At 50.4% G+C, this 111,564-nt stretch overlaps 2 protein-coding genes across 2 annotated transcripts; both read right to left on the bottom strand.

Moving 5' to 3' along the window:
• Window positions 1-37,387: 37,387 nt before the first annotated feature.
• RBP2 (retinol binding protein 2) lies at window positions 37,388-59,447 on the bottom strand. Its single transcript, XM_004602940.2, has 5 exons — window positions 59,328-59,447; window positions 53,063-53,187; window positions 44,892-45,070; window positions 39,166-39,267; window positions 37,388-37,518 (listed from the first exon to the last, which is right to left on the bottom strand). Exons 2-5 carry the CDS (start codon window positions 53,133-53,135, stop codon window positions 37,468-37,470), a joined length of 405 nt encoding a protein of 134 aa, XP_004602997.1. The 5' UTR covers window positions 53,136-53,187; window positions 59,328-59,447; the 3' UTR covers window positions 37,388-37,467.
• Window positions 59,448-82,928: 23,481 nt separating this feature from the next.
• RBP1 (retinol binding protein 1) lies at window positions 82,929-104,239 on the bottom strand. Its single transcript, XM_004602939.2, has 4 exons — window positions 104,063-104,239; window positions 103,302-103,480; window positions 84,703-84,804; window positions 82,929-83,220 (listed from the first exon to the last, which is right to left on the bottom strand). Exons 1-4 carry the CDS (start codon window positions 104,133-104,135, stop codon window positions 83,167-83,169), a joined length of 408 nt encoding a protein of 135 aa, XP_004602996.1. The 5' UTR covers window positions 104,136-104,239; the 3' UTR covers window positions 82,929-83,166.
• Window positions 104,240-111,564: the final 7,325 nt, after the last annotated feature.

Raw genomic sequence — 111,564 nt, 5'->3', positions numbered from 1 at the left:
TTTGGAGTCTCCTTGAAGTAATTTTCAAGATTGCCATTGCCATTGATTAAATATGTGTTAATCTGTGTATTTTAATTGGAAAAGATGTCCCATTAGACTCTGTCGGTCCCTGGTTTTGATTTGTATCCATCTGGGCACTAATGAACAGGACAGTTTTGGGGTGCCTTTGGACTTTGCATCCTCCAGTAGTCTTCTTCCCAAGTCTGTGTAACAGGTTCTTGCTTAGACACTGACATGAAGCTCTTTACTCTGATCATGAATTATTTTAAGGCAGTGCTTCTTATTTAAATCCACTGTAAAAGTAATTTTTTTCATTTCTTTTCAGCAAGAGTGTTGATCAGAAAACCATAGCTGCTAATCCCAGAAACCAGAAGCCTCCAGAGAGTTCATAATTGGATCTTAATAAAGCATTTTGGGCATGAAAGACAATGATGGTGGTAAATGATTCTGATTTGAAAGCAGGGGAGAGTCTAGGCAGAATTGGCTAGGAGCTATATAATAATAGTAGTACCTACCAAAGTTGCATTTGGTGGGGGTGGGAGAATCCCCTCTAGTGGTATGGAGGGAGTTGGGGGAGGGAGGCAGGGACTACTCCTGCTTCTATGCTGTGGGTTACTCCTGGTGGTGCTTAAAGCACCATGCATTGCAGTGGTTGCATTTTATGCAACTCCTGCATATAAATCCTGTTCTCAGCCCATAGAGCTATCTCTCTAGCCCCAAGCCACATGTCTTGGTAGTGCTAAGGAGGCTTTCTCTTGACTCTGTGCTCCGGGATCACTCCTAGAAGTGCTTAGGAGACCATATGGGGTGCCAGGGGATTAAGGCAGGATGCACCACATACAAGGAAAGCCCCTTACCCCTTTACCATCTTAGGCCAGGCCCCAAGCTGCATTAAAAAATATATTTTAAACATTTTTATTTGTTTTGTTGGGCCACACCAAGCTGTGTGGCTTACTTCTAACTGTGCATTCAGGGACTTTCCTAAAGCCTCTATCAAATCACCTGTTTCAAGTTCTCCATCTCCACCAATGCCCAACTCACCTGGATCAAAATACAAAGGAAAGTGTTCACAGTAGCTACCAGTATGCCAGATTAGAGCACAATTCTTCCCAGGCACATGTTCTTTTAAAATTTCAAGACTAGGAACCTATTAAGTTAAAGACCCAAACCCGATGCTAGGGGGATAATACAAGGCTGAGGGCACCTGCTATGCATTTATCTGATCTGGTTTCAATACCCAGCACCCCAAGCTTCACTGGAGACTCCCAAGCTCCACTGGGGTATCCCTTGTGGTCCTCAGCATTGAAAGAACTGAGCATCGTTGCATTCTCAGGCCTAAGCACTGAATTTCTGGTCACCCAGACTCTGGAGCACTGCTTGGGAGATGCAAAACAAAACCCACATTTCAAGCCTACAATACAATTGCATTCAGGAAATATTTCTCGGAAATCTGTTGTGTGCTAGGAATCATGCTGAGTTCCAGAGATAGATTAAAAAGGGAAAAAGAAAAACACTATCCTTCTTGTAAGGTGTTGAGCCTATAGTGATTAAAAAACAAAGGGCCAAGGAGATGGCTCAAAGGTTGGAGCACATCATTTTCATGCTGTAATGTTTTACATTTGATCCCTAGCAACACAGGGTCCTCTGAGGACCAACCTTGGGGATATGGCCCCAGAACAAAACTAAAATCAAATAAATATAAACAAAATCAAAACCACATTATTCTCTCATATATGTCTAAAACAATTATTCTTTGAAGGGGCTCTTTAAAAATTATTTGGCCTGCTTCAAAAATAAAAGAGAGGGCCTAAGAGATAGTACAGCTAGTAAACCACTTGTTTTGCACGAGGCAAGCTCATGTTTGATCCCGGCATCACATGTGGTTTCCCAGAACTGCCAGCAGTTATTCCGTGAGTGGGATGCTTTGCATATAGGAGCACCCTAGTATGGCACATTGTATGCTCCCCTAGCACTGCAGAGCTACTCTTAGGTATTGATCCTGAGAATCACTAAATGTGGCCCTTGAAACAAAACAAAACAAAACAAAACAAAACCAGCAGAGTCTACCATACTAATCCTGAAGAGAACAAATCAAGGGCTGGAGTGATAATATAGCAGGCAGGGTGCTTGCCTTGCAGACTGAAGACCCAGGTTCAATTCCTGGCACCACATATGGTTCCCAAGCCCCACCAGGAGTGATCTCTGTGTACATAGCCAGGAGTAAGCCCTGATTACCACCAGCTGTGGCCCCAAAACCCAAAAGAAGAAATCAATTCAATAAAATTAAAACACTTTCCAAAGGGAATTATCCAAAATACTTGGTTATTTCTCCTGTCTTATCAATGGCATTCTTATTCTAAGCCATTCAAAGCAAAATGACAAATCAGGAAAAAAAAGATAAAGATTCGAGGCTTTGCAAATACCAATTGCAACAAAGGGAGCAGGATACTAGTAACAGATTTTAGTGGCCCAAAGTCACATGGCCAGACAAGTGAAGAATGAGACTATGCAGTAATCTCCTTCCTCTTTTTTCCTTAATTTTGTGCTCTAATTACTTAACGGCTTTTTAAAAAATATTTTATTGAATCACCTTGAGCAACACTTACAAAGCTTTCATGTTTGAGTTTCAGTCATACAATTATTGAACACCCATCCCTCTACCAGTGCACATTTTCCACCACCAATGTCCCCAGTATCCTTCCCTCCACCTGCTCCACATACCACCCTTGCCCTTGCCTCTATGGTAGACAGTTTCCCTCTTTCTCTCTACTTCTGGGCATTATGGTTTGAAACTCAGATACTGAGAGACCATCATGTTTGATCCTTTATCTACTTTCAGCACACATCTTCCATCCCGAGGGATCCCTCCAACCATCATTGACTTAGTGATCCTTTATCCCAGCTGCCCTCTCCCCCAGCTCATGAGGTAGGCTTCCAACTGTGGAGCGATCTTCCTGGCCTTTGTCTCTACTATCCTTGGGTGTTGGCTAAGGACCTATTTTTATGGATTATTTTGTTATGACTCTGTGTAATATACTCAGCACAGAACCCAATCTTTGCTGTGTGACTCTGTCCTTAATGCAGAATATCTCTCCTTGTTGACAAAGGGCATTTTAGATAAATCACTATAAATTTGGGGTGCTAGAGGCACAGCTGGCCATGAAGACTTCAACTGAACTATTTCAATACTGGTTTTTTTTTGGGGGGCGGGGTCACACCTGGCGGTGCTCAGAAGTTACTCCTGGCTCTTGCATTCGGGAATTACCCCTGGCGGTGCTCAGGAGACCATATGGGATGCTGTGAATTGAACCCAGGTCGTCTGTGTGCAAGGCAAATGCCCTACCTGCTGTGCTATCACTCCAGCCCCCAATGCTGTTGTTTTTAAGAGAAGACTTACTGTGTACACAGCACTGTTCAATGCTTCTGGAGATACAGTAAAGATGCATGCTTTCCAATAGCCAATACTTCCTCAATTGAACTCCACCAAGAAGGTAAAACAGACAGATGGAGAAGGTGGAATACGGTCTGCCTGAGGAAACTGAAGAGGGCTTCTTTGAGAAGGCACTTAGGAACAGGTGAGATTTCACCTGATTGAGGGATTAATAGCAGTTGCTTATGTGTCCCATAGTTTAATAATTAATCAAACAACCCTGATTTTATTTCCATTTATATACAAGAAATTTGGTTAAGTAACTTCAAAAGTCACAATATGTGAGACCTGAACCTCAAGCATAGGTGGGTGTTGTATGACAACAAGCCTATTTTGTACCAGGATGAGTTGGTTAGGTACCTTGATGTTCAGCTCCAAATGAGAAGTCATTCCCTTCCCATTCTTTCTGCATTGTGTCTATCTCTAGCACCGAGCTCAGAAGTCAAAGGGCAGAAAGTGAACTGGAGGATGGAGCTGAGGAAGACAGGAAATGGGTACAAATCACTGGTATTTTGGACCATCTGGGGAAATCCCTTGGGGTGATACCCAGCAGATGAGCTGAAAATAACATATTTGCCAGGACACCCAAATATTTGTGCACTGATTCACAGAAAATACACAGAAACAGTATGATATGAGACCCATGTATGTCTCATATGTATGAGATGTCTCTTATATGCTCTTTATACAAGATATGCATTACATATAGTATACAGGTGATCCTCGAATAACGTAGGAGTGATGCAGGCATGGGTGGTGGAAAATCCATATATATATTTTGAATTCCCCTCCCTCAAATGAAGTAGTCATTCTTTGTAACTGTAGTACATTGGTTTAGAAGTTCCCTGCAACCTCCAATATCCAATCTATGATGCTCCTATAGTTTCTGATGGTTGGTTCTCCTAATCCTTGAGTTTCACATCCACAATTCAGCCAACCAACACCTGAGGTTGGTTGAATCCATGGACGTAGGATCTTCAAATAGAAAATAATTTATGTGTAAAGGATACGCACAGCTCAAACTTTTGTTCAAGTCTCACTGTTTATTGTCTGTCTATCTATCTATCTATCTATCTATCTATCTATCTATCTATCTATCTACCTGTCTGTCTGTCTGTCTGTCTGTCTGTCTATCCTCTATAGACACATATTAGACTTCTAGGCTGAGTTGGAAGTGGTTGGCCAGTTGGGCATCCAGCTCCGGAGAGGCATGTCCTGGAGTCAGTTGCACCAGTAGTAAATGGGAGGAGACTGAGTGACGCTACAGTGTCTGCAGTGCCCTGAACTGTGCTGAGCAGATGCCCTGTGGTGGGCATGTGCCCTGCCTGTATATGTCTGACATGGACCTGGAGTGGAGTCTCTTATTTTCCATGGAGTTTCCTGCCTAGCACATTCTCCAATAACCTGCCCCCAAACAAGGTGACAGTGCTTTCCGGAGCTTTCTGGGGTCCTCAGAGGGAGCTAGTAGTCAGTTGCAGGACAGTATATCTCTGGGGAAAACTAGACTCAATTGAGAGCTCAGCTTCGGGAGACACACACAGGGATGAGTGAAGGTGGAAGGACGAACCTACCACCTGCCAGCCAGGTCAGCTCAATCTACCTGGAGACCTCTGAAGTGACAGATGTCACAGCCAGATCATCCTCATATCGGAGTTATTTTTGTTGTTGGGGGGTATTTTTGTTTGGGCACCACACCTAGTAGTGCTCATACTTACTCTTGGCTCTGTCCCCAGGAATTATTCCAGGCGGTGCTTGAGGGACCATAACAGATTCTAGGGACTCAACCTGGGTTAGCTGCTTGTAATGCAGGCACTCTGCCCACTATACTCTTTATCGCTCCAGCACACATCTGAGTCATTTTGAAGCTGAAAAAAAAAGCTCCCAATGTCGCTTGATTTTAACAAGAGCTGAAGCAAGTTCGGAAGAACAAGTGGTCATTTCCAGACAGACCTTGTTTGGTTCTCGAGTCTGGAAAGATGCTTCTTTCTTTCTAGAAGCCTAGTTGGGATAAAAATAGAATCCATCCTCAAGCAAGCCTAGCCTTTGCGTCTGTGCAGCTCAGGGGGGGTTCCTGTTTTATTTCTGATTTTATCTAAAGCCAGGTCAGCTTGTCCAGGTGGAATGTTCATAAAAACCAAAGCCCTGGTGCGAACATTTTCTTTAAGGTCAGGGTAATTTACAGTCTGTGTGGAGAAGCTCTCAGAGATGTGGAATGTGATGTGGAATGTGACTGAAATCTCCAATGCGCTCTCATTACCCTTTCCTCCTATTAGAAATTGATTTTGGCATGATTCCTTCAGGTGGAAAGAGACTCAGTCAGCATTTGCTATTTCTTTTTTTTTCACACATTGGGGGTAACTCCCCCCAAAGTATTAAAGTCTCCTTAATGCTCCTTTAGGAAAGGTTAAATACAGTTATTTAGAGTTTCATATCTGCCAGTTATGTCTACTGGGCTTTGCTGCTTGGGCTATTAGCAATCCTGTGAAGTGGAATATCTTCCTGCAGTTACCTAGAGCCAAGGGACCCTGAAGGAAAGCAGCCATGCCAGGCACTCAGCCCTGGCCATACCTGCACCACAAGTATCCCTTCCTTCCTACCTTTGTGGACTTACTTTGTGTTTTAGAAATAGAAAACTCCATCATCAAACAACTTCTGGCTCTAGACAGACCAAGAGAAAACCACGTCCTTCCCTTGCTAGCAATGCACCAAAGCTGATCAAGCTGAGTTCATCTTTGTATGCGGTCATCGTGGCTCCCATGGTTTGAGGGTCTATGCTAGCGTGATGGTTAATTTCATATGTTCACATGATAAGGTTCCAGAATCCCCAGTTGTTTTGCTAAATACTGCTCCTAAGAGTCTCTGAGATTAGCACGTGAACTGGGCTGAATGAAGCAGATATCTCTTTCTCCGAAGAGGGTAGTCAAACATCTAATAGTTAGAGGCTATAAAATCAAGATAAGGAGGATGGAGAATTTTCACTCTGCCTAACTGTTTGAGCTGAGAATTGGTTTCCTCCAGTCCTTGACTGAGACATGTATTATGTCCCTGGTGTTCAGACCTTTGGACTAAGACTGAAATACATCATAATCTTTCCTAGATCTCAGCTTGAGACAGTTGAGGCAACAGATCATTGAACTTCTCAGCCTCTGTAATTGCCAGAGTCTCTCTGTGTCTGTCTCTGTCTATATCTGTGTCTGTCTCTGTTTCTGTCACTTCCCACCCCCCACCGTGTGTGTGTGTGTGTGTTACTGAATAATCATGGTTAATATAGCTAATACCGCTAAATACTGCCTTTGGTACCTCCTGATGTGCTTTTTTTTTTCTTTTTGGGTCACACCCAGCGATTCACAGGGTTCACTCCTGGCTCGTGCACTCAGGAATCACCCCTGGCAGTGCTCAGGGGACCATATGGGATGCTGGGATTTGAACCTGCTGATATGCTTCTTATCCTGTCTAAATTCTTGCTTCTGTTAAAGAATTTTAACCATCCCACATACAGAGCATAATATTCTTTATGGATTTGTAGACGCCAAGTAGATTTTAAATTTATGTGTTTTTTAAAGTTTCCAGATAAGGAAGCAGATTACATATGCCTGGGTACAAAACTGAAGAATATTCCTTGAAACTTTGTGTCAGCCTATATAAAGAGAAGACCCTTGGTTAGCAGCCATGGATTGTGGCAGATCTGCAGTGGTGGACCCAACAGCTACTTTAAGTCTCTTTTAATTGTCATAAACTTTAAACACTGACTGTTTTTTCCAGATCTGCTTACACTGAGAAATAAACCTATAATATAGGTGCTATAGCAGAGATACACAAGAACAGTATTCCTGTTTTCTACTTGGCTGGGGTTCTGAGAAAACTTTTGCTCTCTTAACAAAGAAGACAGACATAGCTTGCTCCTTCTCTCCACATCTTCTTAATTTGGGAGAGTCCATCACCTCTAGCCCCCTGTTTTCGATGTAACATGATAATAATACCCAACTCATAGACTACCGCGAGAGTTGCAGAGACAGAATATTCTTGAAATTAGCATATAATAAAGCTATTAACCTAGTTTTTTAGCTCATTTTTTTACCCTGTATGCTGCATCTCTGCACCCCTTATTTATATTTAAGTATGCTATGATTTAATGATAACCCAAGATAAGATAAACCAGTGAAAAAAATCTATAAGGAGTCCCTTCTGGTTACTGAGAGTAGATGAGGATGAGGAAGGAAATAAATCTTCATATATAGGGAATAATTCAATAATTTAAGATGTTTCAAAATTTATAAATATCAATGCTTGAGTTCTATTTCCATGAAAATGAGTAGATGTACTCCATGCACTTTGTCTTCCTAAGTATAACAACAAAACAAGAATACTAGAGTCAAAATGATAGTGTTAAACTTCCTAGCCAGGAATAATGAGTGATTTTTTTTGGTGATTTTATATGGTGCATCTTTTTGCACCATATATCCCAGACTTGGAATCGCAGAGACCAGCAAACTGAACGCCAATGAGCACAATCCCAAAATAAGCCCAAGTACAATCTTATACTCACTAACCAAGACAGAGACAAAACAGGCAAATCCTAGAAAGACACACACACACACTCACACATACACACAAACACTCACATATACACACACTCACACATACACACATGGTTTCATAGTTTTTCCACCCTACTTATACCAATGCAGATTGAGTAACTAACACATAACTAACTTATCTATGCTGTGATAAGGTGACCAAATCTTCCCAGTAGGAGTGTTAGAGAAACCAAATACACAGTTGGAAACTTCACCCCTACTAGGTGACAAAGAAACTCACCTCTCCACTGGTGGGGACCACGTAAGGAGTATAGACTTCCACCTCTGTTAGTAATGAGGTGCCCCTCCCCCTTGCTGGGATGGTATAGAGGTGATTAACAATAAGGAAATTACCCTTCCCCTTCCCCTCATGGTGACCATATGGGGTATAGAAGTGAGACAGTCAATTCCTTTGGCTAAAGAGATCAGTGACGCCTACTGGGAGCTGTTTCCAGCAACCAATCAACAGTATCAAGAAACGCCCCCTCACTTGATCTTGGGTCAATGAGACTGAGCAGGGATTCCAGACATTTCCCTCCATCTGGCCACGATGCATTCTCTCTTCCTCCCCTCATCACTAGAGCCAGTATCTGAGGAAACAGCTAGAACAGAAGTCTCAAGTCAGATTGAGTCAAACCTAAGACACCAAACGTCCAGTTTTCAATTGAAAATCACTCATTTTGCCAACAGTGAGAAAGATTTCAAACTGGATGTAAAAAGAAAACCAACAGATTTAACAGCAAGATGCCAGAAATGTTAAAATGACCTGACAGAGATGTTAAAGCAACCATCACAAAAACTCTGTAAGCAATTATGAACAGGCTTGAAATAAATTGTGGGGGAAATGAGGAATGCTGACCCTCAGTCTTTTTTTCCTTTTTTGGCCTTCTGAGAGGGAAGTCAGAGATTGCTCTAGAAGCTGTCATGGTTGACAATTCCTCGAAAGTGAAGACATTAATCAGAGATTCTTTTCCTATCTTTGTGCCCAGTACATCACCTTCCTTCCTCTGCATCTTCCTCAAAGATGTTCTCTTTGTTTTGTCCTTGCTCTACCCTTGCTCTCAAAGTCCTGTTGTAGTTGGGGTCCCTGAGCCAGCAGTCTTGATACCAGAACCAGCCCACCACCTCTGATGTCACTTGTTTGGCATATTCAGCTTCCTCAGCTGATTCTGATCACCCAACTAACCTTGCTTGCTTTTTTTTCTTTAAGTAAACAACATTAAATCCATGTCTCTAGCCACTGGCCCTCAGAGTCCTTTCATTGGAATTGGTAATCATTATGCTTAAGCTCTCATAGATCTGGATATAAATTCTCCGGAGACCCACCTTCCACTGTCGCTGCCACGTAAGCTCATCTACCGGCCTTGTTCCAGAAACTCATAAATAAATCTCAGAAGAGAGCAACTAGACACAAAAGTTTCTCAGATACCCATTTCTGGCTGAAACTTCCAGAGCAATCTCGGGAGGGGGCAGGCCAGTTCCTGCCTAACCAAAGCCTCTGAAACTGCAATCCCACCTTCCCTCCATGCCTCTGGCTGGATTGCCCAGCTAAATGTTCTGGATTTTTCCGGAGCAACTCCAAACTCTATAATGATAAAACTCCATTAGGAGCATACCTGAGTGGATGGGAATGTAATGTAGAAACCAACTAATTTTAACTAACAAAAACATTAACATAGAAGGCTTAATTTACAACAACAGCTTAGTAAACTCTCAGAAAAAGACTTAATCTTCCAATGGTGAGATACAACAATTTTCACAAATTTTCTTTTACTGGAATTTTTAAATCATTTCATTAACCATTTAGTGATAATAAGCAATATAAAATAAATCATTGTGGAATTACTATGGCACAGGCTTGAGGGGTGGTTGGAAAATTGGTGACAATGGTGGAGGGTGATAGTGGTGGTGGGATTGATGTTGTAATATTAAATTCCTATAACAAATGATCATGAACAACTTTGTTTGTTTGTTTGTTTTTGCTTTTTGGGTCACACCTGACGATGCTCAGAGGTTACTCCTGGCTCTGCACTCAGCAATTACTCCTGGCGGTGCTCGAGGGACCATATGGGATGCTGGGAATCGAACCCGGGTCAGCCGCGTGCAAGGCAAATGCCCTACCCGCTGTACGTATCACTCCAGCCCCAATCATGAACAACTTTGTAAACCACAGTGTTTAAATAAAGTGAAAAAATTTTAGAAAAGAAAAGAAAAAGTAGAGTGAGAAAAATATTCTCAGGAAAGTAAAAAGAAATATATAAAGAAGATTATCCACGTATCCCCAAGCAGAGCCTTGAGAGTTGAAGACCTCCGAAACCCAGCCACAGCCATGCTCAAGGCCACTCTCCACACATTCAGACTACCTTCATGCATGAAGGGACTGGCAGAGGAACCCGGGTGTGCGGAACCTGGGGCTGAGATCTCCAACCCTGCTCGGATGGGTACTGGGCCTTCTCCACCCAGACCCCCCAATTTTCCAGTAGCTTGGCAGCCACACCCACAAACTGCCCCTGGTGCCATGTAATCCCACCAATGGCCAACACCTAGAGACTGTAAGACCAAGCTCCCAGAATCGCATGACTGTGTTGTGTGGCCACACATGCCACACATAGTTAATAGTGTGGCAATAGCCAACTGCTATGTGTTGTGTGGCCACACATAGTTAATAGTGTGGCAATAGCCACACAAAGCTAATAGCCTTGTTCTCCCTCTTGGAGAACCTGACAAGCTACCAAAAGTCTATTGCCTGCATGGGAGAACGGCTTGTAAGCTCCCCATGGTATGAAATTCATATCCCAAATACAGTAAAAGATATATACATACCTCTCGGAGAGCCCAGCAAGCTACGGAGAGTATCCCGCCTGCACAGCAGAGCCTGGCAAGCTACCCATGGCGTATTTGATATGCCAAAAACAGTAACAAGATGTCTCATTCCCCTGACCCTGAAAAAGCTTCCAATCATTGGGAAAGACGAATAAGGAGAGGCTGCTAAAATCTCAGGACTGAGTGTAATAGAGACGTTACTGGTGCCCGCTCCAGTTAATTGACGAACAAGAGATGACAGTGATACAGTGATCCATGTATCAGAAGTATGGAAGTAAAGGAGAAAGAGGAAGAGGCTTGGACACAAGAGTCAGCTCAATAGGCTGAGTACTTTTTCTGTGTAGGAGGCCTGGGATAGATCCCTGGTACTATTTACAGTCTCCAGAGCACTACTGAGATTGACCCCCAGAACAAAGGTGGAAGTAATACCTGAGCATTTCTGGGTGTGGCCCAAAAGCAAAAAATAAAATAAAAAATAATTTACCTGTATAGGTGCTTGCCTACAGCTAAAAAATAATTTAGCTGCATATGGCTGACCCAGGTTCAATTTCTGGCACCACACATGGTCCCCTGAATGTTTCCATGAGTGATCTGGGAGTAAGCTCTGATGAATATTGCCAAAAGAAAAATATATATACATATACATATATATTTGGATTGTAGGGGTAATATCAGAGGTAAGACTCTTGTCTTAGATGTGGCCAACCTGGTTTTGAATCCCTAGCACTGTGTATGGTCCTCTGAACACTGTCAGGAATCACTCCTGAGTACATAGCTCGGAGTAACCTGAAGAATAATAAATAAGAATATAAATTATCAAAATTACCAAACAAAGAAGAGGCTCAAAAACTATTTAGAAAACAATGACTAGAAACTGTCCAAAACTGGCAAAAGACATAAATAACAGAATCAAGAAGTCGAGAAAACTCTAAGTTATAGCCCCCCCAAACTCAGTAAGAGTCTCCTAGTCAAACTATCCTTATCAAATCTTGACTCAACAAGAAATAAATATACTTAGAGTAGGACAATTATTTCAATGTCTGCAGAGTTCTTATTAGAAACCATGGAAGCAAAATAAACAGTACAGAAGTTTTAATAAGCAAAAAGAGTAGCACAACAGGGGCTGAAGCGATAGTACAGCAGATAGGGCATTTGCCTTGCACACAAACAACCCAGGTTCAATCCCTAGCACCCCATCTGGTCCTCCAAGCAACACCAGGAGTAAGTCCTGAGTGCAAAATCTGGAGTCAGGAGTAACCCCTGAGGATCTCTGGGTATTACCCAAAAAGCCAAAAAAAAAGTGTCAAAACATTTTTTTATCTGCCTAAAGAAAGAACTGTAAACTTCGAATTCCATGTCCAGCCAAAATAGCCTTTATGTTTGAAGGTAAAAATCAAGACTTTATCAGATGAAGGGAGTTGGAGAACTTTTGTCACTAGCAAACCTGTGTTTAAAGAACAGTTTGGGGAAGTTCTCTAAACACAGAGGGAAGGCTAGAAGAAGGGAAACCAAAACATCAAGAAATAAAAAAAAAGGAGCCAAGAGATAGTAGATAGAACAGCAAGCACCTGACCCAGGTTTGATTCTGGACACCATGTGGTACCGGAGCACTGCCATTTGTGGCCCTGGAGCCTTCCTGCATTGCTGGGATTGGGGCGAGGGGGTCTGGTGATCTCTCATACTGTAGGGCCTGAACAATTTCACATCCTCAGACCCTTGCAATGAATCATTGGACCTGCTGGTCAAAAATTGCAAAAATGGGGCCTTCCACCACCTGATCACTACTTGGGAGACCCCATCCCCCAAGAAAGAAAGAAAAAAAGAATATTTTATTTAATAATTAAAAAAAAATCATACCCTTGATATGGTGCTAAGTGTATGTGGGGTAGATTTTTAAGACAGTTACATTATAGGTGGAAGAAAGTAAAAATGTAAATGTAAAAAGAGAAGTGGATTTTACTTAAAGTGGTTCTGTGATGTTATCTATAGGAGGCATAATCTTAGCCCAACCACTGAAAGTATTATATTTAACAATGAAAGCAAAAATTACACAACAAAGAGAAAACTTAAAAACATTACAGGTTAGTCAAAATGGAACTTTGTAAATGTATTGAAATGGTCACAGGAAGGCAGGAAAAAGGAAGCAGTGGAGTTGAAAACAGAACAAAGGAGAAAACCATAGCAAATACAAACCTTCACAGACAGATAAGCAATAATATTAAATGTAACTGACTTAAATATCCCAAATAAGACCTGGAGAGATAGTACAGTTGTTCAGGCATTAACCTTAACATGGCTTGTACATGGCTGACCCAAATTTAATCTCTGGCACTGAATATGGTTCCCTGAGTCCTGCCAGAAGTAATCCCTGAGCACTGACCCAAGAGCAAGCCCTGAAACTCATCAAGGGAGGAGGGGACCAAAAACAATAAAAAATCAATTGAAAGACAAGGATTAAAAAGTATATTAAACACTGACTTAAGTACAATAAACGTATCATAATATAATTTAGGGAGGTTAAAAGTGAAATGGTAGAATAAAATATATCACACTGTCAAAATAAAGCAGAAGTTACGTACCAAATAAATTTTAGGGTAAAGAAAATTTATAGAGCTAGAGCCATTATATACTAATAGAAGCATCAGTCAATGAAAAAGAAATTTTAAATGTTTGTGCACAAAATAATAGTTAAAATCTACATGAAGAAAAAAACCAATAAAATTGAAAGGATAGTTAGACAAATGTACAATCATAGTTGGCAGCTTCTGAAAAACACTCAATAATTGATCAAACTAAGCAAAAAGTTAGCAAGGTCATATGAACTCAACAAAATCATCAAAAATTATCAAATAAATACATATTGGCCATTCCGCCAATTAACTAGAATATTCCATGTACTATCAAAACGCCATATGCCAATATAGATCATATTGTGGGACATAGAACATAAAAATAAAACAGTGCAAAATAATTTGAAAAAATAGTATTTTCTCTAGTAACAAAGAAATCAAACTAGAAGTCAGTAACAGAAAGATAATAGGAAAACTCTACAAACACTTTAAAGCAAACAATATGCATTTAAGCAATGAATCACCACAAACGCAAAAGGAAAAAGAAGTAGATTGAATGGGATGAAAATGAAACCAATCAAAAGATGTGTCACGCTATAGCAATGATGACAGGGAAATTTATAGCACTATATGCCTTATTAGGAAAAAATTGTAAATGCTTATCAATAATCTAAGCTCCCTCCTCAAAAACCTTGAAAAAGAAGAAAAAATAACTCCTAAACAGAAGGGAAGAAATAACAAAGAATAAAGCAGAAATCAATGCAATTGAAAACATAAAAATAATAGAGAAAAATCAATGAACTAAAGTGAAGGGGGGTGTCATTGAAAAGATCAATAAAATGACAGAAAGGAAACAGGGACATAAATTGCCGGTAACCAGAAATGAACAAGGATTCTCATTACAGACAGCAGACACCAAAGTTAGTAAAGGCATACTACAAACAACTTCAGAAATAGGACCAATTTGATAAAATGGATCAATTTCTATCAAAAATTACGGCAACTCACCTACTATGAAAGAGACCATTTGAATAGCTTTTTGTTGTTCCAGGTAAACAACTCCCACATAAAACATAGTTGTCAATTTTCCTCTGCTTTCTGTCTCTAATTATTTCTCTGTCTTTCCTTATCTGTGGGGACTTGACGTTGCCAAAGACCCATTGTTTTGGTAAATGTTTCTTCTTACATGTCGGACTTGTGTTTGTTTTTTTTTTTGTGATTGGACATAGCTCTTACACGATGGAACTAACGGAAAGTGTTTAGCTTCTGAAATTAGGAAAGTATTCCTAAAGAAAGGGAGAGGTTGGGGGAGGAAATTTACAGCTAATGACAGATCCTAACAAGTTCTTTCTCTTCCTGAGCTTTCAGCTGTGTGTGGGGGAAAGGCCACAGAAGGCCCAAACAGACTTGCACAAATCCAGAGTCTAAGATGATCAGGGATGATCAGGGATCACTCAGGCAGCATGGATAGGGCACTCACTGGTATAGCGTCTGTCCCTCTCATTCTGCTCCCAACTTTAGATGCAATCGAAGGATGAAGAGACCCTCAGAACCAACTCTCCAACAGAATAAAGAAGAGCTAGAATGCATTTGAGCTATGGGAAAGTTGTGTCCTGGGATTCATTCTCACAGGTAGGAATGAAGTCAATGCCAGGTAAAATTGTAACTAAAGGCCTATCAGCATAGGATGGATAAAGGGGGCTGAGTGTGTGCTTTTGCCCTGAGAAGAAGAAGCAGCCTATTGAGAGGCCTGTAGACAGAAGTGAGCATGATGTAGGTGGGGACTTGCAGACCAGTCATGGGGAGGTTGTAGTTGGAGAGGTAGACCAGTTAGCTGTACTTGGGGAGGTAGACCAGTTGACTGTACTTGGGGAGGTAGACCAGTTGACTGTACTTGGGAAGGTAGACCAGTTGGCTATACTTGGGGAGGTAGACCAGTTGGCTGTACTTGGGGAGGTAGACCAGTTGGCTGTATTTGTCAGGCAGGTTTCCATCTATACTGCTTCATGTTTCTTTGTCCCCTAGCCACACATGTGTGCTGCCCTGATGCCAGGAAGATGTCCAGAAAATGCTGTCCCCACCCTCTGGGTAATGTCACTGCATGTCTTTGATCCTCAGACCATCCCAGACGGTACCCTGCCTGGGCCTGTGAAGAGCAGGGGCTTGGCAAATCCCATCTTGATAAGGAGAGAGACTGCAGTGGCCACCCTACCCGCTCCCTCCAGCACAGTTCCCCAGCACTCTGCACTCTGTGCCCCGTTCCTATTTCCAGACTGATGGGAATTTTCAGACCCATCCGGTTCTTAAAGGAACCCCCTTCTACATTTACAGGCAGTGAGATGGAAGTTCAGAGAGGAAAGGATGTCTGCTCTAAACACCCCTAGCCAGTGATAGAGGCTGCAGAGGTCCAGGCCCCCACTCAGCATATTTGGGTCACTCCACCAGGTTTCATGAACCCTGAAGACCTGATATCCCTCAGAGAAAAGCACTACCTCCTGCTTACTGCCAGACTGAACCCTAACCAGCTGCAAAGTTTCTCTCAGATGCCCCCAGAGTTAGCCTCTCCAAGAGTAGTTCTCCAAGGGTAGTTCTTCATTGATATCTTCATCCATGTCTTCATCTAATTTTCTGAGATTATCCTATCAGTTCATTTCTTTTGTTGGTGGTGGTGTTACTCGATTTTCTAAGTCTTAGTTCACCATCTTATGCAGTAAAACATTTCTCTTCTCGAGTTAAAGCAGCTTGCACACATGAATGTACTAAGCACAGGATATCGAGGGACATGTTATAAATATTAGTTGGTGTTCTGCTGCTAACACAAGCTCACTGCGACTGTGATGTGAAGGAGGCACAAAGCGAAGTTCAATAACCTGGGCACAGGTGTCAGACAGCCTGGTCTTTACAAGTTGTTGACCTTGGCCAAGTTGTTTAAGTTCCACATTTGCATTTTCTTAAATGCATTATGGGATAATGATAATTCATCTCCCAGGACTGACAAGAGGATAGAACGGAAATATATGTGCATATTCACATATATAATTTAGATATAAATCAGCAGGCTTGTCGTTGGCATGGGACATAATTATGTGTACACATTACCAGAGCATAAGCCTTCCGTTGATGGTAGCTATTACCACTTTTAATGTCATAGGCTGGAAATCACTGAAGATCCATCAACTCCATGCCATCCTATGGCCTCAACAAATCCCTAACACAGTCGTTTCAGCGCCTGGCAGAAAGAGTGTGTGGGGTGTCTTCATAATTCTCCCATCTCCATAAAACAGCAGCAGGTGTTTTGTACCAAGCTGGTATGTCCTTGGCACATGAAACCTGTGTGAATATATATCTATTTCCTGCATCACGCAGACACAGCAGAAATATAAGTTTAAAAGCTCACTGCGGTGTGATATGCACTAATGATCCACGCTGTACATGCACACACACTGGACACACCTTTGCAGCGCCTCCTCTAAAACCAGGGGGAAACAAACAGTAAACTGCCCTGGGGCCACCGTCCCTCCTGCATAAATACTTCCTGCCGCTAGGGGGTGCCTGGATTCTTTCCAGCAGCGGCATTTGGGCTCGTTAACACCGGGGAATCAGCTCTAAAGTCTTTAAGAGAATCTTTCTCTCGGCCTACTGCAGAGTATGCAAATCATTTCCTCGGCCGATTCCGCTGTATTATGATGTGCTGGGGAACCTGAGCATTCTCTCACCCTGTGGAGATTAATTACCTTGAAGTATTCATTGGATTAAATGTATTTAAACATGCACTGGTTAAAACTCTGTGCTGCAAAATGTCTTACTCAAGACATATGTGTGTGTTGTGTGTGTGTGTGGCTGGCGAGATAGCACAGTGGGTAGGGTGTTTGCCTTGTATGCGGCTGTCCCGGGTTTGATTCCTCCGTCCCTCTCAGAGAGCCTGGCAAGCTACCGAGAGTATCCCGCCCGCACGGCAGAGCCTGGCAAGCTACCTGTGACATATTAGATATGCCAAAAACAGTAACAACAAGTCTCACAATGGAGACGTTACTGGTGCCCGCTCAAGCAAATCGATGAGCTGATAACTGATACAGTGAACAGTGATATATATATATATACATACATACACACATGCATATATATGCATATATATATCTCACTGTAGCACTATTGTCCTGTTGTTCATCAATTTGCTCGAGTGGGCACCAGTAATGTTTCCATTGTGAGACTTGTGACTGTTTTTGACATATCAAATACTCCACGAGTAGCTTGCCAGGTTCCCCGAGAGGGATGGAGGAATCAAACCCAGGTTGGCCACGTGCAAGGCAAATGCTCTACCCACTGTGCTATCACTCCAGCCTAATATATACATATGATATAAAGATATAAACATCTATTACCTTATTTAGATAAACATAAAATTAGACTCTTCAAAAAATTAAGAAGGCAAAATTTTAAAAATGTTTGAAATGGTTAAGGAGTGAAAATATGGGTGATCTCAATATTTCTCTTCCCATTGTTCTATGAGTTCTAAAAAATTTATAGGACTAAATATACTGTAAATTGGGGTATATATACATACATACATACATATGTATGTATACATAGAGGCATTAAATAATTAAGTTTGATATGAGAGAAGGAAGGAGGAGGAAAAAGCGTTGGGGGAGAAAGAGAGGAAAGGGGAAAGAGAAGAGAGAAGAGGAAGAAGAAGAGAGAATGAGAGAGATGGAAAGAGAGGGAGAGGAGAAAGAGATAGAGACATTACTTATTTCTGTTTATATGTGGAGGTACACACCCAGTAATGCTCAAGGATCACTCCTTGGGGGACTATATGGGATACAGGGAATTAAACCCAGGCAAGCAAGTCCCCTAACCCCCCCTACTACCACTCCAGCCCCCCCTACTATCACTCCAGCCCCTAATTTTCTGGGTTCTAGACCTGAGTTGAGACTGATATGGCCATATCAACCAAGTCAGTATTTGAGAGGACTTTCCAGCTAAGTTCAGCTTTACCTGTTACTCCAATTATGTGATTTTTTGGGGGAAAAAACCCTCCTTTGCCCTTTATAAAACGGGCATTTTGCATGCCATTCAGGGAAAGTGGTAGGGGTTATACCTAAAACATAGGTGACACTCACAGAAAAACCAGACTCAGCTAGAGATGGTTCTAGAACCAGCTGCAGTCCCGGCTTCCTTCCCGGGCCAAGGTGTGAGCGCATACCCTCAGTGGGGAGAAGCGGCAGAGATGAGCCTGGGGGTGTGGACACAGGAGCCACAGTTCCTGCCTGTGACTGTGCCCCACCAAGTACCAGCTCAGAAAAATTACTTGGAGGCAGAATATCTCAGCCTCTTCCTCCTTCAAGGCTTTATTTATTCTGGGACAGGGATAGGGTGAGGCTACACCTAATAAAGTCCCCAGAGGGGGGCCTGCACGTGGTTAGCATGACCCTGGGCTGGTGAGTGTTATTATTTCAGGTCAACTCAGGCCCCGGCTTGGAGCGATAGAGCAGTGGGTAGAGTGTTCGCCTTGCACGTGGCCAACCCGGGCTCGATTCCTCCGCCGCTCTCGGAGAGCCCGGCAAGCTACCGAGAATATCCTGCCCACAAGGCAGAGCCTGGCAAGCTACCCATGGCGTATTCATATTGCCCAAAATAGTAACAAACAAGTCTCACAATGGAGACGTTACTGGTGCCTGCTCGAGCAAATTGATGATCAATGGGATGACAGCGACAGTAACAAACTCAGGCCCCACCTGCAAATTTAGCCTCCCACGGCCACCCCCGCTTGGAGCCCAGGTTAATGGCTGCTAGAGGTAGGGAGTGAGTCACACTAAGATGCTAGTGGGGGGCTAGCTGCCCTGGCAGGTGGTCCTATACGTGCACGCCAAGTGGCAGGACTCCAGACATCCTGAGACTCTGGAGGGGCAAATGCTGGAGGCAGAGTACCTCTCCAGGACAGTAGCCCAAAGACCGTTTCTCTCCCTTGCACACACAGCTCTCTTTAGAAACGGCTTTTGTTTGTGATTTTGATTTGAGTGGGTTTTCTTTTAGGGAAAAGAATGCCTTGAATGTACATGATAACACCCTTCAGACCCAGAGTATGATGATCAAGCCATGAAATTAGTCCGGGTGCTATGACCGTTGTAAGTGACATCAATTACCAGTAATTAAACTTCAGGCCTAATTTGAGTGTCACCAGTTTTTCCACAAGTGTGGGCTTGCAATTACATTCACTTTCTACCACGGCAGTCTTCTGAGTGCTCTCTGTGAGGTGACACTTCCCCTGCCCTTGCTTGTTCCTGGTGATTTGGCCACTTTTGAAGGCTGCTGGTTACATTGTAGAATATATGCCCAGATGGGGGGGGGGGCGGATAGATGGATATTGTCTCTCTACTGTATTAGAGTCATTCTGTAGGTAACACTATATAAAACTTAACATGAGGGGGCTGGAGCTATAGCATAGCGGATAGAGTGTTTGCCTTGCACACGGTCGACCCGGGTTTGATTACCAGCATCCCATATGGTCCCCTGAGCAACGCCAATAGTAATTCCTGAGAGCAGAGCTAGGAGTAACCACTGTGCATTGCTGGGTGTGACCAAAAAAAGCTGCCATGTGTGTATGGTGGGCGGGTGGGCCATTGTCTTACCTCAGTTCTCAGAATAGGTCCCTGTGTGACCTAAATTGGGATGTGACCCAAAAAGCAAAACAAACAAACAAACAAACATAAACTTAACATGAAATAGTGCATATATTCTTAAGTATAAACTCTTTTTCATAGGCTCTCAAATCTAAGGACCCTCCAGTAGAATTCTGGAAGAAAAATTAAAAATTTAGGGGAAAAATGAATGATTTTGGATTTTATTTCTTTATTAGGACACCAGAGGCATGGATAATAAAACATTGATTCAGTTGGACTTCCCCAAAAGAGACAACATGTTTGAAAAATCATGGTAAAGAAAATAAAAATAATAAAACAGCAACCACAGGTTGGTTAGAACATGTTTACAAAGCATCTACCTAACGTTAAGCTAGAGTCTTACCTAGACTATGTGAAAGAATAGCTACAATTGAGTTAAGATGAACAATAAAATTGAAAAAATGGGGGCTGGAGGGTCAATACAGTGTGTGTGTGGGAGGACACTTAGTTTGCCTATGCTTGACCTGGGTTTGATCCCAAATACCACATATATTCCCCCAAAACCCCAGGGTTAAGCCCTGAGCCCTACTGGGTGTGGTCCAAACCCATTCCCCCCCAAAAAAAAACTTAAAAATTGAAAAATGGACAAAAGACTTTTAAAAATGGACTTCACTGGGGCTGGAGCGATAGCACAGCGGGCAGGGTGTTTGCCTTGCACGCGGCCAACCCGGGTTCGATTCCCAGCATCCCATATGGTCCCCTGAGCACCGCCAGGGGTAATTCCTGAGTGCAGAGCCAGGAGTGACTCTTGTGACCCAAAAAGCAAAAAAAAATTTTTTTAAAAATGGACTTCACTGAAGAACATAGGTCGGCAGTGAAGATGAAGAAATGTTCAGCATAATTAGTGAAAGGCACAGTGAGATCCCCGGTCCACACACCCATAAGAGGGCCACTTCTTAACCGGACTCACTTCCTGGAGATGAGTTCCCTTCCCTCTTGGTTTCTTCTCCTTACCTTCACTGACTTGAAAGTTATCTGCCCCTGCTTGGCTTCTGGAAGAACTGTGAGCTCTGCTGGACCCCCCTCCCTCTCGGTCAGATTTCCCCAGCATCTGCACCCCTGGGCAGCTGGCAGTTTGCATGACTTTGGGCAAGTCAGCATCCTGTCCACCTCCTCTGGGCATCTTCTCCTAAAGGAGGACTGTGGCCAGGTAACTGCTACAAGCTCCAGTTTCAACTCCTTCCTTGTAGGATTACACTCCAGAGGGGGCAAAATACAAAGCTAGTACAGAGGTACTTGCTTGCATATGATCAACTTGGTTTAATCCCTGGCACTGCATATGGTCCCCTGAGTACTGACAAGAGTGATCCCTTCAGCACAGAGTCACGAGTTGTTGCGTGAACGTTTGTGCAGTCGGAGGCGCTGAGACAAGGAATGCGGAAGAAATGTATGTCATGGAGGGTCTAGGTTCTCTCTGACTCTTAGACAAAGGTAGAGAGCCCCGTAATCTCCTTTTATTGATCATGGAAACTCTCAAGGGCTCAATACAGTCACCAAAGGAGTCAGCACCTCCGACTGCACGAACGTTCACGCAACAACGAGTAACCACTGAACGCCATCAGATGTAGCCCACACCCCTCTTGAAGGAAATGTAACAAAGGAGACAACACCTCTGGGCCTTGGGTTCCTCTGTGCGAAAGGGAATCCCAGGAAGAAGGGGTCTAGTTTTTTGATGAGAAGGATGGTAACATCAAGGTGGTTCTTGTATCCTCGCCTGCACAAGCCCCAAGCTGCCATGTGTGCGTGGTGGGCAGGTGGGCCATTGTCTTACCTCAGTTCTCTGGATAGGTCCCTGTGTGACCTAAATTGGGGATGTGATCCCCGCACCCTCAAGTCAGCTGCCCCATCAATGGCTTCTGACAACAGTGGTGTTGGACCATCACCTATCTTCTCTCGAAGCATGGATGATAAAAGGTTATGCTCTGGTTATCTTCTGGTTATCCTCTGATTTCCCATCAGGCTTTGCCAGCAGAACTGTCAGATGAACAAACAACTAACTTCTGAGCTGCGTCTTTTTAGTGCGGGGGCTGCGCCTGGGTATCTTGAGAGATGTCTTTGCCAGGTGAGGTCTCCTGTGGCCTCAGCTCCTTGCTTTTCCTCGAGATGAGTAAGACATTCTCATGGGGAAACAAACTGTTGTTCTGATAATGCACTGGACCGTGGCTTACCTGACAGGCATGCTCACCGGTGAGAGAAAAGGACAGGAGAGCAGGGATGATGGAAAGAACTTGGTCCCTGGGGGAGGAAGACAGCTGCCAAGAAAAGAGGTGAGGAAGAGGAGAGGAGAAGAAGAAAGAAAGGTGAAGACAGCTGGAGGAAGAGAGCCTACAGGCCTTTTGTTTTGCTCTTTTGGGGAGCCACATTCAGCTGTGCTCTTTGTGATCTTCACTCAGGAATTACTCCCGTTGGGGCTTGGGGGACCTTATAGGGTGCTGGAGACCAAACCCGAGGCAACCAGCTTTGAGGCAAGCACCTTACCCACGGTACTATCTCTCCGGCTCCCATAGTGAACCTTCGGATAGGGAGAGATTTCAGAGCGAGTGAAGGATTGGACAAGTGGGAGGAGAGAAAAGAGGTAGCCAAGGAGGTTTGGGGGAGGGGTAAGGAATTGGAATTGCTCTGATACTTTCCCCAAGATTTTAGTGAACAACATAATACTTCAGTGAAGTGGGATTACAAGACCACTCCCCTAGAATTCCTCATTAAAGAACCCCAATGTTAGAATCAGTTTCCCCTTTACCCACTGCAATAAAAAGCACACACGCCATCAGCAACAAGCAAGGAAAGGAGCACAGGTTCATGCCAATAAAGTCCCAAAAGAAATTGAGCTTCCATTTGACCCAGCAATACCACTCCTGGGAATATATCCCGGAGAGGCAAAAAGGTATAGTAGAGATGACATCTGCATTTCTATGTTCATTGCCGCACTGTTTACAATAGCCACAATATGGAAAAAACCAGAGTGCCCAAAAACAGATGACTGGCTAAAGAAACTCTGGTATATCTACACAATGGAATACTACGTAGCTGTCAGAAAACATGAAGTCATGAAATTTGCATATAAGTGGATCAACATGGAAAGTATCATGCTGAGTGAAATGAGTCAGAAAGAAAGAGACAGACATAAAAAGATTGCACTCATATGTGGAATATAAAGTAGCTGAGAGATACAAGCTTACAATGTTGCAATTTCTGACAGATATTTCTCTGGACTTAGTTACTAAAATACTAAAATACAGAAATCCAAAACCGTGCGGCTGCTAGTGCGGCCTCTCGACCTCATATCTCTTCATTCTCGGCAATGGAAAACAAATTATCAAATGCTTTCTTTTCAGCAGATCGACTTTAGGGGGGATAAGCTCCAAATCAATAATATTTTTTTGTTGAAATATTGAATGTAATCAAAGTAAAGTGAAAGTAAAGTGAAATTTACCAGTTACACATGCGGGGTGGGGGGCTGGGGAAGTGGGGGGAAGGGGGGAGGTATACTGTGATTCTTGGTAGTGGAATATGTGCACTGGTGAAGGGATGGGTGTTTGAGCATTGTATAACTGAGACTTAAACCTGAAAGCTATGTAACTTTCCACATGGTTATTCAATAAAAGAATAAATTAATAAAAAAAGAGAGGTGTGCAAGGAACGGAGCAGAGATACCTGACTTAACTTATCAACCATCAAAACTCCCACCTGAAGTAGCCTCCCTGGTGGAAAGAGATAGCAGGGAGAGAATTCTGAGGATCATACAACTCTGAGAATTCTGAGACTCTCCCCAGCCTGGAGCGACAGGGACAGAGGCAGGCCTGGGAGCCAAACCCGTGAGGACTGCAGGAAGGGGTTATTTAGGGCATGCCTGGTGCACTATATGGGACATATGTGCACTGGAGTGTGAGCTGTTTTCCTGAAATTCACATGTAACATGGAAGCTCTTATCTTAATATTATTTTGGTCTAACCTAACAACACTAGGTCAAAATAATAATCATATAGTCCATAGAAAACAATTTAAAATAAATGGAGGAAAAACTGAAGACTCCTTTCTAGGCATTCAAACAACCAGTCTCAGTGGGAGTTACCAGTTTGGGGATACCATTGTGAATGAGGGGACCATTCTAACTCTGGTGAGGACTGTCCGGGGCTTTCATAAAGCCCAGTAGAGAGAGCCAAAGTCCCCTTCCCCCCACCCCCGCTCTCAAAACTCAGAAGGACTCTCTTTTCTTCTGCCCTCACAACACATATTGCATTGGAGAAACTTGAATCGCTCCAGGCCCTAGAGCTCGAAGAAGACAGCAGGGCTGCAGTAGAAGGAGCAGGGCAACAGGAGAGTTTTGTCAGAGCTGTGGCTCCAGCAGAATGAGGACCTGAAAAAGGAATACATCACAAGCATGAAAGCCACCGATCGAGAGACGGCGAAGGAGAGATGAAGAGCCCAGCCTGGAAGAAAACCCAAAGAATAAAAGAAAATTCCCTCTGGCTGCTGTGAGACAGATGTTTTTGTCCAGTTGGCTGTTCACCAGCTTTTTATAGCAATGAAAGAAAAAGTAAAAGGCCTGAGATCTTTGATTAACTCGCCGCTGGTGGGAATTCGTGCTTAAGGAGAAAATCAAAGCAGAGTCCCTAACAAACAAAAGCACTGAATGTTCAGGGATCGTGGTCCTATTGCTGTTTATAATAAAAAAAAATGATCTATGAAGTCAGACATCTGTGGCACAGTGGAGGAAATCCACAGTGGCATGCCATGCAGTGCTGAGAATGAAGATGGAAAGCTATGTTTGCCCAGTGGGAATAATTCGTTTACAAAACAACATGTCAAGAAAGAAAGACCCCAGTGGATGCTGGTCTACGGCTTGTGATCAGGTCCTGATTATTCCGAGGAAGGTGACTGAGATCGTGCATTCTCAATATCTTGTTCATGCATCGTGCGTTCTCAATATCTCTGCAGGATGAGATGTCTACTTTTCACCTTCTCTGAATGCTTGTATATTGAGTTGGCTTTTGTCTTCTCTAGCCTACGCATACTGGCTTTATGAAACTCCAAAAAGCTTTTTTCTTTTGAAAAATAAGAAGGAAGGAAGGAAAGAAAGAAAGAAAAAAAGAAAGAGTGAAAGAGAGAAAGAGAGAGAAAGAAAGAGAGAAAAAGAGAAAGAAAGAAAGGAAGAAAGAAAGAGAGAGAGAGAGAAAGAAAGAAAGAAAGAAAGAAAGAAAGAAAGAAAGAAGGAAGGAAGGAAGGAAGGAAGGAAGGAAGGAAGGAAGGAAGGAAGGAAGGAAGGAAGGAAGGAAGGAAGGAAGGAGACAGAAAGAAAGAAAGAGAGGAAGAGAGAGAAAGAGAGAAAAAGAGAAAGAAAGAAAGGAAGAAAGAGAGAGAGAGAGAAAGAAAGAAAGAAAGAAAGAAAGAAAGAAAGAAAGAAAGAAAGAAAGAAAGAAAAAGGAAGGAAGGAAGGAAGGAAGGAAGGAAGGAAGGAAGGAAGGAAGGAAGGAAGGAAGGAAGGAAGGAAGGAAGGAAGGAAGGAAGGAAGGGAAGAAGAAGGCAGGAGAAAGAAAGATTACTCATTCTTTTTCCCTTAAGTTCAAGGCTTCTAAGCACTCTCAAGAGAACAGATCGACACCATGAGACCAAAGATGCGATTTTTTCCTCTAATGAGGGGCTCAACACTTCCCTTGGCCTAGGGACAGCTGCATTCCTGGGAGGATTCAGTCACAGCTGATGAACCTGAAGCTACAAAGACCAGCTGGGCAGGCAGCTGTTGGCACATTGGGCTTGTGCCGATCGATTGTTTTGGATATAAGATGGGACTACAAAAGAGTGAGACTCCAGGCAACTGTGGACCATTATTTCCCCTCTCTAGCTTCAGTTTTCCTGTTCCACAAGATGAAGTTAATAGGACCTACACCACAGGACCGTTTTTGAAATTTGTTTCAACTATATATGTGAAAGGTACTCAATAAATGTTAGTTTCCCCTTCAATGCTTTCCCATCAAGACTTTTTAGTTTATTGATGACGAGCCCCTGGGTGGAGGTCATGTTTATTTGGAAATGTTGGCTCAAGGAGAAATGTTCTCTTCATCTACTAGTCTAGATCCAAACTTCAATTTTTCAACACACTTTAGGATTTCACTCTGGGCGGCCGTCTTAGAACTCAGTTATTTGTTTTCAGAACTTGATTTCCCTGTGCATGATCTTATTTGAAATGTGGGAAACAAGAGAATTCTACTGTAATTTCTATGAATAGAGCATGATTAAATAGTTGTCAGGAAATCAGAACAAATGGCAAGACTTTGGACACAAAAGCTTGTAATCAGCCAGGGAAGGTCGGGATGAGGCTTCTCATCTAGGATGGAAATCAGGTTTTCATTTCTCCCAACCATGAGCAATTCTGGGTTCTGGATTTTGCCTCTTTGAATTTCAGCTCAATTAAACAGCAGAATCAGGCCTGCAGTGCCTGGCTGAAATACCATCTGAGCACACTGACTTTTACTTTATTCACAACGGCAGTTTGGATAAAATTTTTTTTAAAAAACACAACAATTAAAATGAGTTTGTCCTCCCTGACTGTTTTCATAAGGAGGGACAGTCTGTCCTAGGGTAGGGTAAGATCGTTCTCACCAAAATTGTCTTCACATTGGCACTCAGCAAAATGGGATGCTCGTCACGTCAGGCTTTTGAAACTATGTTGGAAGCAAATAAAATAAAATAAAATAAGATAACATTTCTGAAAACGAGCCTATAAAAGCAGTGAACTCGGATTGCTGGGTTCGAGTTCAGGCAGTAAACGGACGACCACGGGAGCCAGGATTAATCAGAGCGAACGAACATCTCCACACAGGCCAAGCAACTCCGCCATCAGATGGCAACGTTTTGGATCTTCTCGGAGGTTAATGTTTAGAACAGATGGCTCGGCAAGGCACCCTGGACCACCGCCTGCACCATGACTTCAGAATATTAAAAAGCATGGAAATTCTGAGTCAGGGTCCCCTGTCCAAGGAAACGTCACCTTTGCGGAGGGGGGGGGATTGGAGGAGTGGGTTGTCTGCCATCTGTCCACAAGGATCTGGAGGGCATCTGATCCGTACCAATGTCCTCTGAGTTGGGATGGGGAGCCAGAGGGCCTCTAGGGCTGGACACCGCTGGAGACTGGGAGGTGATGGCTGATGAAATCAACCCTGATGGCTAAGCATTGAGAAGGAGCTCTGTCTAACTTGGCTTCAGCCACTCTGGGATTAGGAGTTTGGTCTGTGCCCCTAATAATTGTGTGTGTGTGCGTGAGTGTGTGTAACCTGGTTTGTATCCCGAATGACTGTATGTGTGTATGTGCACACGAGCATGTGCACACACACACACAAAAACACACACACACGCACACACACACACACACACTAAATAGAATAAGAGAACAAAAATAAAAGGCTCCAAACAATTAATTGCCCAATTAGCTGTCCTCGCCATTATGGGAATGTGACATTCAGCTGAAATTGCAATGATTGTTTTAAATTCACTCGGCCGTTTGGAGAGTGGCGTCCTGGCTCGGTCACCATGCCAACAGGACTGCAAGTGCTTTTCAAAGGTGGGCACAATGGTCTGCCTCCCCCCAGCAACCCCACTGAGTTCACCTCGATAATGAATTAGGCTGAGGCGGGGCTGTGTGCTGGGAGTGGGTTTGCTTTCCTTGCCCGTGATGTCTGGGACAGGGGGCCCAGCCTGGCTTCTGCACTGCAGAGGGAGGTAGGCGGGACAGCGAGGCGGCTATGCAGAGACCCAGACAAAGGTCTCTTTCCTAGGTAGGGTGGGGTGGAGAGAAAGATAGTGAACGGGAGCAAAGAGCAGGGTCGGAGCTTAGCAGGGCCAACCCTGCCAGCTTCTTTGAGCACGTGGCCATTCAAGAGAGGCCCGAACCCTGACTCCTCCTTCTCCTCCTCCTCCTCCCCTTTGTACGCATCTGACCTCACCCTCTGACCTGCCCACCCCCCAGGGCCCATTTCCAGAATCTCCGAGAATCTTGGTCCCCCCACTTCCTGACAGCTGCCTGCACACGGGCCTGGAGGCAGTGGGCTGGTGAGCCCTTGAGCACAAAAAGAGGGGGCTTGGGGGAGCAAGGAGTCTGAAGGGGTCTGGGATCTCCTGCTTGGGAGGAAGTTCAGGTCCAAGTCTGGTAGCCCTTTACAGTGCTCAGGGATGATTCCCTGCAAGACTCAGGGGCCATGTGGGGTCAGGGATAGAATCCAGAGGTCCCTCGTGCCGAGCACGTGCTCCAGCCCTTTGAGCTGTCTCTGGACCCCTTCACAGATCGCAGAGCCCATGAAAACTGCTCTAGACACACAGGGAGCCCAGGAGGCAGGCGGGGCTGCCACATGAGCCCCCCAGGGCAGGGTGCAGGGCTCACAGCCCTCAGACAACCAACCTGCACTTGCTGAGGAATTGGGGTGGGGGGAAAACTTTCCCATCCATGGCCTCTGGAACAACAGGAAACCCTGAGTGCAAAACCGGGACATGAATGGTGACGAGCTCAGCAAACTCGAGAGCAGCCTCGTCCCCACCTGCCCTGGATCCTTTGAGATGGTGAGGACTCTTCCCGGGGGACTCTGGGTCCTTCCAGAAGGCTGACTCAGCGTCCAGAGGGGATCTGCTAAGCCCTGGCTTTTGTACCGTGCGGGCCATAGAGACAGGAGCTCTGGCCTGCAGGGCCCACTTTAGGGACATTCTCCTTTCAGTAGATTAGGTTTTTGTTGTTGGTTTTTTGTGGTTCTTGTTGCCTGGTAGCCCTCCCAGAGTAATCCCTGAGTGTAGAGCCAGGAGTAACCCCCGAGGAAGCTCCCCCTCTCAGGGGGCTGACAAGTACACGTGCCACGTCGGCACCTCTCAAGATTTGGGGGTTTCCAAGAATAGTAGAAATAAGTACCAGGAGGTTGACTCCATGGCTTGGAGGCTGGTCTCTCATTCTGGGCAACTCAGAGAAGGGAACACCAAGTAAAATGTGGTCGGAGGTCATGTGGGGGAAGGGTGACGCGTGCCGAATATAGACTAGAGACTGAACACAATGGCCACTCAACACCTGTATTGCAAACCACAACACCTAATCAGAGAGAGAGAACAAAAGGGAATACCCTGCCATAGTGGCAGTGTGGGGTGGGGGGAGACGGGACTGGGAAGGGTGGGAGGGATGCTGGGTTTACTTGTGGTAGAGAATGGGCACTGGTGAAGGGATGGGTTCTCGGACTTTTTAAGGGGGAAACATGAGCACAAAAATGTATAAATCTGTAACTGTACCCTCACAGTGATTCACCAATTAAAAATAAATAAATTATAAAAAAAGATTTGGGGGTTTCCTGCAGCCCTCCATGAGATGGATAAGAGTTTTCTTCCAGATTGGGAAGAAAACTCAGAGAGGTTGAGATACTGAGTTAAGGTCACACAGGAGGAGGCCCGCCTATCCCCGTTGGGCTCTTACGTGGGGCTTCTCCTCCCATAGAGGCCCGGATGGAGCGACTGCTCTGTGCATGTCTCTGAGTCGCCCCCAACACGCACGCACAGCCTCTGATTTTGGCGCCTCCCCTGCTTCACCCCAGGCCGACCCTCTCCCTGACCAGAGCTTTCCCTGCCACCAGCCCAGTCCTGGCCTTCAGGCCCTGCTTTGCTGGGCTTCTCCTCCCATCTTGGCAGGACCTTTGTCCCAAGTGATATCCTGTCATGAGAGTCCACCCAGGCGTGGTGTGACAGGCAGGGGACGGAAAGGCAGGACGGAGAAACAGGACCAGGCCCTGGAGGGCAGCGGCTCCCCTCGGAGCAGACCCAGCCTGGCCTGGGTCTTGCCTGCTAGGACTCAGCCCTGCAAGGTGGGCGCATGGACCCACCCACTGGAAGTCCAAGTCCTCACCAGAACTCATAGTCCTCCCTGAAGCTGCCGTGTCCACTCGAGGCAAGGGCAGACTCAGATTCAGGACTTCTGCTGAGCTGGTTTCCTAGTGGCCAAAGTCCACTTGTTGGGACATGTGGCTTCACCTTTGCTCCTGGGGGTCTGGGGTCAGGGGCGGGACGGGCCTTTCCTTTCTTCTTTTCTTTTTTTTTTTTTTTTTGCTTTTTGGGTCACACCCGGTGATGCACAGGGGTTACTCCTGAATCTGCACTCAGGAATCACCCCTGGCAGTGCTCAGGGGACCATATGGGATGCTGGGATTGAACCTGGGTCGGCCGCGTGCAAGGCAAACGCCCTACCCGCTGTGCTATTCCTCCAGCCCCGCTTTCCTTTCTTTTTCTTCAAAATAGGAGCACCAGAGTCAAGAACCTGCCAGCCCAGCCCCCTGCCCCAGAGAGGGGCCTTCCCTTCCAGGAGCCAGCCAACGCCACGAGCTGCCGCCTTCAGGTTGGCACCAGACACCGTCAGATCTTCTCCCTCCGCTCCTGGCTCTGTCTCCTGTTGCAAACAGTCCCCCAAACTCGGTAGGACTGCTGGGTACCCTGCACTTATTCTGCCCCTTTGGTGCTCTTGGGTGTACAATAGACCAGGAAATGGGGAGGGGCGGGAGATCTGGAACACAGGGCAGTGGGTAGCCTGGTTCCAACTCGGCCATAGACAACTGGGCCGACCTAGGAAGACCCGATGAACCCAGCGGATCGCAACACAACCTGCCTTTTCTTCCTGGTCCTTATGAAAATTAGGCATGATGATGATCAATAAGAAAATGCCATGCAAAGAGGAAACTGCTTTGTAAATGTATAGGTGGCTCTTTCCTTGACCCCCAAACAGATGCTGGGTTTTCAATTTCCGCCCTTTAGGAAAGAAGAGGCTGGAGGAGCAGAAAGAATTTCAGTGGGATGTGCCTTTCCTGGGCCCAGGAGGACAGGAAGGAATCCTACTGAGCCTCCTTCCCTCTGAGCCAGCGGTGCGAGTCCTATCTCTGGCTCCCGGTGGGGGAGGGCGGGTATCTGAGAACCACACAGGGCCCCTCCTGACTCCATCCTGTGCCTTGCCTTGAGCTCATTACTCCTGTGTTCATCACATCCCCATGGTGAGTCTTGATTAAACAAATGAGGGGTGGGGGGTTGGGGAGAGAGCACAGGATGGATGCAAGGCTGGCATGTGCAGGAACTGGGGGTGACCCCCCAAGAACCTCTGGGAAGAGCCCTAATGCCCCCATAACTGTGGGTCAGGCACCCCCAAAGAGAGGCTTTGTGGAGCTGCATCAACTAGGGATCCCGTCTTCTACCCAGGTCGGGGAAAGAGCCAGATTTTCCTGCAGTCTCAGGATTTAGGCAAAAGTGCTGCGTTCCAGAGAGTTCTCTGCTGGAGCCCTGGGCGGTCACCCTGGGTGGTCTGGGGAGCACTTCCCTGGCCAAGGCCACTGTTCTTGACACCCACAGGATTTGAAACCCTCTACTCTGTTCATGCCACATGGCGCAGGGTTCCCAGGTGCCCCATGCTGGCAACGCATGAACCTTCCCAAAGATCAGAAAGGGGTGATGATAGGGGCCTCCAGGCGTGGCACTGCAAGAGGGGTCCCGAAAGGGCCATCCGAATGGAAACTTCTGAACTGCCACCCTTCCTGCAGTGCTCCCATGTTCCCTGAGAGCCAGCAAGATCCAGGGGTGGGGGTGAGCCAGAGGGTGGGACACACCCCAAAGCCAGTCTGTGGGAGCAACCAAGCTGGAGGATGGGAGGTTGGGGTCCAGCAGATGGACCCTCATCCTGGGCTCCCAGAAAGCCCCCTGGTGTCTCTGGGAGATCATCATCAAACTCACGGTGTCTGCTGTGATGTGTTGGCGAAGAGTGACTGTAGGCAGGGTGTGGGACCGTGTAGGGAACTGGTCTGGCATGAGTGAGGCCCTGGGTTCAATTCCCAGCACTGGTACATATATATATATATATATATATATATATATGTGTGTGTGTGTGTGTGTGTGTGTGTGTGCGCCTGTGTGCCTGTGTGTCTGTGTGTCTGTGTCTGTCTGTGTCTGTATGTGTGTCTGTGTGTGTCTGTGTGTATGTGTAAAAGAATAATGAAGGACATCAGCAAAATGTCTATGGGAGTTTCCTCACCCTCTACACTGACCTCCTTGGGGCCAGATCATTCCTTACAAATGTGTGTGTTGGGCATGGGGGTGGGGTGGCAGGGGGCACTGCAGGTGAGCCTTTGCCCATTCAGTAGCACTGCACCCACTATTATGACAACCGCGACTGTCCCCAGACAATGTCCCAAGGGGATAAAATGGTCCTAATAAATAAAAATTATCTATCTATCTATCTATCTATCTATCTATCTATCTTATAGCCTAGATCTCCCTCTTGAAGAACCTGGCAAGCTACCGAGAGTTTCCTGCCCACATGGGAGAGCCTGACAAGCTCCTCGTGGCGTGTTCATATGACAAAACCAGTAACAATGACGGGTCTCATCCCCCTGACCCTGAAAGAGCCTCCACTGTGGCACTGTTGAGAAGGACAAGTAAAGAGAGGCTTCTAAAACTTCAGGGCTAGGACGAATGAAGACATTACTGAGATGAGAAATTCGACGATCAATGGGATGATGATTTATTTAGTTATTTATTTATTAAATATTTATTTATTTAGTTAGTTAGTTAGTTAGTTATTTAAAATTTGAGGTGGGTTTACAAAAGAAATCATTTTAGCCATGATTAATTCCCTGACCATCACAGGCCTGGCACCTTATGAAGAGCTCAGCCAAGAATATTTCATTTATTGTGGCGTCTGGATCCCAAGTCCCCACATCTGTCTTAATTTAGTGTGAGCGATACATCAGCACCGGAAGTTTTCTCCTTTCTATAAGTTCACTTAGAAATTTGTGCTCTGCCTCCTGCCCTAGCCAGCAGGCAGGTTAAAGAGGGGAGTCTGGGGAGCCTCTTCCTTTGGGAGGGTGTGCTTCTGAACTGTCCATGCACCCATTTGTAAAATGCCAATGGTCATTCCTGCCTTGAGAGTCTTTGAGACCCAGAAAGGAATTTTTGCAGAAGGCTGCAGCATGGCGTTTGGCTCCCCACCCCTCACAGCCCTGCCGCTGGGCTGAATTGCAGCAGGTGATCAAAACGCTCTGGAATGAGCGGGCTGATGAAGAAGACTGTGTGGCATCTGTCAGGGTCATCTGATAAATACTTTCAGGCCGTGAGTGCAGACAGCAGGAGCAGAACAGAGTTAGACTCCCCCTGAGTGTCTACAGTCCAGAGAGATGAGGATGAAAACTCACACAAGTGTTGAAAGTGTGAAAAAAATCACAAAGGGGGAGTTCCAAGTCCCCCCAAGCTCACATTGATCCCGACAGACACTCTTGCCTGCAGAGATGCCCGGTCGCATGTGGTCAGACCAGAACTCTGCCCCCGACTGTTCCAGCACCCCCGCAGTGGGTATAGGGGCGGCCAGGGCACGGGGGCTCTGGAGACGTTTTACAGAGGGTTTCCTCGCATTGGAAGCTTCAAACATTGAACCTTAATAAAAGAAAACATTTCCACTGAGCTTTTCCATTTTAATAGGAGTGAAAAGTAACTAAGGCTAATGAAATAGGCTGCTTGGTTCCAATTCAGCGAGCACTTTCTTTGAATAGCCTCATTGTCCTTTAAGATTGAGGTTAAGGTTTGTCTGTATTTGGAGAGGTCGCATCTGCCCAAAGACCCAGGGTCAGACAGGGTCACGTAGCCAGTTCCCAAAGGGACCTGACCCCGTGTGACCCCTGACTATGCCTGCTTCCCAGCTGCCACCCTGGGTGTCTTTCCCCTCTCAACCCTGCCCAGCCTCAGTTTCCTCCCGTGTCAAGCGTGGAGCAGATGATTGCTCAGACTTGAGTTGAGGGCTGGGCTGGTACGGGGCGGCACCAGCATCCGACTTGGTTTCAGGGAGACTTCGTTGATGATTGCCCCTTGATATTGTGCTTTGTAAGAAAGCTCTGGTGGGTCGGGGGGCTCCTAAGTGTGCTTTGGAGTTCTGGGGTGGGAGACCCACCGGTGAATCTCTGCTCACCTGGCCTATGGCTCAAGCACGGGCCTCTGGAGGAGCCTCTGCTCAGGCCCCGCCGTCTCAGGGGAACCCGAGCCAGCCCAGAAGGGTGGGCTGCATCCTGCATCCTAAAACCCCTGCCTCCTGGAGGCACAGGGACCACTGGTAATTTCCTGGCTCTGCAAGACACATTTTCTAGGAGTATTCTCATCACTCAGATGACCACACTGATGTTCTCATACACATTTGATCTTCATCTCCAGTTCCTGGCTTGATCCCCCCCCCTCACCCCAAATCTATGACCAAATCTCTAAAGTTCTAGAGATGTGGTTTATTTCTATTTTGCCATCTGGGCTTTCTCACTGGATCCATTGACACGGCAATGGATCACGGCAAAGAACAGTCGGTTAGCCAAAATTAAATCTCCCCCACCTCTGCCCTCTGAGTCAATCACAAATCACCAGCAAAAAAAGAGCCTTTACAAGGTTGTGTGGGGGGCAAGAGGGGTGGGGTGGAGTGTGCTCTGCACACAGGTGACACCCAAATTCTCCAGCCTGGAGGGGAAGATGCAGAGGAGTCACTTCCAATGACATCCTGTCTGCAGCCGGATCAGTATTAAAGAAGACTTAAAGTGTGAGCCGATTTGAGGAAAATAGAGCCTGGTTCCGGTGATTGGAAAAGAGGCCGCTTGGGGAGAGGTTTCCTGGGCAGGGGTGAGAGGGTGGTTGGAGGGGGGTTAGAAACCCTCCTTGGTTGGGTCAGACATGTAGGCCCTGGTCATCACCTTGTCCCCCGCTCAGCCGCGTGCAGGGAGGGGGTTGGCCCTGGAGCAGGGTCCCCTGACTCCACAGCCTCCTGCCTTGGCTGATTTGCACTGCGTGTCTCAGATGCATGTTGGATGTGACTCAGACTTCAACGTCTTCCTTGGTGAAATGTCTCCCAAATCCAGTGTCTCTTATTTGGGATCCCATCACCTATAGCTCATATTTCACATCTCGTATCATGGACTCTTAATACAGGGCTTAAGGATCCGGCCTGAGCTCTTGAGCATCCGTGAGCATCGTTGATCTGTTGCTCTGATCAGCCTTGCAGAGACTGTCCTGGGTCTGGTGGTGGTGGTGGGGTGTGTGTGTTTGTGTGTGTGTATGTGTGTGTGAGGTGTGTATGTTTGTGAGACTGTGTGTATGTGTGTGAGGTGTGTGTGTACATCAGTGTGAAGCTCAGTGCCTAGTGCTCTGGCCCTGTTCAGCATCCCGGGTTAGTAAAGATGCAGCTTCCATCTTCTCCTATTTCTCCACATCTGCTCATCGTGTCTGGGGGCTCTCCTCAGCTCCCCCATGCCTCTTCCTCCTCTTCTCTCCCCCCCTTTCCTACCTCAGTTCCTCCCATTCTTGCCTCATGCTTCCCCCTTCCCCCTCCTCTCCTTTCTTCCTCTCTCTGACCTCTCCTCTCCTCTTCTCTGTCACCCTCTTTCCCCCTTTCCTACCCTCCCCATGTGTGACTGCATCATTTCTTCAAAAAGTTCCATGGCCAACCCAGGCTTCCCTCCCACCCCACCAAAGGAGCCTGGCAGTTTCCAGAAGGGGGAAAGTTTTAGCCCCTGGAGGGGAGCAGTGGACAAGGTGGAGAGGCTATGCTGGCCTTGTCCACCAGCTGTGGAGCTTTCTGCATAGCCAAACTCTGCTGAGGGCCATCCTTCTTCTTCTTCCCAGACTCCCAGCCATCTGCTAGTCTCCCCTCCCTGGGAGCTGCATGCAGCCACCACCTAGTGAGGGTGGAAAACATTCCAGAATCTTCCAGTAGTGTAGAACCTTCCAGAACCTTCCAGAAATCTTCTAGAACCATCCAGAACCTTCATGGTCTTCCCTTCTCGCATGTTCTTCCCTTCTCGAACCCTCACTCCTGCCCATTCTTGCTCTACCAGGAATGATGTGAGCCCACACAGGTGCTATATAGTTCCTCCATTGCCATCTCTGCTGCCTCTGTCGTGGCCCACCACTGACCACAGGTCACACAGGTCACAGGTTACAGCCCTGCTCTCAGCCCTGTTGATTTCCAGGACCCTCAGTTTCTAGTAGGGGTGCAATTTTCAGCATCTCTTCAGTTCATGTGACCATGAACTTCCCCCTCCCCAGAATCTTATGAATCTAATTCCCCCAGAATACACTTTGCAAATATGTAATAAAAAGTGGTGAATGAATATTCTCCCCTCCAAAGAGAGGAACTGTACATGAATCCTCTAAGGGTATCAGACATGATACTCTTCTCTTGGGGGACAAAGGAGGCATCATTTGAGGCTGTGATGGGCAAGACTATGGGGACATCAGCGGGAGGACATGGGACTCGTGGGGAAGCTCTACTTGGTCCTTAGTTTTTCCCAGGGGCTCCCTTCCTCCAGGCCCCCGTTGGCAGACACTCCCCACCCCTCCTGTTCCCTACGTCTCCAGGTGGCCGGCTCCAGGAAGGCGCTGCATTGACCTCATTGCCTCATGCACACAGCTCGCCAGGAGAACCATAGCCAGGCCTTGGTTGTACAAGCTTCCAGCATTTGTGAGGGGCAGCAAGATAGCAACAAAAGGTCAAAGGCAACACAATGGAACAATTGATCCACACAATTGATTCTGGAGGGGTTTGAAAGGGAGGAATAGGAGCTGGAGCCATAGAACATTGAGTAGGGCGTTTGCCTTGCACACAACCAACCTGGGTTCGATTCCCAACATCCCTTATGGTCCCCTAAGCACCACCAGGGGTAGTTCCTGAGTGCAGAGCCAGGAGCAACCCCTGAGCATCACTGGGTATGACCCAAAAAGCAAAAAAAAAAAAAAAGGGAGAGATTGGGGGGTCCTTGGAAAGGCAGGTGTGTGTACTGGTAGGAATGTGGTGTTAGAATTAGGTGTATCATTAACAGATTAACAGTATTATAAATCATAGAACTTGAATAGATTAAAAAGAAAAACCCAAAGAATTAAGTGAGGAGATGCTATGTTGGTCAGAAAATGTCTTCAGGTAAAACAACTCTGAAACAAACACACTAACAGAAAGGAAGGAAGGAAGGAAGGAAGGAAGGAAGGAAGGAAGGAAGGAAGGAAGGAAGGAAGGAAGGAAGGAAGGAAGGAAGGAAGGAAGGAAGGAAGGAAGGAAGGAAGGAAGGAAGCACCACAACAAAAACACACAGAAAACTTCAGGAAAACCATCTCTTCTGCCTGTGGATAAAACAAAAGCTTCTAGAAATTGCAAGAAAGAGATCCAGGGTATTCACATTGGGAGTGTTTTTTAATTGATTTTTATTCAATGCCCAAATTCAAGGAAGACTGTGCCGGTCTCTGTTACACACTTGATTTAGTAAAAACCCATCCAGGGGTCTTAGTGCGCTGTCAGGAGTGGGAAGGTTCCAGAAGCCAGCAGAAGGCTCTTCCTGGGGAGCAGGGGACATGTGCGGGCTGACTCATCGAGGGTCTCACTTCTTCTTGAAGACTTGGTGGCACACCTGGTCACCGCACGTCAGCTCCTGCAACAGCAGAAAGCAGGCGGGTGACTGAGAAGTGGGGACTGCCTTCTGCCCGGTCCCTGCCTCCCTGGGGCCATGGCGGGGAGCAGGGGCTGGGAGGGGGGAGCTGGAGTGAGGAGGACACTTCGTCATTCTGGGCCAAGTGCACCTCACAGACCCAATCAGCGGCCGTGCCCTGCAGGTAGCAGTAATTTGATTTTGACACTTGAACAACTATAAAAATGAAACATGCAAAGAAATAACCCTCTTGGGTGGGATTTCTCCTACTCTCGTGATTAAAGCAACATGGCCTAATTTACAAAAGGCTGAGAGGCCGCGGGAGGCGGGGATTAGAGGGGAGAAGGTGAGGGCTGCCCGGCTGTCCCGCCACGCGAAGGGCCTCTGACTTGGAGAACTTGGTGGGGGTCCAGGCGGCCACATGGCGTGGGCTGCTGGTGGGCCCCCCCAGGGCTGCTTGTCAGTGAAGATGTAGTTCTTCATCCGGTTAGCAGGGACCCCCAGGCCTTATCTGCACCTCAGAATCGTCTAAGGGCGATGAGTAAAACTGGAATATGGGGACAACCATATCAAGGCAAGTGACAATGACCCCATGGGTCTCCATCTCGGGCCCTACTGGGGACTGTCCTGCAATTAAAAAAATCCATCATCCGCCCCAGGCAGGTAGGGAGCACGGCCGCCGGTGGAGAGCGTGGTGACTGCCGCCCATTTATCACCAGTTGACAGTGCCTGGGAAACCAGCTCTCGGAGAGGCCAAGCTGGCTCTGCAGCACACTGGGGCGTCCCAAGGCAGGGCAACACAGGCTCCATCGGCACATGGATGGATGCAGGGAGGAAGGATGGCGTGAAAGCCATTCACTCAAAACACAGGGTGAGCCAGTGAGTTGGGGGGTGGGGGTGAAGGCGCAAGTGCACGCACCCACTTCCCCTTGAAATCGGATCCAGGTTGCCTTGAGTATGGGCGAGTGGCAGATTTCACTCCCTCAGCAGCTACCTCGCATTTCAGAGCATCGGCCGTGGTTCCCGCCCCTCTGCTCTAGTTCCAAAGGAACCAAAACTCTTGGGGGGGAGGGGCGGCATCGAGTGGACATACCCGTCATGGAGGACTGGCCTCCCAGGCCTGACCGCTCTGAGCCCCCTTCTTCTTGCAGACTCAAACCCGCCAGTCCCTCCTCCTCTGGGCTTCTCCACTGTCTACCTCAATTTCTTCCTGGCTGGTCTTAAGAAGGTTCCCTGCATTTCTCTTTGGATTTCAGCTTCCTAACTCAGCAGTCTGATCTTTGGTTTTAATTGCCAGTGTTCAGGAAGCCGCCATGTATACTTCTCCCCTAGGTCCCCTGAGCTCGGGGAGTAGGACTGGCCCTTGGAGGGAAGGGGCATTTGTCTTTTTTTTTTTTTTTGCTTTTTGGGCCACACCCAATGATGCTCAGGGGTTACTCCTGGCTCTGCACTCAGGAATTACTCCTGGCGGTGCTTGGGGGACCATATGGGGATACTGGGATTGAGCCCGGGTCAGCCGCATGCAAAGCAAACGCCCTCCACGCTGTGCTATGGCTCCAGCCCCTTGCCTTGGCCTAGAGCTGGGCCAGTGAAGGAATGGAAAGGGTGGACACCGCAGCCCCAGGGTGTGGGGCAAAACCCAGAACTTACCAGGTGCAGCTTGTCCCCCTCGACCCACTGCTTCCAGCCTCGGTTCTCCTTGTCCCCCTTCTGCACACACACGAGGACATTCCCTTCCCAGGTGACCAGCGACTGCAATGACAGAGTTCAGGCAGGTCAAAGGGTAGTCTCCATCAGGACCCAACAAATCTTATTACTTAGCTGGGGTCCAGGCTGCACTGCTGGACCCCCGTTGTCCCCCCACAGGCCTTGACATCAACCTTCTCACACCCTCTCCCCACACCCTCTGCTCTGGCCAGCTCGGCCTCGGGCAGCTGGTTCTGTTGAAACTCTCCTCTTCCGTTCTGCCAGATGGCAGGCAGCATCCCAGCCCACGGGGGGTGGAGATGATAAATTCGACTCTCTAACGATGTAAAATGTCTGGAAGAGAAAAATACTTCCACAGCAACAGACACCTGCCAAACTGACACAGCAAATTGCAACCAATACTGGACAAAGACCCAATTTCCTTCTATGTAAAGGGCTTCCGTGAATCAATAAGAAACAGATCATTACCCTAATTGGAAATTCAACAAAGGACACAAACAGAGGACTTGAAGGAAGGGGAAAAAAAAAACAATAACACCCCAGCAGGTGGCTTTTGAACATCCATAAGAAAAGATATTCAACCCAGGCTGGCTTATTTTTCAGATGCAATTCATCATATGGTCCAAAATCAGAGTGTGTGTGTGTGTGGGGGGGGGGGGGGGGTAGCGGGAGAGGGAGGCAGCAAGGCAGACACCCTCTGATTTGGCTGGCGGCTATAGACGTCAGTGGGAATCTTTTTGCATTACCTTTGAAAATAGAGCATGGTGTCTACTCTTTGCCCCAGAATGCAGCTTCTGGGAGTTCTCCCCGCAGGAAGCACAAGCTGTGAACAGCAACTTGTAGGAAACAAAGGCAGGGAAGGTACCCAACTCCCAGGAGGGGGCACTCCTGAGGCAGCCTGGCCTTCCAGAACCTGCAGGGTAGCGCTTCTCCCAGTCCTGGCCTCTCACCATCCCCCTCACCCTGAGGGGCCCCGAGCTGGTACAAGGATACAGACCACTTACTCAACAGACAGGCCCAGCTGAGCAGGAGAGACCAGAAACCAGTTTGAACCCCAAATATTCCAAGCCCTGTGCACGTACTTGCAAACAAGTCGACCCTGAACCTGAACCTTTCTGTGTCCTCTTGTGCCTTTCCCTGGGACACTGTCCTTTTCCTGCTGGGGGACCAGCCCCGTCCTCTGCTTCTGGTATAATGATGAACTATTATGCAAAGACCCCAGCATTTACTTTTCTCCGTGTCTCGTAAAGCCAGTGGTGATAAACTGACTTGTTCTGAGGGATTGTATTTTGAGGCCACACCTGACAGTACTCAGTGGCTATTCCTGGTTCTGGTTCTGTGCTCAGGAGTAACTCCTGGTGCTGTGTGGAGAACCTTATGAGCTGCTGGGGATTTGAACCAGGGTTGTGACCAAAATAGCCACACGTGAGGAAAAGTGCCTTATGTTTTGTGCTTTCTCTCGGGCCCCATTTTTAATTATTATTATTTTGTTTTTTAATTCACTGTCCTTGCACATTCAGGCCTGTGTTTTGTCACAAATCTGTTTTCTACACATTGTTAAGTTTACCTATTTCTAAAATAATGTTTGACCTTGACCATAGAATACAGTTTATGTACAATTTTATTCCTCCCCATTTTACTCCTCAACACATCCAGCAAAGGGCTGGATGCCTCATAAATTCTGTCAGTGGGAGGCTGGTTAAATGCACTCTTGGGCGCTCCAACCGCCCTGGAGGAGGCGGCGCATCACCCTCACAGACTCAAGTTGGCTCCACGGAGGGTGCTATTCCCTAAAAAAGCTGGCGCTTGGGAGATGGCACTAGTGTATTCAATCCTGATTGGATCCTTTGTAGCACTTATCCCCCCCACACCTTGCCCCCACCAAGGGCACCACCAGGTGTGACCACGGAAACTATCAAGCACTTCTGGGAGAACCCTGGTGGTCTTCTATACTGCAGGGCCCAAGCATTGAACTGGCCCACCTGGCCAGCCCAGAATCACCCAGGCCTCCTGAACCCCTTCCCCACACCCATAAAGAATGAAAAAGCAGGGGCCAGAGTGATAGTACAGTGGGGAGGGTGTTTGTCTTGCACGCAGCCAATCTGGGTTCTATCCCTAGCATCCCATATGGTCCCCGGAGCAACGCCGGGGAGGAATTCCTGAGTGCAGAGCCAGGAGTAACCTCCGAGCATTGGTTGGGTGTGCCCCAAAAATCAAAAAAAAAAAAAAAAGAGAGAGCATTAAAAAGCCAAAAGCAAGAATAAGGACCCCCACACCGAACAAGGGAAGTGTGTCTGTAAATGTTCCATAAATGTTGCAGGATGGGTGTGAGGCCGGCTAGGAAGTTCCTCTTTTTGCCTCTTCAGTGTTACTTTGTTTGTTTGCTTTGGTGTAGGGTCACACTCAGTGGTGCTCAGGGGTTACTCTTGGCTCTGCACTAAGGAATCACTTCTGGCAGGAGATCATCCTGGGTGCCTGGGATTGAACTTCGGGGAACCAGGTGCGAGGCAAGTGCCCTACCTGCTGTACTATTGCTCCCACCCCTCTTAAGTTATTCTTGTGGTTGGGGAGGTGGGTCACACCTAGTTTTTCTCACGGGCTATTTCTGACTGTAAGCTCAGGAGTATTGACCTCTCCAGTGCTCGGGGGATCCGACGTGGTATTAGGGATCAAACCAGAGTCAGCGGCATTGCAAGGCAAACGCCTTACCTCGTGTACTATCTCCAGCCTTGAATTTCTTTTTTAAACCTGCTTGGATCAATTTCCCCCAAATGAATTAAAAATAAAACCCTACATGCTTTCTAAAGGGAGTTTCAATGCCTCCCTGTGGGTCCTTCCAAGGTCCCTGAACGTCTTTGAAAAGCTTAACACACGGTTTGCTCTCCTGGGAGGGAACCATATGGAATCTGGAATATTCTTGTGTTACTGCAACATTGCACTGTTGGTCTGGGACCCTGAGTCTGCTCTCGGATAGATGAGGTGGATTTCTAGCCTCAACTTGGGCCTCCTAACCTTCCCCCACGGGCCCTAGACCCCGACCAAGGAACGGGACAACTTCATCTAAGCACTGAGTCCGAGGTTTTGTGAAGAGTTTGGAGGTAGAACCCCGAGGGGCAACCTTGGCACAGTTTTTTTTCCCTTAAGGAGAGTTGTTGAGCCTGGAAAACTCGGCCAGCCTCCTCGTGCCATGGAAACTTCCAGAGCACATTCAGCACCTGGCCCCAGTGGTGATCCCCCATGGGTGCACATCTGCTCGTTCATGTGGGATGCTGTGGAAGAGAGGGGACGATCCTAAAGGCTCAGAGCAGACCTGGGGAAAGGTACCTGGCTTGAAGGCAGGGGAGGTCGGAGATGGGGATGCGGAGGAGAATCCCCTCAGGGTAGGAAAGAAAGGCTGAGTTGTTTCTGTCATTTTGGTGTTTGTTGTTGTTGTTGTTTGGTGGCTTTTTGTGTGTACGGGGCTTCGGCCACACCTGGCAATGCTCAAGGGTTACTCCTCGTTGCCTTTGCCCAGGGTGCTGTCTCTCCAGCCCCAGGAGCTCTCCCCTGTCAAAGGTGACAGGACGCTGAGCCAGCACCAGCTCTCCCCCAGCCGTGCCTCAGCCGAGGCCAAGCCGTCAGACCGAACTGATTCCATTGGAGCTGCAGAAGCCTGCAAAAATCCAGGCTGCAAAAATCCAATTTCTCTATTGGTTCTGGCATCTGATGACTTGGCCTTTGAGCCCCGCCATTCTGCAAAGCTGTGGAGTACCCCCCCCACACACACACCCCGCAACCTCCTGACCCCCGGAGCCTTTCAGAGCTGCAAGCTTGGGGTGTCCTTTGAGACCGGCTCTGGTGGATGGAAGGTGGGTGTGGAAGCAATTCAAATGTTTCACTCCCCGCTGAGTTTTTTGCCCTGATGATGACTCCGCCCGACTTGAAGGCTGGCATCATCTAGGCGCTGGAACAACTCAGCTGAGAAATACAATGTGTCTGTCCCTCTTGGCTTCAGAGCCAGCAGGTCCCCCTGCTCCTGGGGACAGGAGACAGAGCCCTGGGCTTTGGGGGAGTGTGGAGACCTCGGATGTTGAAAGTGCTCCTGGTGGCCCAGAGAAGACCTTGGGGTGCAGGGCACTCAGTGGGGAGGGGGGTCCTGTCCCCAAGTGGTCCTGGAGGGGCTGGTCTGGTGTTCTGGGGGGGAACCCGAACCCCTGAGGATAGAATTCTCAACCTAAACTCCCTGAGCACGGGCGTCCAGCCGAGGCACTGGAGGGGGTGACCAGGGCACAGAGGCGCTGGGTCCCTGGAACTTTCTCGCTGCCCACCTGGTCTACACTGCCTGAGCCTGGATGTCTAAGCTCAGTGACAAACTGGATTCCTTCCAAGCTTCCCTGGCAATGTCATTCTCTGAGGTTCTTGAATGATGCTAATTTGGGGTGGGGGGATGGAGAGGGGGGGAAGAATCCTTAAATAGGACAGAGATGCCCAGGGTGCCCATTCCTGCTTGCGGGCACCCAGCAGGCATCATCAGATCCGGAACCCCCAAGAGGGGTGCAGTGAACCCAGCTGGAACAGGGAGGATGGGGCGCTGGGCTGTGACATTGTGACACCACCCCGGAGCACCAAACTGCAGACAGGGCCCTATTCTTGCAGCCTCCCCACCAGACCTGCTCCTTCCGCAGTGTGGGCGCCAATACAAGTGTTACATAAACGCTCATTTATGCCTAGACGACACAAACACAACCATGAAACAGTTTTAAATTACAGCAGAAATGGAGATGAAATAGCTGATTACCTCTTGAAAAGAAAAACAAAGTGGCCAGAGAGAAGAAAAAACAAGTAGCTAGCTGAGGCCAGGGGTAGGCTGGGTGCAGCTGGGCACTGCTGTCCCGGAGACTTGCGGCCAGCTCCTCCCCGCCCTCCCTGGCTCCTGACCTTCCCTCCCCTCCCCTGCCTGCACACGACTCCTGTTGGCTCCAAGCTGGCTCCCGCCCCGCTCTGCCTCTCATCTCCCCGCTGCTTCTGAGCCTAGGGCAGACTCCGCTGGGCTCTCACGCCTGAAGTTTCAGGGCTCCCTGGCGGCCCCGTTCCTGATCTCCCCAGCTGGATCTGAGAGCAAGTGAGCGCTGAGGCTCCACCCTGCTCCTCTCCCACTCTCCCTGCAGGGTATTCGCCCGACCCTCCGTCCTAAGGGTCTGCCCAATGCTGGAGCACTTTGAGGCGGGGATGAAGGTGGCAGGGCAAGGTCAGGCGCCAAGAGTACACCATGGGCCCTGGGAAAGGCCTCTTCAAGGCCATCTCATGGACCCCGGAGACGGATGCTGGGCTGACCCCATCACCAGGAACAGACACGGTGGGCCATTAACAGTGACACCAGCCCCAACAGCCTCAAAGGGGGGCTCCCTCCTGCTCGGCCCATAACTGTAAATTTCTTCTAACCTATCTCCCGAACCAGCCCCTCCCAGGGACCCCCAACTTGTGAGTCACGTGGCTTAGTGGGGGGACACGAGTCTGCCCCTTTCCCCAGTCACTCGTCCCTGGATGAACTTCATTTCCTCCCATCAACCCCATCTCTCGAGTAACTGGCCAGAACGTGAGTTCGGTGACAGGACTGGTTCCCTCCGGTGGCACCAGCGAGGCAACGCTTGTGCGCGTGCGTGAGCGCCACAGCCGGCCCGGGTGCGTACCTTCACGTGCCGGTTGTCCAGGCCCTTCGTGTGCTCGTCAAACTCCACGCCCACCGTGAAGTCCAGGTCGTAGTTGCGGAACGTGCTGTTGGTCTTGGTCTTGAAGTTGTCACCCTCCTGATTGATGATCTTTGTCTGAGTCAGGCGCACTGCGATCTTGCGGGTGGCAAAATCAATATCTGTTGGCACAGGGAGTTGTGGAGGTTATGATGTGCGTGGCTAGACTCATTCATTTCTCTAACAAGGCCAAATATGTGGAGCCAGACAGATCATGGCCCGGCCACATTTCTCTACCTAAGTGGGAAACAAGCATTGTCATACACTTGGCCAGTTGGGAGTCTCAGAGCTGCCGAGAAACTGGGGTCTCCAGATATTTCCTAAGGAGGCCTGATGGGAGAGGGTGGGAACAGAAATTTACATGCACACACACACACACAAACACACACACACACACACACACACACACACACACACACACACACCTCCACCCCTTCCAGTTCTTAATTTGACCTATTCAGTTGTTTTTTTTCCTCCTGAGAGTTTAGATCTCATGATGTAGCACTGTAGCACTGTCGTCCCATTGTTCATCGATTTGCTTGAGCGGGCACCTGTAACGTCTCCATTGTGAGACTTGTTGTTACTGTTTTTGGCATATTAAATACGCCACGAGGAGCTTGCCAGGCTCTGTCGTGCGGGCGGGGTACTCTCGGTAGCTTGTCAGGCTCTCCGAGAGGAATGGAGGAATCAAACCCAGGTCGGCGGCGTGCAAGGAAAACACCCTACCTGCTGTGCTATAGCACAGCAAAGTCATGATGTAAAGAAAAAAAGTAATAATAATAACTGGGGTTCTGCAGTTGAGGTCATGGATTCTGATGGGACTTTTGTCAATGTCTCTAGCAGAGTGGGAGGTGAACCTCTACCCTGTCCCTTTGTCACTTCTAACACCAATGATTTGTCCTTGTTCACTACGACCTATTCTCTCATTTCATTGTTCTTTTTCCACGAATGCATGCGATCATCTAAAATTGGTCCTTCTCCCTCAGACTTGTCCTCTTGAATATAACACCCTTCAGTTCCAGCGGTGTGGCACTGAACAAGTTGCCTGACTTTGCCTTTTCTTACAGCTTCATACTATTTCAGTAAATTTTCATTTTTTAAATAAATGGATAGGTTTGGGAGGGGATCTTACTTAATCAGGCTATTCTGCCTCCACCATGGCTCTACTAATTTTTTTTTTAGGAAAGATAAACAATCATTTGCTGTTTGATTATTTTTTTAAAAATCTCAAGCAAGCCAAAGAAGACAGGAGAATCTGAGGAATTCTGCAAATGCCTCAGCAGATTCAATGTCGATCAAGATCTCCCATGTTTTAAATCTACATTTTTGCTTTGTCTTGATATTGGTAAGGATTACCAATATCTTACTCATTTCTTAGAGAATATTAGCGAGGGGAAGGGAGCAGTCTCTTTCCCCAGAGAGTTTTATTTCCTGAGCTTTGCATTTCCAATCTGGAGCAAAGTTATTCACTGACCCGGGGTTGTGTGCCAACCATCACCCACATTAAACAGCCCTGTACCAGGAAACGATCTAGAAACAGAGGAAACTTCTGCAAACATCATTACACTCGGCCTCTGATTGCGTCAGTGTGGTGTCTCATTGGCCCCTTGGCTGTGAATTTGCCAGATTCATAGGCCACAGATTGACCTATGAATTTGCCAGATACTTCTGGAAGCCAGTGTAAAATTTTTGTTTCCTTGGCAAGGCTTGCCCCATGACCACTCCTGCTGCTCTCCACACACCCGAGACAGTCCCTCGACGTCCAGGAGTCAAACTTCAGGACCTCCATGGATGCTACAGGTTCAGAACTGAGGCGAGGAGACGGGACACGAAAAGCAAAAAGCAAAAAGGATCTGCAGGATGAAGCGAAGGGCGGGGGAACTGCATCGAAATGATGGAGGAAGCCTGGGCACCACAGGGGAAGGCAGAAGCCAGTGTTTATCTTCACGCCACAGAGGAGAAACTGAGGCTCTGAGAAATAAGTGGAAAATAAATAGCTCGGAGCTACCCAGTAGGCGAACGCTCCTGCGCTTCCATTCTCTTTCTCCTTCCTCACCAATGGTCCCCTCACTAAAAAGACGGCTTGCCCTCCTGCTTGCCCGGTCAGGTCCATCACAGCTCCAAAGGCCTGAGGCTGAGATCAGCGAGTCTGAGCCGGCTGCCTCCTTGCAAGCCAATCCTTCCGACCAGGCCTGGGGGGGGGTGGGGATCCTATTAGGGTCTCCATGCAAATAGAGCTGCTTCTTGGGATTGAAAAATGGCTCAGCTCCCTGGCCACCCTTCAGTGTTTGCACAAATCAGTTAATCATGTCACCTCTGCTCTACTGGGGGCAGGGGGGAGGGGGCGCCAATCGCATTGGTGGTAGAGGTGATGGCTCCAATAGCAGGAAGAGGTGGCGCCACACACACACACACACACACACACACACACACACACACACACGTACTCTCACATTAGAACAACAATTTCTCCTTGGACTTTGCAGAGGAAGTGATGTTCCTGATAGAGGATTTGAATACCAGGGATATCAAGGATGCTTTCGCCTGCTTTCCTGGATCGAAGGTATCGCGGAGCCTGATTTATGGCAGGTGAAATGAATTTCCATCTGAGAGGAAAAGGTCCAGAGGCAAGCTATTTCTGAATAATATATATGGCGTGTGGCTGCTACAGAAGGAAAAAGTGCACACACACACAGCGCGGGGGGGGACTTTATTAAAGCATACTTTTCATAAGTGCATTTTGAACAATGCAAGTCATAAAATTGAAATATGAGCGTGCTAGTCTACATTAAAAGGCTTTGTAATGTGCTGGGGTGGGGGGGTGTGGGGGGTGGCAGGAAGTGGGAAAGTTGCAGGCTAAAAGGGCAGGCGCCCCTGGTAAGTGAAAGAGCAGAGACATGGGATTCATCGCAGGGAACCCGAGACCCCTCACAGCGCAGCTTCCAGGGGCTTCCAACCTGGACTCCCTAATTCTCAGACCCTTAACACGCTTAGGCTTAGGCGATAGTGAGAAACAGAGAGAAAAGGGCAAATCGCTCTTCCCCCTCCCCCCACCGACGCCATTCCCTCCCACAGCTAACAGTCAGAGAGGGAGACCCGCCCCCGCCCCTCCTCCCTCCTTCCCGGCTACAAAGCTCTGCAGACTTGTCCTGGCTGGGGACCCTGGGATGTTTCCCTCCACCCCTTCACCAGCTGGCCACCCCTCGGCCCCCACCCTGCAGCCTTCACTGGCTGAGCCCCCTACAGTCTAGTACCCACCATGGGCATGCAGCCAGTAGCGGTGCTACCAGCAGGTGCCAGGGAAGAGCCAGAGGAAGGGGCCGGGGGACAGGCGGGAGCTTGTCCACCTCCCAAACTTTCCCCATTCGAAAGTCCTGTTGGATGGTGGCCAGCTGGGAGACGTCCCCGGTCGGTGTGTGCCCACCGCGGTCCCGGCTGGCTTACCCCCACCCCCTTCCTGGCCCTTTGCCTCCCTCCCTCCCCTCTCATTCTTGTGTGCCCAGTGGGCAACTCTCCAGGAAAAGCCCCGACTCTGGACAATGCCACCTGAGCCCCCAGAACGCTGAGTGGAAAGAACTGGGCAGGAGACGCGGGAGCACAGGGACCCCGTGGGAGCAACGCCGGTTCCCAGCCTCAGGGGACCCCTGGAAAGTCCCTCCTTTTTCCAGGCTGCAGCCCCCTCCTCCTATACAACGGAGAGCTGTGCCCCCGGCTTCCTCCTCGAGGACGCCCTGAGTCTGCCCCTTTCACCAAGTCGCCTACTTTGATCCTGTCCTGGGATGTGTCTCGATTCCTGGCAGCAAAACAGGCCAAAGTGAATCCTCAGTGCCGCGGCCCCATCTGGACGCACTCGCCGCCTTGTCTCCGTCCCTGCGGCCCTGGGCTCACAGAGAGTGAGGGCTAAGCCCTTAGACCAACCACATTTGCTCTCTCCCCAGAGCATCTCCAAGCCCTGATGGCCTCATCTCGCCCGCACGCCGACCCTGTCCTCCCCTCCCAGCTCGGGGAGCACGGCCATCAGCCCCCCAGCCCTTCATGTGTCACCTGCAGAGCCAGCCGCCTCCCCGCCCTGCCTGCCAAGCTGCCCTCCTCACGCTGGAGCCCGGGACAGCCTTCCAGAGCGGAGAGAAGCTGGAGCGGGTCCCCCCGACCCTCCCTCTTGTTCCCCACATCCCAACCCACCAGCGCTTTTTGTTTCTACACTGGCGTTGTGGCTTTGCCCGTGCTGTCCCCGTGCCCGGAGAGGTGTCATGTCACATGTCACGCAGCCCCGGCTCCTGCCCACTCAGCCCTCTCCACCCAAAAACCCCTCTTCCTGTTCTTGACAGCTTCGTGACTTCCCGAATCACCTTCCGGTCTCGACTCCCTCCCTCCGCCTGCTCTCCCTCTTGGACATCCCCCAGTTGATACCTAGAGTCCCTCCTGGAGTGCTGGATGGGGGTCCCTGAATGATGGGAACGGGGTTCTCAGCAATGCAGGCAACCAGGGAATGCTTCCTGGTGGTGGCGTAAGTGCCGGCTACCTTGGACCTCTCACAGTGCCCCAGTCTGGAGGGCTGTTCCCGATACCACCACAGGTAGTATTTTTGTAGGGAACTTGTGCATTTGAATTGAGATTAAAAATAGATCTTTGGAGACAATGGGCCATTCCATGTTGGGGGAGGTCCAGACAAATACAATCTAGGAGCTGGAGCTAACACCGAGGCATTGTTAGCGCTCCGGGCACCTTTCACCCGACTCCCTGACTTCCTCGATTAAACTTGCCCCTGGGGACTGAATTTCCCAGGCTCACCCCTGCCTCGTTCCCACTCACTCACGGGCATCCCTGGGGGCTGCTCTCTCTGCCCAGGGCAGTGGCAAGCAACTCCCAAAGCCTCTGCTGGTTGTGCACCCCCCACCCCCCTCACCCCCGCCACCCTCCCCACCTCCCGTGGCCCAGTTGTCTGCAGGGCCTTGATGGCCTCTGTCCTCTAGAGGCAGTTCCTGTCCCTGCAGGATCCCGCACCCATCCCTGAGTCCTAGGGCGCGCCCCTCCTGCCACACAGCTGCTTCTGCTCCTGTCCTCTGCCCTCTCTCCCGGCTGCCCTCACTCCTCCTCCTTCCTCCCCCAGCCCACCTGGAAGCCCTGGGGACTCCCTCAGTGACCAGCTGCTCAAGCCCACACCCGCCTCGCTGCTCTGCTTCCTGTGATGCTGCTTCCCTGGACCGAGCCCCGGAGCCACGCCACGTCCCGTCTGATTGTACCCTCCCACCCAACACCCACAGACTCAGCAGGACTTTGACTCCTCCCCCCACCCCGTCCCCAGAGAGTGGGGGTCCTTGCAGCCGCCTGGCAGTGGACCTCACCTCCCTGCCAACAGGGCAGAATGGAAGCTGCAGGAGGTGGCCTCTGAGCCCCGCTCACAGAGGAGCGGTCACTCAGCTGCTCCTTGGGTGCAGCCCGCTCCCAGGCTGACAGGCCAGTGAGGGCTTGGCGATACCCCCGGGCAGGGTGGCACCAACAATTAACCCGGTGGGGAAGCCTTGGATTCCCTCGGCCACAGCCAGTTCCTGAGGCTGTCTGAGAGGCCTGGGGGGAGTATGAGGGTCCCCCAAGCAGGGGCAGTTAAGAACGTTGCTCCCAGCCTCTCCCTGTGGGTGATTGATTCGTCACCTGTGTCAGGCCAGGGAGGTATTTGTCCCACCTCAGGGCTCAGCCTGGCTCATCACATGTGTGGGAGAAATCCAGGGCTCCAACTTCCGGTGGGGTGTGAGGGTTGGTCTGCGTCTTGGCCCCCCACTCCACATGCCTCTCAGTCAGGGCCCTCTGCCTGCCCACAGGCTGTCCCTGAAATACCCTCCTTTCCCCTTCTCCCCTGGTCCAGAAAAGATCGGGGAAATCCCCCCCACCCCGCACCCCTGCCCTGACACACCAGGGGAGGCAGGGACACTGACCTTCGACCCTTCGGGCGCGCCCCAAACCCTGGCTACTCTGTACCCCTCTGCTGAGTCAGGTGGGAGGGCTGAGCAGGGGTGAGTCACGGCTGGGGACAGAGCCAGTAACTCAGCTGGAATCTCTCCTGGTACAGGCCCCTGCACCCAGGCCACCCAGGGAGCCTCCTACCAGTGCCAGGGAGTCAAGAGAGACTGGAAGGGCGCTTGCTGGCGGTGTGAGCACACGAGGGATTCGCAGAGAGGGTCGTGGAGGTTGAAATGCCAACCCTCGCAGGAGGGCAAGGAGGGCACGCCTCACAGATTTGTCAGGGTGGAGAAGGTGCCCGCCTTGCAGGGCAAGGGTGAGGAAACACACATACGCCCGGCAGCTTTTTACGGGATACTGGAACGGTGACCCCCACTTCCGTGGCGACACTGAGCCCCAAGCCCCGTCTCAATCCCAGCCTTGGGGTCCCTGTGCAGGGCGGGGATCAGTGTCAGTCTCGGTGGTGAAAGGAGAGTGAACAGAAGCAACTCCTGCACCCACCCCCTGCACTGGGGACTCTGAGAACTGGGGTGGGGGGATCAGCAGCTGGGGAAATGGAGGCACCCAGCACCCCCTCATGCTGGGTTTCCCTGGTCCTGCCCTGGATCCGGTGAGTGTGAACCTGCCCCGTCTATACTGCAGAATCTCCGGCTTGACAGTTGGGATCAAGGTGATCCCTGACGTCAGGGTGCCGGGACCGGTGGGCTGAGGGGCTGAGGGACACTGGGGAGCATGACAGACAGTCAAGGCTCACAGCTATGGCTCCATTCGGGAGCACCTGCCCACAAGGGGGGTGGCAGCGAGAGAGCAGAGAGATGCTGATTTCAGAAAGAGGTTTTGGGCGAGACAGAGGGCAATGCACTCGGCTCCTCTGCTCCCCCAAAGGTTAAAGGGGTGCAGGCAGGAATACTTCAGCAAAAAGCTCCTAAAGAAGGAGCTTCAGAGCATGCCCTGCAGAGCCCCAGCTGAAGGGATTCTGGATTTCACACCTAAAATCAGCACAGGCCCGTTGGCTACAGAACCAATGGAAGATGCCCCATTGCTTCCTGTCGCTGTCCCCCAAATGGGCCTGCTACAGTGGACTCCCTCGAGCATCCCCACTCAACGGCATGGGCAGAGCAGGCCGGGCTGTGATGGCCACCCTCCCTAGGCAGAGGGGCAAGTCAGTTCTGATGTCTCTGTGGGTCTGGGTCAACAGTGCCGGCCGCTGCTATGGGCCCTGGCTCAGCACTGAGCTGCTGCTCGAAGGTCCAGCAGTGCCCACCTGGGTACTCCTGTCTTCCCCCCACCTTTAAGCTTTAAGGCTGGGGAGGGTGAGAGCAGTCTGGACAGGCAGCCAGAGCTCCTTGCTAAGGGCCAGGCCCGAGACAACTGCAGGCAAACAGGAGTCCCTCTGCCAGCGCCTCCCCTCTGCTGGGACACAAGGGTGCAGGCTCCAGGGCTGAGGTCTGCATCTCCTGCCAGCCCCACAAGACAGCCCTCCTCTCGGTGAGGATGATCACCTCTCTCTCTCTCACACACACACACACACACACGCACGCACGCACACACACACGCACGCACGCACGCACACACACATGCGCACACACACATGCACCCACACACATGCACACACATGCGCACACACACATGCACCCACACACATGCACACACATGCGCGCATGCACACACACACACACCACACGCACGCACGCACACATACACCCTTTAGTCTAGACTCAGAAGTTTAGACTCAGAAGTCGCCTAAGCTGTGAGTTGGTTGATCTCCAGGATACACGTTTCTCCAGGTGGTGAGTTACTGTCCTATTCCTCTCCTGCTGCTCCACCACCACAGAAGAGCAATGCAGGGGGCAGGGGTCCTTTGTGGAAAGATCCAGCCTAACCTGCCTAACCTGATCTGTGACAGGGAGGATCTCCAGCCTCTGTACCCCAAATGCACCTGGGTGTGGATGCATAGCCTCCAACCAAATAGCTAAGTCACCTGTGGGGTTAGCACTTTGTTAAAAACGTTCTAGATGTAACTTCCAGCATGCAGATGAAGAAACGGAGCCTTCAGGAACTTGCCTGATGCTGCACAGCTCCTCTGCAGAGCTCCTCAGAGCTGCTGTTATCCCAGAGGTTCCCACCCTCTTCCCCGGGGCCCCCCGTGCTCTCACCAAGAGCCTTCATGTAGCCCTCGAAGTTCTCGTTGCTCTCCATCTCCCAGGTTCCATTCTGGTCCTTGGACATTGTGGCGGTCTCTCGGTGAAGGCGGGTGTGCGGTAGACAGCTGGGAAGCAGGCTGCAGGAAGAAGGTGTTGGAACACTCCTTTTATAGCCTGGCTGACCAGCTTTACAGCCTCATCGGAGATAACAGTGTCAAAGGTCCGAAGCACAGCTCAGAGGAACTTTCTTTTCCTTTGCAAAGTTCAGCCCTGGGCTCCAGGCAATCCAGAGCTCCAGGACCAGAAGGGGCCCGGCGTGGGTGTCCCGAGTCCCTGCACCAGACCTGCAGAACCTCACTTTGGGCCGCCCTTAGCTCCACACCAGACATCCCTTGCTGCGTTTGAGGAAAACACCTTGGTGTCCAACCCCTGCTCTCCCCACGAGCTCCCAGCCTCGAATCAGGAGCTGGCCAGATGGTAGAGCCAGACTTAGGGCCTGCCTGGTGAAATGCAAAGATGGGAATCCACCTCTGGGGGAGCTGGGGTGACTCCCTGGCTCGTCCAGCGTGCTCGATCTTACTAGTGTTCTTAGGGAGGCTCTGCCCTCTCCATTTCGCAGAGAGAAATGTTCAAGGTCAAATCCCGTGCTGGCAAGAGGCTGAGCGAGATTCACCGGGACCGTCTGGCTCCAAAGTCCTCCCCCTGTTGGTGTGCTAAGGTCAACTTGAAAAGTGTGTTGGAGGCTGACTCTGGAGCCTGTCTCTCCTGACCCCTAGGGAAGCACCCCAAGGGCCTCTGGGCAACAAACAGGGTTTGAACAGAAAAGCAAGTTTTGGAGTCTGAGTCGGCTCAAAGCAGGACTGCTGGGGCAGGGGTGGGCAGCAGGGGGCGCCAGCGGGCACCACGGAGCGCCATGATATTGCTTCACCATTCCATCCAGTCCATAGCAAGCTGAGGCCCTCTTCAAGGCTGAGGTCTCGAGTGGCATTTGGATGAGGACTCTGCCAGTGGGCAGAGTCCCGATCTGACTCAGGGTTGTGGGAGATGAGGCCTGAGTCAGGTCGCCTGGCACCCCAGAGACTAGCAGTGTGGGCTGAGATAAGCCGACCAACACCACCCCAGCAAAGCAAGTCTAGTTTGGGTGAAGATACTGTCAGACTCTGGTGCTGTGAAACCTGGACAAAGAGCTCTACCTGGGAGTGGTCTGGGGGACAGAGAACAGCGCGTTCTTCTTCTTCTTTTTTTTTTTTAAATTTTATTGAGTCACCGTGAGATAGTTACAAGCTTTCATGTTTGGGTCATAATCATACAATGATCAAACTCCCATCCCTCCACCAGTGCACATTCCCCACCACCGATATCCCGGGTATACCCCTCCTTTCCCACCCTCCCCCTGCCTCCATGGCAGACAATATTCCCCATACGCTCTCTCTACTGTTGGGCATTATGGCTTGCAACACAGACACTGAGAGTTCATCATGTTTGGTCCATTATCTACTTTCGGCACACAACTCCCAGCCCGACTGATTCCTCCAGCTATTTTTTTCTTAGTGATCCCTTCTCTATTCCATCTACCTTCTCCCCTCCACTCATGAAGCAGGCCTCCAGCTATGGGGAAATCCCCCTGGCCCTTGTATCTACTGTCCTTGGGTGTCAGCCTCATGTGATGTTATTCTATACTCCACAAATGAATGCAGTCCTTCTATGTCTGTCTCTCTCTTTCTGACTCATTTCACTTAGCTTGATACTCTCCATGTCTATCCATTTATAAGCAAATTTCATGACTTCATCTCTCCTAACAGCTGTATAGTATTCCATTGTGTAGATGTACCAAAGTTTCTTGAACCAGTCATCTGTTTTAGGGCACTTGGGTTGTTTCCACCCAAATATCCATATATATGGCCACTTAATCTTTGAGCAAGAAATGTGAAATGGAATAAGGAAAGCCTCTTCAACAAGTGATGCTGGGAAAACTGGATAGCTACCAAAAAAAAAATGAACTGTGACCTCTGTCTAATGCCAGGCACTAAAGTCAAATCAAAGTGGATTAAAGACCTCAATATCAGACATAAATCTATAAAGTACATAGAGGAAAATGTAGGCAGAACTCTCCATGACATTGAAGCTAAAAGCATCTTTAAGGACGAAACAGCACTGACCATGCAAGTGGAAGCAAACATAAACAAATGGGACTACATCAAACTAGGAAGCTTCTGCACTTCAAAAGAAACAGTGACCAAAATACAGAAAGAGCCCACAGAATGGGAAAGAATATTTACCCAATACCCATCTGATAAGGGATTAATATCCAGGATATACAAGACACTAGTAGAATTGTGTAAGAAAAAAACCTCCAACCCCATCAAAAAATGGGGAGAAGAAATGAACAGAAGTTTCCTCAAAAAAGAAATACAAATGGCCAAAAGGCACATGAAAAAATGCTCACATCACCAGTCATCAGGGAGATACAAATCAAAATGGCGCGTTCTTTATCTCGCCCCATATACAGGAGTCAGGAAGGCGCAAAGTCAAAAACTGTCCAGCTAGTGGGGGTCAAAAGGCCAAAGTGGGCTGAAAAGGAGAAGGGAGCAAAGAACAGCGTAGTAGAGGCTGCAGCTGGGCTCAGAGGAGACCTGGGCTTCGGGCTTTGAGGTCCACCGGGGCGTTGATTGTCTGGGCGCTCAGCGCCAGGGGGAGGGGGATGGGGTACTCCATGCTCAGATTCAAGGGCTCCACACAAATAGGTCCTCCCTATGAGCAAGGAACAAAAAGCCATTCTGTTAGGACCTGGGGCCAAGAATGGAGTTACTAATTACAACAAATCAGACTTGAGCTTTAATGGGATGGTCTTCACCTTCTTGTTATGGGTTTTTTTTTTTTTCTGTGGCACACCTGGTGATGCTCAGGGTTACTGCTGGATCTTAACTCAGGAATTACTCCTGGGGGCACCTCGGAGACCATATAGGTCGCTGGGGATCAAAATCAGGTCAATTCTGTGCATGCAAGTGCCTTACCCATTGTATTATCGCTTTGACCCCATGGTCTTCACCTTCCACAAGACAGGAAGTCAAAATTGAGGTATTTCATAGAGCCCAAATGCAGATTACACAGTAAGGGCGTGAGACAAAGTCGGCCAAAGGCAACAGGGAAGTTTGTGTGTTTTTCCTGGGATCGGTGTGAGTTCCAGAAGCGTTCTGCTTCCCTCTAACTGGTGGCAACTTGAATTTACCCTGCCTGCTAGTCAATATGTCAAGATATGTAAAGGCCTGAGCTTATCATACATTTAGATCACAGGAGAGGAATAAATGTGAAACAGTCCATCAGGACACGCCTCAGGTCACGTTATCCAGAGTTCCTTGTGATAAAGCCATATCAAATGTAACCCCCAAATTGTAAAACATACATGAAAATAATCTGCCATAAAACTAGCATCAGCAGAAACAAATTATCAGATTAGACTTCAAAGAGCTTTGAATAATAAAGTGATCAGGTACAAACTATGTGAAAGAAATTTTTCTGCATATAAGTAGGTAAAAGGGTAAAATGACTTTTAATAAGCTTTAAAGAGAACTGTAGCTACAAAAATACAGTCATGAAGAGTAAAACAACAATATATTAAATAACAGATTAAACATAGGTAATGAGAGAACTAGTAAACCAGGAATCAGAGTTGGGGAGTTATCTAGAATGTATGTATGTAACACAGAATAAGGTGCTGGAAATGTAGAATACCAAAATAAAAATCTAAAATCTCCCAGAGAAAATAAAGCAACTGTGTAGGTTGCCTGTAAAGAAATAATACAATAATCAAATTGATAACAGAAAGGAACAACTTATAATGATGATGATGGTTACAATACTATTGAATGACAAATCTAACCCAAGTCAACTTCATCCAGCTGTGAGTTTGCTGACTGGAGGAGTTGAGATTAGAGCAAGCATGTGGTCATGAGTTTAAACCCCCAGCAACTCACATGTGCTGAACACGGTAATAGAAGCTCTGCTGTCTGTGCCATCAGTGAAGAAAATATCAACAAAATATTCCCCACACCTTTCTTTGGAGCATCATCATCTGCCATATTTCAACTACATCATCACACCTTGCTTTAAAGTAATAGTGACGTTTTTCTCATAGCGGTCACACCCCACTTGCTTTGTTTTGTTTTGCTTTTGTACAAAATCTGTGATGAGTTTTCAGTGACATGCAGCATCTTTGCAAGTGGCAGTGGAGGTCCCATTTCATAAGTCCGGTCCCACGGTCCATTGACTCTTCATTTGTTCATGAATCACTTACCTGGAAGTTCTTCATATTTCCTCAGTTACCCCGGTGACTCCACTGTAATCTCTTTCCCACTAGCCTCCACTCGCCTTTGGATTCACAGAACACGAGTTTCTTTACAGAATTCTTTGTGGAATCCCTTGGGTGATGCTCAAGCCCGGGAAACTCATCAGCAACCTTTCCAGCTTACACAATGTGATGCTCCCTGCAGGGCACCCCATTAAGCGGACAGGTGGGTTCCCCTAGAAGCTGGCACCTGAGACTCATTTCTCTTCTGAGGACCAGCACAGCCATGCTTCCTGGGAACTTACCTGCTTTCCTGGAGGGCGTCGGGTGGGCCTTGTTCCTTGCCTGGAGCCCTGAAGTTAAAAGTGGTCTTTCCGGCCCAGGCCTGCTGGCTTCTGCCTTCCCGTCTCAGGACTAGAGTGTGTTTCCTCACAGGAAATGTGACAACTGTGTGCTTCCCCAGCTTCTGGGCCGGCCCTTCCCTCCGGTTGAGCAATGCCCTGTGGCCTGCATGTTCAGGCACATTGGATGTGCCGCTCATGGAGCCGGGACACGCCACCAACTTTGGCTTCATCCAGGAGTTCCTGCCACCAGCAGGCAGCTCAGGCCTGACTAGTTTTGATGCAACTTGTAGCCCTTTGTTTCTGCTCCCATGAATCTTGGGAGGAGAACAGAAGGCCACAGACCCTAATCCCTCCCAGGCCTACATAGCTCTGTGATCCTCCACACCCAAGATGGGGCCCATCTGTCATCCTTCAGACCTCTCCACTCTCTAAACCAGTGGCCAGGATCTGGTACGGGTTACCCAAGACCACTTCTTCCCACGGAGACTGTCCCCGGCTCCCCGAAAAGAATTTCATGGGTTGCCCTTAACAATTCTACCCAGTGGAATCTGCTTCCGATGATCTTGCCTTCAGTTGGATCTAAGGAATGCAGTCTGGGCATCATCTAGAAGATCCAGATGAGACCACTACCTCACAAATATCTTTAGTCAGGCTATTTCAATACTTGTCACTTCGACATGGGGAACCAGGGTTAAAGTGACCCTGTGACTTTCAGAGAAACTTAGCTTTACCTGCAGAAATGAGCTGTCCTGGATTTCAGGCTGACTCCAGAAATGGTCTTTTGTCACAGAAGTGTACCTTAAGGCTACGCACGTGCATCTAGAAGCAAGGCTCGATCCTAGCATCATCCCCTCTGCCCTCCCTTTTTCATGGGCCGGGCCCCTTGGCATAGAATGTAAGTCTCTGTTCCCACTTGCTTGGGTGTGTTACTAAAACTGGTCTTCTCCTGCTCATTTGTCTAATTGTTTCATTTATTTTTGTCCTTGGGGGTTTTAGGATCATACCTAGCTGTGTTCAGGGCTAACTCCTGGCTCTGTGCTCAGGGATCACTCTTGGCAGTGCTCAGGGGACCCTATGCATTGCTGAAGCTCAGACTAAGTTAGACTGTGTGCAATACAAGAGTCTTGCCCGATGAATTATCTCTTTGGCCCTCATCTCTCTATTAACTTGTCCAGCCTCAGGAGCCAGGAGTGTTGGGGCTCAACTAGACTGTTAGGATGAGACCGTGGAGACTGACCCACAAACGGGCAGGAGCATAGGGACCCATGAAAATGGGTGAGCTATGACTCGTGTGTCCAGACGGTTTAGATAGAGCTGAACATCTTTTTCTTTAATCTGCCGTCAGTAAATAGCCTAAATCTTAGTATAATAAGGGAGTCAGTCTTCCTCTTCCCACAGATGCCAGACCCAGCTTGTTATGCAAACAAGCTTGATATGCAAACCCCAGGTGCTTGTGGCACCTGTAGGATCTCAGTTTTGCATTTCTTTCCAGAAGTTGAAACTAACTGACTTGGGGACATAATGAAACAATGTATACCTCAATGCCTCAGTGTTCTTCCTGTAACTTTATTGATGAGGTCACTGTATTGAGCCCTTTAGAGGTGTGTACGGTAGGATGGTAATAAAAGGAGATCTCAGAATGCTCTACCTTTGTCACAGGATCTGAGCGAATCTGGGCCCTCCGTGAACAATAATTTGTCTCGCGTTCCTTGTCTCGGCGTCTCTGACCGAATGAATATTCATACAACACAGGAGTATCTATTTCAGCAAAGTTCCCGGATGAGGCAGAATCCACTTAGTCATTATCTTTCTCCCTGAAATGAGAGGTGAGTTCTTGTTTTATTTACCCTCATTCGTCCAGTGCCTGGCGCATAGCAGAGAAGGAATCAGCAGGCAGCAGTGGGGTGAAGACTAAAACTGGTCTTCTCCTGCTCATTTGTCTAATTGTTTTGTTTATTTTTGTGCTTGGGGGTTTTAGGATCACACCCAGCTGTGTTCAGGGCTAACTCCTGGCTCTGTGCTCAGGGATCACTCTTGGCAGTGCTTAGGGGACCCTATGCATTGCTGAAGGTCAGACTAAGTTAGACTGTGTGCAATACAAGAGTCTTGCCCATTGAATTATCTCTTTGGCCCTCATCTCTCTATTAACTTGCCCAGCCTCAGGAGCCAGGAGTGTTGGGGCTGGGTGAGGGGGGAGCAGAGACCCCCAACTTCCTGCATATTCTAGGCAAGGGCAGGACTCTAGGCCCACAACCCCCAGCTGCCAGCAATCTTTCAAGACTCAACATTGAATAAAAACGTCGGTGAGTTTATCGATATCAGTACAGACTATCTCACCATTTGTCAAACGCTATTAGATTAAAATCAATGACGATGTGACCATTCAAAACCTGTCCTCCAGAGGGTTTTGTTCCAGAAAGAGGTCTGACCTGTGATTGGCGCAACAATCATGGCTTTTGTTGAGTGGACCCCATGTCATGGACTCGGTCAGCAGCCCTGCTAGGGAGGAGCCAACTCTGAATCCTCAGCAGAGCTGGGAGAGGAGGTTCAGAGAGGGTAGGTGCCCTGCCAAGGGTCACACAGCTGAGAAGCCTGCAGATGCAAAGCCAGACATGCTTCACTGCAGCCTACAAGGCTGAGGATGAGAGCGGAAATTATTGGGCAGGTTAGAGCAGCGGCTCCCAACCTTGGCCCCTCACAATCCCTAAGGGAACCCAACCAACACTCCCTGGTGGACCCCCGCGTCTCCAGAGGCCTTTTCTCAGCTCTCTGGCGAATTCCTGTCAACATCCCCATTTCGAGGCTGAGTGATGAATCTTCCAGATGCCTCTGGGAAGGAGCCCGAAGGGTGCCGGCTAAGAGAGACCCTAACAAAAAAACTCCAAGACGTATCATAGTTAGAGTGATGGATGTCATGGATAGAGACACAGTCCTGCAAGCAGCAAGGTCGAAGAAGGAAATCATATACAAAGGAGCACCCCTTAGATTCACAGCAGGCCTGTCAGAGGAAACCCTCCAAGCCCGAAGGCAATGGTGGGATATAGTGAAAAAAAACTCAATGAAATGAATGGTTCACCAAGAATACTTTACCCGGCTATACTCTCACTCAAATTCGAAGGAATGATGATACACTGTTTTGTGGATAAACAACAGCTTAGGAACTTCATAGACTCAGATGCCACTGGCGGGGGGTGGGGGATGGGGGGTGGGCCACAAGTATTCCAGGCAGCCCCAGAGGGGAAGTGAGCCTGTGTGCACGGCTCCAGAATATCTAGGCTGGTTTCATTTCTGTGAGACAGGACATGGGTTTAGAGCAACTTACCAGAGGGACGTGGATGGATGAACGGCAGGAGAGCAATGCCCGTCGGTGATTCCCAGCAATGCCCATCTAGGCCTGACTCCCACTCTGAGGCAAGTACCCAGCCCCCAACTCACACTCAGGAAAGGGTGTATTCATCCAGAGAAGTCACAGACGAACTTGTTCTCTGGGACTTTTGCAGGAGTAAAATCTGCTTGTTCTTTCTTTATCAATCATCCTTTCTCTCTCTCTCTCTCATTCTCTTTCTTTTCTGTTTTTCTCTTCCTCTCTTCCTCTTTTTCTTTCCCTCCCCATTTCTCTCCTTTTTTCTTTCTCCCTCTGTCCCTCCCCCCTCCCTCTCTCCTATTCTTCCTTCCTTCCTTCCTCCCTCCCTCCCTCCCTTCCTCTCTCCCTCCCTCCCTCCCTCCCTCCCTCCCTCCCTTCCTTCCTTCAGGAATTCCTTCCTTCCTTCCTTCCTTCCTTCCTTCCTTCCTTCCTTCCTTCCTTCCTTCCTTCCTTCCTTCCTTCCTTCCTTCCTTCCTTCCTTCCTTCCTTCCTTCTTTCCCAAACTGATCTTTCATTCAGGAAACCAGAGACCCCACCCAGGAAGTCTACATCAGCCCAACAGTCCCATGCATACCCGGGGATGTGGTACTGCGTGGGCCCTTTAGTGCTAGGGGCTATCTTGGCCACCTTGGCCATGGTGGGGGTCTTTAGGGTTGCACCCAGCAATCTTGGGTCTATGTGGTGCTGGGATCAAACTATAGTTGGCCATATGCAAGGCATGTGCCTTGACCATTGTTCTAGCTTTCTGCTCCCAATGCACTTTTATTTTAGTTTTTAATTTTTTTTTTTTAATGAACCACCATGAGTTGCGGTTACAGACTTACAGATTCTGTTTCAGTCATACAATGATCAAATACCCAACCCATCCCTCCACCAGTGTCCGTTCTCCACCACTAATGTTCCCAGTATCCCTCTCGCCACCCCCACCCCTTCCCACCCCCAGCCTCTGTGGCAGGCACATTCCCTCTTTCTCTCTCCCTTTGGGTGTTATGGTTTGCAATACAGGTACTAAGCGGCCATCATGTTTGGTCCATAGTCTACTTTCAGCACGCCAATGCACTTTCTTACACCTATAAATCTCTTAGTGAATTCTTTGACAAACCAGCGCACCAGCTCATCACAATCACCCAAGTGTGCGGACCACTGACCCAGCCCATTTTCCACCCTGAGCATGGGAAGCCCGAAAGCAGACAAGCACGTAGGAAAGTCTCCTGAGGCCTGAGTGGAAAGAGAGCAGCAGGTGTCAGGGACGTTGGATGACAGAAGTATGGACCTTTGGCGGTTCCTGGCCCATCATTCCCAGGAGAGCCGGGCCTCAGGAACAGGAAGTGCTTATGTTCACGGCCACAGCCATCTTTGAACCCATGGTAACTACTCGGCAGTCACCGGGAGCATGCCTCTGAGCTGGGCCCCGTGCCAGGCTGCTGGGCAGGAGCACAGCAGTACCGGGCCTGTCCGGGCTGCTTGGATGTCAGCCAGGGATGACGCAGAGCCATGCTTCCCGGCCTCCCAGGAGGGTCCCTTGCCAGGCCAGTCTCTCCTTGCTGCTGGCACAGGTAGGAGTCCTGATTCAAGGGCCCCCAGAAGAAACCTCACTTGGTGCAGGAAGATGGGGGAGTGCTGGTAGGATCGTCTGCTTTGGGGGTGAGCGGAAGGAAGAGGACTTGGTGCCTTCAGCTCCTGGCAGCGTGAGCCTAGCCTGGGCCTTGCTGTGAGCTGTCCCCATTCTCTGCTTTGCCTGTCAGTGGAGCGGAGTTCACACACCCTCATGGCTCCAGGCGGGAGGGGCCCATTGTCTGCCCTCCATCCTCCCCATCCTTCCCCAGGTGGCTAGGAGGAGGATGAGGTGGGAGCTGGTGGGGTCACCCCAGATCACTTCTTCCTGCCGAGGAGGCTCCTGCCTCTCCTCCTACATCCCCAGATGATCCTGGGCATTCCGCCATGGCCTGGCTTCCCACTGACCACCCTCCCCACCCAAACCTAAACACAACTTGCACTGTCACTGGACAGAGCTGGGAAAGCGCTCCAACTCAGCGCCATGACCCACTTCCATCTTGTTTATCTTTCCAAAGCTTACGGCACTTTTGAGTAGGTAGTCACCATGTGTGAGTTTGAAATTCAAACAGTAAGAAAGAAAGGGGATTATGAAAAATTTAGTTCACCTATATTCAGTGTCCACTGCTGTTACCGCCAAACAAACACCCATTCATTGCTTGGCTGTTTATAGTTTCTTTATGCACATACAGTCAAATGTGAAAACAATTTCTCTCTCTTGCATTTCTATTTTATTTTATTTTTATTAAAGATCCATGATTTACAAATTCTGATAGTTACATTTTTTTTGTTTTGTTTTGTTTTTTTCTTTTTGAGTCACACAGAGTGATGCTCAGGGGCTACTCATGGCTCTGCACTCAGGAATTTCCCCTGGAAGTGCCTGGAATAATATGGATGCCAGAGACTGAACCCGGGTCAGTCGCGTGCAAGGCAAACACCGTATCTGCTATACTATTGCTCTAGCCCCGATAGTTAAGTTTTAGGCCACAGTAATTCAGCACAGTCCCCCCTCCCCAGTGTCAACTTTCCTCCACCAGCGTTCCCAGATCCCTCCCCATCCCGCCCCACCTTCACAGGTCGTCAGGGCAGGGTCCACTTTGACTCAATAGGCACATTACACAGTTCCGGTGGTGCCACTTTGAGCTCATGTTTTCGGTTCTTTTGAATCTGTGTTTTGGATATCCGGCTATGCTTCTTACTCATATCACCGGTGTAACTGAAGCCCTGAACTTGCATTTTTAATTAAAAAGAAAAGAAAAGAAGAGCTGGGAGATAGTGCAGTGCAGACGATTAGGACACAGGCCTGGCATGCATGTGACCCTGGTTCCACTTTAGCACCACAAGGTTCTTTTATCATTGCCAAGTACATCCCTGGAGACTCCCGAGCACTGGTGGGGATGGGGGATAGTTACTCCCAGCATCAAACCCTGGGGTCCTTGAGTTGAACCACTAGCCCCAGTTGGCCTAGAATTGCTGGTGGGGTTCCTAGGTCTTCTGGACAGTGTTTAGGAGCCCCCCCACCCCCATAAAAGAAAAGAATAAGCAAAAGTGATATTATGTGGGTTAAGAAACTTGCCTTGCGTGTGGCCAAACCTGATTTTGTCCCTGGCATTACATAGATCCCCTGAGTAGTGCCAAGAATGACCCCGGAGTGCAGAGTCAAGGGTAAACCCTGAACAAAACTGAGTGTGGCAAAAGCAGAAGGAAGAAAAAAAGAATAAATGACAAAAAGACACAAGGATGGGAAAAAAGAAAGAAAGAAAGAAGGGGGAGAGACAGAGAGACAGAGAGAGAAGTTTGGTCTAAGCCTTTCCTTACAACTCCTCTTGACCAAGCTTCCTGCCAGCCTAGAGGGAATTTTCTCCTTCCTGGCGGCTGTCTGTGATCCCAGTGATGATAACCAAGTAGCCAGTCCAAGCTGGAAGCCCTTGGAGTAGTTATTAACAGTAATATTACTATTACCTGTGATTACAACCATTGCTCCTCTGATCTACCCGACACACGTATTGTTTCAAGTTATGGAAAAGCCAGGTGATATCCTAATGCACAGTCCCATGTAGAGTTTCTGTTTCCTCGTGTTCTTGGCAAATCATTGTCTTAAGAAATAAATGGTAAGAGAAATCTTTGTTTTTCAGATTTGTAAAGATGTTTTGTTGCTTTATTGTGAATTAATTTTACTATAAAACATTAGCATGTTTTCCAATGTGGAAAACCTTTTTCTTTTGACAGTTACAGCCTTTTTTGTGTCCTTTTCCATTTTAAATTTGATTTCTGGGGCTGGGGAGATGCCTCACAGGCTGGAGTTTCTTTGCATCATGTCAGAGGGCTGAGTTCCACCCTCAGAGCACAGCCAGGAGAGCCCCTCTACCCCAGGGACAGAGGAAGCTCCTGACTACCACAAGGCATGGGCTAAAACCCAATGCAATTGGGTGGTTAGTCTCTTATTGATTTTAAGAGCTTTTAGATAGTAACGAGATTAAGCTTATGAGATAACTATTACAAATATTTCCTCAGTCCTGTTTGCATTTGCCTTTATTTATTACAATTTATTATTTCTTATTTAATTTTTCCAAGATAGCACATGCAGTTATTGCAAAAGCCAAAGTACAGTTTTGTAAGAGGGGTAATTAATGCAGGAAGATTTTGTCTCTCCCCTGCACTCCAAGTAAGTTCCTGCTTCCCAGAAACCACCATCCTCAGCTTTTTGCTGTTTCTCCAGTACTTGCCTCCACATTTCCAAAGACACTTAGATCCTGGGGACAGAGTGAGAGAACACTGGGGAGGGCTCTTGCCTTCCACGTGGCCTACCCAAGTTTGCTCCCTGGAACCTTGTACAGTTCCCCAAGCCCTGTCAGGAGTGATTCCTGAGTGCAAAGGCAGGAATATGCCCTCAGCACAGCCAGATGTGGCCCCAAAACCGAAGGGAAAAAAAACAAGTGAACTTAAATCCCCTTTCTTTATTGTATCCAGTTTAGAGGTTTTCTATTGATTCACATGGATGATTCATCATCATCCTGTTGATCATCAAATTTCTTGAGTGGTCTCAGTAACATCTCCATTCATCTTAGCCCTAAGATTTTAGAATCCTCTCTTTACTTGTCCTTTCTAATGGTGCCTCACTGGAGGCTCTTTCAGGGTCAGGGGAATGAGACCCATCATTATTACTGGTCTGGGCCTATGAATATGCCACGGGGAGTTTGCCAGGCTCTCCCATGTGGGCAAGAAACCCTTGGTAGCTTGCCAGGTTCTCCGAGAGGGAGAACTAAGCTATAACATGTCTATAAGATGTCTTCCGGGAGCTTGGTTTTATAGTCTCTGGAAGTTGGCCGTTGGTGGGATTACAGGGCACCGGGGTCAGTCCCTGTGTGTAACCACCTAGCTACTGGAAAATGGGGGATCTGGGCGGAAGAGACCCAGTCCCGATCCGAGCAGGATGAATATTGAAATTTATCAATTTCTTTCAGCTTCTCCTTTTCTACTTACCTCCACCTTTGTGTCCTGGGTTTACTTTCTCTGAACACAGCCACGCTCTGAGCAATAACCTCTGGCTGGAGCAAACCTTGTGTAAGATGGGGTCTTCATGTTCTGTTGCCACTGGATATCAAAGCTGTGTTCCTATCTCCGTGCTCTGCCTCTCGTGTTTGCTGTATCTGTGCTACGCCATTTCTGGCGTTTGGTTTATCACAGCAGCTAACTGCACTTATAAAGGTAACTGCTAGCGTTACCCTCATAGGACAATGGCATCCCCAGCTTCTACCCCTCAGAGTGTCAGCCTGATTAAATGGCACACAGCCACATTACCTAAGTTCTGATTGGCTCAATGCTCAAGGTTCGTGTCATTCGACTCTTAAAATATCCTTGACAACTGATTCAAGTAACATACTCTGGCTAGATTTCCATTCCTGTGCAATTCTTTGTTTCAATATTTCTCTCCTGGAGTTAAATATTGACTCAGAATTTTGCGGGGAGGCCTTCCAAGCCATGCTCAGGAGGCCCGAGTCCTCATTAGAGATTCGTGTCATCTGAGTTGATGGTTTAACACAAGGGCCCAAGGACGAGGTACCCCTGGCGTCCTGCAGTACTGAGGCTTGTCTGGGCCACCCCAGTGAAGATGCACAGGGAAGGTGTTGGGGATAGAAACCAGGCCAGGCTGGGCTTGGGAAGTGCCCTACCCCCTGTACTCTCCCCTGGCCCTGCCTCCTGGCGTTGGTTTCTGCAGGCCCGGCGTAGTTGGAGAATGTTTCAACATAATACTTACATTTCACTAAATCTTTTAAAATCTTTAAAGGGTGGCCATACCTGGCAGTGTTCTGGGGATCACATAGTTCTAAGGACTGACCCAGGGCTCCCACAAAAAGCACCTGCTCCAGCCCCTCAAGCTCTCTCCAGAGCTGTGAGACTCTCAATGGACAATCACTCCCAGCAAAATCAAGTACGTCAAGGCAGGTTTTTGGTTTTTTGTTTTTGGAGGGGGGAGGGTTGGGCCACACCTTGGTGGTGCTCAGGGATCACTCCGGGCGGAGCTCAGGGGAACCTACGTGGAGCTGGGGATTGAACCAGGCTCGGCTGTGCGAAGGGCAGATGACTTAACCCTGTATTATCTCTGGGCCAGGGCACGCTTCCTTGTTTCTTAAGGCTCTGGCCCTTCACCCTCTATCGTCCTTCTATTTTGGAGACTCCTTAGTCCCAGGGGGGCTGTGCTGGCTTCCTATGGCCGGGGCCAAAGGCCACTGGGAACTTTCCTAGACAGGATCCCTTAGTTTCGGGTGGATTCCTTAGAGGGGCGCAGTCACCTTTCCAGATGGGACAGAGGTGAAAATCTGGAATTTGAGTGGCTTCCCTGTAGATGTACGCCTGGTCTTTTTGCTTTCTGGTGCCTTCCTGGGTATTTGCTAACCAAGGTTCTGTGTGTAAATTGGGTGGTGCCTTTTCAGTCTACTGCTTTGTGGTACTTCATATTCTTTTTGCTCATTCTCTGAAGTCGTTAGCTTTCACGCAGACACTTCTTCAGTTTTCTTCTTTACTGAACTGGCATTTTGTTTTCTTTGGCAGGTTTTTGCCTTTTTTAAATTATCTTACTGCTGGATGAAAAAATCGAGACAGTTCTTGAAAAGGGTGGGAAAAGGGCTAGAAGGTGTTCGTCCAGTCAGCTCTGCCTTGGGTGCTCACTGACGGGATCTGTTACCACTTAGACAAGCTGGAAGTTCACAGTAGAACTTATATAGCGTCTGTGTCCTGTTCTAGCTCTGCTTTTACTTCCTGATGAGGGGAACAGGGGAACAGAGGTTTTCGTCTGGTAGAGTCTATAAATTTCTGTAGGTAAGACCTTTACTGGAATCACTTATAACATCTTATTTCCTCATTAAGTAAAGTAGCCAGCTGTTGATTTGGGAGTGTTGTTTGTCTGAGTCGGTTTTTTTTTTTTTTCCAGAGCCAGGGCTCAAACCCAGGGCTTCACCCATGCAAGTTGCTCTCGTTTCCTCATTCATGAATGAGTTCACTTAAAATCTCCGTGTGTGTATGTGTGTGTGTGTATGTGTGTGAGAGAGAGAGAAAGAGAGAGAGACAGACAGAGACAGAGACAGAGACGAAAAGTGCCTGCCATAACTGGAATAGAGTAGGAAGGAACTACCGAACTACCATGACAAAGAGAGTTGGAAATGATCACTCTGGATAAGAACTGTGAAAACAGGTAAAGGAACAAACGTGATAAGCTCTCAGTACCTGTATTACAAACCATAATTCCCCAAAAGGAAGGAGAGCGACAGTGACAGAGAGACAGAGAGAGAAAGCATAGTGCCTCCCATAGAGATAGGCTGCAGAGGCCGGGGGCGGGGGAGGGGGGGTGAAGGAACTGGGGACATCTGTGGTGGGAAATGCACGCTGGTGTTGGAACATTGTATGACTGAAACCCAATCATGAACAACTTTGTAACTGTCTCACGGTGATTCAATTAAAATTTTTAAATTAACGGACCGAAGTGATAGCACAGCGGGTAGGGCGTTTGCCTTGCACGCGGCCAACCTGGGTTCAATTCCCAGCATCCCATATGGTCCCGTGAGCACCGCCAGGATTAATTCCTGAGTGCAGAGCTGGGAGTGACCCCTGTGCATTGCCGGGTGTGATCCGAAAAGCAAAAAAAAATTTTTTTAAATTAAAAAATAATAAAATAAAATCTCTGTGTTTGTTTTCTATTTATAAAACCACTATGACTTCATCTTTTAGAATATTACTAAAGCAACTTGTCAGTTCCTGCTGAGATACATAACAGATTCATCAAAGTTAAGTAAACTCTGCCACAGACACCCCATACGATGCAGTGTCAGTTGGCTTTGCTGGGCTCCTCCACATGGATCCCAGTTGTCAATAGAATTGTGACTTGACCATTACAGGCTCTGTGTTCATTCTCCTTCGGTGCACTTGGTTCTGATATTTTTCTGATATTTTGTGTTTTGGTTTTGGCTCCTTTGTAGCTTGTAAGTTCTCCGTCCTTGGTGACACTGATAGTGAGGGCTTGGAATAGGGCTTCCTGAACTACCTCTGATGGTGATCTCGAGAGAATGACAAATACCAGTTCTCTGGTTCATGATAGATAACAGACGATCAGGTTCCTTTATCTTTTGCTTTCTGTTGGCTTATGAGCTTTTCTACTTTGAATGCAAATTAATTAGAAAATTCAAGCCCATTAGGAAGGAAAATAACTCTCTTTTGATGTATAAATTGGCGAATTTCTTAGTTTTTTATGTGCGTAGCGTTTGACCTGTGACTTAAATTGTAGAAGAAAGTCATAAGCTCTCTAACTGCCTGTAATTTGGAAAGGCCCTTACCTCTCAATGTGTGCATATATTTTCCTATTTCTTCAGGGTATAAATAAATTAGATTACAAAGTCTTTTTAAATAAAAGGAGCTTTGTTCTGATTGGCTTATAGAATAAATAAGTGCCTATATAAAATCTTGAAAAAAATAAGACAATTAAACTTCTCATACTTTAAATGTGCAATATAAATGTACTAAAAAATGTTCTTCCTGGAGCTAACTCTGAAACCCTTTAAGAATCCAAATTCACATAATTAAAGTAAATGTTTGGCAAACAAGACCAGTTTACTAATGTTAGTTTAATAAAAACAGCTTTGTCTTCTCTGATTTATCACTGTTAAATACACCACAAGCAAACAATTTAATCTACTTGGGTATGTTTTTCCCTAAACATTTGCAGGTTTACTGATCAAATAAGCTAATACTACTCTGACATAATGTTTAAGGCTGTGAAAAATCTAAATTTATATTTGACTCCATCAAATCATTATTTAACAAACTTTAAAATTTCAGTGGTAATTATGCTTTGTGGTATGTCAGCTTAATTTCCAGGTTTCTCAATAGCTGGAAATCATAAGCTGGTATTAAATTAAGCTAATTATTATGTAATCACTGGCCATCCAAGGACTTTCTAAGTAGGATGAAATGCTGACACATTGATTACTAAGCATCGTTTTCCTCCTTTTATGTGCTAGAGAGTAACTATAGCAGAGAGTCAAGTTAATGAATGTGCTCCATTTTCTACATAGGAATTCGTGTGGCTATACTATTTATATTAGGAACTTGGTTAATCTGCTAAAATGCTTCCGTATGACAGAAAGTTCTCAATTATCTGTGGTCTGGTTTTCTCTGTGAAGTGGAAGTTAATTACTTCAGTGAAAACTGATAATTAATATGAAGTGTCACTACAGCTTGAGGAGAAATAACGACACAAACTCTACCCAAGAATATGCTTTTTCCTAAGCAATGGTTCTTGGAATATGTGTCCTACCACCCTCTTCATACTTACTGACTTCTGTTTATTTGCTTACAACCCTTTATGTTATCCATTACAAATAAAAATGAAGAGATATTTAAAATAATCATTTATTTTAAAAATAATTTTTATTTCATTAAAGAATCATTATTTACAAAGTTACTGAGGCTTCAGCATATTAAAATATTTATTTATTCATTTAGAAAGATCAGTGGTGAATGTAGAGCATATTTTCTTAAATAGCATTTTAATATTATTATGAAATTAGCTCTGACCGTGTGGGCCCCTTGAGATCTGTATCGGAATAAAAATGTCACCAGAGTACCAAAGAGCATAATAATGGACCATGTGAATTTTGCTTACCCTGGCTTATAATACTAAGTATAAAAACACTAGATCTGCTATTATTTAGATGGCACAACGTTGATTTATAATAACATTGATCGACTTCAGGTATACAATTTTATAAATCGTCATCTGTATATACTGTTATATGCCCACCAAAAGTCTTGTTTCACCCACTATGACATAATGATTGCCTTATCTAATTCACCCAACCTGTGCCCTCAATCTGGGAATTATTAGTTTGTTCTTGGAATGTAAAAGACTATATTGTTTCTCTATCCCACATATTCATGAAATCGCATGGTATTTATATATCCATCTGACTTATTTAACTTAGGTTATTATCCTCCCAGTCCATCTCTCTTGTCACAAATGGCAAAATTTGTCTTTGTTAAAGCTGAGTAGTATTTCCTTTCTGTCCACAATCCTGCATTGTTCCAAGGTGCGGGTCTACCTTGGGATACACATGGTCAGGTGCCTCTGTCACTGTGCGAACATCACTGAGTGGAATTACACACACCATACCTGCAGCGTACCTAGGCTGTGTGATACAGTTGATCAGGACCATCCGGTATATGTGGTCTGTTGTTGATATAAACACCATTAAGAATTGTGAATTTGGGGCTGGAGAGATAGCACAGCGGGTAGGGCGTTTGCCTTGCACGCAGCCGACCCGGGTTCAAATCCCAGCATCCCATATGGTCCCCTGAGCACGGCCAGGGGTAATTTCTGAGTGCAGAGCCAGGAGTAACCCCTGTGCATCGCCAGGTGTGACCCAAAAAGCAAAAGAAAAAAAAAGAATTGTGAATTTATGGTATGTATCTTTCGCTCATTTATCAGCTAGTGGACTCTTACATATTTCCAGTTCTTCATGATTGAAGGTAATGTTGCAATGATCGTAGGGACACAGAGATCTTTTGAATGATCTATGCACCCCTATCAGGTGGAATAGCTGGATTGTACAGTAGATTGTCTTTATTTTATGAGACATCTCTCTACTGTTTTCCACAATGACTGTTCCAATTTGCATTCCCACTAATAGCATGCGGCAGCTTCCTTTCCTCTACATTCTCCCCAACTGTTTCTCATCTCTTTGATGAGTCATCCTGACAGGTGATATTAAGGTGATATGCCATTGTGTTGATCTATCCTTCCCTAAGTGTAAGTGATGGTGAATATGTTTGCTTGTGTCTAGGTTTTTTGGAGAAGTGTCTAGTCAGACCCACCTTCTGCTTTATTTAAGTTGTGGAGCGCACATCTGCTGGTTCTCCAGGGCAGCACATGGTGGCAAACCCGGGGTTTCACATGTGCAAGGCCTGTGCTATTTCACTAGAGCTGCATCCATGGTGGCTCTGATATATATTTGTTGTTTGGGCTGCACCTGGAAGTGCTCAGGGCTTACTCCTAGCTCTGCACTCAGGGATCACACCTGGTGGGGCTCCGGGAGCCATAAGAGGTGCTGGGATAAGAACCCGGGTCGGTCATGTGTAAGGCCAGCATCCTAGCCACTGTGCTATCAGCCCTAGCCGTGCCATGTTTTCACTTAGCATGTTAAGTGAAACAAATCAGGTTATGTTTTTCTGTTGTTGTTGAGATCTACCCGTTCTTCGAATTTTTGCATAGTAACCCCGTGTTAAAGGATTTGTGACTCTCTTCTCCTATTCAGTAGATTGTTTCATTTTGATGATGATTTCCTCTCTACATAGCATTGTGGTTTGATATAACCCCGTTTTCTTTTTTGTTGTAGCTGCTATTGGTTTTGCTACCTTTGTTGCTGGAGACGGACCCACAAAATCATTTTTAGGGCTGGTACTGAAGGAAACATGGCCTGTGTTTTCTTCTATATGGATGGTTATAACACTGAATCTTATGAGCTAAGAAATGCATTAATATATATATATATATATATATATATATATATATATATATATATATATATTTGCTTTTTGGGTCATACCCAGCGATGCTCAGGGGTTACTCCTGGCTTTGCACTCAGGAATTACTCCTGGCAGTGCTTGGGGGACCATATGGGATGTTGGGGATCGAACCCGGGTAAGCCGCTTGCAAGGCAAACGCCCTACCCGCTGTGCTATCGCTCCGGTCCTGCATTAAAAATATTGCTGGGTGGATCGACATGGAGAGTATCATGCTAAGTTAAGTGAGTCAGAGAGAGTGACAGACATAGAATGACTGCACTCATTTATGGAATATAGTGGAGCATAAAGTAGCATGATGGGAGATTAACACCCCAGGATAGTAGATATAAGAGCCTGGAGGATCACTCCATGGCTTGGAAGCCGGATTCACATGCTGGGGATAAAGGCAGCTGAGATAGAAAAGGGACCACCAAGTAAATGATGCCTGGAGGGCTCACTCAGGATGCGAGATAGGTGCTGAGAGTAGACTATGGATCAAACATGATGGCCACTTAGTACCTGTATTGCGAACCATAACACCAAGAGGTGAGAGAGAATAAAAGGGAATGTGCCTGCCACAGAGGCAGGGGGGATTGGAGGGATGGCGGGAGGGATACTGGGAACATTGGTGGCGGAGAATGGACACTGGTGGAGGGATGGGTACTGGATCATTGTATGACTGAAACGTAATCAGAAAAGTTTTTAAATCTGTAACTGTATCTCGCAGTGATTCACTAAAAAAAAATAAAATAAAAATAAATACAAATATTGATTGACTGGAAGGCTTTCTCAATGGGTGAATATGCATGTGACATGTGGGGGGTCAGGTTAGAGTCCTAGTACCACATGGGCCCCCAGCACTGCCAGAAGCCATTTCCAAGCACCTAGCTCAGAGTTGCTGGGAGTTGTTGTTCTCATTCATATCTTTATTTACCATCTGGAAGAAATCAAGAGAACTGGTGGCTGTGTTTATTCAGAAAGCAAAGCTTCTGAGATTTCCCTGAATAATTTGTGTGCTGTATGTAGATTTTATAGTCATTATTAAGTAAAAAAAGCTACAGAAAAGGAGGAGGAGGAAGACTAGAAGGTGAAGGACTAGGAAAAACTGTTCCTCCAGTTTCTTTGTAATCTTGTTACCACCAATATAGATTGTTAATGTTTTATTTTTATTTTGATCCAATATGCAACCAAGTATTGTTTCTCACATTAAATAAATATATTAATTTAGGGAAAATGGACATTTTCATAATGTTGAGTTACATATATAGGAACAGATTAGGGTTTTCCATTTATTCAACTCTTGCTTTATACGAAAACAGAGTTTTAAGGCTTTTGTCTTGATTTTTTTTTCATATTTTCTTTTAGTTATTTCCAAATATTGTGTCTTCTATTGCCAATATGAATGAAACATTACTTTTTATGTTTTTTATTTTCTTTCACATAAGAAAGCTACTGACTGGGGGAGATTAATTTTGCAGCCAAATGACTTTTTGAATTCTATTATTATTTGTAATCATTTTGAGTTGATTCACTTGTATTTCTGCATCTCATGTCTGACAGTATATCACCTACAAATAGTGACAGGTTTACCTATTTATTTTCAATTTTATTCTTTTTGACTGTGTAATAATAACATGGTGAGTCCTTCCAGAAGAACACTCATGTTTATTTTATTTAAAAGCTTTTATTTCATGGAGGGGGAGGCGACCACTCCCAGCAGAACTCAGGGTTTCCACCTGGTGGTGCTTGGGCTACACAGTGGTATGTAGCAGTGCTGGGGTGGGACATTGTGTCACGGATTGAACCCAGGGACTTACATATACAAGGTTCTGCTACTATAGTTCACAACCCCATACTTTGACTTGTGTTGATCATTTCTTTGTTTTCTTTTGTTTTTGTTTGGGGGCCACACCTGGTGGTGCTCAGGGCTTACTCCTGGCTCTGCTATCAGGAATCACTCCTGGCCAGCTCAGGGGATCATATGGGATTTTGGGGATTGAACCTGGGTCAGCTGTGTGCAAAGCAAGCGCCTATACTATGGCTTCAGCTCCCATGTTGGTCATTATTTTTTTTTTCAGGTAACGCAATTAATGCTCTCATCATTTTAGGACATGGTCATATGAATTTCTTCCTCGCCATAGAATTACAATGGGCAATTTCTGCCCTCCTTATCTTCTATGAATTAACACTAATTGTTCCTGGTATGTTCACTCTTTTCATTTGCTTCTCAATTGTACTTATTTAAAACAATTGCATAGATATTCACAAATGCTGTTGATATATGGTGCTAGACTATCTTTCTTTCTTTCTTTCTTTTTTTTTTTTTTTTTTGCTTTTTGGGTCACACTCAACGATGCTCAGGGGTTATTTCCGGCTCTACACTCGGAATTACTCCTGGCGGTGCTCCGGGGACCATCTGGGATGCTGGGAATCAAACCCAGGCCGGCCACATGCAAGGCAAATGCTCTACCTGCTGTGCTATTGCTCTAGCTCCATAGACTATCTTTTCTGATAGTTCAAATTCTGTACAAGTTTGTAAAGCAAAAAAAAATTGAAGCTTCTTTTTCTTTTTGCTTTTGTTTAATTTTCTATTAGCAGTGCAAAGAATTAGAAATAAAGAGTTAAAACCATCATTTTTGAGATGATATTGTCATCTAGAAAATAAGCTGAATCAAAACACAGTATGTTAGAATTGAGAGGGAGTTAAAAAACTTACAAGATGTAAGAGCAACCTACCAAAACTAGTAGCACTACCTTAATGAGCTAGAAATAGAAATATAGAAATGAACTAGAACTAGAAATAGAATAAAATGAAGATATTATTCACAAAAATAAAGGCATTTAATTCTCCAGGACTCAACAGGACCAAAATCCATACAATATCACTACGAAGAAATCTTAAACTTCTACAAAAGGACATGAAGCAAAAGGGAAGACATTCTATACTATTCGGTTTGATATTTCAACATTGTAAAGTATTCTATTCCCACAAATTTATCTTAAAATTAAAGATAATCCCCAACAAAACCCCAAGTGGAATCTCTGGGGAAGGGGAACATGACAGAATTATTTAAAAATGTATACAGTGGAAATCAAAGGCCATGAAAAGTTTACTTAGTATTTACAAAGGGGAAGGAAGGGCATTGATTTGTCTTACTAGTGAAGAGGCATTACAGTCTAATGTACCAGCTACACAGGGGGGTAAACACATACACAGCAAACGGGCCAATGGAGCAAGAATGACCAAAGCACAGATTCAGCACTAACATAAGCACAGAGGAGAAACTGTCTCGCAAATTCTAATTAACAGCTGAAGTAAGGTGCCAGAGGCTTGTGGGTGCTTGGTTCAGCATGTGGTGGGATGTGGCATGGCAGGAGACGGTGACTGGGGATCGTGTGGACGCTGCCACAATCTTAGTCCTGGTCAGTCAAACACATGAAATGTACGCACAAAGTCTTCCACTGGGACATTTCTGTTCCTGAGTCATATCTGAAGCAATCTCACATCCATCCATGAAGAGGCTGCAAGGGGCAGGTGTGTGTGTGTGTGTGTGTGTGTGTGTGTGTGTGTGTGTAGGGGGCGTTGTAGGAAGCTATCACTAGCGAGGAGAAGTAAAGAGCTGGAAATGTACCAATGAAGTTTCATGTAGTAAATAAAGTACTATTTGGCTGCAGAGTGTACCCAGAATGTGACTGCGGGGTTGTGGGTTGTATAATAAACGAATGTTCCATTTCATTTCACTAGTGTATATTTTTTATCTTTAGATCACATCCACTGTGTTCAGGGTTGACTCCTGACTCTGTGCTCAGAGATCACTTCTGCTGTGCTCAGGGGACCTTGTGGGGTGCCGGGGATCAAACTCAGGTTGGGCTTGTGCAAGGCAAACACCCTACACACTCGACCATCTATCCAGGCCCAATGGTATCTTTAAATTTTGTTCATTTTTTATTGCTTTATTATTTTTTTGTTTTTTGGGCCACCCCCATGATGCTCAGGACTTACTCCCAGCTCTGCACTCAGGGATCACTCCTGGCAGTGCTCAGAGGAACAATAGGGTGCCAGAGACAGAACCCAGATTGATTGCATTCAAGAAAAGAGTCCAACAAGCTGTACTATCTCTTTGGCTCCACGTATGCTTAATGTTTATGTTTTATGTTTAATATTAATAAATAATGATAGAGGATAAAATGAATTTAATTTTTCTTTTTTGCTTTTGCTTTTTGGGCCACACCTGGCGATGCACAGGGGTTACTCCTGACTCTGCACTCAGGAGTTACTCCTGGCGGTGCTCAGGGGACCATATGGGATGCTGGGGTTCGAACCCGGGTTGGCCTCGTGCAAGGCAAACGCTCTACCCACTGTGCTGTCGCTCCAGCCCCAAAATGGATTTAATTTTAATGAACTTTTAGATTCATTTGCAGGATAGTATATTTCCACTAAAAATATATGTTTACTCTACACGTATTAACACTTGGTTATTATCAGATTTAAGTTTTTAGATATTCTAGCAACATAACTATTTTAACAATGTACCTCATATTGCTATTCTGACTCTATGACTGTCTTACGCTACTGAACTTTGATTTGCATATTCCCAACAGCTAATGAGGTAGAACATCTTCTACTGAATTTGTTTGCTCTTCTTATATCTTCACTGATGAGGGAAGATTTATTTGATCTTTCACCCGTTTTCTAAGTAGATGGTTTTCTGACTGTTATGTTTGGAGTATTCTTTACATGTTGGCACATGAGTCTTTCACGGGATATGTGCTGTTATTTTCTTTCATGTGGTCTATTATTAATTTATGGCTGTTTTACCGGCCTGGTCCTAACTGCTTAATTGGAAAGTAAGTTAGTGGACCACAAAATAGAATGAAATTAAATCATGACCAGAGTGCAGCGAGAAGAAGCTCATCCAGGGAAGAGAAGGTGCATCTTGCTAAGACAGAACCTTGAGCTGATTCTTGACACAGGCAAGACTCAGGAAAGGAAAAAAAATCTCTGACTCCAGCAACAACCTTTGGGATATCAATTAGGGGCTATAAAGTGGTGCGAGTCCCAAAGTGCAAAATTAGCAGAGCACATCCCGGGCGTTATCTTGATACCCAGGATGGGTGATGCAACGAGGCTCTCATCTGGAGACCAGCACCCACTCAAAGGTGGCCTCTTGCAGAGGCCAAAGTTCCCGGCCTGTTGCTACGTGTCATGAAAATTTCCTAACTTCTTCGAAGGGCCATAAATGAAAGCGTGGTCAAGGTGGGGCCGATAAACAGGCGTGCGAGGTTCAGGCTGGGAATTCATTGACCTGCACTGGACAGGACCTCCCCAGGTCTGGCCGCTCCCCAAGTCTCTGGGTTGTCACTCACCTTGGCCGCCCATAATCAGCTCTCCTGCCCCTCTCCCTGCTGCTCTGGACGAGGCTGGTCACCCTCCTCCTGGCCAGGGTGACCAACACTCTGAGTCCCTGAGATCTGGCTCTGGAGGTGCCATAACCTGCACAGTCTTTCCAATGTCCCCTTGGTGACAGATGTCACCGCCGATCGTTTATGGTAGGGAAAGGTGGGCAGAAGCAGCGAACTGGGGTGGAGCACGCCCACGTCTCCCGGCAGCCCCCAGAGGCCAGTCTGGGAGCTAAAGGAAGCCTCCTGGCCCACGCACTTGCTGCCTCTCAGCCTGCTGTGGGGAGGTCTCGGCCCGGGCTTCCCTCGAGAGGCACTTGCTCTCCAGGCTTTGCTCCAAGGCCAAGTTCTCCAGGCTCACTTCGCCCGTGAGTGCCGCAAAGGGGTAATTAACGCCAGGTGGTTTCTGCAGAGTTATCTATTTAAAATCTCATTTTTTAGATTAGTTTTTAAAATGGTGACTTTTTAAACCCTGGTGCATTTCAAGTATGTACACAGGCCCTGGTGTACTTCAAGTATGTACACAGGCCGTCCAGGTAAGTGAATAGAATCCATCTCCCCATCAGCAGCTGGAACACGCATCCCACCTGCAAGGAGCTTCCTGAGTCAGATTCAGGGCTTTTGTCGGGGACGGGGAGGGGGTGCAGAAGCAGGATTTGGGGCCACACCCGGCTGTGCTCAGAGCTGACTCTTGGGCTCTGGAACCAGGGAATCACTCCTCGTGGGGCTAGGAGGGGTCCACAAAGGGGGCCTGAGGTGGAACTGGTTTGATGCATGCCAGGCCAGCGACTTATCCTCTCTCTGTACTTGCTCGCTTGTTTCATCCCTGCACATCCTTCTCACCCCCCACCCGCATCCCCAATTAGTGAGGAGAAAATCCCAGACAGCCAGCAGCCCCTGACCCAGAGAGATTTCCGTGTGCATCTTGAAAAGACCAGAATCTAAAAATTTCATGAAAATTTTCATATCAAATATTGTTAGTGCAGAAAACTTCCCAATGATCTCATGCGCCTTTGGTTGGCTTCGGCTCATTTTTTTCTATGGTTCATTTGTTCAAATTAGGATCCAAATAAAGGCCCCCTAGGACAATCCATTGCCGTGTCCCCCAGGTCTCCTTCAGCTTCCCTCTCTCCATCATTCCTGGTTGCCGTTGCTCCCTGCCTTGCCGTTTACCTGTTGAAGAAGCTACGTTGCTTGTCCTGTGGTTTTTCACTACAGGAGACGCCGGGCGTGTTGATTGCCATCTTGGACTAGCCTTTAACAGGCACCGAGGCCCGAAGCTCATTTCTTCAACGGGCAGCTCGTGTAGGAAGCACACAAGGTATAGTGGCCCGTCAATTTGGTGTCTGTAGCCCATGGAGAAAGGGCCATGACTCGAGACATGGAGAATTAAAGCCAGTCCCTCTGCTGCCACCATACCCGGTGGCTCAAAGCGGCACCTCCCACCTTCGTTTGGGGCATTTCTTTTCAAATCTCTTTCCTCGGCGTGCCTAGATGCAGGAACCTGGATGCCAGGCCAGCGGGAATGCTGGTGCTCTTTTATTTTTATTTTTCTATTGCTTTTTGGGTCACACCCTGGATGCTCAGGGGTTACTCCTGGTCTGCACTCAGGAGTGACTCCTGGCGGTCCTTGGGGGACCATATGGGATGCCGGGGATTGAACTCAGGTCGGCTGCATGAAAGGCAAATGCCCTCCCCACTGTGCTATAGCTCCGGCCCCTGATTTTATTTTTAAACTTTCTTTATTAAAAAAAAATTTTTTTTGCTTTTTGGGTCACACCCAGCAATGCACAGGGGTTATTCCTGGCTCATGCACTCAGGAATTACTCCTGGCGGTGCTTGGGGGACCATATGGGATGCTGGGAATCGAACCCGGGTTGGCTGCGTGCAAGGCAAACGCCCTGCCTGCTGTTAAAATTTTTTTAATTTTTTAAATGGAATCACTGTGCTATATGTATTTATATATAGTCACAACGTTGTTCATGATTGAGTTTCAGTCACACCATGTCTCAACACCTATCCCTTCACCAGCGTACATTTCCCCCAACCAATATTTCCAGTTTTCCTCCCACCCACCCCCTTATTCTCCCCTGATCCAGCCTGCCTCTATGGCACTTTCTTCACCTTCTTCTCTCTCTCTCTCTCTCTCTCTCTCTCTCTCTCTCTCTTTCTCCCTCCCTCCCTCTCTCTCTGTCTCTGTCTCTCTCTCCCTTTTAGGCACTGTGGTTTGCAATTCTGTTACTGACAGGGTGTCACTGGTGCCTCCTTTCAGCAATGCCGTGGACAGACGGAGTCCCCAGTGAAGGCGATCCTCAGCGGAGAGCTCGGATCACAAGAAAGGACAGCCACAAATGCGTCAGATGCTCACTGGCTTCATTCCAAATGGCACCATCGAGAAGGCCCTATGAGGACCTCCCGGGGGGCCTGTGGTGGTGGGGACAGGTAGCCGCTGGACCCAGACATTGCCTTAATGAAGGACTTTTCAGCTGTGACAGGAGCGCCACATCAAGGTCACAGAGAGACAGTCATGGGACAGAGTGAAATTCATTGTCCATCTTTCAACTTGTTGACGGGGTCTGACTTGGTTTCCATGGGGAAAACCTGGGCCATGGGCCTGGGTTTGTGTCATGGAAACAATCAGCCTCATGTGCCCAGAAACGCCCTCTGTCCGGCTGTCTCCCCTCCCCCCCACCCCCCCACCCCTCCCACCCCCCTCCACCACCTGCTCTGCATCCTGCTCTGTGCTGGAGCCCAGGGTTACCGCGAGCGGCGGGAGTGAGACTAAACTCACCTCCCAAGGGCCGCAGGGACATCTCAGAGCTGTGCTCGGCGACCTCCCTGTGTCCCTGCCAGTAAACCATGGCTTTATTCTCGTCTAAGCATCTTCCTGCTATTCGGTCAATTATTTTCTAACCCCCACCCAGCCCCCTTGGGAAGACTCTTCGCTTCTGAATCGTGGCTAGACTGTGTCTGCTGCTCCCCCAGTTCGTTCATTTGCTAAATCTCGAAACGTTATTGATTTGGGATTAGTACAAGTCATTATATTTTAATATTAAAAAAAATCCCATTGCCTTTGGAATACTTTGTGCTGTCAGCTATTTTAATAATACGTGTGCAATAATATGTGTAATAATAATATGCGTTTAATAATATGTGCTTGGGGCTTATTCCTGCTCTGTGCTCAAGAGTCATTCATTCCTGGTGGTGCTCAGGTGGGACCCAGGGGCCCTTGCACAGTGCTGGGGCTTTCCTGAGTTGGCCTGGACTGGGGACATGCCCTTGACAATGGATGTTTCTTCCCCTGGCTAGGTCGGGTGGAGCTGGCTGCTCGTCCAAGTGACTAATGTGTCACTGTGTGCTATAACGTTCTGACGTGTGTTTGGGTCAGTCCTGTGCGTGGCTATGTGGTAGCATCCTCAGTAGCTACCCACTGGATTCAGCATCTTCATCCAAATCTGCCTCCAGACAATGGCGTCCCCCACCCCTCCACCCGCAAAGGGCTGAATTATCTCCTGCTGCCCTGGGGTCTGGGGTAGATTCTCAGATTCTTGGTCCCAAAGGTGCGAGGAAGCTTTGCAAAGGTAGATGCCTGGGTACCATCTAGAGATGCTGCCGCCCACTGGTTTGGATGGGGGGTGTGAAGGCTCCTCCAGAGGGCGCTGATGAGTACTCAGGTCTCTGGCCTGTGCTTGCAGGAGACAAGTCTCGCATCCATCACCCCCTGCGGGATGACATGGCCCGTGACAGTGATTTCCCAGCAGCAAAGGTCAGGCTAGGGCAGGTGCAACCTGTCCTGTAGATGGTGGATCTGGGACTCACGTGCTGCTCGCTGGACTCCCAGTCCAGTGCTCTTCCCAAGGGACAAGGCATGTCCTGGGGACACTTGAGGCCAGGAGCCCTGGACGTGTGTCTTGCCCTCCAGCTTCCCTGTCCACTTTCTTACTCTAACAGTTCAGGGGTTTCCCTCCTCGCTACTCACACCTTAGTGTGAACAGGGGCCTCCCCTCTTGTGGGGGCTTCACAAGCTACATCCCGCCTGTAACAGGGAAAGGGGAGGGTTTCCGCCAGCCCCCAAAGAGTGGGGCGGGCACGGCCTGGGCGGTGGCACACATGTTCAGCCTGTCTCTGGAATCAAATCCAGCTGCTAAGACCCTCTGAGGCGTCCCATCGCCTTCAGAGGGGTTAAAATACCATCTAGCTCCGTTTGTCACTAAGCACCTTCGGAGCATCTCCTACTCAGGGCTGGGTCAGCCCCGGGGGCTGTTTATGACCCACAGAACCATGTGGCCCGGGGCTGGCACATGCGGGACAGTCACATATGCCTCTTGTTGGCTGCCGGGGGCCTGAAGGTTATTACAAATATCCAAAAGGCCCTTGACGGGGAAAACGCTTCCTCACTGGGGCTGGGGCGACAGTCTAGCGGGTGGGGCATTGGCCTTGCACGCGGCTGACCCAGGTTTGATCCCCTGCATCCCATCCCCTGAGCACTACCAGGAGTCATTCCTGGGTGCAGAGCCATAGGTGTGGCCGCCAAACCAACATCAAAACAAAAACAAAAAAATAAAGCGTCTCACCCTAAGCAGACAGCGCAGAGCAGGGGCGGGTTTCTGTAAGCAGGGCCCGAGCCCCGGGGTACAGCACACGTCTCCTGCTCCGTGCCATGAGGTACAGAACACGCCAGGAGGCAATTCGTCATGCGTCAGAGAAGGGAGGTCAGGCCAGGTGGTACCCAAATAAGGTCCCTAGGGAAGACCACGTGGGGCGCCCCCTGCAGGCATGTGGCTGAACTCCTCCCCACTAGCCTGGCTTCCCCAGTACCCGCCTCTGAAGTACCAGCCAGGGAGCGGGCAAGTGGAACTTAGAAGCAAGCACTTCGCAAACAGCCGTGATGGCTTTTATTGGGCGTCTTTGTTTAAAGGAAAGCGAGAGACAAAACCGGGAGACAGACTCTGGGAACAGATGCCCTGGGAGGGTGGGGAGACAGCGTGGAGGGGAAGGCTGGGCAATTCTCTTTCATGCAGATCCAAGGAGGGCTGACCGGGAAGGGGGTGCGGGTCCTGGCCTTTGTGTCCACGCCGCTAGCCGCTGGACGCCCGGGGTGGCCTCGCGCCCGGCCTCAGTGCACCTTCTTGAACACCTGCTTGCAGACCACACCCTGTACTCTCATCTCCTGAAACAGAGGGGGGCGGTCAGTGGCCAAGGCAAGGGAACACCCGGCTCCAGGGGCAGAACTACCCGGTGGCCGCGAGGGTCCCCCAGAGCTGCCCTGGACGGACGGAGGCCTTGCGCACTGCTCGGAGTGGACTGCGGCCAGAGCTGGCTGGGCAGCAGAGGTGGCTCGGAGCTGACCAGCACCCCCCTCTGCGGCCTCTCCTGGGCCCCTCCTCATGGGGCCAGCGGGCTGAGGAATCTCCATCCTGAGTGCGACACAAGGCCTCACCTCTAAAGGGGTCCCCGGGCCACTGCCGGGAGGGTGACACGTGAACCCCACAGGTCTAAGCGTCAGCGGCAAATGGTGAGAGGCCCGGCCTCGCCCCGTCTGAGCAGCAGGTCCTGGAATTGCTCTATTGAAAAGCTCCCCCCTGTGCCCTGCTGTCTCCCACCGGGCGCGGTGGAACCTTCCAGACCCTGTGGTTGCGGGCACCCATGTGTGTGCAGGCGTCTCCTCTGTGCCACTTTTGCCAGGAACTCAGCCACGCGGGTGCGTGGACCGGCTCAATTCCAGGGTTGGAATTTGCGTTCACGTCCATGCCAAGTTAGGGGCACAGATCCTCTGTTGGTGGGGGTCAGCACCCTGCCGCCTCCTTGATAAAGGGCCAGCTGTACTGATGCGATAGCTGTGGGTCAGGGGTCAGGGGTCAGGAGTCACTCCTGGCTCCTGGGGGTGCTTAGGGGAGCGTGTGGTGTTAGCTCCCTCCCTGCCCGACCCCACATCAACCTTTTCAGTTATTGAAAAGTTACTGGTGGCTCTTGTTTGGAGCCCAAGGATGGTGACACCCAGGAAGCCCGTGGCCCCTAGGCCGCTCCTCTGGAGGGTGCCCCGCAACTGCTGAGGCAGGCTGCACCCCCAACTGGACCCTCGAAGAACCGGGGAGGGAGGGGCTCTGCACAGAGGCTGGAGGGAGAAGGGGCAGAGACGGTGGGAACCCAGGATCCCTCCTCGCCGACAGGAACTGGGGTGTTCCAAGGGCACTGCAAGGTGCTGGGGGCCTGTTAGGCTGGTGCAGGGCTCTCCAGACAGTGGGTGCCAGCCGGGCGCCCCTGACCAGAGGGTTAAAGGCCCCCTCAGCTGACAAAGGCCTCCCCTCCCCCACCTCCACAGCTGAGAAGCTTTGAGAATCCCCCTTGGCCACGAGTCTGCCGTGCTACTTTAGGGCCCACCCGGACGTCCTCCACGACCTCATCCCCAAACTCCTGAGTCACCCCGGCACCTGGCACGGAGGGATGCTGAGAGAAGAGGAAGTGACCACGGGGTGCCGAGGGGCCTGGGCTTTAGCAAGGGCGCCTCCTCCCTCTGACTGGGCAACTGCGTCATCCCCGAGGCCCGAGAAACCCTTCAAGCCTCTCCCACAGGCCTCGGGGAGGCGGACACTCCAGAATAGAGGACAGACAGGGGCTGACCCCCTCCCCACGTGACCCTGCCAGAACCTACCAGGTGCAGCTCGTCCCCCTCGATCCACTGCGTCCAGCCGCGTCCCTCCTTCTCGCCCTTCTGCACGCACTGCAGCTTGTCCCCGTCCCAGCTCACCGTGGTCTGCGGAGGGAGAGTGTCCTGAACAGCAGCCCTGGGGCGGCAGGGACCCCGGCCCCAGGGCCCGCGGGGACAGACGAGAGCTACAAATCAGCCTGGAATCATTCAAAATCCTTCAGGAATTCCACTAAGGGGTGAAATTGGGTGGGGGGAGGGGGCTATGGGGAGGGCTGAGATGGAGGCTGGGGACACAGGGTGACTTCTGAGGGGGAGCCCCAAGCTGGGGGGTGAGACCCCCACGGATTTCCCAGGCACCCCACCCGGCACACTTCATTCACTGCTTCCGCCTTAGTCTCATCTGGGGACAGACCCTCCTCTGCCCCCTTCTCAGCACCTTGAGAGTGGCAAGAGGGCAAACCAGGCCTGGGGGCCTCCTCCAGTTCTCCGGGGCCCCTCCTGCCTCGGTGGCCCTGCCAGGGCCCCCAGGGGCCTGTACCCTGGATGCAGGGGAGAGGTTCCTCCCAAGGGAGGGGGAGCAACTGGGAGGCTCTGGGGTCTCGGGAGAAAGGTCCCAAGAGACGGAAGGTAGAGGACACAGGCGGCCAGGCATGCCTGCGGGAGGGTGGGGGCAGAGATCCAGGGCTGGGGGGTGAGAGCTGGGGGCCAGGGCTCCCGCCTGCCTCCACCCAGGCTCTTGCAAACGGCATGGGAGGGGTAACCACATGGGGGCGCTGTCTCCCCATGGTCAGAAGTCTGGCCGCCCCTTGCTCACTGGAACTCATCTTGCCATAAGCAACCCTCCCACCTCCCTCTCCCCCCCACCCGACTCCAGCCGCCTGTCCCCACACCATGCCAGGTGGAGGGGGCAGCTGACTGACTGCAGATGAAAGGCCTCGGACCCAGGTTCCCAGCCTGCCTAGCTGAGCCAGGTGAGTCAACAGCCAGTGAGATGATCTGGAGAAGGTCGGGTAGGAGAAGCCCCCTCTCTGGGCCCTTCCCAGCCCTTGGTCACTACCGCCCTCTGCTGTCGGGACGATGCACAGCCATGCGAGCCCCTCCTCCCCACTCTTGTGCTTTGCAGACATTGTTAGAGCGGGTGGGCGCGGCAAATGGGGCAGCCCCGCCTCCTGGCCGGGACCCAAGGCAGCAAATGTCTCACTAAGTGGTCTTAGAATAAGGCCATGCATGACCTTGGTCACATACAGAAGATAACCATGTACTGGGCGCTTGGTTGGAGCCCAGCGTGCAGGGCAGTGGGAGGCCGGGGGCGGGCAGTGCGGGTAAGGGGGTGAGGGGGCAGGAAACTGGTCAGTCTGAGCATCAAGGAGCTGGTGAGAGCATCTGGCTTTCTTCTCAAGCCGGTCTCTCTTCCTGTGTTTATCCGTGGGGTCCTGCTCCGCATGCTAAGGGCTGCGGACGTGAGCCCGAGGAGAGACGCAGCTCTCAGTTATGTTGCAGGCAGCTGCCTCTCCCCAGCCTCTCCTCTCCCCTGGGCCGACTCACGCCAAACAAACAGATACCAAATGCCCCGAGATGCTGCTGCTCTGGACTGGGTCTGGGGCCTTTCCGTCCAGTCGAGAATCTTTAAGTGAATAGCGACAGTATATATTATTCTACACATATCCCTCACCATGGCATGCTTGATCATCTTGTTCCCTCACTTCTTCATTGCCAGGAGGGGGCATTCCACTCCCACCAAGATGCCCGCAAGCATGCTTTCAGCTGGCACATACCGCTCAGGGGAAGGTGATGCCATTTGTGAGATTCGTGTGAGATTTTTAAAAAATGAGGGGTCGGGGTGACAGCACAGCGGGTAGGGCATTTGCCTTGCACGCGGCCGACCCGGGTTCAATCCCCGTCATCCCATCTGGTCCTCCAACACTGCCAGGAATAATTCCTGAGTGCAGAGCCAGGAGTAACCCCTGAGCATCACGGGGGGTGACCCAAAAGCAAAACAAAAACAAAAACGAGGGGCCTTAAATGACTAGGAGTTCTAAGCTGGCCACCGCAGCGGAGCAGAGGGCAGGCAGGGTCTGACTGGGAAGGGACAGGTGTGTGGCCAGTCCAGGAAGCCCGCAGGCTTGTCACGAGGACTGGCTCACGGTTCCCGGGCTCAGTGTGCAGCTGTGGATGGGGCTCTGTCCACACTGGCCATAGGGAGCCCTCTGTTCCAACCTGGACAACTCTCTGCGTCTTCAGCTTTGGGGCCACACGTGGCAGTGCTCAGGGGTTACTCCTGGCTCTGCGCTCAGGGCTCCCTCCTGGCGATGCTCGGGGACCATTGGGGACGTCAGGGATTGAACCTGGGGCAGCAGCGCGCCGGGCAAGTGCTCGAGCTGCTGTACGATTTCTCCGGCTCCCCAAGCTGGGGATTTGGGAGGAGGCTACGGGACCGCCCCTCCGCATGGCTAACGGTTCCAGAACCTTCCCTGCTGCGCTGGCACTCGGGAGCGTGGTGGGGTGCACTCCCCGAAATTTAACCAGCAGGCGCCCTCCCGGGGTACCCATTCCCTGGGAACCGTGGGCGATGGCTTCCCCACAGTGTGGCTGCGGTGTCCAGCTCGCAGGCTTGCTTTGGGCAAGTCAGGAGTTTTTGTTTGTTTGCTTGGGGGGGGGGGGGTTGCGTCTCCCAAGCAGCACTCTGGAGGCCAGAGATCAGGCCCGGTGACACTCATGCCGCAGGGCGGTGGGTCAAGGGTCCGGGGTAAGGACACAGTGCAGCTGGGTCCCCGGGGTGCTGGGGGTTTCCCGGGTCACCCTGGTGGGGTCTCGGGGGGCTACGTGGAACCAATGATGGACTCAGAGTCAGCCACAGGCCACAGTGCCTTAGCCCTGTGCTCTCTCCCGCCCCCCATGGGGGTTCTTTATTAAGCCGTTTCCTCGGGGACCCAGCAGTGACCTCCTCGAGGACCTGCTGAGTCGGAAGAACAGAGCGAGGAGGAGGAGGAGGAGGAGGAGGAGGAGGAGGAGGAGGAGGAGGAGGAGGAGGAGGAGGAGGAGGAGGAGGAGGAGGAGGAGGAGGAGGAGGAGGCCTGGGGACATCTGAGTGGCCGTGAGCAGGAAGGGGAGGGGCTGCACGCAGCACCCCTCCTGCACCCCTGCTGCCTCAGCCGATTGGGGGGTTCCTCCCGCCCACGCTCCGGCAAGGACATACTTGCCCAGTTCAGTTCTCCAGCGCTGGGTGGGATTTCAGGCCAGAGAATGTTCCTGATGCCCGGGTGACAGAGCAAGGCAGAGGCCGGTGGGGGGTCCAAGATGAGCCCCGGGCTGAGCCGCGCAGACCCCACCCTGCCACTTGTTCTGGGACGTTGTCTTGCACGTGAACCCCCAGCAGTTCCGAGGGCCAGGAGGGGCACCCGGTTCCCGGCCTGCAGGCAGCTGGGCCCCGCCCAGCCAGGCCGGTCGAACCTTTCCACTAAAAGCACAGAACTGGGCTCTCTGGCCTCGTCGGAGGCTTCTCCAGGGTGACATGTGGCAGCCGAGGGACTGTCACTCCAGAAGCTATTAGACCACTCCCCTGACACTTATGAAGCCCCGGCTGGCACCTCTGATGGGCACCAATGACCCGGGAAGTCCCTCGGTCTCAGCAGACACGGGTAGGAAGGTGTGCCGTTAGCGACAGCTCCGCCCAAAGCAGCCGGCTCTCGGGGGCACCAGCACACCCCCAGGATGTGGGCGCAGGGCAGTGCAGGGCACACTCCCACACACCCCAAGCCCCAGTGCCAGCCCTGGTGGGGGCCCCTGGCAGAGACCCTGTTCTCCAAAACTGGCACCAGCAGTCTAGAGCGTGCCAGGCTGGAGGGCGGGGGGGGGGGCAGCTTAGCGCCCAAGCCCGACCTCTTTATTGTTTCTTTATTTCCTTTCCCAGGATCGCAGACTGTGGGGCAGCCAGGCTCGCCTCTGACACAGCTCGGCTGAGATCAAACTCCGCCTGGGGGACCTCCTAACCCCTACATTGTCAGAACAGCCCCACCCCTGTAGGCAGCGCCGAGATCTGAACTCATCACCTGACCCTCCAAATCCTCTCCCAGGCTCATACAAGCCTGGGCTCTTTCAGTGGTGGGGGGCCAGGAGGGGAGGGGCTGAGACCACGGACGGCGTCATCTCTGCACAACACAAACTGCTGAAGATGTGGACTTGCCTGTTCTCCCAGATGCTAGTCGTAGAGTGGCTCCCCACAGCCCCTGACTTTCCCTGGGGCCGGTGGAACTTTCCTCCCCGCTGGTGCCTGTGTGAGAGGCGTGAGCGGGTGGGCTGGACAGAGGAGGGGACGGGGTCAGGGTTGTGCGGTGAAGGTTCCACGTTCCCGGGGCACCCCCAGCACCTCTGGCTGTAGAGCTGAGCCAAGTCGAGCTTCACCACTCCACGGTACAGTCACCGGAATGCGAGCTAAGGGGGCTGGGGAGAGGGCAGGAGAGTGGTTGCCCTCCGGCCGTGGCAGCTCTGCACTCAGAAGACAAGGTACCGGTTCTACTGTTAAACCCACCAGCGGCCAGCGAGCTGTGCAGCGGTGAGGGGAAGGCGCTTGCCTTGTATGCAGCCCACCCGGGTTCAATCCCAGGCACCAGAGATAGTCCCCAGAGCCCCGCCAGGAGTGAGTCCTAAGCACAGAGCCAGGAGTAAGCCCCTACACCAAAATCAATTCATCAATCATTAAAAAACAAACAAACAAAAAACCCAACAACTTTAAAACAAAACAAACCCAAAGCAAAAATTCAGCTGATGAAGTAACCAGCCTAGCCTCCCAGGGTTAAGAGGTACCAGCCGTCCCTTCAAGTACTGGAGTTCAGTTCTGCCCGGCTGGGGAGTGGGCTAGGTGCCTGAAAGCCAGGCTGCTCCCCTCGTCCCCCAGGGGGCCTGCACTGATCTGAAATCGGCATCTGGGGCGGGGAGCCCATTCTCGGTAAAAACAGACTGAAAGGAAATGAACAAGGCCTTAAAGTGTGAGCCAGCAATTAGACACCAGAAAGCTGTTAAAAGCAACACTGGGAGCTAGTAAAGCGTCCCCAAGGCCACGAGGCCACGGAAGTCGCCCCTGCATACTACGGAGAGCCCAGTTCTGAGCACGAACTCCGCCACCATGTCAGGGCTAATCTTTCCTTGTCATTTTTCAAATTCCTTACACATTCCAGGAAGCGCCAGGCTCCCCTGAAAAGGCAGAAGAGGGTTAGAGACCTCAAGGTTCTGGATTGGGGGGTGGAGGCCGCCATGGGCCTCTCTGTAACTTCAGCTGATCCAGGGGCCTTGCACCGACGGGGGCCCCCAGGACAGCGTGACCTACCGGGAAGGCAGATGCCTGCATTGGCACTGGCAACACCTAAGCTCTGTATTGAACCCAGTACACCCAGCCTAGTGGGGGGTCAGGGAAGGCTTCCTGGTGGAGGTGACGTCCAGAGCAGGGCTGGGTTGGGCGCAGCCTCTTTCCCCGTTTCACAGGTGTGGAGAAGAGGCTTCAAGGAGGGACGGACTGGGAGTCTGTCCACCTCCGTCCCCAGCCTACAGTGTGACTTGAGGCCATGCATGTGCCCCCAGCCTACAGTGTGACTTGAGGCCATGCATGTGCCCCCTGCGCCCTGCTCGACACTGAGCCAAGTTGACCCTGAGAAACAGGGCTGGGTGACTTGGTTCTGAGTGAGAAAACCGTCTTCAGGAACCACCACAGCGAGACTTGGGACAAGTGTGAGGTCCCACTCCAAGGGCTCACAAGGGTTCAACGGGACCAGGAGCGGAGATCCTCTGCCTGCTTCCCCCAGTCTCCCTCGACCCAGCAGTCACGCCCATAAGCCACCTCTTGCCAGCGCCAGATAATCTCGTCATCGGCCACCATCCAGATGGCTCAGCTTTCTCTCCCGGAAGGGACCAACCTGATGCCCGCTACAGCCATGCCAACGGACCCCACATCAGGCTGTTTCACTCAGGGTGCCCCAGAGGGGGTCGGGTGAGAGCCCTCCCTGCCCCAAGGGATCCCTCCCCACCCCAAGGGACCCAGCCCCGGCTGCCGAAAACCTCCACAACCCAACTGCCGCCATGCTCAAAGCCGCTCCCCACATGCTCAGGCCCAGCCTAACGCATGAGTGAACCTATTCCTGGACCATGTGGCGGCATTTGCGACACATGATAAGACACTCCCCGCCCATTCTCCAAGAGGACCACACCACATTTGATGGGGTTCAAATAGTAGGCAACCAATCATAAAGGAAATATATATAGATGCATATTTTCAGATATATATACAAAAGTTCACATCACTCAGCCTTTAACAGTATGTCAGTGATATCCTAAAGAAGGTCTGAATGGCCCCTGCCAAGATAGAACAATCTTCACACTGTTTCCTCTATGGGTACTTTTTAGTAGCATGTTCACAGTTTTTCATAACAAACAAAACAAAATATATTATTTTGGTTGTGCTTTGGGACAGGGATTGAGGCATGGGATGGAAACATCCCAAACATGGTGGTGGGAAGGTTTCATGGTGGTGGGATTGGTGTTTGAATATTAAATGTAATCAAATATTGTGAACTACATTGTAAAAAAAAAAATAAAAAATTTTAAAAAGACATGCAGAGAGAACTCCAGCCGAAGGCAGTGCTGGGTAGAGGCCTATCAGGAAAGGCTTCCTGGAGGAGGTGGCAATGCGGGGACTGACACCCCAAAAGTGAGAACTGTGTTCTGAAGTTAAGACTGGGGAGGAGTCAAGGGAACAGCCTGGACAGAGGCGGGGGGCAGGGGTGGTGTGAGTGAAGCTTCTCGGTGGGCTCTGCCCAGCTGGAGTCTTCCATGGGCCTTTCCCCGTGGGTGCTGAGGTGGCACTGCTCATAGCCTCTCGCTCATGTCCCGTCTCCCAGGCTCTGCCTTCCCAAGCCGTGGCGGCCGGTGGCACGGGCGAGCACTGCACCCAGGGAGGTGCAGGGACCCAGTCTGCACAGAGGGCAGTGCCCCAGGCCTCTTCCGTACAGCCAGGGCCTCTGTTTTATCTTTGAAGGCAAACAAGAGCCGACAATGGCGGAAGGTGAGGCAGAGCAGCTGGGTGAGGCCCGGCACCGAGGCCCTGGGCCCAAGCAGGCAGCGGTCATCAGGACCCACGGAGAGCACTGGCCCTGAATGAATGAATGAATGAATGAATGAATGCTCCCTGGAGAGGACTCACCTGGTGCCAGGGTGCAAACCCAGAGCCTCACACGTGCCAGGCCTCATGGTGTGAGCTCCACCCCCAGCCAACGTTTGTGGACTGTCCAGACAAGTGCCCCGGGCACCGTGGCTGCTTGACCCCCAGAGGACGGCCGATGCCAGCAGCGTGGTCACTGGCAGGCCACAAGCCCCAGGTCCCCGCAGGTCCGAGAGCCCAGTGCCCAGGGTCACATGGCCGGGGGTGGGGAAGTCAGGGCTGCAGCCTGCTGAGCCCACGGTTTGTCCCCATGTGCCCGCAGGAGCTGCCTGCGGCCACCAGCCCCCAGCAGACACGGCCTGGGCTGAGCATCTGGGAGTGGCCAGCAACAGCTCTGGGCACAGGCAGGCCTGAGGGACCTGGTCAGCATCTTCCACCATCTCAGCCTCCTGTCCCCCCGGGGGGGTGGGAGCAGGTAGAGGAGCAGGGGTAGAGTGATAGTACAGTGGGGCGGGGGCTTGCCTTGCACATGGCTAACCCGGGTTCAACCCTCGGCATCCCATATGGTCCCCCAGCACTGCCGGGAGTGACCCCTGAGCATCGTCATGTATGGAGCAAAAACTTTAAAAAGGTAATTGCAGATAGTGTGACGCCTGTGCCGGGCCTGTGTTCTGGCTTCTACAGGGAGGCACAAGACCCTTTCAGGCTGGTTTCCCCCACCTGCCCCCGTAAGACAAGGGAGTCCCTTCCCACAGGTCAGAACCCCAGAAGGGGTCTCTGGGGAACACAGAGATGAAAGGCCTTTTTGCCCTGCAGGTTTTCAGAGCCCCAGCAGGAAGCAGCTTCAGCCTTCCTAATTATCCCCATTTCACAGACAAGTAAAGGCATAAGCAATTGCTCAAGGCCGGCCACCCGCAGAGCCGAACTGGCTGGGCCAGCCTGGACCAGCAGGAAGAGCGGGAAAGAGGCCGGGGGTCAACACGCAGCCCTGAGCTGGCCCTGACTGGGGTTCTCGGCTCTCTGGCCCTGCACTATGGCCTGCATTGCTGGGAGGGGGAGGGGACGCCAAGGGCCCACCCTGCACACGGCTCTTCCAGGGGGCCGAATGGGTACTTCAGAAGCCCTAGGCACAAACAAAGAAACGCTCTGACCCCTTCCCAGCACGACCCTCTGTCCCTCCCTCTTTCCCAGGGCCGCCCCTGACAGCAAATCCCGAGTCAGCTGCTCCTCGACCTCAGGTGAGGTCAGCACGGTGCTGCCGTTCATTCACCACATCGATACCAAGGAAAGTTTCGACATCTCCCTCACGGAGCACTGAGGACTCACGGGCAGAGGGAGAGAGAGGCATAGAGAGAGCTCAGAAGACCCAACCAACGCCGGTTCTGGTGGGTCTGCAGCGACCCAACACTGCGGGTGAGACCTTCCTCCTGCCCGTGTGACTTGACGTGAGGTCATGGGACAGGGCCCTGGAGCAAGAACAATGTCCGTGCAGGGCAGGGGAGAAAGGAAGGACTCTGACGTCAGCTTAAGCCCCCCTCCCCTCCCCTGAAAGGGTCAGGGCGGCCAGGGACAGGGGTGCAGTGGGACGGGGGCAGGGGAATCAAGGTAAGGTGGATAAAACAGTTAAACCCGGGCTGGTCGAGATCAAAGGGGCATTATCTTCCCAGGGGACAGAGGCAGGGCTCGGGGCCCAGGGAGGGGAGTGAGCACTGGAAGACAGCAAATGAGAGCACCCACACAGCAGGACACGCCAGGGCCCGCCTGGCCTTTGCACGTCAGCCCTGGGCACCGTCTGGGGCTCCTGTGTGGGGGAGCACTATGCTTAGAGCCTCTCTTTAGAGCATGAAAGTTGGGCGGAAGTGAAGAGGATGGTGGGAGGGAGCCCACGGGGAAGACGGTGCCGTCATTCCTGAACTCGCCCAGGGAAAGCGCCGACCTGCCCACAGAGACACCAACCGCTGTTCTTCCAGGCGGCGGGGACAGGGGGCGTGGGGGGAGACGCCGAGAAGCAGACCCCGAGGTGGACATGGAAACTCAGGAGCACTTGTCCCAGCACCACACGGCAAGAAGCACAGTGCAGGCCGGAGAGACGGTGCGGTGAAGAGACCGTTTCCTGGCCCACGGCTGACCCCAGCTGCATCCCCCCGCACCTCGATGGCACCCCCCGAGCCTCGCCAAGAATGTGGCCTCGGCACAGAGCCAGGGGAAGCCTGGAGTTGAGCCGGGTCACACAACCCACTGCCCATCACGCCCCACAGCCCCACCCCCAGCCGGATGTTTGACACTTGTAGTCTCGCTGCCCACAAACTCGTTTCCTCTAGGACCACGGGGACTGCTGAGATGGGCACATGGAGTTAAAACAAACAAACAAACACAGTCACGCTGACCACCGGTGGTGGCGTGCCAGGGACAGACCCCACAGGAAGCAGCCTGCTCTGGAAACCGGCAGCGTCAGGAAGGTTCTGGAGTCCGACCCCAGGCCCACTGAGAAGCTGAGCAGGGCCATCCCCTGGGCAGGGAGAAGTGGGTGGCGGGAGGGAGGGGCTTCCGTGGGTGCGAGGATGATGAGCACAGCCACAAATGCCTTTGTGAGAGTCCGTTGCTCTCTCTCCTTCGGTATTTTCCCTGGCTCCGATCCCGTGAGCCGGCTCCCTGAGTCAGAGCAAGACGGGTTTTCTGACTCATCACGGCTCAGATTTCTCCCCTCTCTTTCCCCGGGGCCAGCTGCAGAACTGGGCTCCGGACGGCCCTCTTCCCTATCTCACCCCCTGCCTGCCCCGCTCAATCTGCAGAGTTCTGGTCCAGAGCACCGCTGCTGCCCTCGGACCCCGGGCTCGGGGAGGAAAGGAGGGAGAGAGGAAAAAAAAATCCTTGACTCTCCCGGATGCAGAGCAGCTGGAACTCGAAGCCATTTGCACACTCAGGGGAGTTTGGGGACAGAGATGGAAAAGCAGAGCTTCCCACGGCCGCATCTCAGCAGCAGACCAGAGACCCGGGCTCCTCGGGGCAAATGAGCAGTGTGTTACACACATGTGCACACACAGATAGACACGCTCGGCACCACTCAACTCACACCACAAAGACAGCCATGGAAGTTGCAGCGTGGTTCCCTCCCGGGGGGCAGTTGGGCCCAGCTGTTCACCAAGATGAGACCACTCGACTCCAGGTCATCCGGAGGAAGTGTCCGTGGGGAGAGGGGACCCCAAAAGCAGTCATTAGCATCCACCTTCTGAGGTGGTGGACCACCAAGATGAAGATTCCCTGTCCCCACTGAGTGGCCTGAAAGAAGTTCCAGCTGGGGCTGGAGCGATAGCACAGCGGGGAGGGCGTTTGCCTGGCATGCGGCCGACCCGGGTTCGATTCCCAGCATCCCATAGGGTCCCCTGAGCAGCGCCAGGGGTAATTCCTGAGTGCAGAGCCAGGAGTGACCCCTGTGCATTGCTGGGTGTGACCCAAAAAGCAAAAAAAAAAAAAAAAAAAGAAGTTCCAGCTACTATTCAGAGTGACTGGGGGGCCTAGTGGGGTACCACCCCCCACCCTGGCAGGAGGCCCTGCCTGCCCCCTCCCACCCCACAGAGTCCTGGCCTGGCCACACAGGAGCCATCACAAACAAGCTCCTCAAGTGGACGGATCCCTCAGGTCTGGCCAGAGGACAAAGCTCCATCTCCCGCTATGACCTCACCGTGACCTCACCATGACCTCACCATGACCTCACCGGTCCCCAGGTGCCGAGATAACATCAACTTTCTCGAACTCCCCAAGGTATGTCCACATGCCCTTCGAGACATTCTCAGCACACTTTCTTGTCTTGAAGATATTCCCGTGTAAACATTCTGGATGCGTTTTCTGGTCTAGGAGGCATTTTCTTCTAGAACTTTCTACAGAACTTTCTACAACTTCCCTCTTTCGCCCTGTGACAGATCTTGGAAAACCTTAGCCGGCCTCCGGAGAGACTCGGCATTTCTGTGCCTCCCCTGGAGGCAGGTGGCCCTGAGCAATCACCCCAACGCTCAGCAAGCTGCAGTGGTGCCACCCCATGGCCTCAGAGATGCCTTCTCTCCTCGAGCCTCTCCATCCTGGAACCCGGGGGCCCCAGGACAGAGTCCAGGTGAGGCGTCCAGAAGGTGGTTCCTTCAGCAGCAGCAGCTGACAGGAGCGGAGCCCAAGTTGCAGATTCAGGCATGAAAGAAACCAGTGGGAGTGTCTGAAGACACTGGGTTTCGGAGTGGTTCGGTACCAAGCAACAGGACATGGAAAGAATCCATCACCGTCCTTCCTTTCCACGACAATGGAATGGCCCTGGGCTCCAGCACCTACCCCCACGAAACACAGGTGGAAGGGAGAACCCCAGTTCAAACTCAGGCCCGTCTCAAAGCCACCGTTCCTCCTCGCTTGGTTGCCATCCGTGCTTGTTCAGATGCACCCAGGATTGATAACTCAGCCTCTCGGTTACAGCAATGATGGGGTCCCCGGGCTGACACCCCTGGCCCCAAGGATCAAGCTGCGTGGCTCCCTCTCCCTGGACCTGGGGCTCATTCATGTCACTGAATCATGCTGAGACCAGCACAGACATGTGGGCACCGCCAGCCCACTTCTTGTTGTGCTGTGCTTTCTCTCGGGAGTTATCGAAGGCTCGGGCTTCGAACCAACAACATCAGTGGCATCTGGGAAATGAGAGAAATTGGACAAACAAGTTCTTGGGCGGCACCCAGACCTTCTGACTCAGAAATCCTCGGGGCGGGGCGCGCCCAAGTTTGAGCACTGCTGCGCTAACCCACGATGCCTGGACAAGAGAGTCTGTGGCTGTTTGGAAGGCAAGTGGCAGGAAACCAGCTCAAATAGCTCCAGGCGAGAGAGCGGGCTGGGAAGTCTGACCAAGCCCAAGGTCGCTCTCACTCCACCCCCACCGGCTTCTCCCACTCTCGCCCATCCTGTCTCTCCACCAACGCGTCTTAGTTTTCCCTGCTGCTGGATCTCTCCCTGACGCAGCCACAGAGGAGGTAACAAAGTTACCAAACTTTCAACCTCAGAGGGAAAGGGACACGCCTCTCTCCCCAAAGAGCTCAGAACCCCCAAACTCAAAGCTTTTTTTTTTTAATTTATTTTTTTTTGTTTTATTTTTTGTTTTTTGGGTCACACCCGGTGGCAATGCACAGGGGTTCCTCCTGGCTCTGCACTCAGGAATTACTCTGGCGGTGCTTGGGGGACCATATGGGATGCTGGGAATCAAACCTGGGTCGGCAGAGTGCAAGGCAAATGCCCTACCCGCTGTCCTATCACTCCAGCCCCAGAGCTTTAAAAAAAACAAAACAAAAAAACGAGTGTGACCAGCTCGGTGCAAGCAGCACATGGGAAGAGCAGCAGACACTGTGACCATCTTGAAGGCGCTGGGCTGGGAGACTGATGTGTTACTAGCAGCACCACCGGGACCAACATGGGGATGAATTAGGGATGCTCGCCACCAATAAAACAGGTGCTCCTGCTGGCAGTGGGGAGCACAGTGTGGTCATAAAAATAAAGAACTACAAGACTCCACGGAAGACCTGGTCAGTGGCCAGGCACTGTCTCTCGATTGAGTCCAGAGGCTTCTCTGCCCGAGGCGCGCGCACACACACACACACACACACACACACACACACTGCAGAGGTGACCTGCGAGTACTGTCCCGCAGTACTCCACTGGCTGTGCTGAGTGACCAAAGAGGGCAGTCACGAGGACATTCCACAGGGACGAAGAGCAGCTGTCTTGTCCCATGACTGAGTCAGGAACCAGGTGAGAGACGGCACAGCGGGCAGGGTGCTGGCCTTGCACACGGCACACTTGGCTTAATCCCCCACACCACATCTGGCCCCCTGAGCCCCGCCAGGAGGGACCCCTAAGCACAGAGCCAGGAGGAAGCCCTGAGCACCACTGGGTGTGGCTCCCCACCTCGCCCACGCCAGATGAGGTGTCTGGAGGCCCCACCCTCCTGGCCCCAGAGCTGATCTGAGGTGCTGGAGCCCTGAGGAGACCCCGAGAGCTGGCCTGGGGAGTTTCAGAAAATCGACTCTTAGAATGGCACCTGTGCAGAGAGCTGGCGGGCCGGCCTGGGACTAAAAAGCGACTTACATTCCCACCTGGAAAATGGGTCTAGTGGAGCCAGAAGTGTCACCTCACAGTTCGGCCCTTAGTAAGAGTTTTAGGCAATGACGTTTTCCTTTGTTCCCATCTGAGCCAAGCCCCCAAATCCAACACACCAGTGAGACGCCTGAGAGTGACTTTGGGGACTTCTTCCCATAACCCTCAGATGGGTTTCAAAGCTCTGAGTCCTGAGGGAGACCCCATGTGTGTCTGCCCCGGGGTGGACCCAGTCAGATGGCGGCGGCCGTCATAGGGCCCGGGAGCTAAGTCTGCTGCTGGCGATGGATTTCCAGAAACAAGAGCCCCCATCACTCTCGAATGAGTCAAGAATAGGACCAGAAGAAATCTCTCCAGACCCTAATTAGTAAAATTTTAGAATTCTAAACCCACGTGGCTGCTCTTGTGGCCACGTGACATCAGATGCTACTCACAACCAGCAATACTGCATCTAAACTGTCTAACGCTGCCTTTTCGGCATGCGTGTTTGGGGAACATTCCAAATAATAATGGTGGGACTGGTGTCAAAAATATTGAATGTAATTAAAGTAGAGAGAGAGGAATGTGGAAATTTTCTGCCACACAGGCAGGGGTAGGGTTGGGATGGGGGGTATACTGGGGTTTTTTGGTGGTGGAGACTGTGCACTGGTGAAGGGTTGGGTGTTTGATCATTGTATGACCGAGACGCAAACATGAAAGCTTTGTAACTGCTCTCACGGTGATTCAATAAATAAATTACAAACAAACAAACAAGCAAACAAACAAACAAAAAGAATAGGACCAGAAAGCAACAAGGCTTCAGACCCAGGTGTGAACGTCAGCTTGGCAGATTTCAGTGGGAGCATAAGCTACTGGGCAGCTGGGTGGATGGAAGGACGCGATACGGGAACAGAGTAAAACAATAAAGAAAGGAAAACCTGAAATGATGCCTGAGAAACATCGTCAAGGGAAAAAGCGTGCAGGAAAAAGCCACATCTTTCTTCCTTTGCTCCTTCCCTCCTCCCCTCCCGCCTCCCTCTTTCTTTCCTTTGTTGGGGGTTTAGGTAAGATATGGAGCAACGGTCACCGCAGTCGCAGAGAGCTTTGCAGCGGGGAGAGTCTGGGCAGGGGCAGAAGCAGTCACCGCACTGGCCGCTGGGCGGTGGGCAGGGGCCCAGGGAGGAGGGACAGACACCAGGCCCGTCAGCCTGGGCTATTTGAATTTATTTGAGTTTCTGCTCCTTTTATAACAAAAACAAAGAGAGCCACGGTGGAAGGAGGGTGGGGGGGGGGGGTGCTGAGAGCGGAAGGCAGGCTGCGGAGGGGTCAGCCCGAGGTCAGGGCTGGCCAGGAAGGCCGGGCCTCAGCCCTGGGAGGAGGCGCCAGGCCCCTGAGAACAAAGCCGCCTCTCCGGGAGACAAACCTGCCAGGCTGGGGGGCCCTGGGATGACAAACGGCTCCTCTGCCTCTCGCTGAGACCCAGGGATCCCGGGGAGCTGAGCACAGGGAGCCCCCACCCTCGGAGGGGGGAGGGCCAGTTTGGGGCCTGCAGGCCTTGGAGGTCTCGACTGTGCTATCTGCGGGGTAGATGACAGATGTGGTTCCTCTAGCGCCCCCGTTCCCTCGGCCCCCCAGTTTATACGGAACACAGACCACGGCTGCCAGCGTCAGTGGCTGCAGACACGTGGTAGGCTCGTGACACCGCTGGCCGTGCTCTGGGAACCAAGTGGCCATTACCCCAACTGCCAACTGCAGGAAACATGTTGGGGTGCAGACGGTGCTAACGGGTGGGGTCCCACCCACCCAGTGCAGGCAACGGAGGCCGGGGGGCCTCAGGGGACCAGCCAGCACCCCCGGCTCCCCGAGCCCGGTCAGAGTCGGGCCGGTGCTCGCAGCTGGCTGGCCTGCGGTGAGAAGTGTCCTTCACTCTCTCCCGTCCATGAAATGGGCATGAGTACTCAGAACAGCACTGGGGGTAGGGCCCCCCTAAACCAACAGCACTGAATTCATGGCTGGGCCCGGATTCAGGGCACGCTGCTGAGCTGAGGCCCACCTGACGGCAAGCCGGAGAGGTCCTTGGAGCTGCGCTCTGAATGATGTCGGGGTTACTCCCCGACCGGTCTTCACCCCTCTTCCCCCCCGCATCCCATCCCCCCCGACCCAGCACACCACACTGAGTCAGAGGGGGGGAACCCAGCTCCTCTCCAAACTCCCTCCCGCAAGCCTCTCCAGCCTCTGTGCCCGTGGGTGCCGCCTGCAACCGGCTCCCCGGCTGTCCCTGCATGGTCACTGCAAAGCTTAGGACACAGTTTTTTGTGAAAAAGTGGGAAGGGATGATTATGTGACACTTAAACAAACTGTGCCCTGGGCGGGAGTGACAGTACAGCGGGGAGGGCGTTTGCCTTGCACATGACTGACCAGGGTTTGATCCCCGGCATCCCCTATGGTCCCTGAGCACTGCCAGGAGTGATTCCTGAGTGCAGAGCTGGGAGGAACTCCAAGCATCGCTAGTGGTTAATTTAAAGAAAAAAACAACAACAACAAATTCCCCCACCCCCCTGCCAAATCTGTGCCCTTATGACTAGAAATGAGTTATGACAATTCTGGGGCGAAATGTGGTAGTTCCCCAACCCCCATCCACCCTAATTGTTCTTAGAGCACTTACTCCACTGGGGCAGCCGGGCAGCCGGAGCCTCCTCCTGGAAGACTTCCCTGATTACTGATCCCACTCCCATTACTGCACACTGGGCCGTGTCCACCCCCTCACCCTCTTGTGCCCTCCCAGCTGTGTCTGGGAACCCTGGAGGCCTCAGACAAAGTGGGCTTTGACCCTGCACCCCTCGGTCCTCCATCCACAAGTTCCATCTGGCAGTCACTATGGTCCTAGTGTCGCTGGTGTCCTGTGCGTCCCTGTCTCCCCGGGCCGCTGGGCAGCCTGCAGGAAGGACGCTGCCAGGCGGCCGGCCACCGGCCATAGGCCAAGCACACGCTGTCTGCCCGAGGCCCTAAGCAGCCGAGGGCCGGAAGCCCTACAGACCCCATGGCTCACCCCCTCCCACACAGTCCAATGCTGGGTCTAGGAACAACGGCCATGTGCCCGCCACCGCTGGACTCAGTCCGATGGGTCACTCTCCTGCCCCGTCCTGTCTCCGGTCAGTGCCGAAGTCGCCTCCTCCAAAGGCCCCTGGGAGCCCCTTCTGGGACCTGGTCCGGCCACCGTCCATCCACTGTGTTCAGATCAGCGTCTGTCTCCACCACAAAGGCTGGGTCCCTCGGGTGGGCCCTGCGCCTGGGGCAGTGGTAGGCACGAGTGAGGGGTAGAGCAGCTGAACCCCAACTCAGGCCCAGCTGCGCCACAGAGGAGGACACTCGCCCGGGGTCCCGCCCCGCAGCCATGCTCCTCGGCTGGGGTCCTTGTGTGGCCGCTGACGCGGGGTCAAGGGGAGTGAGTCTAAAAGAAGCTTTGGATGGGGAGGCGAGAGGGGCTGACCTGGCGAGGAATGCGGATTAAAGGATCACTGACAACCGTTTCCGGTATGGGAACAGAAGGGGGAAGGCTGTTAGTCTGTCCCGGCCAGCACATTCCAGCGGGTACGGTGACCCCAAATACAGAGACGTGCTTGGTGAGCACCCCGGTGGACCGGGGAGGAGGGGGAGTGTGGGCAGCCGACAGTGGACACGGCACATCCCACTGTGAGCCCCCGCTGATTTACAAGCACCCTGGCATTTCCTGACAGCGGAGGTGGTTCTGCCCCTCCTCAGGGGTCATCCCCTGGGGTCTCCCTGTCCCCCACATCCCTGTCCCGCCTAGGGTTTGATCCCCGGCATTCCCTATAGTCCCTGAGCATTGCCAGGAGTGATTCCTGAGTGCAGAGCCAGGAGTAACTCCAAGCATTGCTGGTGGTTAATTTAAAGAGAAAAAAGAAAAACAAAACTCCCCCACCCATGTTCTGTGGGGGAGGTAGGAACCGTGAGGTTCCAGGGCCCAGCCCAGGGGTCTGTACCCCAACCTACTGAGCCATCCCCCCGCCCCAAACTTATTCTTTTTTTTTTTTTTTTTTGCTTTTTGGGGTCACACCTGGCGATGCACAGGGGTTACTCCTGGCTCTACACTCAGAAATTACCCCTGGCAGTGCTCAGAGGACCATATGAGATGCTGGGAATCGAACCCGGGTCGGCCCCGTGCAAGGCAAATGCCCTACCCGCTGTGCTATTGCTCCAGCCCCCCAAGCTTATTCTTTTTTTTTTTCTTTTTGGGTCACACCCAGCGATGCTCAGGGGTAACTCCTGGCTTTGCACTCAGGAATTACTCCTGGCAGTGCTTGGGGGACCATATGGGATGCCAGGGATCGAACCCGGGTCGGCCACGTGCAAGGCAAACGCCCTACCCGCTGTGCCAAGCTTATCCTTGATGTTGTTGTTTTCAAGCCACCCTTGCAAAGACCCCCTACCTCCACCCCACACAGAGGGGCCGGACTGGGCAAACCCAGTCTGGGGTTCGAGGTCCATGTGGCACAAGCCTCTCCCTGCCACAGCCCCAGTCACCGAGTCACGTGAGGTTAATCCTGCCGTCTCTGGGCTATGGAAAACACTGACCCAGGGGCAGCGAGGTCCACGGGACACGGGGGAGGGGCGCAGCCTGCAGAAGCGGGCAGCCTGCCAAGTGTGTGACCCTGACCTCCCCCAACCCACTGACCTCCCCCTAGCCCCAGAATGCCGAGGGAGGGGCTGGCTTTCCGGGGGAGCCCGCTGGGGCAGCGCTAATTGGGGTCTCAGTCACTATCTTCCCACCCTGGCTGGACTCTGCTCCGTCCCTCCAACCCCCACGGCTGCCTGCTGAGGTCAGGGCTGCAAAGGCACTGACCCGAGGCCGCGCTGGCCGGAGCTTCAAAAGAAACTCGGCAGCGGGCACCGGGGGATGTGGGCTGGCCCGGGAGCCAGGCCCCAAGTCTGGCCCAAGAGGAGCGCGCGGACGCGGACACACGCGGGAGCCGGCACAGGGACCCGGTTCTCCACTCTCGGCGCTCTGCTCCCATCTCGGGTCCACTAGCGGCCCCTGCCCGACGCCCCAACTTCCGCCCAGGCTGCGGGGCTGCAGGTGTGTCTGGGAGCCTGTGCTGGTCGGGAAAGTGGGCGTCTGCACCCCCACCCCAGTGCAGGAGGGCGCGGGGCGCGTGCACGGGAGCCCGTGGCTCAGCACATAGGAGCCACTCGGAGCCTCCGTGTGGACGCGGGAGGACCCTAGAGGACCCAGGCTGCCCCCCGGGGGACCTGGGAGTCCAGGACCCAGGGGGTTCCTTTCACGGGTCTCGGGGGAACCAGCCCGGCCTTTGGTCAGCGGCGCTGGGCAGCAGCTCACCATGCACTTGCGGTCATCGATGCCCGTCAGGTCCTCCTCGAACTCCGTGCCCACCTGGAAGTCCATGATGTAGTTGCGGAAGGTGCTCAGCGTGCGGATGATCATGTGCTCGCCCTCCTGCACGATTTCTTTGTCTGGCTTCAGCAAGTTGGCGATTTTGCGCAAGGCCACGTTGACATCTGCGGGGAGGCCAGAAAACTCAGGAAATAGCTCCCCAGGTGAGGCCCTGGGTCCGAGCCTCCAGAAGAGGCTCCCCCTGCGCACACCCCTCCTGCCAGCTCCTTTCCTTTGGTTTCGCTCCTTCCTTCCTTCTCTTTATTTCTATTTTCTCCCCTGAGGCTAGCTCTCCTGCCCTCTCCCCCTTTCCTGCCCTTAAACCAACTCATCCTTTGCCCTCTTTCCTTCTTTCCTCTTCTCTCTCTACCCTTACGCTAACTCTTTTCCTTCCTTCTTCCTTTCCTCTCTTTTCCCGTCTTTTTTTATTTCTCTCTCAGTGTTTTGCCCTGATCCGAACTCGTTAAACACAAACATGAGCAAAGCCAACCCAGTTCTAAAGAAATTACCCGCACCTCGCGCCCCCGCGCCCCGGGACACTTGGCACCGATCACCCCTAACGCCCCCATCCTCCAGCCGCTGGGAGGCCAGTCGGGGGTGGGGGCGCCTTTCTGCTCCCCGCACCCCCTGCCTCGCGGTGGCTGCACGCTCCGAGGCGGGAGAAGGCTGGGGGTCGTCGGACCCCAGCGGCGCGGCGGGGGGCTTACCGAGGGCGCGCAGGTACTCCTCGAAATTCTCATTGCTCAGCATCTTCCAGTACCCAGAGAAATCGACCGGCATCTCGGGGCGCTGCTGGGACGGCCGGGAGCGGGCGGCTGGCGAGGTTGTCGGGGCGGTGGGCGGCCCGGAACTGCGCGCCCTCGGGGGCCGGGGGCTGGGGGCGGCGCCCGCGGGGCTCGGCGCCTACGAAGCCCGAGGGAGGGTCCTCGCGGGCGTCGCTCCACCCCCGGGGGGCGTGGCGGGGCTGCGGCCCCAGGTCAGGCCGGGCGGGGCGCGCCGCGGTGTCTGGGGGCGGGGCGGGGGTCCCCGAGCGCGCTGGGCCGGGGAAGGGGCGCGCGGCTTGCGCGCGGGGGGTCTGGGCGGCCCAGAAACTCGGTGCCCCCGGGAGTCAGCTACCGTCCCCCAACTTCTCCGGCTCTGCGGCCTCTCCCGGAGGACCGGGACAGCCCCCTCGGGGCGCAGGAGGGGACCCGGAGCCTGACTTGGGGGGTCTTTGTCTGCAACCCTGCCAGGAGAATGAGAGGTCCGGGTCGGTGGGACGCTGGGGTGGGGGTCGCGGCTAAACTCCGGGCCAGGAGAGTGGGGTGCTCGCCACGTCCCTGCCCCAGCGCCGTCCGGGCTGTTCCGAGATGTTGGGGGGTGGACGTTCTCCACGCACGGCCTTGGCCAAGGCCTCGGGCCTCGGACCGTCCAGGGCCTCCCGAGCTCGGGCCTCTGACCTTGGCCTTTCCGCGGCGCCGCTTCCGGAGCGCGCCCGCCGCCTGCCAGGAAGCCGCCCCGCGGGGCCCGGTCGCCCATTGTTTCCATTCTGTGGCTTGTCCCGCTCCTTTCTGTCCCCGCCACCTCCCCGGAGAGCCCCGCCCCCACAAGATCCCGCTCCTTTCCCACCTGCCCGGGCCTTCAAACCTCTTGTCTTTGCCAGCTCGGGGTGACATCATCCTGGGGGTGACTTTTTGACCCGCTATTAAAGATGAAATATGTCTTTTAAATTGCTTTCTTTGGCACAAATCACAGCTTGGGTGACAGCCGGGACATTTCCTTCCCCTCAGGGACGCTCCTGCTTCCCCTCTTCTCCCTCTCTGCAGCATGGAGGCCGGTGGGGGAAGGATGCAGGGAGCGGGGGACCCTCCACCTTGCCGGTCTCCCCCTGGAGCTTGGCAGCGGGCAGGGGCTGAGGCTGACACTGTGGGCTTTTGGGACAGCTTGTTCCCTGGGGGCCGGCGGGAAGGGCTGTCTTAGGAAGTGTACAGTGTGGTTCACTGCCTGGGATCCACCCACCGAATCCCCCTGGACCCCCTCACCTCCATCTACTGCCCGCTGCCCAGTGCTGAGAAGAGGGTGACCCGCCCGGGCTAAACCCCAGCTAGGGCAGCTCTCCAGGAGGCTCAGTCTGACGCCCTCCGTCACCAGCCCAGGGTCATCTCAGGGGCCCAGCCCTGTCCAGCATGGGTGGGGTGGAGGGACAGGAAGAAATCTATCTATTGATTGATCAGTTCATCGACCTAGCTCAGCTAGCTAGCACCATTGTTTTACTCCATGGCCTTTAGAATCGACCTCCCTGTAGGGGCCAGCGTGCTACTACTGTGGGTCGGGCACTTGCCTTCTTGCATGCAGCCGACCCAGGTTTGATCACCTGCACCCTCTATGTTCGTTAAGCATCACCAGGAGTGATTCTTGAGCACAGTTGGGTGTGGCCCCAAATGAAAAACCAACCAACCTAAAGCTACATCCTTAGAGATTTTCAATGGAATGTAACCGGGTTTATTCTTTTTTTCCTACTAATTTGATGGAAACCTAATATCCGCCCAGTCCCAGGAGAGTCCTCTGCCCCTTAACAACTGCTCGCTTTGCAGCTTCTCTGATCGGTAGAGGGGGGCCCTTGCCCACCCCCAGAAAGCTCTGACCAACAGGCTTTCTGGCAGCCCATACACTTCCGAGAGAGGCCTCTGGAAGCCTTGGGCTTTTATGACCAAGCTCTGGAGAGGCCAGCACCTGCAGGCCAGTGGAACAGCCTGGGAAGGTCACCCGGATGGTAAGACCCATCACTGCAGAGCCCCAGCCACCGGACACCTGGCGGAGGCTGGCCCAGGGCGCTGAGCTAACGGCTAGACTTGAGCCTGACTTGGCTGGTTCCTGTTATCCACCCCCGTGTGCAGGGCCAGTTGGTTCTGCAGCACCGGGCGGGGGACAGTCCAGGTCCCTCGGTTCCACACAGCAGATGTCTCCCGCACAGTCCTCACCGCGACAGCACTGCCTTCCTGGTTGGCTGGTGGAGGAGAGGGGCGGGCAGGAGATGGCGGGGCAGTAGGGGTGAGGGTGAGGGCACTGAGGAAGACCGAGGTGGAGCCCCTGCACAGAGCCCACTGAGGAAGATGGTGCGATGCTCAGAGACCCCAAAAGGGACAGCTAGGATCTTTTTTTAAAAAAATTTTCTGTCTTTGGGCAGTGCTCAGCCCTTACTCCTGGCTCTGTGCTCAGGAGTCACTCCTGGCGGGGCTCGGGGTGCGGGGGATCAAATCCAGGCCAGCCTCCTGTGAGGGAAATGCCCTGCCTGCTATCCTGTCGCTCCGGCCAACACAGCCTCTACCCCTCGGACCCTGCTCTGGGAACAGGCGCAGACTTTCCTGCCTTTATTATGATAATGACACGTGAGAGACCAGAGGTGGTGAAACCATGCCCGTAGCTGACCAGTGCTGACCTAGGTGGGAGTGATGGGCTGGGTCAGGGATTCCAGAACCTCAGGAAGATGGTACTGTTGGGTCACAGCCACCACCTTCATCCTCGGCTTCCCAGCCCCATGGACCTCTCACTCATCCCATGTTCAGCCTTCCTTCCTTCCTTCCTTCCTTCCTTCCTTCCTTCCTTCCTTCCTTCCTTCCTTCCTTCCTTCCTTCCTTCCTTCCTTCCTTCCTTCCTTCCTTCCTTCCTTCTCTTCTCTCTCTTCCCCCCACTCCTATCCCCTCCCCTTCTCTCCCTTCCCCTTTCACTCTTCTTTTCCTTTCTTCCCTCCCTCCTTCTTCTATCCCTTTCTCCCTCCCTCCTGGCTCCCTCTCAAAGAAGAGACAGTCCAGTCTGAAGAGTTTAAGAAATAAGAACATTTTGACTGATTCAGACTTTCAGGAAAATATGGAAATTCCTAGAAAATCGAGGAATGGAATTGAGCTTCTATTTGATCCAATAGCCTCACGTCTCAGAAAAAAAGACAGAGAAAAGACATTTGCACCCCTATGTTCCTTGCAGTTCAATCTACAACAGCCCAAACCTGGAAACAACCCAAGTGTCCGAGAATAGATGGTACACAGACATCATGGAAGGTGACTCAGCCGTAAGGAAAGAGAAAGTCTTGCCATTTGCTGCTACATGGAGGAACCTGGAGAGTATTGTGCTGAGGGAAGTTAGTCTGAGGAAGAGAGACCGACACAGGATGATCTCTCTCATATGTGATGTAAAGAAACATCATCATCATCATCATCATCATCATCATCATCATTATCATCATCATTATCATCATCATCATCATCATCATCATCATCATCCCATTGATTGTCAAGCCTTTTTTTTTTTTACTTTCTGGGTCACACCCGGCGATGCACAGGGGTTATTCCTGGCTCATGCACTCAGGAATTACTCCTGGCAGTGCTTGGGGGACCATATGGGATGTTGGGATTAGAACCCGAGTTGGCTGCATGCAAGACAAACGCCCCACCCGCTGTGCTATCGCTCCAGCCCCCTGATCGTCTATTTTCTTGAGTGGTTTCAGTCCTAGCCATGAGATTTTAGAAGCCTCTCTTTACTCGTCCTTCCCAACAGTGCCTCATTGGAGGCTCCTTCAGGGTCAGGAGAATGAGACCCATCATTGTTACTGGTTTTGGCATATGAATATGCCATGTGGAGCTTGCCAGGCTCTCCCATGCTGGCAAGAAGCTCTTGGTAGCTTGCCAGGTTCCCTGAGAGGGAGAACTAGGCTAAAACATAGAGAAACATAAAGAAACATAAAAAATATAAAGAAACATGGTGGTGGAATAAGGAATACCCAAGGAGAACGGAAACGACGTGAGAACTGGTCTTCAGTAGGAAACATGCCACTGAGGGTGTGGGGGATAGGGCAGGGAGGGGCAACGTCTGTGGTGGATGGATGCAGCGGACACCCAGTGAGAAGGGGGACAGACCCCTATCCTCAGCAAAGGGGACTCGAAGGCAGCAAGGGAATTGCCCAACTCTGCCCACCTTAGAGGTGGAGGCCGGTAAGCCAGATCTTAAGGCACATGCCATCTGGAGAGAGGGGTGAAAGGCTTCTCTTACAAATGCCCGCTGGCCGCACTGACCAGCCTGCCCAGGAGCCATAGAGGGCGGCACGGTGGCCCCGCAGCCTGCAAACACGCCGCCGGCCTGCAGATGGCGCTCTCTGCAGCTTCCTCTGGCACTGAATTTTGGCCTTTACAGAAGAGGACAAAGGTGGCAGCCTGCAAAGGGTTAAGGGAAAAAATGTTTCAGTCGCTCTGGAGAATCTTTTTTTTTTTAATTAAAAAATGTAATTTGCTTACAAAAAAGTCAAGACCTACGTCTAGTAAGATCAATTAGAATAAAAAGTGCACAGACCGTTTGACCTGGCAATACAATTCCAGGAAATCCGTCCCACATTGAGGGCCACCTAGAAGCATTCGCATAGCCCTTGGTTTTATCTGGCTGGGTGGGGGGCTAGGGATCGAACCCAGGGCCTCAGTCACCTGAGGCAGGAGCTGCACTGCTGTGCCACGTCCCCAGCCCCCAGGAGAAAACAGTTAATGGAAACTTCTTAGACGTTAACTAGAAACTCCCATGGGTGTATAAAGCGCATGTGCAAACACACTTCAGTAAGCCCATGGTGGACACGAGGGGAAACAGGGTGTTCTCCACTGGCTTCGGAGTGGTTAAGACGGTCACTCAGATACGAACTATGGATGGATGGTCACTCTGAGGCAAGGGCCGTGCTACTTTCAGGGATCTTAGAGTGGCCCCCAAATAGGGATTTCAGGGCTAATGGGAATCTCACAAAAGGCAGGAGCAGGGAGCTAGACACACAGGAGCAAAACTGATGGAATGGGCCATCCTGAGGGCTTCCTGGAAGAGGCTGAGGAAGAGGAATTAGCTCAAAGATGGGGAGGAGAGAGATGGCATATCTGGCAGAGAGGATGGCAGGTGCCAGTCTGAGGAAGAACAAGCAGCAGGGTGGGAGCTGGGTGGGTGTGAAAAGTGGGGTAGGGCACCAGCTTAGCAGTAAGAGCTGCAGAGTGGGGGGGAGCGTGTCCCCTAGGAGGGGTGAGGCAAGCACAGTTCCATCCTTGAAGCAGAATTCCAACATCGGGAAAATGCACCGATTTTCTGCAGGTCATCTGAAGAGCTTTCCTGACTTTCCACCTCTGTAGGCCACCACCAAAACTGGGGCTAGGACAGTCCAGCTTCCTCCCGAAGGGTCCCTGTGCTCTCCTGCAGCCAGTCCCCTCATGCCCCTCAACACCCCTCCCCTCCCACGACCTCTGACCTCTACAGCTTCACTTCTAGACACATCCCAGATGGGCCCACACAACCTGCCACCTCCCTGCGTGTGGCTTTAAAAACAATTTTTATTAGAGAGGCATTTTTTTCTCTTTAGAAAGAGTGAATTTTAATAGATTAATTTTGTAATATATGTCTGTATATTTTAGGGTAAGCAGTATTTTTCCCCTTTATTTATTTTTTAAATTTTTATTAGTGAATCACCGTGAGGTACAGTTATAAACTTATGAACTTTCATGTTTGCATTTTGTTTACATCCCTCCACCAGTGCCCATTCTCCTCCACCAATGTTCCCAGTATCCCTCCCACCACCCCCACCCCATCCCCCACCACCCCACCCTGCCTCTGCAGCAGGGCATTCCCTTTTGTTCTCTCTCCTGTCGGATGTTGTAGTTTGCAACAGAGGTATTGAGTGGCCATCATGTTCGGTCTATAGTCTACTTTTGGCATGCGGCTTTCAACCCGAGTGGGTCTTCCCAACATTCTCTACTTGGTGTTCCCTTCTCTATCTCTGCTGCCTTTTCCCCCAGCATGTGAGGCCAGTTTCCAAGCTGTGGGGCAGACTTCCTGGTTCTTATCTTTACTACTGTTGGGTGTTAGTCTCCCACTCTGCTACCTTACATTCCACATATGAGTGCGATCTTTCTATGTCTGTCTTTCTTTCTGACTCATTTCATTCAACATGATACTCTCCATGTTGATCCACTTATATGCAAATTTCATGACTTCATCTTTTCTAACAGCTGCATAGTATTCCATTGTGTAGACATACCAAAGTTTCTTTAACCAGTCATCTGTTCTTGGGCACTCTGATTTTTTTCCAGATTTTGGCTATTGTAAACAGTGCTGCAATTAATATACATATGCAGATGTCATTTCTACTATACCTTTTTGCCTTAGAGAGACATTTTTGTAATTTGCTATTTTTAATTTGTTACTACTAGTTTTCATTTTTTATTTTATTTTTTTATTTTTAATTTTTGTGTCATACCCAGCATTGCACAGGGGTTACTCCTGGCTCATGCACCAGGAATTACTCCTGGAGGTGCTTGGGAGACCATATGGGATGCTGGGAATCGAACCTGGGTCAACTGCATGCAAGGCAAACACCCTACCAGCTGTACTATTTCTCAAAAAATATATAAAAATTAATAACAATAATAATCTTTTAAAAACTTAAAAGTTATTATTATTAGTTTTTATATTTTTTATTGAATCACCATGAGATACACAATTACAACACTGATCACGGTCAGGTTTCAGTCATACAGTGTTTCAACACCCAATCCTCCACCAGTGTACATTTCCCATCACTAATGTCCCCAGTTTCCTTCCTGCCACCCTTCCCTCAGCCTGTCTCTCTAGTGGCACTTTCTTTCTTTCTCTCTCAAAGAGCCATGATTTACAAAGATACTGATAGTTGCATTTGAGGCATCAAATAATTCACCACCAATCCCTGCACCAGTGTTCCCAGATCCCCTCCCCATGCCAACCCTCACTCCACCCCCTCCTGTCAACTTGGCAGGCACATTACAGAGTTCCAGTGGTCAACACTTAGATCTCATGTTTCCAGTTCTGTAGAATCCCTGTTTGGGGTGTATGGCTAAATCCCTCACTCATATCCCAGTCCAGCTGAAGCCCGGATGCCTGCTCACCCATTCTTCTCATTCTCTTCTTTCCCCTTGATTTCTTTCCTTCTCTGTCTCCTCTATAAACACTGGGGTCCAGGATGACCTAAGCACCCACCCCCTTTACCACAATACCCTTCCTACTCCGGTATTCTATATTCCACAGACAAATGACATCCCTGATGTCACAGGCAGCCGTCACCGGCTCCTTCTTTCCCTGGCTGAATGGGAGCCCAGAGTGCAGATACTGGCCCTTGACGTGTCCTTCGCCAGCTGGAGGATGCGTGCAAGTCCCCGGACCACAGTGCTCTTCTGCCCTCTTACCC

Source organism: Sorex araneus, chromosome 2, assembly GCF_027595985.1.
Source record: "Sorex araneus isolate mSorAra2 chromosome 2, mSorAra2.pri, whole genome shotgun sequence".
NCBI lineage: Eukaryota > Metazoa > Chordata > Mammalia > Eulipotyphla > Soricidae > Sorex > Sorex araneus.
The sequence above is the reverse complement of the archived record's forward strand: the minus strand, read 5'-3'. Positions and strand labels throughout refer to the sequence as shown.

What these genes read in the sequence shown, in the direction of transcription:
- RBP2 (XM_004602940.2), bottom strand. Translation starts at nt 53,135, where the DNA reads ATGTCCAAGGACCAGAATGGAACCTGGGAGATGGAGAGCAACGAGAAC. An exon ending in TGGACAACCGGCACGTGAAG is followed by an intron (nt 39,268 to 44,891) that starts GTACGCACCCGG and finishes CTGTCATTGCAG; the next exon opens with TCGCTGGTCACCTGGGAAGG. An exon ending in AGGGGGACAAGCTGCACCTG is followed by an intron (nt 37,519 to 39,165) that starts GTAAGTTCTGGG and finishes CTGCTGTTGCAG; the next exon opens with GAGCTGACGTGCGGTGACCA.
- RBP1 (XM_004602939.2), bottom strand. Translation starts at nt 104,135, where the DNA reads ATGCCGGTCGATTTCTCTGGGTACTGGAAGATGCTGAGCAATGAGAAT. An exon ending in GGAGTACCTGCGCGCCCTCG is followed by an intron (nt 103,481 to 104,062) that starts GTAAGCCCCCCG and finishes GCCTCCCCGCAG; the next exon opens with ATGTCAACGTGGCCTTGCGC. An exon ending in AGGGGGACGAGCTGCACCTG is followed by an intron (nt 83,221 to 84,702) that starts GTAGGTTCTGGC and finishes CCTCTGTTTCAG; the next exon opens with GAGATGAGAGTACAGGGTGT.